The 141098-nt window shown below is 38.7% G+C and overlaps 4 protein-coding genes across 7 annotated transcripts; 3 read left to right on the top strand and 1 right to left on the bottom strand.

Moving 5' to 3' along the window:
* The first annotated feature begins 3527 nt into the window (after positions 1 to 3527).
* Positions 3528 to 17450, top strand: LOC142102233 (cytochrome P450 2C23-like). Its single transcript, XM_075186957.1, has 9 exons — positions 3528 to 3869; positions 4360 to 4522; positions 5107 to 5256; positions 9746 to 9906; positions 12318 to 12494; positions 12618 to 12759; positions 14494 to 14681; positions 15946 to 16087; positions 17059 to 17450. Exons 1-9 carry the CDS (start codon positions 3690 to 3692, stop codon positions 17238 to 17240), a joined length of 1485 nt encoding a protein of 494 aa, XP_075043058.1. The 5' UTR covers positions 3528 to 3689; the 3' UTR covers positions 17241 to 17450.
* A 20415-nt stretch (positions 17451 to 37865) lies between these two features.
* Positions 37866 to 51074, top strand: LOC142102227 (cytochrome P450 2H2-like). Its single transcript, XM_075186945.1, has 9 exons — positions 37866 to 38127; positions 38607 to 38769; positions 39904 to 40053; positions 44533 to 44693; positions 46261 to 46437; positions 46561 to 46702; positions 47406 to 47593; positions 47797 to 47938; positions 48876 to 51074. Exons 1-9 carry the CDS (start codon positions 37948 to 37950, stop codon positions 49055 to 49057), a joined length of 1485 nt encoding a protein of 494 aa, XP_075043046.1. The 5' UTR covers positions 37866 to 37947; the 3' UTR covers positions 49058 to 51074.
* Positions 51075 to 60801: 9727 nt separating this feature from the next.
* Positions 60802 to 102134, top strand: LOC142102229 (cytochrome P450 2A4-like). 4 transcript variants are annotated; one of them, XM_075186951.1, is made up of 9 exons: positions 60802 to 61213; positions 61592 to 61754; positions 87771 to 87920; positions 94958 to 95118; positions 98219 to 98395; positions 98519 to 98660; positions 99575 to 99762; positions 99952 to 100093; positions 101223 to 102131. In XM_075186951.1, the coding sequence occupies exons 1-9, from the start codon at positions 61034 to 61036 to the stop codon at positions 101402 to 101404; spliced, it is 1485 nt and encodes a 494-aa protein (XP_075043052.1). In that variant the 5' UTR covers positions 60802 to 61033; the 3' UTR covers positions 101405 to 102131. The 4 variants fall into 4 exon arrangements, with proteins under 4 accessions (XP_075043052.1, XP_075043053.1, XP_075043050.1 ...); XM_075186952.1 differs by lacking the exons at positions 87771 to 87920; positions 94958 to 95118; positions 98219 to 98395; ... (2 more) ...; positions 99952 to 100093; positions 101223 to 102131 and adding exons at positions 62322 to 62471; positions 64651 to 64685; positions 66930 to 67106; ... (2 more) ...; positions 76164 to 76305; positions 78478 to 79745 and having other exon boundaries at positions 60920 to 61213; XM_075186949.1 differs by lacking the exons at positions 87771 to 87920; positions 94958 to 95118; positions 98219 to 98395; ... (2 more) ...; positions 99952 to 100093; positions 101223 to 102131 and adding exons at positions 62322 to 62471; positions 64525 to 64685; positions 66930 to 67106; ... (2 more) ...; positions 76164 to 76305; positions 78478 to 79745 and having other exon boundaries at positions 60921 to 61213.
* An 8138-nt stretch (positions 102135 to 110272) lies between these two features.
* Positions 110273 to 137055, bottom strand: LOC142102222 (cytochrome P450 2H2-like). The gene is made up of 9 exons (XM_075186940.1): positions 136783 to 137055; positions 134328 to 134490; positions 133472 to 133621; positions 128685 to 128845; positions 123664 to 123840; positions 123419 to 123560; positions 117404 to 117591; positions 117136 to 117277; positions 110273 to 110505 (listed from the first exon to the last, which is right to left on the bottom strand). Exons 1-9 carry the CDS (start codon positions 137023 to 137025, stop codon positions 110324 to 110326), a joined length of 1548 nt encoding a protein of 515 aa, XP_075043041.1. The 5' UTR covers positions 137026 to 137055; the 3' UTR covers positions 110273 to 110323.
* Between the last annotated feature and the right edge of the window lie 4043 nt (positions 137056 to 141098).

Below are 141098 nucleotides of genomic sequence, written 5' to 3'. Positions count from 1 at the left end.
TTTTCACTTTACTCATCTGTTTCCTCATTCTACTGTCTAAACACATATGCTGGTGCTAGGAGATCAGTGCTATCAGAGTTCAATAAACCATATACATTTATAACAGAACTCATACACACACAAACAGCCTTAACTTTCAATGTTTCCAACTTCCACTGCATAGTAAAAAACTGAACCCATGGTAAAAAAAATATAAAATGTTTACATTAAAGTATTAAAAACTGATTATTTATATATAAAATAAGAAAAGCCAAAAGACAATGACACACATTGTGGCACTCCAGCCCATCTGTGGTCTTTCCACAAATTTAAAGCCCGATAAAGAATATTTAAAATGCAATAAGGGGGAAGGTTACTCTGGCGCATGGAGTCTTGGTGCTCCAGTATGAATCCGAAGAAACAAAAAGCAACGCAATAGTGGGCAGCACGGTGGCTAAGTAGTTATAACTTCTGCCTCACAGCACTGGGGTCATGAGTTCAATTCCCAACCAAGGCCTTATCTGTGTTTAGTTTGTATGTTCTCCCCGTGTTTGCGTGGGTTTCCACCGGGTGCTCCGGTTTCCTCCGACACTCCAAAAACTTACTGGTAGGTTAATTGGCTGCTATCAAAAATTGACCCTAGCATGTCTCTCTATGTGTGTGTGTGTGTGTGTGTGTGTGTGTGTGTGTGTGTGTATGTTAGGTAATTTAGACTGTAAGCTCCAATGGGGCAGGGACTGATGCGAATGAGTTCTCTGTACAGTGCTGCGGAATCAGTGGCGCTATATAAATAAATGGTGATGATGATGATAGTGTACACTGTGTGATTCCTAAACTACTGATGAAACTTAGTGATACAGTATATACACTTTGGAAATTATTGCACCAATGTCCACCGGTGGCTGTATGGGGCAACAGTTTTGATCACAGTGTCTGAACAATTCGGTATCAAAGAGCACATTGTACTCTGGTTTGACGATTTTTCAGAAGTTCACCTCCACGCATCGGATGCAATGCCTATCTCTGTCTGCTTCCTCAGGTAAGTAATATGTACAGTGTACCCTACAGAAATACATGCAATACTGTTATAAGCAGTGGTGGAAGTAAGGGTGTATCTAGTAGTATGTAATATCACCACTTCTCCCGCTGCCTTCACTGTAGAACTATAAAATTCCATATGCTGACATTCCCATTGTTTTTTTTTACAACACCACTTCTAATTTCCAATTCGACCACTGGTTATAAGATGCATAAATAGCAATGTGGAATGAATATCCAACCTTCTGAACTTGAAATGTAGAGTTGTTGTCCATAGCAAACAATCAATGTCAATTTCTATATTCTAGAATGTGCTAGATAAATGATAATGATAGCTAGACTCTATAGGCAACACCTACACTTTTTTCTTTTTAGATGGTTAGATATATCTACTCCTTAATGTTAAGGTTAATCAGTTATTTAAGTCCCTGTTAGTGTAATTCTAGTGTGTTTTATGGGCCTGTATAGTTCCCCTTGCTTTTCAAAGTAATAGCAGACATATACCTTTTTAAGAGAATAGGGCGGCGGTTCCCAAACTGTGCGCCGCGGCTCCCAGGGGTGCGGCGGGCGCTGTCACTGGGGTGTCCTGTGGGCCAGACCTAAAAAAAGGAAGAAAACAGGAACTTACCAATCCGCCAGGCGCCGGGACCCAGCAGCCTCCTCTCCCCCGCAGCTGTCACTGAATATCGACGTCAGTGACAGCTGCGAGAGAGAGGAGGCTGCTGGGTCCCGGTGCCCGGGGGATTGGTAAGTTCCTGTTTTCTTTCTTCTTTCTGTGGCTGGCGCCTGGTGCGGGGAAGAGTGTGAGAGGGATCGTAGCAGAGGAGGGGGACAAAATGATGGCAGAGGAGGGGGACAGAATGATGGCAGAGAAGGGTGACAGAATGATGGCAGAGGAGGGGGACAGAATGATGGCAGAGGAGGGGGACAGAATGAGGGCAGAGGAGGGGGACAGAGAGCAGAGGAGGGGGACAGAGGGCAGAGGAGGGGGACAGCGTGAGAGAGGGCAGAGGAGGGGGACAGAATGATGGCAGAGGAGGGGGACAGAGGGCAGAAGAGGGGGACAGACGGCAGAGGAGTGGGACAGTGTGAGAGAGGGCAGAGGAGGGGGACAGCGTGAGAGAGGGCAGAGGAGGGAGACAGCGTGAGAGAGGGCAGAGGAGGGGGACAGCGTGAGAGAGGGCAGAGGAGGGGGACAGCGTGACAGAGGGCAGAGGGGGCAACGTGAGAGAGGGCAGTGGGCCTGGATGCAGAGGGGGCAGTGTGCCTGGATGCAGAGGGGGCCAGTGTGCCTGGATGCAGAGGGGGAAGTGTGCCTGGATGCAGAGGGGGTAGTGTGCCTCGATGCAGAGAGGGCAGAGTGTCTGGATGCAGAGGGGCATTTTTGCATATAACTAAATAAGTATTTCTGTCGTGACCTAAATACTTATTACAATATTTTGACCCAACTACTTCTAAAACAGGACTGCTCAGTGATTATTTTGGGGGGGTGCCTTGAAAATATTTAGAGACTCTAAGGGTGCCGCGAACTGAAAAAGTTTGGGAACCACTGGAATAGGGTCTTTTTTCTAAGTTCACAGGGACCTGAGCACCTTTATTATTTCACTCCCAGCTGATCTATATCTACTCAGTTGTGAAGGATGTGGGGAACTAATAATATCTAGCCAATTAGATCTTCAGACTGTTCAGAGAAGCACTGTTTCAGGAGATAAGCGTGTTGATCTTGTAAGAGGAGTGTATAGTGTAAAATATAAGTGACAGTGGTTGGGTGAAACCAGTTAGATTGCTAGTTGACCTGTTGTCTTTGTATGTTCTCACTTTCACGGTAACAGGACTTTTTTTGGGCTGCACCCACCAGGTGGAATGCCCGTACTTGCACAATAAGACTTTCCTCTAGTCTTCAAACCTTTAAGCGGTCACTGAAAACCCACCAATTGAGAGAAACGTATCAAATTCCACAACAATCCTCTCAACCTCCCTAGAGCAATCTATTACCACCATTTACACAGTTCACACAAAACAACAACTCTCTAACCCCTTCACCAACATTGCTGTGTAACTGAATCATATAGCGCATTAAGCACTTTGTACTATTGCAATCTGGCTGGACCAATATGCAATATGTAGCACTTAAACTCATGTATCAAACTTCCATTGAGATATATATATATATATATATATATATATATATATATATATATATATATATATATTTATTCGGTGATGTTAAGCACTGGTTAGGGTTGCCTGTCTGTGTCTGACAAGCCAATCATAACAGGAATGTATAAGGCACAGTAGTAAAGATTGAAGGCTGTATAGAGCCCTGATCGTTCACATTCCTGTCCAGACCCTTTCCTTTGTTATTTCTCATATAATGGTTTCAAAGCTAATTCTATAGAACTGTTTTAATTTTTCTGTCCTGATTATTGGGCAAAACTAAGCTCACTATGTACCTCAAAAGGATATTCAAACAACCATATATTAATGATTGTCACAGCATTTATAATACCTTGTGCAATACAGCTGTAACTCTGCACCATTCTAAAATACACCCAACCTTTTCTCAATGGTCACAAGTTATTTGGAATGTTGTTCAGTGTCAGAGCTTTTTCTAATCACAAACACAGAGGGACATAGGTCAGTGACGCAGCTGTCATTATTCTGCGCTCAGAATGGCACTGAATATAGCAGTGACTCTTCTCCTGGCTACAGGTGTCACTATCCTGATTTACCTAATTAAATGGTGGAACACATTAAAGGAGAAAAATTTGCCCCCAGGGCCCACACCTCTGCCCCTGCTGGGGAATATCATGCAGATTGGTACCACAGAAATACCACAATCTCTGGTTAAGGTAAGCGGAACATTTGTATCTCTAATATTGTAATGCTACAGATTGCAGCAGTGCTGAATTCAGTTGTCTCTCAACATGCAAAAATCTATTTAATCTATATATAAGTATAGGCAGTGAGATTGTAATGAAATTACAGACAGATAAATAAATAGACAGATAAGGAGATCTCCAGCGCACACTTATGCTAATTAGACAAATAAAGACATATGCTGTTTATCTAAAACAAACATAGTTCATCCGTAGAGAGATAGATAGATAGATAGATAGATAGATAGATAGATAGATAGATAGATACTACTGCTGCTCATTTATATAGTAAAAAATCTTAGAATTGGTGTTGATAAAAATTGTAATGTTTACACTTCACAATTGTATGTGCTTACACTTTGCAATAGTGCCAAGTGTTAGCATTTATCCCAAATGTTGACCTATAAAACTTTATCTTAAGAAAAGTGCTACAGCTCTAATGTAATGTATATGTCTCTTTAAGCTGAGTAAGAAGTATGGACCGGTGTATACCGTCTACATAGCCAATCAACGCTCAGTAATGCTAATTGGCTATGATGCCGTGAAGGAGGCACTGGTTGACCACAGTGATGCCTTTAGTGACAGAGGGGACATGAAATTTGCAGATCTGTTCTTTAAGGATTATGGTAAGATATTTAAAAATATATTAATAATACTTAAAGCAGCACAATCACTTAAGTGGCTGAACATTTAAGGTGAAAGTTATTAAAAAAGCTGCCCATACAAATAGTGTATTGATGCCCATATACTGAGTAGTAGGCATATCAAGATGCATCCAGCTCTGCACCTGTGGTGTATGTGCCAGGTTTATGCCAGGCATACATACACCGACATAACAACAACCAGGTCATAAGCACAAGAAACGCTTATTAACGTTTGTTTCGATAGCTAAAAACTCATTCGCTATTAGGCTTGCACAGCAGATATGATAGTCCTTCTCGCGAACAAATGAGAAGGAGAATACAAATTAATTTTAAAAATACATCCACAAAATTTTATAATATATGCTCGATCAATGCAGAAAGCGCCTATCAGCTTCAGAGGTGAATTCACAATCAGCCAATCAGAAATGCCTAGCCTCTGCCGCCATTTACACTTCTATTCAGGGTAATAGAATGACTTCAACTATTTTTGATTACTTTACGATATGAAACTAATGTAAGTGAAAGCTATAACTGGAAGTTAATGAACCCAATGTTTGAATTTTTAGGGGTCATAATGAGCAATGGAGAAAGATGGAAAACAATGCGCCGATTCTCTCTCATGACCTTGAGAAATTTTGGAATGGGGAAGCGGAGCATTGAAGAGAGGATCCAGGAGGAGGCCCGGTGTCTTGCGGAGAGATTTATGAAGGAAAAAGGTGGGTGGAGAATAAAAAATAAGACAAAAGTATTGATAAAGGGGAATGAAAAGTTAATATCATAGAACTTATACAAAATCCATGTCAGACATAAAAAATAAATCTTGAGCAATAGGTTTGAAATCTGTGTAGAAAAATGTTGAAAATGTTACTTTTTTCAGCAAAGAATATTTAATCTATTAAAAGTGTTCATGTACCACACATTTTACTAGAAGAAGCTATAAGAGGGGCCACTTGGTCTTGACAGGTCCACCAGGATTAGCTTTCCCAGCAAACTTCTTTTAAATTCCTTCATGGTCTGGGTTAGGGAGGAAACACAAGCTGTTATTCTTAAAGTAGTCATGGAGGCATGTGGCAGAGGTATCGGCTAAGGTGTTTGGTTGGTCTGGGGTAACTGTACCATACTCCAGATGCAAACACCTCAAGTATGTTTTGGCATGGGCATGAGGCAACAGATAATCGCCACAAGTTAGACTCCCGCATGAATACCTTACCTGGGGTGAGGGAGTCTGTGGCTAAAGATGACTTCTACCAAAGGCAGGAAACATAGCAGCCCTTTTAAAGAACTTTGTTGCTTAAGTATAATTTACCACCTCGCAAGTGCTAGCTAATACAACAACAGCAGTGCCCTGGTCCTAACAATGTTCTGTGTGACTAGTATGCTGTGCAAAACTAACTCCTAAGTGTAATGTACTACCCTAATATAGGCCCAACAGTGTCAGTGATAGTGCATTAAAGTCACAGATAGGAAATACACAGTAATGACACCAAAAGCATAGCTTTAATGGGTGTCTGACTAAAGGGTCCTATAGAATGGGGACAAATCAAAAGCCTATCTTTATAGGGGTCTGACTAATAGGTCCTATTTGTATAAGGGCGTATGGAGATTTAGGGAATAACAGAACTGGGCCTAGGCAGCACAGTGCATCTTAACAATGCTGTACACTAAAATCTACACGGCATGGTCCCAAATGCAGGGAACTGTCTGGGCTAAACCTTAGTCTCCCTACTGTTTTGTTGCACTCCTTGGTTTTCCAGTGTAGGGGGATAGGAAGACTGAAAGGGGAAAAACTCCTATTGCTGTACAGGCCTAATGCTTGAGTGCGGTAAAGGGGCCTAGTGCCTGACTACTGATGGCTCAAGACTAAAGCCTTAATAAATCTAGTGCCCACAGGCTGAAGGCTTGAATAAAACCGGTGCTCACATGCTCAAAGCATAAACTAAATCTGGTGTCCATTGGCTCAAGGCCTGCATTAAACTGGTTTCCACAGGCCTAGCACCTAAATGTATCATGCCCATGGGTCTAGGCTGAATTATATGTGCCCACGGCTTAGTACCCATGTAAATCTACTGATGCCTGAAGGTCTTTCTTTAGTCTAGCAACTTTTGTTGGCAGCATGGGGAGACCATGATAACTCTTTTGCCTTCCCCTGCTGCTGCTTCAGTGACATGCCTCCTATTCAAGAAGTCAGCTTGCTTGAGCCCGACGTCTTCTTTCAATCTCCGCCGTATTCCTCTCTTGAGTGCAACTTTTTGTCTTCCCTAAATACAAATTGTTGCAAGGAGGCAGCATGCAAATTCAAAAGGCAGCGGCCTCCGATAAGACCAAAGCAAATCTTCCCAGAATCTCTTGGTCGAAATCTGGAAGGAGTGGCGGCTGCCGAAAGCTTTTGGGCTTAGGTGCTCCCACCCTGCAGGTCGCGGCCCTCCAGGGATGTTCCCAGTAAAACAGTTGGGAGAACAGAACCAAACAGCATATGGAGAGGATACAATTCAAGTATCAATTGAATAAAAACTGTCTCCACTAGAAGTGGAATGTAAGTACAAATTCAAATGAGGAACAAGATACACTGTAATGATGAATCACGGCAAAGAGGAATAGAGTGACATCAATCACGAAGTTCCACAAACATGAGCAGGATATAATAACTGTAGATAACAGCAATGCCTCCTAGGGAATGCAATATAAACACTAAGTTCATTGAAGTGCTGAGATTACTGCAGGTGGAAGATCAACACTTAATAATACAGGAGAATAGACACAGTCAATAATTTATCTGAACAGTAGCAAGCATCAGTAACAACAAGTATCACTAAAGTCAATAGAATGTAAGTTCAGCTGTATCCACATATGTAGCAATGAAGAAAGGAGCCAGGCACCACTTGAGATATAGGACGAGCCAGCAGGGGTCAAAGATCCATGCAGAATAGCTAACGAATGTTGATAGCAGAAATCAGTGAAACCAGGAATACTGCAAGATGAGCCATAGCTTACCACAAGAGTGTAGAGAAATTCAGCAGTAAGCAGCGATACATGTAGGAGAGGCAGCATGCGTAGACCACAGCACTAGCACAGATGACATGAAGCAGATGAACAGAGCCACGATGACCCACGAATTTACCACAAGGATGTGAGAGGGATAGCGGCAGTTAGCGGTGCATGCAGAGTAGCTTAGCGGGCGTTGATCACAGCGATTGCCTCATGTGAGTGGAACAGATGAGCAGGGATCAGCGAACTCCGAATATACAGCAATGATGACCCACGGCTTTACCACGGTGATGTGGAAGGAATAGCAGCAGTCAGCGGTGTATGCAGAGTAGCTTAGTGGGCGTTGATCACAGATGACTGGAACAAAAAGCAGACTAGCAATAAGAGAAACAGGCAGCCGAACCAGGCCATGTGTAGACTTGAAGAACCAGCAAAGGACAGGTTAAAGGAGGACTGGCCAATAGTAGAATGACCAAAACCACAGGTGGAGTAATCAGAGATGTCAAGCGTGGCTTAAAGTTGACCATTTCTTTAACATGGTCCAATACAGTCTAGGAATGCAGTGGGTCACTTTATTTAATTCTTACTCATTTGTCATTAGTCATTCAGATAGTGTTTTAGAAATGTGTATATCTATTGTTGGTGTACTTTATATATCTTCTTCTGGATATTGTTTTTTTGCATCCAACAGGGAACTATAATACTTCCCTCTTGCTATAAGATTCAAAACCTCTAACAAAGACAGGTCTACCTAGTAAAACGCACTTGGGGGACTTATGACCACTGCAACAATGTTTTAAATTCAAATGTGCCAATATGAAACAGCCATTATGGCTCATTTACTAAAATGCCTTTAGGTGCAAAATTTGCACTTAACTACATTAATCAATCAAACACTTGTTTTCATTGTCTATCAGCCACCAGGCAGATAAAAGCTAATTGATTATGGTTGATGTGGCTCAGTTCAAGTTTTGCACCTAAATCCAGTGTTAGTAATTAAGCTTTATGTATTAAGCAATTACTGTAACACACCAGGCTCTCAGGTTCTGTCACTTACCTCATCGCTGCCTTTCCAAGTTGTCCCTGCGGACCTCAGGCACTGTTGGTTTCAGACCTCTCTGTAAGATGCTGTCCAGTCTGTTCCATTCTAGAGATCTCTCCAGAATCAGAGTATGAGCATGACAATCTTGGATTCAGTCACATGATTCCTCTCAGCCAATCAGGTGATAACAACTTCCTTTCCAGGTTTCCCTCCAAAACCAGTTCATGGGAGCTGCCTTCTTGGACTAAGTCACCTGATCCATCCCAGCAACTCAGAGAGCTGCTTTAGTCCAGCTGACCTCAATCTCCAATCAGGAAACAACTTTCAGTGTAAAAGGACTTCTTGGAGCCCTTACCAGTTGCCAGTGCAACGTTGCAATTCAGATGCAACTTGGTTCCGAGCAGTCTACAGTCTTGCTATCTATCTTGCTAACAGTCTTGCACAGACTGAGCAGTCTGTATTCCAACTCCAGTCCGATTCCAGCACTCTGGTTCCATTTACAGTTACTGCGTTCCTGCATTCCGGTTCCACACTCTGGCTCCAGTGATCTACTTCCAGCATTCCGATTCCAGTCTGATTACAGCAATTCACTTTTAGAATTCTGGTTCTAGTTCAGTTACAGCGATCCACTTCCAGTATTCTGGTTCCAATCCGTTTCCAGAAATCCTCTTTTAGCATTCCGGTTCGAATCTGGTTACAGCGATCCACTTTCAGCATTCCGATTACAGCATTTCAGGTTTCAATATTCCAGTTCCAGTACAGTTTCAGCAATCCTCTTTCAGCACTCCGGTTACAGTCTGGTCCAGCATTCCAGTTACAGTCCTGTCCAGCAATCCAGTTCCTGTTTGATCTCCTCTGCCAGTGTAATCACCATCTGCACCAGTCCTTTCACTACATGCAGAGGAACACTATCAAGCCACCCAGCTTTGTCCACGTAGTCACCAGTCTAGCTTCAGAGACACAACCCAGTCTGATTACAGACAGGTTCTCAGGCATGACAGTTACTAATTAGCCATAGAGCTTAGCTTCATTGTTTGTCTGAATATACTGTTAGGCTAATGGCGAGAAAAGCGCAGCAGTCTTTTTAATACCATGTATTTATTTCTGTCATTTCTAATGTTGCTATTATTTTATACAGAGAAAATAAAGATTAACTGGTCTTACTTACTTAATAACAGGCACACCATTTGATCCATCATATCTACTGCGTTTGGCTGTTTCCAATGTCATTTGCTCTGTTGTATTTGGTGAGAGATTTGACTATGAGGATGAGAAATTCATGACCCTTATGTCGCATATTATAATTATTGTGCACCTGTTCAACTCTGCTTGGGGTCAGGTAATTATTAAGAAACATATAAGAATTTGATAGATGCACTGTGCTTGACATTCTTGATTTGAAGTTCTATCATTCCAATCATTTCATCTAAATTCTATATCAATGACAAATTGTAATCTAGAGCTCTAATATATTAAAAAAAACACTTATTCCTAGAAACTTAAGTTGTACAACTTAAGAATTATAATTCTCCCCTTTGTGCTTACCCGATTAGGGCTAATCAAAATTAAGGCATCGTAGCCTAGAGGATTGGAATTGTGGGTTGCAAATATGAAGCCAAAGTGACATAGCCTGACTACTGGAGGGAAGTCATAACCCAACATGAATTTCACTCACTTTTGAATTCTCACTACAAAAAGTGTAGGAAAATATGTACAGTAACTTTATGAGATATCAGTGCACATCTCAAGAAAGGTGGTTCAAGGGGTGAAACACAATGGAATTATGCTAGTCAAGCAAGAATGTGAAATTAAATAAACATGTATATGGACATCCAGTTTTTAATCACTTCAGTTGTAAAGATTGGTGGTACTCCACATATACCCCTAAAGTGATAAGCATGTGTCCCACTAGTCCTTAGCAGTCATAGGGTTCACCATCCCCCAACCCACTTACACACACCCCACTGGTATTTTTTATTGGTGGTAGCCAGAAGGAGTCCACTAATTATGACAATCACTCCATGCAGAATGACATCACAAAAGTCAGGGAATGAGGGAGAGCACTAAAAGTGCCTATTATCCCCCACCCTGGTACCCAGAGAATCATTTGTACCCTTGTTTGAATGAGGGGAGTCCTATCTTTCAAACAATGTGGTCCCAATAGAAAACATTAAGAAGTCCAGGAATGGAGCGGCGGGTACTGATCTCCAACATCCTGACTTCAATAAATTCAGGGTTGCCCTCATTTGAAAGAGAGGAGTCCTCTCTTCCAAATGATGTGTCCCCTAAGTAGTTATTTTTTGGTGATCCCATGTGATCCCCAGAGAAAAACAATATAGAAAAATAATTAACCACCCAAGGATGGGGTGGAATGTTGTAATGTAATCTACCCTTTTTGGTTCCAGGAAAATATGGGGACTCCTCATTTGAAAGCGGATATTCATCTCTTTTAAATTATATGTCCTCTTGGTCGTTATTGCCTGGGGATCACCAGACAATAACAATGATACTACAAAAAGCATTAAACATTCCAAATATGTGTTATAATGCCATGGTATGCCTTGTTGGGCTGCCAATATTATTTCTACACATGTTATGCATGGCAAAAAAAAATGCAATTAATTTTCAAGTACAGTTTTTAATATAAAAACCTATGTTTTGAATCTTGATTTTTGTTGTTTTGGAAAGATGGATTGATGCCGAAGCAAGAATCACAACATTTTATAGGTGGTATTTAGAAAAGATACAAACATTTGCTATTAGTTCACTTTTAGCAATTTCATTAAAAAACACTTTTTGGGCCATCTTGGGTAGATCTTCTTTGCCCTATCAGGAAGTATAAGCAAACTAATGGTATTTTATGAAAATTCAAAATGTGGATCAAAATTATTTCTGTGGGTATTGCATAAACAAACTACTAGTATTAATGGTGGAATTTGGCTAGCCCAAAATAAAAACAGGAACGAGAAATGTTTCAATTGTGAATGCATTAAAGCTGTATTGCCATTTAAATTTTACCCCCATTGAATATAATAAAAGGAAACATTGTCATTAAGATAATTTCCACCTATAGTGAACAGTTTCTATATATGTGAAAATAATGAAACAGAAAATAATAAAACAACTATAAGATCATGTCACAGTAAATATTTAAAAAATAAATAACATGACTAACTAAAATATATAAACATTAATGGGTATACTTACTAAACTGTGGGCCTAAAAAAGTGAAGATGTTGCCTGTAGCAACCAATTAGATTCTAATAATCATTTATTTAGTAGATTCTACAAAACGACAGCTAGAATCTGATTGGTTGCTACAGGCAACATCTCCACTTTCTCAAATGCACAGTTTAGTAAATATACTCCTAAATATTGTAAGAGTATACCTTAAATAAAAAGTTTCTAATGTTTTCACAAAATAAACTTTGACAAATAAAACATAAATCAACCCATTTCCCAGTCAGCTATAGCAGTCTGGTAGCACTATTTGACTATTATGTTGGGTTTAAATAAAATCATTTATAAAATACTGGTACATATGGGAGCAAAACTAACTACCATTACCCTCCCAGTTGTCTGTTAATGTATACTCCATATGACTCTGATATCTTTTTTTAAATATCCTGTATCATAGTTGCAAATAATTTAACAGTGACCATGGCATGGGATATATTGTAATATAAGATCACCATATTAACAACAAAATATAAATTGTATATTTTATATTCTGAATGTACATTTTTTCAGCTTCTAAATTTTTTCCCAACCGTGATGAGCTATGTCCCTGGCCCTCACCAGAAACTATTCACAAGTTTCCAAACGCTGAGAGACTTTGTGAGGGACACAGTGAGGTCTCACCAAAATACTCTGGATGAGAACTGCCCACGGGACTTCATAGACTGCTTCCTTATAAAGATGGAAGAGGTGAGTTTATGGGAAGTCTTGCAATTAAAAATAGACCAAATATATAAACATACCCTTCTACAAAGAGTGGATGGGCTTTAAATATTATTTGCCTGTTAACAAAATCATCAAAACATCTTCCAGGAAAAAAAGAATCCAAATACTGAATTTCATGAAGATAACTTAGAGGGGGCGGTAATTGACCTATTCTTTGCTGGGACAGAGACTACAAGTTTGACACTGAGATATGGCTTCCTGATTCTGCTCAAATATCCTGAAATACAAGGTAATATTTAGCTCCAAATTAAACTCCTCATACTCAGAACACTAATTTGTCATGTGAGGCTTTCTATAGAAATATCCACTGATACTACAAACTAAAATGGGAAATAAGCAATTAAATAGGATAATGTAGGTAATGCTATACATGATTTTGTATTAAATTAATATATTTGATATTTTGCTATAAAAAAAATCCTTGATGGCCCTTACCCTTGGAGGCCTCATAGTCCATTGCTTCTGTCAGACACTTGGGGGGTTTGAGCAAAGTGTACAGAAATTGAAAACATTTAATTGGTATTTACTTACTTACTGTACTTAATTGTGTGTTTTGTATCCTTCCACACATCATTCATTTTATCAATTTGTGTACACCTAACATGAAAACTAATATGCTACCGGTGTTGACAAAAAATCACGAGAGGTTTTGGATCTGGATTTAAGTAAAAATTGTGAAAAATAGGTAAAATTATGTCCTTTTGAGCTGCTTTTCCTTCCTATAGAGGGGCACACCCAGGATTTTTAAGGAAGGGGGGTTCCCCCCCCCAAAAAAACATGTAGAGAGAGCTGCTCCGCAATGCGGTCCATTTCGGCAGCACTGCACTGAACAGCAGCCGCAGCGCTGTCAAAGAACCGTCCAAGGCAGTGCTGTAAAATACAGCGAACGCTTCTTTGACAGCTCTGCGGCTGCTGTATAGTACAGTGCACTTAATGTTTCAGATGGGGGCAGAAAAAACCCTTACATGCAAACACCCTTTTTTAAATATAGATTTCACTGAATGACCCTTTCAAAACTGTTTTTTAATGTAGCACACAAATATCAACTTTAAATTTCAGTGTACAAATAAGCTATCAAGTATTTGTGTGCTACATGAAAAAACAGTCAGCATTTAACTTATGTGCAAAACAGAATACTAATTTGCACCCCTTGCATTGTAACATGGTTTTGTCCAGGAGACTGAAATAAGAAGTTTCTTAAGTTAAGATCCTTAATGAATCAGGCTCCTAAGGTTTAAATATAGAGAGATAAGATCATGTTTTTCTCTGCACATAAATGGTATATATTGCCTAAGAACTAAGGCTGTTAGTGCTTACAACAGTTGTCAAACTTAACAATAGATCTGTTCTAACATTATTCAGACTCATGATTTCACCCTCATATTTGGTAACTCTATCAGACACAATAAACACAACAATAATTTGGACAACAATAATTTGGATAAAAAGCAGTGGACTAAGTAGGCCACTTCTCCTATTGCCTTAAAATGATCAAATTCCATTCACTTATATTTTATTGACCGCTACTTCTAAAGTTCCATACCGACACTTTTAAATTTAGACATTGACCAATGATATAAAGTAAGAAAAATGTAAAATGAAGCAGGAGAAAAAGCAAAAATCTGTCAATTTATCCCCTTCTATCTCTCTGCATAAATATATAGGTATAAATATGAAGTTTCATCTCATGCTTTGTGTGTTATCCTGAATTACACGGCTTCCAGATTTCTTGGTTCTCAAACTTCTAAAGAAACATGAATAAGAATATTTTTTTAATTTTGTTTGACAATTTTACTGAAAACTAAAGCTTCTGGCACCCATGTGCCTAAAACTAAAATGGTAAATACAGCCCTCTGTAAGCTACTGACAGTATTAGTTTGGAACAGTAAAAATGGAAAGTAAAAGTAAATGGAAATAAAAGGTTTTTTTCTTGCTGTGCCTTTAATGTTAATATAAATTTCAGAGAAGATCCACAAGGAAATTGACAAAGTAATAGGCAGAGATCGCTGTCCATCAGTGGAGGACAGGAGTAAGATGCCATACACAGATGCTGTTATCCATGAGATCCAGAGATTTGCTGATATCGTCCCTGGAGGACTGGTCCATGCATCCAGCAAAAACACAATCTTCAAGGGATATCATATTCCCAAGGTATTTTTGTCCGAGACAGTGTTAAGTGACAGTTGGAAAATTATATATACATATATATATCATTATTATTATTATTATTATTATCGTTTATTTGTAGGGTGCCACAAGGTTTCCGCAGTGCTGCACACAGTACAAACAGTAGACTATACAGTAGACTATACAGGGTAGAACAGTACAGAGCAATAAATACAAAGTACCAGTACTTCAGAAACTCGCGGGCGGGCAAATACAGTAGAGACGGAGCAGAAGAACAGGTATGGAGACTGGAGGGAAGAGGGCTCGGCTCATTCGAGCTTACATCCTAAGGGAGGGTAAAAAAAATCAGGCACAAAAGGGAGCCAGTGAAGCAAAGGGGAGAGAGAAGAGGGGTCAGGGGAGGATGAGCAGAAGAGATGAGAGGTTAAGAGGATGGTTGGTAGGCCTTAAGGAACAGGTGAGTTTTAAGTGCCCGTTTGAAGGAGCACAGATTGGGAGAGAGACGGATGGAGCGAGGGAGGTCGTTCCAGTGAAGGGGGCAGCACGGGAGAAGTCTTCAATTCAAGAGTGGGTAGAGGTGATCAGTGTGGAAGAGAGGCGGGGTTCATTGGCCGAGCGCAGGGAGCAGGCAGGAGTGTGAATGGAGAGGAGGTTAGAGATATAAGGGGCAGTAGACTGGGAGAGGGCCTTGTAAGTGGTGGTAGGAAGTTTAAAAAGGATTCTGTAGGGGAAGGGGAGCCAGTGTAAGGCGAGACAGAGAGGAGAGGCGGAGGAGGAGCAGCGTGAGAGGAAGATGAGTCTTGCAGCCGCATTGAGTATAGAGCGGAGGGGGGCAAGGTGGGAGTGAGGGAGGCCAGTAAGGTATATATATACACACAACAGATACCCAAAACAAGGGGGCGCGTAACCCACTTCTATGTATAAAGTCAATATATAATAGTATTGCTTGGAAACAATACTGGTGTAAACACAAAGTCCACTTTGCAGGAGGCAGCCAGTCCCAAAAACAGATGGTGGATCTGGAATATCTAAAAAAGAAAAAAAGAAAAAAAGGAACAGGGCGCCACATAGTGTATAATATATATATATATATATATATATATATATATATATATATATATATATATATATACTGTATATATAGATAATATCTGTTTGACCTCCTCCCATGCTTCCCTTTACTACTCTTTTTTCTAACTGCCATCCCTTGCACTAAACCCTGTCATGCTCACATTTTTCCTAGGCTGTGTCCATGCTCAAAGTTAAAAATAATTGAATGTGATTTCAGGGAACCTGGGTGTTTCCAATCCTGACCTCCGTCCTGAAAGACCCAGAACAATTCAAGAACCCAGAAATGTTTGATCCTGGACACTTTCTTGATGAGAATGGTGACTTTAGGAAGCATGATGCATTCATGCCATTTTCTGCAGGTACCAGCATTTTACAGTTAATAATATTTCCATTACTACTTAAAGCTAAATAATGAAAACTGTGTTTACCATGGTTATACTGGCATTGAAGTTCTGTGACAGTCTACATATGCCAAGTATGTTGCAATAAATCAGTTATAATAATGACGATAATAGTAAAAAAAAAAGAAAAATTAATCAGAAAAATATTCTTGATCTTCTGGGTCTGGAAGTTTTAACATATCAGTTCCCCTAAGTGACAACCAACATGCTGTGGGAACACAATGGGCTGCCTTCATGTTATTTGCAGAACAGAACAGAAAAGCACTTAAGTATTATGAAATATGAACAATACACATCAACTTTACCCTGGTATGTAGATTAGTTGATTTATCAAAGGCTCAGGTTAAAACATGCAGTGGAGCATTAATACAATGTTTTTTGATTAATTTAAAAAGGAGGTGTGTGTATGGGATGTAGGAAGGTGGTGACAACTGTGACTGTTATAGAAAAATAGTTACACATGTACCAAATGTAGAGTCCAGAAATCTATTATTCCCGAATGCCATTTTTGAGTCAGAACTTTTATGACTATTGTAGGCAGGTACATAGGTGAGCTTACAAACAGGTTTGGAGCTATTAAGTGCTGTTCTGTGTAAATTACCACCTTATATTTTATCGTTCTGTCCTTGCCAAATAAAGCAAAGGTATTCTTATGTTTTGGTAATCATTTGCTTAAAAGGTTATTGCTTATTAAAGCTGTCCTTTGTTTTATTATCATCTATGGTTTAGATTCTCACTCTACCTTAGAATAGGAAAGTGATATGCACGATTCATAGACATTTGTAAAGAAAACCATACGCTCATGTTTTACTAAACATTAATAAAAAATAATAGGCTTTGTTATATAGTGAATTTAGATATACTTTTAAGTAGCTTCAAGTAATAACGTTTAGCTTACCTGAAGCTTTCTTTTCATTCCATCTCCTCAGGTAAACGCATGTGTATGGGGGAGGGTCTGGCTCGCATGGAGCTCTTTCTCTTCTTCACCACTATTCTGCAAAAGTTTACATTGAAGTGCACAGTGGACAAGGATGACATAGACATCAAGCCAGAACCGAAGACTAATGGCTCTCGACCTTGGACCTATGAGATGTTTGTTGTTCCTCGCTAAGCATGTACTCATCTTATTACAGTATTGATGCAAAGAGTATAAACATCAGACCAGAACCCAATAGCAATGCTTCCAGTCATCATACCTTTGAGATGTTTTATTATCTTTAATGATGAAGTACCTAACACTTTGGTTACAAATTTTATTCCTTTTCCAAATTTTATGAGAACTTTTAGCTTCAAAAGCAAAAGTACCTTATGAATAAAAAAAAGTATACAACAAAGTTGAATTATTGCGTTGTTGCTTTGTTTTCTCTATAATTTTACACTGATTGAATAAGAATATATTTTTGACCTTGCTACTTTAGTCAATATCTAACACTTCATTACCCATGACATCTTATAACCATTTCCATTAATATCTAACAAATCATTACACATTACCTAGGTTTTTCCGTCAATATCTAATAATTCGCTAACCCATGACATCTCATGACCATTTTTGTCAATATCTATGTGTTTCCAATGACACCTCTGATATTCATATAATGGCATCTTTATCACCTTTCTAAAACTATCATCTTGAACATTACCAACCAATGGCAGAGTAGTCCTGGTTGTGATACATTAATGCATCCTAACCAGAAGTCAATAAGAGCTACTTATGGACTTCTGGTTGTATTTTTTGACTAGGCCCTTGCCCAAGTATCACACATTCTTGACAAATTTGTCAAGGTATACATATATATATATATATATATATATATATATATATATACATATATATATAGAGAGAGAGAGAGAGAGAGAGAGAGAAAATCAAGTTCTTTAGCTTCATAGATGTGACAGAGTTAGAAGCAGTACATATAAATCCTTTTGTACAATTCTCATAATATGATGTAATTCGACAGAGAAAAGGATCATGCAATACTGTCATTATCAGAAGTGAGCTTCCAGTTTATCTCCAGTAATGTGTTATCCCTTTCTGTTACAAAGTTGACATGGTGTATTATTAGTCATTTCTTAAGTATATAAGTTATAGTGTCTCTTTATTATATGTGTACATGTATGTATGATTATGGGAGTGTAAAAAAGTGAGATAAAATAGAAATAATGTATGTAAGTGAAATATCAGTGGGTCCTCTCGGTGTATCTATGTGTATGTTATTTAAGTGTGGTAGAGAGGCACGCACATGAGAGAGGGTTAGGAAGAGAGAGACATTATTACAAGATGGAGCACATGCCACATGAAAGAAAAGACAAAGATGGAGGACATGCCTCATGGAAGAGAAGCCAAAGACAAAGATGGAGGACATGCCTGATGGAAGAGAAGCCAAAGACAAAGATGGAGGACATGCCTCATGGAAGAGAAGCCAAAGACAAAGATGGAGGACACACCTCAAGGAAGAGAAACCAGAGACAAAGATGGAGGAGATGCCTCAAGGAAGAGAAACCAAAGACAAAGATGGAGGAGATGCCTCAAGGAAGAGAAGCCAAAGACAAAGATGGAGGAGATGCCTCAAGGAAGAGAAGCCAAAGACAAAGATGGAGGAGATGCCTCAAGGAAGAGAAGCCAAAGACAGAGATAGAGCACATGCAACATAGAAGAGAAGACAAAGACAAACATGGAGAACATGCTGCATGAAAGAGAAACCAAGAAAGCATTGACTAAGTTACAGCGTATAACAGGGTTTGGCTAAGAGTATATTCCACAAATGGTATATTGCACATAACTGTTAGCCTAATGCACAATATAATATAAATTATTCCAGTCTTAGGCAGTATAAATAATATAGAGTAAGCCATGTATAGATATCACAGTATAGATATGTGTTATATTGCGGGATAGTATAGATTAAATAGGAAGTTTAGTACAGTGGAAAAGGTATAATATATTTACAGTCAGTTCAGTACAGTGTTAAATACTATTAGAGTTTGCAGGAGACAGTGCTATACAGTGCAAAGTGTATTACAAGATAAACAGTGATTGTATTAAACGTAGTACAGCTTTAGATAGGCATGGTATATATATATAGTACAGCATTAGATAGGCATAGTATATATAGTGCAGTGTTACATAGGCACAGTAAAGATATCGCACAGTGCTAGATAGGCACAGTATAGATATAGTACAGCGTTCGAATGGCACAGCATATATAAAGTACAGCATGAGATAGACACAGTATACAGTCATAGCCAAAAGTTTTGAGAATGACCCAAATATTATTTTTCACAAAGTCTGCTGCCTCAGTTTTTATTATGGCAAATTACATGTACTCCAGAATGTTATGAAGAGTGCTAAGATGATTTGCAATTAATTTCAAAGTCTCTCTTTACTATGACAATGAATTTTATCCCAAAAACAACATTTCCACTGTATTTCAGCCCTGCCACAAAAGGACAGCTGACATCAGGTCAGTGATTCTCTCGTTAACACAGATGAGAGTGTTGAATAGGACAAGGCTGGAGATCCCTCTGCCATGCTGATTGAGTTAGAATAACAGACTGGAAGCTTTAAAAGGAGGGTGGTGCTTGAAATCATTGTTCTTCATCTATCTGCAAGGAAACATGTGCAGTCATCACTGCTTTACACAAAAGAGATTCACAGGCAAGGATATTGCTGCTAGTAAGATTGCACCTTAATCAACCATTAATCGGATCATCAGGAACTTCAAGGAGAGCCAACGGGTGGAAACGTATTTTTCTAAACTTTTTCAAAATGTCTATATTGTCTAAACAACACAGAAATGTTAGTTAAGCTCATCAATCGAATATGTATTACTCCCGAGAAACGACATAAGATGTGGCCTTCAACTTCCCCATTCTGCTGGCATAATTGTTCAGAACGAGGAGATATTTTCCACATGTTCAGGTCTTGCCCGGTTGTACAACCCTTATGGATCGAAGTATTTGACTTATTGAAGTACATCTTTGGACCCCCCATTCCCTCTCCCCTGCAAATAGCCCTCTTGCACCACTACTCAACGTCCTCTCCGCTTGTGAAATGGAGTAGTTGGCAAGTATATATGACAGAGGGAACGGGAGCTCCACCTTGGACATCTGAATAGGTTTCTATTGCTGACTTTCTCTAATCAATATTGTAGTGTTTCCAGAATGTACTAAACATACATAACCAACCAAGACGGTAGTGAAGTAAGCAAGGGTAACTATTTATCTATAGCGGTACCGCAGTGTTTTCAGGAATATATGCAGTTTTTAAGATCTACTGTTGTTTTCCTTCCCCTCTATGTACCCCATCCTTCCCTTCTCCATACCTTTAACACCCTTCCCTAATCATTCTTTTTTTTTTACCCCTTTTTAAAAATTTACAAACCTAATAAATTCTTTCAGTTAAAAAAAAAACTTCAAGGAGAGAGGTTCAATAGTTGTGAAGAAGGCTACAGGGTGCCCAAGGAGGTCCAACAAGTGCCAGGTCTATCTCCTAAAGTCAATTCAGCTGTGGGATTGGGGCACCACCAGTGCAGAGCTTGCTCAGGACTGGCAGCAGGCAGGTGTGAGTGTATCTGCATGCACAATGAGGCAAAGACTTTTGGAGGATAGCCTGGTGTCAAGAAGGCCAGCAAAGAGACAATTCTCTGCAGGAAAACCATCAGGGACAGATTGATATTCTGCAAAAGGTACAGAGATTGGACTGCTTGTTTGGGGAATCTGGAAAAACACTTGTCCAGAGAAGGAAAGGTGAGCGCTACCATCAGTCCTGTGTCATGCCAACAGCAAAGCATCCTGAGACCATTCATGTGTGAGGTTTCTTCTCAGCCAAGGGAGTGGGCTCACTTATATATATATATATATATATATATATATATATATATTTCTAAACATACACATACATAAATACATTCACACACACATCAACATGGGAGGGGTGTGGTCAGGAGTGGTTGCTCCTTTACAGGCTGAGACCTTTATTCAACATGTGCTCTTACATCACTTCCACCATCATCCAAATCTCTGTGCTTACACAGTCTGAAATAAAAAAATCAGTTTAGACATTCCATCTGACAACTTTGTGTCTGGATATTTTTTTTGCAGTTAGAGGATTACTCACTGAGCAGCACAAGAAACAGTGCAAAACAGCTAATTGGATTCCTCCAACTTAACACAGAGGGTATTGAGGTTGAGTTCATGAACATGAACAAGTTGATAAGGATGAACTTGATTTTGTTGAAATCATTACTACCATTACCACAAAATGCACTATATAATGGCATTGCTATACTTTTGTTAGTCCAAAGTAAGTAGAGGTAAAAACTTGGATGATCTAGGCATCTGCTTCCTGTTACATCATTTGCATTCAATGCAGAAAAGTCATGCCTAGTAACCAGCAGTTCAGCAACACATGCTGTCTTCACCAGCAATACCATCTTCATCCTTATCATTCTTCTCAGATTCTGCAACAAATTTGCAATTCTAAATACAGTACAAGCAATCTGCTGATCAGTGGTAAAGAACCTTTCCCCTGCTGCATGCGGGAGACAGAGTTTGCTATCCATCTGTAACCCTGAAACCTAGAGTACCCTCCATGAAAATGGCCCAACGTTTGGTCCCTTCCACATTTCCCAGGTCATCAACATTGTCTCTTACAGACTTCACTTGCTTTCATCTCTCAAGATTCCCAACTCTTTTCATATTTCTCTGCTGAAACCTCTGGTCCTCAATGAGTTCTTCAAAGAGCCTTCCGTTCCACCTCCATGTAGAACGGATAGTGGAGACGAATACGGGGTTGAAAAAAATCTGGACTTTCGAATCATACGGAGAAAGCCTCAATATGTGGTCCAGAGGAGAGATTCTGGGTTGATGAGAAGAACCTTTATGCTCCCCGTCTCTTCTGACAAGGAGGAAAGAGAAGAGTACTACACCTGTGCCTTTCTGGCCGCTCAGGTCTGACGCTTATCCCCACTGCCTTGTTCCCGAAGCCTCTGCACATGTGCGTTCCATTGCTGGTGCAAGGGACGGACGCCTTTCTTCGCAGCTTGGCAATGGGACGCACTTCCGTCTTACGGGCTCCCGCTGTGCCTGCATGCGCAGAAATGATCGCGTCCTGTTGTGGGCAACAGGATGCACTGCCCGACCGTCCTGTCGGTGGTCAGCTGATCCTGACCGCCGAATCATATTTTTCTCCCTGCTACTAATGGTGCCAAAGTATTGGTTCACTCCAGCTCCAGCATTCCCATGGTCTTCTCCATTTATGTTCTTCTGACTCCTGGCTTGTCCCTTGGCTACTCTCATGGATTCCGATTTGGTACTGCACAGTCTGTTTGGTTTTGACCCTCTGTTTGTTCCTGACGCTTCTTCGGATTCTCCCTGTGTGTTTGGTTTGACCCGGATCGGCCGACTATTCCTGTCTTCTTCACCGCACTGGTAACTGTCTTGGAGAACCACGACCTGTGCATTCAATGCAGCCAAGACCATACCTCCTTGCGGGGTTCTCTGGTGAAGACCGGGGGTGGGTTGGATTCCGCGCCTCCCTGTTCAGTTGCGTAAATACCAGCAGGTTCCTCCTAACGTGCCTATAACCGTGAAAACTGGTTATAGATGCAGCTTTTCTAATGCAAAACACATTGTTAACTGTGACTTATTAAAAGAATCTGCAGGGACAAATGATTTGTGCTGTTCAGTGCAGCTATACTGTTTGTCTGGATCAGGTTACTTGCATCAAGCAAATGCTCACTGGTGTTTCCAAATAAAATAGATTTATGTTGTTAATCCTGTTATGGAATTCAAAGGTGGATGAACTGTAAACACTCCTGAGATTACAGACATCTAGACAAACAGCTATAGCTGTACTCAACAGCACAAATCATTTGTCCGCCCAGATTATTTTAATAAATCACATTTAACAATGTGCTTTGCATTAGAAAAGCTGTATTGATCAAATACAGTGTATATTTTGTATGATAATATTATTAATTTTTATATTTGGCTATACAAATTTTACATCATACCCTTTATATTACTCCTAATAAGAGCCTCATGTCTGTAGCTACTCATTTACACCACTAAATTTTAATATTTCGCTTTAAACATATACAAATTTAATTCAGACGAAAAAAATGTTGTTTTAATGTGTGTTTTTTCACTCATCTCATGTTTATGAGCATTATAAACCATTAGGAAAGGATTTTGGAATATACTAATCCTCATCACAATTACTACTGACTACACATATGAGGTGTACCTTCCCTAGTTAGTATTTCTTTCTCTCTCCCTTTTTTCCCAGTAATCTATCTTGACTTAATGCAGATTATTTTGCCTCTATAATCAACCCTTCAGGATAACCTCTTCCAATAAAATTCTGTTGCATCATCCCTGCCTGCAGTAAAAAATCTTGCTTAGTAGTACAATTATATCAGATTCTACTTACTTGACCTCTACGAATATTATTAATCCATGGTTTGAAATGATTGCTCTTATAATGTAAATATGAGCTAGAATCCACAGGTATATTAAAATTTGTATATTTAATCTTGCTGTCACACACTGAGAGGGTGACAGCAAGGAAGGTAACTGAAACTGTGTGCATGTTAATAAACTTCATCTTGATTCTATTTCTCTTGAACAACAAATCTGCAGCTGTACAGGGGGTTAAAAGCAAGGACACGAAATAGCAGTAGCATTGTAAAAAACAATGTCTACTTAAAAACAGACAAGTGCACAAGTGGTACAAGTCACTAGACAAGTGTAACAGCTTCAGCAGCAGCACCTTAAGATGCTTTTGATCTGTTGGAAAAACTCAGGAATGTCATAGCAAAATGAACCCGCTTGCCATTTTGGACCCTTCTAAGGATTGCAGAACAGCCAACACTGTCTATGCTTATGACTATATGACTTTCAACAGATGTCTTGCTTTGCTCACACAATAAACTTGGTTCTCAAAAACTATTAGTCCCTGCAGGTAATGCTGACTGTGGCCCATTCCAGTTCCGGTCATTATCTGCATTTGACAACTGCATGGATAATACTGCAACAGTTGCAATGCAAATTTAATCTGCCATGCCACGAACTGAAATATAAGGTGAATAAGTTTAATACTTGTAATAAGGTACAATTCAACCCTTCATATGCTTAAGTGACCTGAGCAACACCATCAAGACCTACACAGTAAGCCATGAGACGGGGAGAGGAGGCACAAATTATTTTACTCCAGCACACTGGAGAATCTCTTCGGCTTTATTCAACCTACTTAAACCTTTTGAAAGAGTAACAAACAAAGGGAGTTCAGAAATTGCCAGCTCAAATTAAATCATACCACTTATTAAACTAGTGGAAAAGCAGCTGGCGATGCTGAAGAAGTCTATGAAAACTTGATTCTGCTTAGAATATTAGCCTTGTAGATCACATTTTTTTATTCACCACGACCCAATGGTTTGTAGCATATAATGACCTCTGGTCAAGATTAAAATAAATGCTCATATATCTTGCTGCCTTTACAATTTCTCAAACTGAAGCACTCAAATGGTGGATGGTTTTGCTAATGATAACAAAGATGTTAACATTAGAAACACTCCTTTTAATATAGTGTAGAAAAGAAGTGTGTGTACTCTGAAACAGTGTTTAGTACAGTCAACATCATTGTGAACATTGCAGAAGGCTCCTTTGCAAGAATGTTGAAAAACTGGTATTTGGCAAAATGAAGTAAAACTTGTTTGATGAATACTGTTGCCTGACAATTTTAGAAATAATCTTGGTCCAACTTGCTTTTGAACTTGGCCTCTCCCGCTCCCTGTCCTCCTTCTGAACACATAGATGAATCCTACTCTTCAACCACCTCACCAGAATAGAACCTTTCCCACAGATGTCTGACTTAGCAAAACTCCTTAGTCTTTCCAGGGGGGGCAGTCCCATCAATACTTACATATCAGGAATTTCTATCACACCGTTAAAACCCAAATGCTGACGAGACAGATCTGGCCGAACCCCTAGACCATGAAGTTTGATCAGACATCTTTGAGTGGACTGCACGCTGCTCCATCAATGTACACATAAAAGAAACCGCTACTCCACAGATGGTACTATGTTTCCTCCACATTAAATGACATCTATCCACAAGTGAGTGCTGCCTTTTGGAGTAACTGTGAACATGACGGCACTTTTCCGCATATATGATGGAACTGTCTTAAACTGCGTCCATTCTGGACTGCTGTCCACTCCTTTGCTTTTACTATCCTTTGCATTTCCATGGGTTGGGTACCTTATCCTGATGACGAAAACCCCGACAATGGATCCCCTGACATGATGACACCAAAGGTATAATGAATGACAGAGTGGTAATACTGACAGCTTCAAAAACAAACGGCAACAATTCAGATGAATGAATATCGTGACAGCCTCCAATGATGTCACCACCAAGGGGCACAGTCTGATCCGCGCTGTTAAGCTGCTAATTTAAGGAGGCGGCGGCTGTAAAATGTTCTAGGTTTTGTAAAGGACATTGTACAGCTGGCGCCTCCTTAAATTAGCAGCTTAACTGCGCAAATCAGACTGTGCCCTTTGAAAGTAACGTTATTGGATCCTGCCGGGATTTTCATTTGTCTGAATTGTTGCACGTCTGTTTTTGAAGCCGTCAATATTACCCTTGGTTTCATCCTGTCAGAGTATCCGTTGTCTGTGTTTTCGTCACTGGGATAATGACTACCACCGGTTTTCATGCCCTCAGATTCCAACCACATGCTCCTTCCTCTCCCTGTTCCAGACCTCCACTCACTTGCCCATAGGCTGTTCAGGCACATTGTGACTGCAGCAACCTGCCAAAGCGCTGCCTCTTGAAAGAATACCATCCCACCAACACTTCAATCGGTCTGCAATTAGGTGTGGCATATCTACCAGATTGAACACATCACCAAAATCCTGAGGGGCTCCTCTTTGGCCTTCCACAAAATATGGACCCATGGGCCTCATGTCATAACAACCTCCTCTCCGATTCTAGCTTGAGCCTACACCTTCTGGGCGACTCTACAATGCTACTGACATTTCCACCCCAAGCACTCATCTCCTCGTATAACCCTTTCCTCTTCTTCCTAACCCTTCTCATACCATAAGGCTAATCCCTGATCCCCCTATTCTCTCCTCGTCACCCTTTTCTGAGCCTCTCTCTCTCTTTCTCCCTGCTTTCCTCCCCATTTTTTCTCTCTTGATATGCTATAAACTGTGAATCACTATGGATTACCTCCACTAACAACTCACTAATGACTTCATGCAAAACTCCCCTTAGCAAAATACGCCTTATACCTGTTTGTATTATTCCATTGCTGGATGTCTACTCTATTTCTGCCTTAATTTGTAAGCGATGTTACCAATAAACAGTATTTTGAAGAAGATAAAAGAAATTCAAAAAGCAATATAGGAAAAATAACTTTCTGTATGTTATATGTTTAAAAAATGCTTAAACATGCACACAAAATCATGAAATATGCAAGTGCTACAAAGAATGCCCTTATCAGCATCAGTGTAGCATTCACAAGCAACTAGCCAATGACATGTGGGGCCTCATTCATTGAGGAGTGTAAGTGCAGTTATGTGCCATGTTTTGTGCAAAATCACTCGCATGCCCAGAACCGCACTATACGTCTTTGAACACACCAAACTCCAATTCATCTTTAAGCACAAAGAACAATTACAATAGCCTATAATTTCAGGGGCAGAAAGGGATGGGGATGAAGTTTATGCATATAGGCAATGTACGGTAAAGGCGTTCCTCAGCAGATATGTGCGATTCAAGATACAACGTGTGCAGAAGTATGCTGTTTTTCACATATAAGATTTTTACCTGCTCAAGGTCAAGTCTAACTCATGGATTGTAGTGATGGCCAAATAGCATTCCTCAACTAATGGAAAAATTGACTATTTACCTCTACACCTGCACAGGTTCATCTCGTTATACACTATACACAGTGTCGGACTGGGACATAAAGGGCCCACCGGGGGAAGGCAGTGGTAGGGGCCCACTACAATGAGGTGTGGCCAACTGCAAGAGGGGGTGTGGTCAATCATTAAAGGGGATCTTGTCATCCCATGTACGACAACATATAGCATCATAGTGTGGTCTATAAAGAAAAAGCGGACCTTGCAAACAGGGCTGCCAGCAGAAAATGTATTGCCCAGTACACAGAAACAGCAGGATTAGGATTAAGATTACTTTATTATTTATTATACACTATAAAATGCCAAACAAGACAAAACATTAAAAAAAAAACAGACAACAGTGCGTATATATGGAAACCCTGTTTTCTATTACATTGTAGTAATGTGATACATGAACACATACATATAAATATATATTAATATGTATGGCTATACAAAAAAAATCAACTACCTTGCTTAGCAGGGTATGAAACTCTTAATATAAAACAGAACCAATCTCTTTAAAATAAATGCCAATATAATAGCAGGTTTCAACTTAGAGTTCTTTGTTTGTTGTAATTTAACCTATGGGCCCACAGTTATTTCAATAAGGAACACCCAATGATTGACCATGTGCACATTAAAATTATATTATTTCTAGAAATTATATAATTCTAGTACCAAGAATGGGTGTACTGGTAAATGGGAGCTTAAGATGAAAGTGAAAGTATTGCATGTGTTTATAAAGGACCACAAACGACATAGGCATTATGACAGACAAGCTGCTACTAATAGTCCAATGATCACAGATTTTTCAGTGAAAAAGAGAACAATACCCTGTTTTATGTATAAATATCAGACGCTTCTGTGGTTAATGTCAAGAAGCCTCCGTTCGATGGTAAATGAGGTTATCAGTGTAGGATGTGCCCCATAAATGTCTCAAAGTAATAACTCCTCACCCAACAGGTGGGATTTTTTGTGTGAACTTCCCCCCACAGCTCATGTAGCAAATAGATATGTTGTTCTTAGTGTTCGTAACAGCACTTCACAGGACTGGGGAATCTGCAGCTGCAACATTTCAGAACAGACTGCCGACAGTGCTCACCTGACAAGCTGGCAAACCCGCTGAGATTGATGCTGTAATGAAAATGGCACAGAAATATCCGATGCATGCTAAGGGCTGCAGCCATCAAAATACTCACCCGGATAACTCCGCCCCACCAATGAAGAGGGCGGGGCTATCAGGCACAGGGCCCCTTGGTGAATAGTCCGGTCCCCCGGCAGGCCAGTCCGACACTGACTATACAAGACCGAAAAAGAGAGATTACTATGGCATAGGCAAACCGAGGGGGGGGGGGGTGTATAATTGAGGTGGCTGGACCCTGCCCCCGCTTCACATGGCTCTGCTTGAAGAGGGAGATCTGCGTGCACCTAACAGTAGTGCACGCAGCATTGCCCATGTATATTATGGGGATAGAAAGAGTTGGAGAGCAGCCAAGCACTGTCTAAAAATTATAGCGACGCCCCCATGCATGCTGGTCACGCCCACTGGTGGCGTAGTGTGGAAACCTTCCTCTACAAATCCTTCGTTTGCCCCTGTATGGTGTAATTTCATCAAACTGATTGCTTTTGTTATTGTTTGCTGTGGACTGTTATATAGCAAAGAGGTAGGTCCATTCTTTTACATTTTACAAGCACAGCATATTTGTGTGAATGTTGAAATTGTCTCTGCTTTTCAAATGTTTTTAATACATTTTTAAAATGTTCTTGTGGTAACATTACTAATTCTTGTCTGTTTTAAAATGTTATGTGTGTGTTGTATAGTTCTTACATGCTTGCATACATTTGGAATGCGGATGTATGGTATAAAAGTTTTATGTATTCCTATGTAGAACCATACATTTGTCATTATTTCTTTTTTTATTGTCATATTTCATAAATTTCATGTCATGCTTGCTTTTATATATGTTGGACTATTTGACAGAAATTTTGAGATGAACATAAATAGATCCATGCTGGTTGTAAGTATGTCTATAATTTATAATGAACAATGAGACTACAAAATCTGCAAGGCATCAGGAATTTTTTAAATTAATTTTCATCCTGTATTACAAGCATTTTGGTTCCACATTTTCCTAGTAATGACGTTTTCATATCCAATTTTGGCGCAAATTATAGAGTCGTGTTTTGTATCTACTCGGAACCCCAAATCTCGGAACTGTCGGATTTCCCAGAATCCAAATTGCTCACCTCTAGTTTCCAGTCAAGGTGCTGTGGCGTGCTGCTAATCCAAAGCCATAAGTAGACAAAGCCCCAAACAAGAACAAGAACCCAATAAACAGATCCAGTACTTAGTGATGATCTCTATTGGTTGGACTAAGGAATAGCAAAAAGGAAAGGATGTTAGGATAATCACAAATGTGAATTCAATAAATAAATTAATAATCTTTGACTTTTACTTTCAATCGTCTTAACTTACACTAGCATCCTTGCAAAGACTGTAATCTAAAAATAATTCTAAAACTTACATTAGTAGACAAGTTCAGTTTGGTTCTGCTAAGCTTATAAATATAAATAGTTGAGTTTTTGGTTAAACAATAATAACACATACAATATTCAAAATTATAAAACAGTTCAGTTCCATTATTTTCCTGCTTGTGTGAATGTCTTTAACTTTTAGGGCCTGAGTCATTAATGAAAGTAAGGCAAAAAAGAAGCAAATGTTCTCCAGGACAAACTATGTTACAATGCAAGGGGTGCAAATTAGTTTATTTGTTTGCACATAAGTTAAATACTGCCTGTTTTTTTCATGTAGCACACAAATACTTGATAGCTTTTTGTTTATACTAAAATTTAAAGTTGATCTAGGACATGCCCTACCCCAAATAAATCTGTCTCGAAATTTTAAATTTATCTCCCCCTTCAGTGCAACATGGTTTTGCCCACATGCAAAGTTATTCAATTTTTTTGCTTTACTTTCATTAACCAATCAGGTTGTAGGTCTATATATATGTGAAAGTATTGAAACAGATAATAATAAAATGACTGTAGGATCATCTTTAGAGATGGACGAGCTCGGTTTCTTGAAAACCAAACCCACCCGAACAGTGAGGATCCGAGGCGGCTTGGTACTTTCGCGCCTATTCGGATTCCAAAACGAGGCAAAACGTCATTGTGACGTCGTCGGATCTCGCGAGTTATGGAATCAATAAATACTGCTCTCCACCACGATCTAGCGGAATTTCAGAGAGGGATACAGAAGGCTAGAGTGACAAAGCACAGAGCTCCATTGCTGAATTTCTCATTGCTGAAATAGAAATATACAAGTCCTTGCAGGCTTTTTGTTAGAATTTGCAGCAATAAGTGTAGGGTGTTCTATACACCCAAAGACGAGAACTCCATTGCTATGTTTGTCATTGCTGAAATACAGTATACAAGTCCTTGCAGGCTTTTTGTCTTAATTTGCACTACTAAGTGTAGGGTCTAATATATACCCTTATAGAAGAGCTGCTTTGGTCATTTGGTCATTGCTGAAATAGTATTATACAAGTCCTTGCAAGCTTTTTTTCTGAATTTGCACTAATAAGTGTAGGGTCTAATATACAGTTATATACCCAAATAGAGGAGCTCCGTTGGTAATGTTGTCATTGCTGAAATACTAATCTACAAGTCCCTGCAGGCATTTTTCTTAATTTGCACTACTAAGTGTAGGGTCTAATACACAACCAAAGACGAGTGTTCAATTGCTAAGAGTCATTGATGAAGAGGAAGACAAGCAGGCTTGTCTGTAGAATTTGCAGTCATATTGGTAACACCCAAAGAGAAGAGCTCCATTGCTAATTGTAATTGCTGAAATAGAAATTATAGGCCTGGCTAGTTTGGTCTAAATCTGCAGTTACATTTTATTGTACCATAGCTCACTCAGAAACAGGAGAGGTGGCAGGGTTCAGTCCTGAAACAGAAATTGTAATAATAAGGCTTTCAGTGTTCTTCAAAGTCTCCAGTGACATTGTACTGTGCTAGAGCTCATACAGAAACAGGAGGGGTGACATTGTTGTTGTCATTCTGCAGTCTCAGTCACGATGATACTTATTCCTCTACCTCATGTGCTAAAGCCTGTTTTCAAGTGCATAGTGTTTTTAAGTCAGGGAAACAAAAATGTAAATAAAATGCTTGTACCTTTTTAAAGAAAAAAACCTCTCTAAAAAAGGTGAAAGTTTACTGTAGAAAAACATAAAATTGCCAACATGCCATTCTACCCACAATATTACCAGGCATACCAGCATCATTTAGCTCCCTTCTCTTAGCTACATTTCAGTACCTGCTGCAATCTACACTGTCATCATATTCACCCTTATCATTGTGTACATCTTCCTCAAACAATACTAATTCCTCCCCGCTGGAATCCACCATCATAGAAGTCTGTCTACTTTGATGTAATTGCCGATAGTGGCCTTCCTCATGGAATTTGTAGTTCATTTTATGGCAGAGCTGTCACGATTTTTGGGCAATTCTTTTACAGTGGAGCAAATGTCAATATGTTGTGCTGACTCATCTGCATCACCACTGGGTATCTTGGGAAAGCTAAGTTTTTTCCGAGAAGCAGTTGCCAGAGAAACTGAAAAAGTACTCGTCACTACAAGATGTTGATAGCTCTTGGATCCTGGCGAAGCAAATTAAGTCCTAGATCTACAATTACAATATAGTTATCAGATTTGCTTAGTTTTATTTCATCCATAAAATTTCTCTACCTGCTTCTCAAAAAGTATAATTAAGGCAATTACTTGACTCAAGCTAACCGCGTCTGCAATATCTTAACTTCGCTGGACTAAAGTACATTGACCTCAAATTATAGTCTTCTTGCAGCTGCTGAATTCTCCTACGTGCTGTTGCAGAATCCCGAAAATGCCCGTAAATTTTTTGGGACTCAAACAGCATCTCCTGCATGTCATATTGTCATTTTGTAAAAGTTCTGTAACACCAAGTTGATTGTGTGAGCAAAACAAGAAATGTGATGGAATTCCCCCCCCGCTGTAATGCTCTAACAATATTGGTGTCGTTATCAGAAATCACATATCCTCAGGAGAGTCCAAGCAGGATTAGCTATGTTGCAATGACATCCCTTACTTTTTGTAATAGATTGTCAGCTGTATGCCTCTTAGTGAAGCCGCTGATACACATAGTAGCCTATTTCTGAAAAATCTAACGTACTTGGGTACATTCTGCTGCTGTTCCTGCTGGTGAAGGCGAATCACCAACCCAGTGGGCTATCATAGTCATATAATCTTTAGTTTGCCCAGTTCCACTTGTCCCCATATCTGTGGTTAAGTGTACAGTGGGTAGAATGGCATTTTGTAGCCCAATAATTCAATTTTTACAAACTTTCTGTTAGAGGTGAGGAATAGCTTTTCTAGTAAAATGGTGTTGTGCTGAAATTTGGTAACAGGGACAGAAGACCTCAAGTAACTGTCTAAAACCAGCTGCATTAATAGTGGACATTGGACGCAGATCTAATACTAGCATAGTCCCCATGACGTCTGTGATCCGCTTTGCAACTGGGTGACAGCTTTCTTACTTTCTTTCTCTAGCATAGGATTGTTTAACAGACAATTGTTGTAAACTGCTAGTAGTATTCTTCTGGTTTGAAGATCCACCACCAGCAGCAGCAGCAGCAGCGTGACTAACACTCAATAATTCTTCAGAGGAATCATGGTTAGTGGAGGAGTCATCTTAGCAACTTGGATGCAGGACTTACTCCCATCACTTGTGAGGATATTGATGATGAAGGTGTTGGGGGTGTAGATTGCAGGTGCTGGGATCTAGATGAGAGAAGAGAGGTAGTGGATGTGGATGTGGATGAGGATCCTAGATGGTTAAGGTCCATACCTCTACTGCGTGTGGCTTTAAAAACGCAACAAATGGCTAGGTAACTGTTGTCAGGATTTGTGTAAAAATTATTCCACACATAAGAGGTGGATTTTTGGTCTTATGCCCAGGCATGACAATGGCCTTTTTCTTATTACTTGCAAGAACTGCTGCAATCTTTGTTTGAAAGTGGATGAAAATAATATTGTGACCTGTGAGGTGGTCAAAATTGAATGGAAATGAATGGAAATTAGTGTTAGTAAGGTTAATAATAAAATAAATAAATAAAATGTAGGTACAAAATAATACTTAAATTACGTTAATTTAGCCCAAAAAAATTAATTTTCTAAACAATAGCAAAAGAAAACCAAAAACAAAGCCAAACCAAGGGGGTCAGTGAGCGTCTCTAATCATCTTATAGTAAATATTTCAAGAATAACATGAATAACTACATTATATAAACATTAAGAGCCTGAGTCATTAAAACGCACATACTGAGCTCATCGTGCGTTTGTTTTAAACTGCATGAAAATCGGCTCTGCATACTCCCAAGTCAACAAGGAACGGATTTATTAATACGTGTGGTGTTGACTACGGGTGCAGTTTTACTCCTTTTTTTATGCTTTGCTCTCCTTGATGACTCCGGCCCTTAGCCTGTGAGGTGAACTAAGGTAAAAAAATTCAGTTTACAGTTCAGAAAAGATTGGAAGCCTCCTACTGTGGATTGCACTCTGATCTATGGATATATTTACTTATCCTAGCATTCATACAAAGACTGTTATCTAAAAATAATTCTAAAACCTACGTAAGTAGACAAGTTCAGTTTGGTACTACTGACCTTATAAATGTAATATGTAAATGTAAAATGTAATAGGTGAGTAATAGGTGAGTTTGTGGTTAAACAATAATAATACATACAATAGGTTATATAACAGTTCAGTTCCATTATTTCCCTGTTTGCGTGAATGTCCTTGACTCTTAGCCAGTAAGGTGAACTAAGTTCAGTCTACAGTTGAGAAAAGTTTGAAAGCCTCCTACTGTGGATTGCACTCTGATCTAGGGATATATTTACTTAGCTATTTTGTCCTTGATATCTTACATTTTTGCATATCAAACAGTTTGTTATACACAATATTTCACCTGGACTTAGTACTGTGTATTCTTAATGTGAGTGTGATCGAAGATAAGGTTAAGTGATACCACTTTTTTTACAGTTCCTTAGTCCCAAATTAATATTGGGTCTCTGTGTGCACAGTCCTCAAGGTTCAATTGGTCTTGCCTCAGCAGGATTAAATGGGTGGCTTGGTCATCTGGAACAACACTTGATTCTCTGGGGTTGGAGTCCCTGTATGATCCTCTGGACTCATAGAATCCACTGTCCCTCATTTTCACTCTTGGGCTGGTCCTTTCTCTACCCTATATTTCAGTTTCCTCACTATTCTACTGTGCACGTATCTCAGTAAGCAGGCTATGTTTCTAAGTAAAACTTTTGTTTTGATAAAAAAAACAGCACAATTTTAAAAATGAGATACAAATATAAATAGGATACTTTTACTAAAAGAAATTCTTATTTTATGTACAGAAGAGGACTTTCAAGCTATGCTTTAAAGTGTTCTTATATTAACGCTTTTGCCCAAACAACAACTTTTTCTTTCACTGTCATAACTAGAAATGTACGGGTCACATTAATTTTTTTAAAGAGATACACAAAGGTTTTGCAGCCTACCTCCACTCTGCATATATTACCCAGAGAGGAAGGAACATCAGAATACTTAAATTTGGAGCCCTAGAATGATGTAAGCTCTCATGAGCAAGGCCCTCTTTCATTGTGTGCTCCTTCTACAATTCCATCATCCTCTGTACCTCTTGGCCTGCTTCTCTAGCCCTGTTTTCATCTGTTTTTTAAGCTTCGGCCTACTTCTCGCTGATTTCTATCACCCCTTTCACTATATGTCCCAGAAATAATCTGATTTGCTTTACCCTGTTACCTGTGTTTGTATATATTTTTTTCTTTCTGTATCATGTTGTGCCTTGGTTCTCTGTTTTCTATATATGTAATGTACGGCGCTGCGGACCCTTTGTGGTGCCTTATAAGTCAAAGATAAAAATAATAATAATAATAATTGTGTGCATGTCTTTCTGAGGCATTGGACCCACTACATTATCAGCAGTCACACAGTACGGAGGTCATTACAAATTCAGCTGAACGTGGACACTGCACCATTCTCCTTTGAGCGTATCACTCAGGGTAGATGCCAGAGGAGCCAGCAGCTCCAGGGTCAGGTCAGTCAATGGCCTACATTGGGAAATGTCAAAGGTCATTAGCTAACCTGCAAGTGATAGGGAACACATGTGCGGCCAGGTGAAGCCTGGTAGACAGGTAAAACAGAGCACTTGTTCTTATTAACTTTTATCTAGGGAAGGTGGCAGATGTCACACTAACAGGGAGAAAGGCATGAGTTTGGAACCTGTCAATCAGGTTAGACCTGGGGAGGAGCTTGGAGTTTAAAAGACTTGTGTTAACTGTGGGTGTAGTAATCGATGCTGGATAGGCTGGCCAATCTAATAGAGAGTTGAAATGTGTTAGATTAGTGCTAGATATTGCAGAGGGAGAATTTTTGTGTAATATTATTGTCATCATAACAAATAAACAGAAGGATATATGCATATGTATATACAGTCGAGTCCATAAATATTGGGACATCAACACAATTCTCATATTTTGGGCTCTATACACCACCACAATGAATTTGGAATGAAACAAGCAAGATGTGCTTTAACTGCAGACTTTCAGCTTTAATTTGAGGGTATTTACATCCAAATCAGGTGAGCGGTGTAGGAATTACAACGGTTTATATATGTGCCTCCCACTTTTTAAGGGACCAAAAGTAATGGGACAAAGTAAACAATCCTACATCAAACTTTCACTTTTTAATACTTTGTTGCAAATTGTTTGCAGTCAATTACAGCCTGAAGTCTGGAACGCATAGACATCACCAGACGCTGGGTTTCATCCCTGGTGATGCTCTGCCAGGCCTCTACTGCAAATTTCTTCAGTTCCTGCTTGTTCTTGGGGCATTTTCCCTTCAGTTTTGTCTTCATCAAGTGAAATGCATGCTCAATCGGATTCAGATCAGGTGATTGACTTGGCCATTGCATAACATTCCACTTGTTAGCCTTAAAAAACTCTTTGGTTGCTTTTGCAGTGTGCTTCGGGTCATTGTCCATCTGCACTGTGAAGCGCCGTCCAATGAGTTCTGAAGCATTTGACTGAATAGGAGCAGATAATATTGCCCAAAACACTTCAGAATTCATCCTGCTGCTTTTGTCAGCAGTCACATCATCAATAAATACAAGGGAACCAGTTCCATTGGCAGCCATACATGCCCACGCATGACACTACCACCACGGTGCTTCACTGCTGAGGTGGTATGTTTTGGATCATGACCAGTTCCTTTCCTTCTCCATACTCTTCTTTTCCCATCACTCTGGTACAAGTTGATCTTTGTCTCATCTGTCAATAGGATGTTGTTCCAGAACTCTAATGGCTTTTTTAGATGATGTTTGCCAAACTTTATTCTGGTCTTCCTGTTTTTGTGGCTCACAAATGGTTTACATCTTGTGGTGAACCATCTATATTCACTCTTGTGAAGTCTTCTCTTGATTGTTGACTTTGACATATATACACCTACCTCCTGGAGAGTGTTCTTGATTTGGCCAACTGTTGTGAAGGGGTTTTTCTTCACCAGGCAAAAAATTCTTCTGTCATCCACCACAGTGGTTTTTCGTGGTCTTACAGGTCTTTTTGTGTTGCTGAGCTCTCCGGTGCGTTTTTTGGACATTTGGACTGGATTAACACTTCATACATCCCTGATCTCTTGATAAAGTTGTTGACGAAACGCGTTGAGGGGATACCGCTGTTTTCTGTGTTGTTTTCACTTTGGATTGCCATATTTATCCTGGCCAGGTGGACTTGTGGGATCCATAGCTGTTCTTCGGAAACTCACAGATAAGCTTTACTATGTCTTTTATTATGTACGGGCATATTTTTTACCCTTGTTATTACATTTTTACTATGTTAAACAACTGTGGATGAGTTTCTTATAGTCCCTATCTTTTGTGCTATTTTTTGTGCTATTCTCTGTGACATTATTACAGCTCTATCCAAATTTACTGCACCATAATAGTTCTCTTTTGAGCTTTCAGTTCATGTCAGAGATTTAAAGGACATCACATGAGAGGATCTATATCATACAGAAGATTGGAAACTCAAAACAGATAAGCTGCTTTTTATTTGACTTCTGGTACGAGGCTATTGCACTTGCATTTTCACTTGGAGATTTGCCTGTCTCTCATATAATACACTATGTGTGGCGCTTCTACTCTTTTGTTTTTTAGAAATACCTAGGCACTTGCAAATAAGTGCTATATGACAAGGAGCTGCCTGCTTTAAACAAAATTGTATGTCTAATTTTAATCATTCATTTTTGATGGTGTATATACATTTGGTCTGATTTGCTAAAATTATCGTGGTATTTTAGCTTTTTCACTAAAGCGCCTTTTGCTTATTTCTTCTTGTATATATATATATATATATATATATATATATATATATATTTATATATATATATATATATATATATATATATATATATATATATATTGTTAACTACGTGTGTGTCTGGCTCTTCAATCATAAAGTAATGTGTGCATTCCTTCCCCCTCCCTTTATCATTTCTCCCATATTGGTTTCAAAGTAAATTCTATAGAGCTGCTTTTATTTTTCTGCCCTGATTATTGTGTAAAACTAAGCTTACTTTGTACCTTACAAGGAATTTTAATCAACCATATATTAATGATTGGCACAGCATTTACAATACCTTATGCAATACAGCTGTAACTCTGCACCAGTCTCAAACACACCCACCCTTTTCGCAATGTCACATGCTATTTGGACTGTTGTTCAGTGTCAGAGCTTTTTCTAATCACAAACACAGAAGAACATAGGTCAGAGACGCTGCTGTCTTTAATCTGCATTCAGAATGGCACTGAATATAGCAGTGACACTTCTCCTGGCTACCGGTGTCACTATCCTGATTTACCTCATTAAATGGTGGAATACAGTAAAGAATAAAAATTTCCCACCAGGGCCAACACCTCTGCCCCTGCTGGGGAATATCCTGCAGATTAGTACCACAGAAATGCCACAATCTCTGGTTAAGGTAAGCGGGAACATTTGTATCTTCATTATTGTACTACTACAGATTGCTGCAGTGCTGAATGCAGCTGTCTCTCATAATATGCAAAAATGTATTTTGTTTTTAAGTATATGCAGTGAGATTGTTATGAAATTGCAGACAGATAAATAGACCAATAAGGAGCTCTTCAGTGCATTTATGAAAATGAGACAAATTCTAACATATGCGGTTTATCTAAAACAAACATAGTTCATAGATAGAAAGATAGATAAATAGATAGATAGATAGATAGATAGATAGATAGATAGATAGATAGATAGATAAATAGATAGATAGACAATACTGCTGCACATTTATATAGTAAAAAATCGTAGAATTTTATGAATTAAAATTGTAATGTTTACACTTCATAATTGTATGTGCTTATGCTTTTCAATTATACCAAGTGTAAGCATTTATCCCAAGCTACTACAGCTATAATGTAATGTATATATCTCTTAAAGCTGAGTAAGAAGTATGGACCTGTGTATACCGTCTACCTGGCCAATAAACGCGCAGTCATGCTAATTGGCTATGATGCAGTGAAGGAGGCGCTGATTGACCACAGTGATGTCTTTAGTGACAGAGGGGAAATGGATGTGGTAGACCTGTTCTTTAAGGATTATGGTAAGATGCTTAAAAATATATTAATAATACTTAAAGTGGCTCTACCAGTTATGTGGCTGAACACTTAAAAATGTTAAAAATGGCTTCCAAGAGGGGTTGTGAATGGGAGGACCAATCAGAAGCTGCAACACCTGTTACTGAGGATTCTGATTGAGCAAAAATGGCTGCACAGAGCAGCCTCAAAGTTTCTTGGAGTGGAAGGAACAGGTAATTCATAGGTAATAATGCAGTTCTAAGTTATGTTTTATTTATATAATTTAATACAGTTTCATGAAATGTGTTGAAACAAGGTAATCTATTTAAATAATTCAAAATCTAATCATGGTAATCATTATGTAATAATATTGTCTGTCATATAAAGACTACTGTTCCAAGTTCAATATTACATTTCTCTCAAATTTATCGACTTTCCCTTATTTCTACCCCAGACCACATTTCAATTGATATTGTTATATGCAACATGCTTCTAAACCTAGACCACTTACAGTAAGCTGATATAACAAGAAATTGGAAAATAGATGTGACAAAATTTCAGAAATTCATCACTGGTGATTTCATAAGCGCATTGTTAGCAGTCTTTTATTTATAGCTTTAAAGTCCAGTAAAAAAAAAGCACGAAACAATTAATTGTTGGGTGTAAATTATGCTTAAAAAAAGCCGCCCATAAAAATATTGATGAGTTGTAAACATGTCAAGATGCATCCAGCTCTGCACCTGTGGTATACGTGCCAGGTTTACGTCAGGAATACATACACCGACATAAGTACAACCAGGTCATAAACACAAGAAACATTTATTAATTTTTGTCTTGATAGCGAAAAACTCATTAGGTATTAGGCTTGATACAATACAGTGGATATGATAGTCCTTCTTGCATACAAATGAAAATAAAATACAAATTAATTTTAAAAATACATCCACAAAATCTTATAATATACACACAATCAGCGCAGAAAGCGCATTGATTCAGAGGTGAATTAAAAAACGGCCAATCGTAAATGCCTAGCCAATGCCTCCATTTCCATTTACATTCAGGGTAGTAGAATGAACTATTTTTGATTAGTTTATGATATGAAACTAACCTTAGTAAAAACTATATGTGGAAGTTAATGAACACAATGTTTGGATTTTTAGGGGTCATAATGAGCAATGGAGAAAGATGGAAAACAATGCGTCGATTCTCTCTCATGACTATGAGAAATTTTGGAATGGGGAAGCGGAGCATTGAAGAGCGGATCCAGGAGGAGGCCCAGTGTCTTGCGGAGAGATTTATGAAGGACAAAGGTGGGTGGAGAATGAAAAATAAGACAAAAGTATTCATAAAGGTGAATGAAAAGTTAATATCATAGAACTTAAAAAAAAATCCGTGTCAGACATTTAAAAAAATAAATCTTTAGCAACAGGTTTAAACCTGTGTAAGACAATTTTTTAAATGTTACCTTTACCTGCAATCAAGATTGCATCTATTAAAAGTGTCAAAGTCTGGCAATTACATTATTATTATCTTATTATTATGCCCTGATATTTTGTTAATTTGTGACATATCTAAAAAATGTTATTATTCCAGTAAGTCTTCCTATGGTACACTCTCACGTGAATCGTATCATTATTGTTTATAACCACAAAATTTACTAGAAGATGCTGTAAAAGAGGCCAAAATTCTCAGCATTGCATTTGTGAACCAAATTGTATACTTCTGGTATATATTAGCTTAATTATGTAAAGTGTCTATGTATTGTTTTGCACACAACTGGTATTTGTTTTAAACCTTAGATTTAATGAATAATGATCAATTATTATTATTTTTTTTATCATCCTTGGTACATGTGTTTGACATCTACATCTACAGGTAAACTTATACTATTTCATTTAATATTTGCGCCCAGGAACCACATTCCTTGTAACTTTTAGAGGGTAGTGATCGCTCTCCAGAACCTATTTGGTTCCTTTAGTGGCACCATTACAATTGCTCAGGAAGAGCGTTTAACCCTCACTCCCCAAACTGCCCAATTTTTAACCTATGGTAACCCTATCTGATCCTTTATTCTTTGTAAGGATATCCTTATGTCTATCCCAAGCATGTTTATATTGCTCTACTGTAGTAGCCTCAACCGCCTCAGATGGGAGACTATTCCACTTCCACTACCGTTTCTGTGAAGTAGTTGTTCCTCAAATTTCCTCTGAACCTACTTCCCTCCGGTGTCAGTGCACGTCCTCATGTTTTAATATTTCTCTTTCTTTGAAGAATGATTCCCTTCCTGAATCTTGTTAAAATCCTTCATATATCTGAACATTTCTAACATGTCCCCAATTCCCTTCTTTGTCCATACTATGCATATTCAGATCTTTTAGTCTTTCCGGGTAAGTTTTGTGCTGTAAGCCATGCATCAGTTTCATTGCCCTTCTTTCTACAGTCTCTAATATATTTATATCCTTCTGGAGATATGGCCTCAAAAATTGAACACAGTTTTCAAGATGAGGCTGTGCCAATAACCTATACAGTGGCATTATTACTTTTATCTTTGTGCTACTGATTCCTCTCCCTATGCAATCAAGCATCTATATTGCCTTTCTCATTGCTTTGTTACATTGCTTACCTGCCTTTAAGTCACCTGAAATAGTGACTCCTAGATCCCTTTCCTCCTCAGTAGTTTGCATTATAGTGCCATTAATACTATATTTAGCCTTTGGGTTCTTGAGACCCAAGTGCATGATTTTGCATTTTTATGGCATGACACTGTAGTTGCCACTCTCTTGACCATTCCTCTAGTCTACCTAGATCCTCAATCATTTGTTTTGCCCCTCTTGGTCTGTCTACCCTATTGCATATCTTTGTGTCATCTGCAAAAAAAGCATTTCCATTCAATACCATTTGCAGTGTCACCAATAAAGATATTTAAAGTAGTGGTCCAAGTACAGATCCTTGATGAACTCCACTGGTAACCTCTCTCTCCTGTGAATGCACTCCATTTACTATAACTCTGTTTCCTATCCTGCAACCTATCCTGAAACCAAGATCTTATCCATTCTACCATCTTAGAATCCAATCCCAATATAACTGTTTATTTAACAGTTTGCGATGTGGTACAGTGTCAAAAGCCTTACTAAAATCTAGATAAGCTACATCTACTCTGATTGGACCAAAGCAAATATTCCCAGATTCTCTTTTCCCAAGTCTGGAAGGTGTTATGCACGTTTTGTCGCTATCCAATAACGGAGTGTCGAATCTTAATTTGTGTTTCCAACGCACAAAGATTTATTATCCAAAAAGTAGCAGAATAATTCAAGTGAAATATAATAAGTACAGCCGTTACTTATCGCAGGCGCTCTGGATCCAGTGAACAGTCATTCAGGTCTGAAGTCTGTGGTCAAAGATGACTGCTCACTAGATGAAGAGTTTCTGCTTATACGCAGACAGAAATACAGCAAAACAATGCAGATGATGTGGCTTGCTTCTATTGGTCCAGGTTTCAGGAAGGTCCAGTATGTTGCAGATCATAGGCTAGTTCAAATCAAAATATCCAAAGGTGGGGGTCATCTCTCCAGGGGATGTGCTCCGGCTTTCCCACCAAGAATCCAGTCTCAACTAGTCTATTAGCATTTTATAGTCAGTATTACTTTAAACATTTATTCCCTAACATCGCTAACTAGAGTATGCAATGTGTGGTCTCTTCGGCAAAGGAACCGGACAACTGCTGATGAATAGGCGATTAAAATGATACCAGACAAGACACATTTCCTTTAACCTGTACCAAATGTTTTACTAACATGCATATAACTTATAATATTAAACATAAATACTACTATATTTTTACATAAATAACTGTGTTGTAACTACAATTAATGTGTACTAATTACAAATGTGTGTGTTTGTGCGAATGTGTTTATAAGTGTAAAAACTGTTATTGCCACGTGTTGCGGCTGGAAACGCCCTTCCACGACGTAGCGTGCTCTACGCATATTTTCAGACAAAGACAACCAAGTTTGCTCGATATTAATTGAAATGACTTTATCCAATTTGCTGACTTCGACAAAGGAGAGTCAGCTGCTGAAAGCTTATCTGTTAGTTGTCAAGCAGGTAAATGGGAAATCCCCCAAGTCATGTTGTGGTATATTACTACCATGGCGTAACACTAATCTAGGTGGGCCAGGAAAGCCTCCCCCAAGCTGGGGGATGGGTGATTGCTGTATTAACTCTATTGGAAGAGGTGGGTACACATATGGCATCCAACACTAAGCTCATTTGTACCCATTTTTTTAAACCCTACCAGTTAGATTTTAATACCAAAGGATTAATAGGTCTTTGCATTGTAAGATGCAAACCCACTGGGGTCAAGCAGATGAGCATCGGGCCATCAGGTGTGCCACTGCAGTCACAGCTGAACTCTCCCTAGAATCTGAGCTCAATTGTGCACTGTGGCATGTTCTGTTTGGTTCCTGTTTTATTTGTGTTCTCTGGAGTTTTGACCCACATGCCTCCTGATCTTGCTTGTTTTCTGCCTGTGCTCATCTTGGTATGGGATTATTCTCCTGGAGGAAGATTTGGTGCAGCATCTGCCTGACTGTTGCTGACTCTGACTTTACATTGACCTTGCCTTCTGTGTTTCTGAGCTTGGATCCTATTTTTACCTGTGGTTCCTTAGATCTAGTACCCTGTATCCCTTGCCAATATATACCAGTGATTCATGCAAGTACTAGGGGCAACTGAGTATCAATAAGCACAACTCGCTTTAACTAACGGAGACATTGTAGGTGAAAAAACTGGTCTCCGGTTTCTATTAACCTGAAGTTGGCCAAGATTAGACAATAAAGCATCACATAGGCAGCTTTGTATTTGAAATGCATACCTGCCTGTTCCCAAAAGGAAAAAGAAATATGACCAGTGGCAAATAAAAATCTGATCAAAAATATACAGTGGTGTTTAAAAATAAAATAACATTGATCATTCCTTTAAAAGTATTTGAAGTGTATTTGAAATGTATACTGCCTGTCCCCAGTAGAAATAAGAAAGATGACCAGGGGGTTGATTTGCAAAAAAATAAATAAATCTGATCCATAATATACATTGGTGTTGGCCATTCCTTTAACATGGTCCAATACAGTCTAGGATTGCATTGGGTCACTTTAAATTGTTTCTTTTTTTGATTAATTTTAACTTTACTATCTTCATTTCATTTTTACGCATTTGTCATTAGTCATTCAGATAGTGTTTTAGAAAAGTGTATATTTATTGTTGGTGTACTGTATATATCTTCTTCTGGATATTGTTTTATTGCATCTAACAGTTTTTATCCAACAGGAAACTATAATAAATTGGACTTCACTTTTACTATAAGATTCAAAGCCCCTAAGAAAGACAGTTCTACTCAGTAAAACACATTAGGGAGATTTGTGGACACTGACACAATGTCTTAAATTTTAATGCTTCAATATAAAACAGCCATTATGGCTCATTTACTAAAATGCATTTAGGTGCAAATTTTGCACTAAACTACAATAACCAAACACTTTTATTCATTATTTATCACCCACTAGATAGATAAAAGTTAACTAATTATGGTTGATTGGGCTCAGCAGAAATTTTGTACATAAATCCAGTGTTAGTAATTAAGTTTTATTTATTAAGCCATTACTAGTTGGCCATAGAGCTTATAATCGGTGGTTGTCCAGCAGGCTTTTTAACATGTATTTCTTTCTGCCATTTATAATGTTGCTATTATTTTGTACAGTAAAAACTAACTGGTCTTACTTACTTAATAACAGGCACACCATTTAATCCAGCCTATCTACTGCGTCTGGCTGTTTCCAATGTTATTTGCTCTGTTGTATTTGGCGAGAGATTTGACTATGAGGATGAGAAATTCATGAGCCTTTTGTCGAATATTAACGATTTTAGCCAGCTGGGGAGCTCTGCCTGGGGTCAGGTCAGTATTAAGAACATATTTGAATTTGATGAATTCAGTGTGCTTGACATAAACATTCTTCATTTGAAGTTCTATCATTCCGATCATTTCATCTAAATTCTACATCAAAGACAAAGTTATAATCTAAGGTTCTAATATAAACAAATAACACTTATGCCTAGAAACTTTAGTTGTATAATTTAAGAATGGTGATTCTTCCCTTTGTGCTTATTTGATTAGGGTAAGCCATAATTAAGGCATCACATCCTAGAGGATTGAAAATTGGAATTATTGGTTGCAAATATGAAGCCAAAGTGACATTGTCTGACTACTTAAGTGCAGTTATAAACCAACATGAATTCCACTCACTTCTGAATTCTCAGTACAAAGAGAGTAGGAAAACAGTAGGAATGGATCTAATGATGCGTGTGGTGTTGACTACGGGTGCAGTTTTACTAGACCAGACACTGCAGGATGCATGCAATACATATGTGGAATATCAAATCTCAAAAGAACAGAAAAAAAGAATATTAAGCAATTAATGTTACCTGACAATAATATAGACATTTATGATTATAAATTAAAATTTATTTTTTTTTGTAAGAATTTTTTTGTTTATAATTTTTTTTCCTTGGAAAAACATTAGGCAGTCCTTAATGTGTACTGTTTTTAACAGATATTTTTGCAGTTGCTTCTGATTGCAGACACATGTATAGCATGCATACAATACTGACATCACCTGGACTCAGGACTTAGACTAGCCGTATTACTGGTGCAAGAGATACAGTAGAAAAACAAGTGACCTTGAAATGACCAGTGCTTAATTCAGACGTGGCCAGGCGCTGGCTGGCAGGTATCAGCCCGGGGGGCGCACAGGCGGCCGCATCGCGTGTCACGGTAATATTGAGCAAATTTTTCAACCGGGGGGGGGTGGCGCCCAGCCCGAACAGTCGTTAGACTGAGCGGCCCGGGGGCCCGCTGCCACCCTGCCCCCCGGTCCAGCCCGCCCCTGGACGTGGCTGCATGCGCTCTAGCTTGGCACACCCTTACTGTAAATTGACTACGACCAAATGCTCCTTCCCCGCCCCGAACATTCTCCGAAATCAAAGGCGGTAGTAAGTGTCTGTTGCTTCTGCACAGGCAGCGGACAGGGCTGCGACCATGGCTGTAGGTTCCAGTTCTGAGCATGCACAGATTTATGTTGCTTACGATACACTCAAAATTGTCAGAAAAGTGCCTTAATGATTCAGGCCCTAAATGTATTAAAAGTATATCTTGATTAAAAAGTCTCCAGTTATAGTGGTCTGGAAGCACTATTTAACTAGGATGTTGGGTTTAAGTAAAATCATTCATAAAATAAAGGTAAGTATGGGAGCAAAACTAGCTACCATTAATATCCTAGGAACCTGTTAATGTATTCCTCATATGGCTGTGAGGACAATGATTTACATTTTTTAAAAAATATCCTGTTTCATGGTTGCATTTAATTTAAGAGTAACCATGGCATGGTATATATTGAAATATAAGGTGACCATATTAACAATAAAATATATATGTATATTTTATATTCTGAATTTAACTTTTTTAGCTTCTAAATTTTTTCCCAACCGTGATGAGCTATGTCCCTGGCCCTCACCAGAAACTATTCACAAGTTTCCAACACCTGAAAGACTTTGTGAGGGACAAAGTGAGGTCTCACCAAAATACTCTGGATAAGAACTGCCTACGGGACTTCATAGACTGTTTCCTTATGAGAATGGAAGAGGTGAGTTAATGGAAAGTCTTGGGACAAAAAGTGGACCAAATATAAAAATACACCCTTCTACTAAGAGTGGAGGGGCTTTAAATATTGTTTGCCTGTTAACAAAAACGTTAAAACATCTTCCAGGAAAAAAAGAATCCAAATACTGAATTTCATGAAGATAACTTAGAGGGGGCGGTAATTGACCTATTTTTTGCTGGGACAGAGACTACAAGTATAACACTGAGATATGGCTTCCTGATTCTGCTCAAATTTCCTGAAATACAAGGTAACATTTACCCCCAAATTAAACTCCTCGTACCCAGAACACTATTTTGTCATATGAGAGTTTCTCTAGAAATGTCCACTGATAGTACGCAATAAAAAGGCGAACTAACCTATTAGATAGAATAATGTAGATATATAGCAGTGGTCGAACTAGGCCGGTATACAGACATATACAATACTGTCAATTCTCATATTGCCTTCATTGTAAAACTATGAATTTCCATTCACTTACACTTTATATAATGGCACTTCTACATTTGCATACCACCAGTTTTAAATTTACACTTTGGCCAATGATATAAAGGAAGAAAGACAAATAATGCTGTAGGAGAAGACAACAATATGTCAATTTCTCTTCTATCTCTCTGCGGTGTACAGATATGAATAAATATGAAGTTGCATTTCATGCTTTGTATGGTTTCCTGAATTACATGGCTTTCAGAGTTCTTGGTTCCCAGACTTCCAAAGAAACATGAAGAATGTGCTTTTAATTTTGTTTGACAATTTTTCTGAGAACTAAAGCTTCTGGATGGCACCCATGTGCCTAAAACCAAAATAGTAAATACAGCTCTCTGTAAGCTACTGACAGTATTAATTTGGAACATTTGTTCTTTAATTATGAGCAGTATAAATAAAATAACAATATTAAATGGAAATAAATAGCTTTTTTCTTCCTGTGCCTTTAATGTTAATATAAATTTCAGAGAAGATCCACAAGGAAATTGACAATGTAATAGGGAGAGATCGCTGTCCATCAGTGGAGGACAGGAGTAAGATGCCATACACAGATGCTGTTATCCATGAGATCCAGAGATTTGCCGATATTGTCCCTACAGGACTGCTCCATGGGGCCAGCAAAGACACAACCTTCAGGGGATATCATATTCCCAAGGTATTCTTGTCCAGGATAGACAGTGTTAAGAGATAGTTGGAAAACAAGATCATATATACAGTATATAGATCATTGTATAGAGAATATATCTTTACCAAATATAACCTCTTTCTCACCCTTGCACCATTTAAACCCTGTTATGTTCACATTTTTCCTAGGCTGTGTCCATGCTTAAGGTTAAAAGTAATTGAATGTGATTTCAGGGAACCTGGGTGTTTCCAGTCCTGACCTCCGTCCTGAAAGACCCCAAACAATTCAAGAACCCAGAAAAGTTTGATCCTGGACACTTTCTTGACGAGGATGGTGGCTTTAGGAAGCATGAGGCATTCATGCCATTTTCTGCAGGTACCAGCATTTTACATTTAATAATAAGTCCATTATTATTCAAAGCTAAATAGTGATAATTGTGTTTATTATGACTATTCTGGAACTGAAGTTCAATGACAGTCTACATATGCCAAGAATGTTGCAATAAATTAGTAATAATAATGACGATAATAGTAAAAAAAGAAAAGAAAAATCAATCAGAACGCCAAGCTTGATGTTTTGGGTCTGGAAGTGGTAACATATGACAACCAACATGCTGTGGGAACATTATGGGGTTGCCATGATGTTATTTGCAGAACAGAGCAGAAAAGCATGTAAGTATGATGAAATATGATCAATACACATCAACTTTATCCCGATATTAAGTTGAGTTGATTTATTAAAGATTCACATTAAAACAAACAGTGGAGCATTAATACAGCGTTTTGATCAATTTATAAAGGAGGTGTAAGTATGGGATGTAGGGAGGTGGTGATAACTGTGACTGTTATAGAAATGCAATTGCACATGTACCAAATGTAAAATCCAGGAATCTTGTTCCAGAATGCCATTTTTGACTCAGAACATGTATGAATATTGTAGGCAGGTACATAGGTGTGCTTACAAGCAGTGTTGGAGCTATTAAATGCTGTTCTGTGTAAATTACCTCTTTATGTTTTATCTTTTTGTCCTTGCTGAATAAAGTTAAGGTATCCCTATGTTTTGCTGATCATTTGTTTAAAAGGCTAAAGCTTATTAGAACTGTCCACTGTTTTATTATTTTCTATGGTTGTCTATTGTCTCTACCTTAGAATAGCATAGATATTTGTAAAGAAAAGCATACGCTCATGTTTTACTAAACATTATTAAAAAAGAAATGGCTTTGTTATAAAATGAATTTAGATATAGTTTTAAGTAGCTTCAGGTAATCACCAATTAAATTATCTGAAGCTTTGCTTTCATTCTATCTCCTCAGGGAAACGCATGTGTATGGGGGAGGGTCTGGCTCGCATGGAGCTCTTCCTCTTCCTCACCACTATTCTGCAAAAGTTTACATTGAAGCACACAGTGGACAACGATGACATAGAGATCACACCAGAACCAAAGACCAATTGCTCTCGACCTCGGAACTATGAGATGTTTGTTGTCCCTCGCTAAGGAAGTACTCATCTTATTACAGCCTTGATACAAAGAGTATAAACATCAGACCAGAACCTAATAGTAATTCTTCCAGTCCTCATACTTATGATATGTTTGCTAACCTTTACTGATGAAGTACCTAACACTTTGGTTGCAAATTATATTTCCTTTTCCAAATTAATAGAAACAGAGAATTTTACAGCAGATAAGAACCACTTGGCCCATCTAGTCTGCCCATTGTTTTATTAACCTATGGTAACATTAAACCTTATTTGATCCCTTATTCTTTATAAGGATATTATTATGTCTATCCCAAGCATGTTTAAACTGCTCTACTGTGTTAGCCTCTACCACATCTGATGGGAGGTTATTCCACTTATCCGCTACCCTTTCTGTGAACTAGTTTTTTCCTCAAATTTCCTCTGAACCTACTTACCTCCAGTTTCAGTGCATCTCCTCGTGTTCTAGTACTTCTCTTCCTTTGAAGAATGTTTCCATCATGGACCTTGTTCAAACCTTTGATATATTTGAAAGTTTCTATCATATCCCCCCTTTCCCTTCTCTGCTCCAAACTATACATATTAAGTTCTTTTAGTCTTTCCGGGTAAGTTTTGTGCTGTAATCCATGCACAATTTTAGCTGCCCTTCTTTGTATAGTTTCTAATTTTATATCCTTCTGGAGATATGGCCTCCAGAATTAAGGAGGCCGTACCGATGACCTATACAGTGGCATTATTACTTCTTTCTTTGTGCTACTGATTCCTCTCCCTATGCAACCAAGCATCTGACTTGCTTTCCTCATTACTTTGTTGCATTGCTTACCTGCCTTTAAGTCACCTGAAATAGTGACTCCTAGATCCCTTTCCTCCTTTGCATTATAGTGCCATTAATACTATATTTAGCCTTTGGGTTCTTGAGACCCAGGTGCATGATTTTGCATTTTTTGGCATTAAACTGCAGTTGCCACTCTCTTGGTCATTCCTATAGTCTACCTAGATCATCAATCATTTGTTTTACTCCTCCTGGTGTGTCTACCCTCTTGCATATCATTGTGTCATCTGCAAAAAGGCATACTTTCCCTTCAATATAATTTGCAATGTCTCCAATAAAGATATTAAAACGCACTGGTCCAAGTACAGATCCTTGCGGGTACTCCACTAGTAACTTTTCCCTCCTGTGAATGTACTCCATTTACTATAACTCTGTTTTCTATCCTGACCAAGATCTTATCCATTCCACCATTTTTGAATCCAATCCTAAGCTTTCAAATATATTTAACAGTCTACGATGTGAGACAGTGTCAAAAGCCTTACTATAATCTAGATAAGCTATATCTAAAGCCCCTCCTTGATCTAGTACTTTAGTCACCCAGTCAAAAAAGTCAATAAGATTTGTTTGACATGATCCCACCCCCCTGTAAATCCATACTGTTTGGGATCCTGTAAGTTACTGGATTTGAGATATTCTACAACTCTTTCTTTTAAGAGTGTTTTCATCAATTTACTACTGATGTAAGGGTTACTGGTCTGTAGTTGCTCGCCTCTTCCTTGCATCCACTTTTGTGTAGTGGGACTATATTCGCTCTTTTCCAGTCCTCTGGAATTACTCCTGTAGCTAGTGACTGATTGAATAATTATGTTAATGGTGTTACCAACACCCCTTTAAGCTCTTTTAGTATCCTTGGATATATCCCATCTGGCCCCATTGATTTATCTACTTTCAGTTTTGAGAGCTCTGTTAGGACCTTCTCCTCTGTAAATGTACTTGTATCTACCTAATGTTATGAGTATACTTGCAACTTAACTGTGATCCCTTCCCCGCTCTTTCTGTAGTGAACACTGAGAAAACTAATTATTAAGATGATCTACTATTACCTTGTCTCCCTCAGCAAGACTCTTACTCTCTGTCTTTACTCTTATTATTCCTACTTTTGTTTTTCTTCTTTCACTTATACATCGAAAAAAATTGTATGAGCACTTTTAACTTCAATTGAAAAAGTACCTTATGAATAAAAAAAGTATATTACAAAATTGAATTATTGCTTTGTTTTCTTTAGCATGTTACACTGACGGAATAAGAATATGATTTTGACCTTGCTACTTTAGTCAATATCTAACACCTCATTATCCATGACATCTCATAGCCATTTCTTCAATATCTAACAAATCATTACACATGACCTAGCTTCTCCATCAATATCTGTGAGGATACCGGGTTTATCTGGCCCAATTCTAACCACTTCACGCTGGCTGGCTACCCAGGGGTGCCTTACTATGTCAGGGAAGCCTACCCAGTACCTTCTAAGGTTCCTAAAGTCACTCAGGCAAATGCAGTCAGAATGTATAACAATACACTTATTGTAATAAAAATATCACTACAATATTATATACACACAGTAAATAAATTCCAGGCAGGTTTACCACGTTATATGTCCCTTACTCCATTAGCTTAAAAAGTTACAGTCACCTGGCTGTCCTGATTTGCATAATCCAAAACCCATGAATTTGTCTCAGCTGCAGTTGTAGTCCATTGGTAGCGAACAAAAACTCAACACCAGCTACCCTGCACCTTCCAGAAAAATCCTCAGAATCAATCTCCCTTCTCCCCTCGAGTGATTCCTTATATCCAGGCTCTAATTTCCACAGTGCTTTCCACTCCCAGGGCAAACCCATGGCTCACTCCCACTTAAACATTGGTGAGTCCTGAACTAGGGGTTTGGAGGGGGAGTGGAGATGAGCTCCCCTGCTGGGTTCCAGACAAATGTCTTCACTAGTCCTGTGGAGGGCAATGGACACTAATTGGCCTTCCCCACCTCCAGAGATAGGATAGCAGTCAACCTGTCCTGAAATTAACCCATTACACTACTTTGTGATGTCACAGGGTCCCCAGCTGTTTCATGATTCCTGTAGAGAAAGAAGGCGGGAGAAAGAATGTTGCTACAGCCACCTCACCTGTATCCTGGAACCTAATCCTTACCTATAACCCACCTGGCTTCACTTTAATAACAAAGAATAACAGCTTTACTGCAATATGAACAATATACAATAAACATTATGCATATTTACAACAAGCTACAATGTCCTCTTATCCACATGTAATTAGACACTGCAGTTGTACTTTGGTGAGTTGGTAAACAAGAACAGGGCTATATAAAGTATACTTGTTATACTTCACATTTTTTGAGAAACCAGGGACAGGCTGGTTATGGTGCTATCAAACTTGTTTTGTTACCATATCTAATAATTTGTTACTCATGACATCTCATGACCACTTTCGTCAATATCTATGTGTTTCCTGTGACATTTCCGATGTTCATATGTGGCACCTTCATAACACCTTCCTAAAACTACCGTCTTGTATCATTACCAACCATAGGCAGAGTAGTCCTGGTTGTAATAAATGAATGCATCACAACCAGAAGTCCATAAGAGCTGCTTATGGATTTCTGGTTGTTGTTTTTTTTTTTACCAGGCCCTAGTGCAAGTATCACACATGCTTGACAAATTTGTCAAGGTAACCTGCTGACACATGTAACATTGCTTATTCTGACACTTATTCATAGCTCCATAACTTAACCATTTGGATAAACATACAGATAATATATATATATATATATATATATATATATATATATATCATCATCATCATCGTCATCAACATTTATTTATATAGCGCCAGCAAATTCCGTAGCACTTTACAATTGGGAACAAACAGTAATAAGAAAATACTGGGTAATACATACAGACAGAGAGGTAAGAGAACCCTGCTCGCAAGCTTACAATCTACAGGGCAATGGGAGTTTGCAACACAAGGGCATGTGCTACATCATATTGCACACTGGACCAGATAGAATGCAATGGTAAAAGTATTGAGTGGTCTGTGTGTGTGTCAATTTTGGTCAGAGGGTTGTTGTCTTGTGTTAGCTGTGTAGAGGGTGGTAATAGGATAACCTAGGGAGATTAAGATAAAGTACAGCGTTAGATAGGCACAGTATACAACAGTGTCAGGCACAGTATAGATAGCAGGATAGACAGTACATAGATTGCAGGCAGTATGGATAACAGGATATAGAAAGTATATTGCTGGAGCTTGTATACAGTATATTGCAAGATAATGTATATAGTATTTTGCAGGATATAATGTAGATAGTATATTGCAGTATATGATGTAGATTGCATATTGCAGTAGATTGCAGGACAATGTATAAGTATATATATATATATATATATATATATATATATATATATAGTCTTGATAAAGGGCAGTGTGGAGCCCAAAACGTTGACTTATTTTCTACTGGAATAAAAACTTTAACAATCTGGAAAAGTCCTGTGAGTGCCTCCTAGTTATACTAATATATATATATATATATATATATATATATATATATATATATATATATATAAAATGGGGGCGTGATCAGGAGCGATTGCTCCTTTGCAGGCTGAGACCGTTATTCAACAGCATATGCTCTTACATCACTTCCACCACCATCCAAATCTCTGTGCTTACACAGTCTAAAATAAAATAATCAGTATAGACATTCCAGCTCACAGCATTCTGTCTGGGTATTTTGTTGCAGTTAGAGGATTACTCACTAAGCAGCACAAGAAACAGCGCAGAACACCTCTAGCGTAACACAGAGGGTAATGAGGTTGATTTCCATGAATGTGAACAAGTTGATGAGGATGATCATGTTTTTGTGGAAATGATTACTACCATTTAACACTATATAGAAGCGCATTGTTATACTTTTTTGTTAGTCCAAAGTTAATAGACGTAACAACTGGGACCATCTAGGCATCTGCTCCCTGTTACATCATTTGCATTCAAAGTAGAAAAATGATGCCTAGTAACAAGCAGTTTAGCAGCACAAACTGTCTTCACCAGCAACACCATCTTTATTCTCATCCTCATCATTCTTTTCACATTCTGCATCAAATTTGCAATTCTTAATAGGTTCCCACAATGTTATAATGACTTTTCAAGAACAAACCCTGTTAACTGGGGTTGTTATGCTGAAGCTAAATCTCTATTACATATGGAACATAAAAGAAGAATAAGCATTTTACAAATTCTAAATGACTGTGAAACAATTCTTTTAAAAAAATACAAGTATTACAGTGTCAGGCACTATCCCTGCTCCTTCCTGGCAGCTCAGGAAAGGACGTCTATCACACGCGGCTGGGCACGTCTCATCGCTTTGCAAGCTTGCCGAAACCTCACTACGGTACAAGCAAGCTGCTGATCAGTGGCAAAGAACCTTTCCACTGCTGCATGGAGGAGTTTGGCTATCCACCCGTAACTTGAAACACAGAGTACCCTCCATGAAATGACCCCCACTTGGTCCCTTCCACATTTCCCAGGTCATCAACCTTGTCTCTTACAGACTTCACTTGCCTTCATCTCTCAAGGTCTACAGCTCTTTTCGTATTTCTCTACTGAAACCTCTGGTCCTCAACTACTTCTTCAAAGAACTATCCATTCCACCTCCATGTACAGGGGCAAAGGGGCATCTGCCCCCCGGACTGGTCCATTAGTGGGCTAGTTTGGACTGGATCACTGGGCCACCAGTCAAGTCTCTAAAATTTGCCAGCCCTCCCCTGTTCATGAAGGATGGATACTGGAGACGAGTAGCCTCAGAATTTGAGATGCCCCCTGCCCCCCACACCAGCATGCCCCTGTAAATTGACTGTTCATTTCTTGCTATTGAAAGTGAAAACTATATTCCATTCTCATTTAATTTGGAACAAACTAAGTGTAAATTAAGTGTAATTCTTCCAAAATGATTTATAATTAGAAAGGTTTTATATTTAGAAACAGATAACACAATGTATGTTTTTTATGTTATTTATTAAACTGAATTGGAAAGATAAAGAATTCTCTAGCGTCTGCTTCTATTCAGTTTCTGGTAGGAATCTCACCAGAAGGGGATATTGGTGTGAATACCCAGTGTAGTTTTGTATGGTAAAATCTATTTCATCGAGCACCTTGGATAAAGATATTGTTTTGGGCATTTTCAAAGGAAATCATTTGGTACAGGCACATCTAAAATAACATTGGATTTTTTGAACATTATTTCACTATATTTATAATTAGAAAGGTTTTATATTTAGAAACAGATTACACTATGTATGTTTTTATATTTTGTATTACATGCAATATGATAGAATGATACTGAATAATGAAGATATCCTGGAACAGAACCAAGTGTATCTAAAGTCCATGTTAATAATATAAGTATTTTTGAACTTTTATATACATATATAATTTATTTTCTAGATATATTATTTGGATTACACTGTAGCGGTGGAGTTCCTTTATTTTTTTATTTTTTATTTATGAGATTGGAGTGTGCACACAAATTAGGAAGGTATCAGTTGTGGAGCGCTTACAGTGGATACATCCCATCTTATATTTACCATCAAGAACTACACTTCAAGCCATGAGATGAGAAGAGGAGGGACAAATTATTTTACTCCAGCACACTGGAGAATCTCTTTGGCTTTTTTCAACCTACTTAAACATTTTGAAATAGTAACAAATAAAGGGAGTTCAGACATTGCCAGCCTCACATCAAATCATACCACTTATTAAACTAGTGGAAAAACAGCTGGAGATGCTGAAGGAGTCTATGAAAACATGGGATTCTGCTAAGAATATTAGCCTTGAAGTTCACATTTCTTTTATACACCAGACCCAATGGTTTGCAGCATATTATGACATCCAGTCAGACTTAAAAGAAATGCTCTAATAACTTGCTGCCTTTACATTTTCTCAAACTGAAGCACTTAGATGATGGATGGTTTTGTTAATAATAACAAAGAAGTTAACATAAGAAACATTCCTTTTTAATATAGGATAGAAAAGAAGTGTGTGTACTCTGAAAGAATGTTCAGTACAGTCAACATCATTGTAAGTGAACATTGCCGAAGGCTTCTTTCCAAAAATGTTAAAAAACAGGTATTTGACAAAATGAAGTAAAACTTGGTTGATGAATACTGTTGCCTGACAATTTTAGAAATAATCTTGGTCCAAACTTGCCTTTGAACCTGGCCTCTCCTGCTCCCTGTCCTCCATCTGGACAAATAGGGAAATTCTACTCCTCAACCACTTCACCAGAATAGCATCTTTCCACAAGTCTCTGACTTAGCAAAACTCCTTAGACTTTCCAGGGGACAGTTCCATCAATACTTGCAGATCAGGAATTTCTATCACACAGTTAAAACGCAAATGCTGGAAAGATCGTCCACTGTATTTGATAATCTCTGTCTCTCCAGTCCCTACACGAAGGGCCTTATATCAACACTGTACAATACACTACAGATGCTAAAGACCGTTTTCAAATTCTGAGGGAGACAGACCTGAGGGATCCCCTAGACCAGTGTTGGCTAATCCTGTGACACTCCAGGTGTTGTGAAACTACAAATCCCAGCATGCTTTGCCAATATATAGCAGCTTATTGCTGGAAGGGTATGCTGGGACTTGTAGTTTCACAACGCCTGGAGTGTCACAGGGTAGCCAACACTGCCCTAGACCATAAAGATTGTTCAGACATCTTTGAGTGGACAGCACGTTGCTCCATCAATGTCCACATCAAAAATTGCATGTAAGCTACTCCCCAAATGGTACTTTATCCCCTCCATGCTCCATGTCATCTATCCACAAGTGCTGCATTTTGGAAAAATTGTGAACATGATGGCACTTTTCTGCATTAATGGTGGGACTGTCCCAAACTGAGTCCATTCTGAACCCCTATCTGCTCCTTTACTTCTAATATCCTCTGTGTTTCCATGCCCTCACATCTCAAGCACTTTCTACTTCCTCTCCCTGTCCCATACATCCCCTCCCATGCCCATAGGCTGTTCAGGCACATTGTTAGTGCTGCAACCTGCCAAATTGCTGCCTCTTGGAAGAATCATATCCCAGTAACACTTCAATCGGTCTGCAATCGGGTGTAGTACATCTGCCAGATGGAACACATCAAGAGCATCCTGAGGAGCTCCTCCGTGTCCTTCCACAATATATGGACATGTGGGACTCATGTCATAATCAACCTCCACTCTGATTCTATCTTGTCCCTACTCCTTCTGGCGACTTTACAATGCTACTGACATCTGCACCCCTAACACTTATCTCCTTGCGTGACCCTCTCCTTTCCACTATTTTCTAACCCTCCACAGGCCATAAACCTAATTCCTGATCCCCCTTTCTCTCCTCATCCCCCTTTTCTGAGCCTCTCTCTCTCTTTCTCCCCTGCCTACCTCCCCATTTTTCTTTCTTGATATATTATAAATTGTGCATCGCTATGGATTACCTCCAGTATATTGTGTACATTCCTCTGTAAGAGAATTTCAAGGGCATACTCACTAACGACTACATACTAAGCTCCCTATGCAAAACACACCCGGGGGTAAATGTATCAAGGTGCGATTTGGTAAATCCAGCGATTTTCTTGGGAGAGTTGAAACTCGCAGATGTATGAACCTGAGAGTTCATGTAAAATTGCCAGAGCTGTGTTTCTGTCAAAATCACTATTTCCAAAATTGATAGAGATCAAACTCCCTACTGTTTGCCACACTAGCTATACAAGTCTCAAATGTATGAAGCTGCGATTAAGCAAACTCTTCTGAGTTTGCTTTAAAACACACCAGATTCAACATACTGCATCCTAGCAGCGTGTTCAGTAAACCCATCACTGTTACACTGTCCCTGCCTATGCAGCTGGAGGTCCCGGCAGCTGTCAAAACTGTAAAAAATAGATAAAAGTTGAAAAAAAAGTGTGGGGTCTCTCTCTATTCTCTATTTACCCTAGTGCTGCCAGACTACTGCTGGTTCCATGAAAATCAGGAAAAAATTTGTGTGGGGTCCCCCCGATTTTCACTGAACCAGCACTAGGCAAATCAGCCGGGGTTGGTGGCACTATAGCAGGGGTCCCCCTGCCATAATGACAAACAACCCCAGGCTGTTTAGCGCTGGGCTGGATTCCCTAGGGAGTAGAGTCTGCCGGGAAAAAAAAGAGCGGGCCCCCCCTCTATGGACAACCAGACCAGTGCTGAAAGCACTAGAGCTCTTCCTACACCCCTGGTTGGTGGGTGTAGGGTAATAAACACAAAGCATGATTTATGCAAGTGCTACAAAGAATGCACTTATCAGCATCAGCGGAGCATTCACAAACAGCCAATCACATCTGGGGCCTCATTCATTAAGGAGTGTAATTGCCGTTATGTGCCATATGTTGCATAAAATCATTCTGCGCATGCCCAGAACCGTACTATAGACCACTGAACACACCAAAGTCCAATTCATCGTTAAGCACAAAGGATACTTACAACAGCCTATCATTTCAGGGGCAGAACGGGGTGGGGATGGAGTTTATGCACATAGGCAATGTACAGTATTATTATTATTATCTTTGACTTATAAGGCGCCACAAAGGTTCCGCAGCGCCGTACATTATATATACAGAAAACAGAACCAGGGCACAACATGATTCAAAAATATATACAAACACAGGTGACAGGGTAAAGCAAGTTCAGTTTACAGTTCACAAAAGTTTGAAAGCCTCCTACTGTGGATTGCACTCTGAACTAGGGATATATTTACTTAGCTATTTTATCCTTGATATCTTAAATATTTACTGTCAAACAGCTTGTTATGTACAATATTACATCTGGACTTAGTGAACTGTGTACTCTTAATGTGGGTGTGATCAAAGATGGTGTTAAGTGATACCACTTTTTTACAGTTCCTTAGTTCCAAACTAATGTTGGGTCTCTGTGTGCACAGTCCTCAAGGTCCAATTCATCTTGCCTCAGCAGGAGTAAATGGGCGGCTTGGTCATCTGGAACAACACTTGATTCTCTGGGGTTGGAGTCCCTGTATTATCCTCTGGACTCATAGGATTTGCTGGCGTTCATTTTCTCCCTTGGGCTGGTCCTTTCTCTATTATTATTATTATTATTATTATCATTTATTTGTTAGGCGCCACAAGGTATCCGCAGCGCCGCACACAGTACTAACAGTAGACTATACAGCTTGAAACCATACAGGACAATGAACAAAAAGTACCAATACTTCAGAAACTCCGGTTAGTCATATGCAGTAAAAACGGAGCGGAAGAACGGGTATGGAGACAGGAGGGGAGGGGGCCCTGCTCATACGAGCTTACATCCTAAGGGAGGGTAAACAGACCAGGCACAAGAGGAGCCAGTTGAGGCAAGAGGAGAGAACGGAGGACGAGCAAAGGGAGGAGATGGGGGTTAAGTAGATGGTTGGTAGGCTTTGAGGAAGAGGTGAGTTTTAAATGCACGTTTGAAGGAGCACAGAGTAGGAGAGAGACGGATGGAACGAGGGAGGTCGTTCCAGAGAAGGGGGGCTGCACGGGAAAAGTCTTGGATTCTGTAGTGGGAAGAGGTCACTTTCTTCACTACTCTAATCTACCTGTCTCTCATTAACTATGCTACTTTCTAACTAAAGCTTTTGTTTTAATAAAATACACCACAATTTTAGAAATGAGATACAATTAAAAATAAGATACTTTTACTATAAGAAACTCTTATTTTATTTACAGAAGAGGACTTTCAAACTGTGCTTTTAAGTATTCTTCTATTGCCCCTTGTGCCCAAACAACAAATGTTTCTTTCAGTGGCATAACTAGAAATATATGGGCCACATAACATAAAGGGATAGACAAAGTTTTTGCTGCCTACCTCCACCCTGCATGTCCTACTCAGAGAGGAAGGAACATCAGAGTACTTTAGTTTGGAGCCCTAGATTGATTGTGTGCATGGCTTTCTGAGACATCGAACCCATTACAATGTCAGCAGTCACACAGTGCGGAGGTCATTACAAATTCAGCTGAACGTAGACACTGCACCATTCTACCCTATCACTCAGGGTAGATGCCCTTAGGAGCCAGCAGCTCCAGGATCAGGTCAGTCAATGGCCTACATCGGAATATGTCAAAGGTCATTAGCTAATCTGGAAAAGATAGGGAACAAATCTGCTGCCAGGTGAGGCCTGGTAGAGAGGCAAAACAGAGCACTTGTTCTTATTAACTTTTATATAAGAATAGTGGCAGATGTCAGACTCAGGGGGAGGAAGGCATGGGTTTGACACCTGTCAATCAGGCTAGACCTGGGGAGGAGCTTGGGATTTAAAAGGATTGTGTTAACTGGGGGTGTGGTAATCGATGCTGGATAGGCAACTCAATCTATTATACAGTTGAACTGTGTTAGATTAGTGCTGGAGAACTTTTGCTTAATATTATTGTCCTCATAACAAATAAACAGAAGGATATATATTTAGTGGCAAGCTCCAGAGTGTGACTATGATAATGCCTTACAAAGGCAAAACTGAGCAGCTGTTCTAGTCAGCTTTATCTAGGGGGGGTAGGTGTTCCTGAGGGCAGGGCAATCAATTCCAGACAAGCTGGCTGATCTAATACACAGAGGTGAACTGTGTTAGATTAGTGTTTGGGGTCATCAAGGGAAAACTGGATGTGTGTTTTAATGGGAATAGTGTTTTCTACCCTGACAATAAAACAGAAGATTGCTACATCAGAAATACTTTAATAAGTATTAAGTACTCAGTAGAGTTACCTGTCTGTGTCTGACTCTTCAATCATAAAGAAATGTTAGAGACCCAGTAGGAAAGGTTTGAAGGCTGACAATAATCATTTGTATTCCTTCCCCCTCTCTCGTCCTTTATCATTTCTCCCATGTAGGTTTCAAAGCTAATTCTATAGAGCTGTTTTTATTTTTCTGTCCTGATTGTTGCGCAAAACTAAGCTCACTCTGTACCTAATGATTGACACAGCATTTACAATACCTTATGCAATACAGCTGTAACTCTGCACCAGTCTCAAACACACCCACCCTTCTCACAATGTCATATGCTATTTGGACTGTTGTTCAGTGTCAAATTTTTTTCTAATCACAAACACAGAGGGACATAGGTCAGAGACGCTGCTGTCATTATTCTGCGTTCAGAATGGCACTGAATATAGCAGTGACTCTTCTCCTGGCTACCGGTGTCACTATCCTGATTTACCTCATTAAATGGTGGACTTCAGTAAAGCATAAAAATTTGCCCCCAGGGCCCACACCTCTGCCCCTGCTGGGGAATATCCTGCAGATTAGTACCACAGAATTGCCACAATCTCTGGTTAAGGTAAGCTGGAATATTTGTATTTCCATTATTGTAATACAACAGATTGCTGCAGTGCTGAATGCAGCTGTCATCTCAATATGCTAAAATGTATTTTGTTTATAAGTATATGCAGTGAGATAGTTATACAATTACAGACAGATAAAGAGATCGATAATGAGCTCTCCAGCGCACTTATGCCAATTAGACAAATGCTGATTTATGCTGTTTATCTAAAACAAACATATTTCATCCGCAGTTTAGATAGATAGATACTACTGCTGTTCATTTATATAGTAAAAAATCTGAGAATTGTTTTAATAAAAATTGTAATGTTTACACTGCACAATTTGTTTTAAGAAAAGTACTACAGCTCTCATGTAATATATATGTCTTTTAAAGCTGAGTGAGAAGTATGGACCTGTGTATACCATCTACCTGGCCAATCAACGCTCGGTCATGCTAATTGGCTATGATGCAGTGAAGGAGGCGCTGATTGACCACAGTGATGTCTTTAGTGACAGAGGGGAAATGAAACTGACAGACCTGTTCTTTAAGGATTATGGTGAGATACTTAAAAATATATTAATAAAATCTTAAAGTGGCACTACCAGTTAACTGGCGGATCATTTAGGTTCAAACTTATAAAAACAGCCTCCTATAAAAATAGTGTATTGATGCCTATATACTGAGTCGTAGGCATGTCAAGATGCATCCAGCTCTGCACCTGTGGTATATGTGCCAGGTTTACGTTAAGCATACATACACCGACATAAGAACAACCAGGTCATAAGCACAAGAAACGCTTATTAACTTTTGTTTAGATAAAGAAAAACTAATTCGCTATTAGGCTTGATATAATTCAGCAGATATAATAGCCCTTCTTGTATACAAATGAAAGTAGAATACAAATTAGTTTTAAAAATGCATCCACAAAATTTTATAATATATACACAATCAATGCAGAAAGCTCCTATCAGCTTTAGAGGTGAATTCAATATCAGCCAATCAGAAATGCCTAGCCTCTGCGGCCATTTACACTTCCATTCAGGGTAGTAGAATGACTTGAACTAATTTTGATAACTTTACAATATGAAATTAATTTTATAAAAAACTATATTTGGGGTTTTAGGGGTCATAATGAGCAATGGAGAAAGATGGAAAACAATGCGTCGATTCTCTCTCATGACTATGAGAAATTTTGGAATGGGGAAGCGGAGCATTGAAGAGCGGATCCAGGAGGAGGCCCGATGTCTTACAGAGAGATTTATGAAGGACAAAGGTGGGTGGAGACTGAATAATAAGACAAAAGTATTCATAATGGTGAATGAAAAGTTAGTATTATAGAACATGAAAAATCCATGTCAGACATTTAAAAAAATAAATCTTGAGCAATAGGTTTAACAATGTTCAAAATGTCACCTTTATCTGCAATCAAGATTTCATCTATTAAAAGTGTCCATGTCTTGCAATTCAATTGTTATTATCTTACTATGCCTTGATATTATGTTCTTTTGTGACATATCTGAAGTATTGTACTATTTCAGTCAATAAAACCTGTCCAGTAATTCTTTCCATGTGTAAGCAATGGTATAATATCAGGTGAAACTTATTATTACTGTTAGCATCACATTATTTGCATAGCAATTGTGCCACTTTGAATTTGCCCAGCCACCCCTTTCCCCCTGACTTAGTAACCTGCAGAGAACAGTGATAAGGTTACTCCACAGCTCAGTATCCCTGAATGAATCTTATTACTTCTTTCTGTAACCTAGACTTGTGGCAGGGAATGCTATGACTTGTATTTCCACAAGAACTGGAAAGCCACAGGTTGCACTAGTCTATACATACATCCATCAGTGCTACTGATCAGACATTGGTGATGGGAAGCCCCCCAATGCATGTTGTGGTATATTATTACCATGGATTACCCTAGGTGGGCCAGGAAAGCCTTTCCCTAGCTAGGGGATGGCAGTAAGCTCATTTGTACCAAATTTTTTTGTAAAGCCTACCAAGGAGATTTGAATACAAAAGGATGAATACATTTTTGCATTGTAAGATTCAAACCCACTCATGTCAAGCAGATGAGCTTTGGGTGTGCCCCTGCAATCACAGCTGACCACTCACTAGATTCTGAGCTCAGCTGTGCAGTATCTGTGGCATGTTCTGTCTGGTTCCTGTAGGTTATTTGTGTTCTTTGGAGTTTTGACCCAGCATGAATCCTAAACTTGCCCGTTTTCTTCCTGTGCTCACCTTGGTTGGGCATTATTCTCCTGGATGTGGATTTGGTGCAGCATCCGTCTGACTGTTGCTGACTTTACGTTGACCTTGCCTTCTGTGTCTCTGAGCTTGGATCCTATTTTACCTGTGGTTCCTTAGATCTAGTACCTTGTATCCCTTAGCAATATATACCAGTGATTCATGCAGTAGTATGGGGGGGGCAACTGAGTATCAATAAGCAGAACTCACTATACCTGAAATGCAGATGCTATAGGTGAAAAGTCTTCAGTGTCTACTAACTGAAAGTTGGCCAAGATGTGACAATAAAGCATTGTAATGGCAGCCTTGCATTTGAAATGTATACTGCCTGCCCCAGCAGAAATAAGAAAGATAACCAGGGGGTTGATTTGCCAAAAAAAAATTAATCTGATCCATAATATATATTGGTGTTGGCCATTCCTTTAACACGGTCCAATACAGTCTAGGGTTGTATTGGGTCACTTTAAATTGTTTCTTTTTTTGATTAATTTTGACTTTACTATCTTCATTTCATTTTTACGCATTTGTCATTAGTCATTCAGATAGTGTTTTAGAAAAGTGTATATCAATTGTTGGTGTACTGTATATATCTTCTTCTGGATATTGTTTTTTTTGCATCTAGCAGATTTTATCCAACGGGGAACTATAATAAATTTGGTCTTTACTTTTACTATAAGATTAAAAAGTTCTAACACACACAGTTCTACCTAGTAAAATACATTGGGGGCTTATGGACACAGCCACATTGTCTTAAATTTCAATCATCAATATGAAACAGCCATTATGGCTCATTTATTAATGTGCACTAAAATATAGTAACCAATCAAACATTTTTTTTCATTGTTTATCACCCACTAGACAGACATAAGCTAATTGATTATTGGTTGATGTAGCTCTGTACAAATGTAGTACCTAGAGCTTATAATTAGTGGTTGTCTGAATATACCATTAGGCCAATGGCGACAAAAGCACAGCAGTTGCTTCAATAACATGTTTTGCTTTCTGTCATTTCTAATATTACTATTATTTTGTACAGTGAAAATAAAGACTAACTGATCTTATTTTCTTAATAACAGGCACACCATTTGATCCAGTCTACCTACTGCGTTTGGCTGTTTCCAATGTTATTTGCTCTGTTGTATTTGGCGACAGATTTGACTATGAGGACGAGAAATTCATGAACCTTTTGTCGCATATTACAGTTATTGTGCACCTGATCAACTCTGCCTGGGGTCAGGTAATTATTAAGATACGTATAATAATTTGATGGATGCAGTGTGCTTGACATTCTTGATTTGAATTTTTATCATTCCGATCATTTCATCTAAATTCTACATCAATGACAAAGATCTCATCTAAACTTGCAATATATACAAAACACACTTATGCTTAGAAACTTTAGTTGTTCAACTTAAGAATGATGATTCTCCCCTTTAGCCTTATTTGATTAGGGCTAATAAAATCCAGGCATAATATCCTAGAGCATTGCAAAAATGGATTTATTGGTTGTGAATATGAAGCCAAAGTGACATAACCTGACTACTTGAGTGCAGTCCTAAACCAAAATTAATTCCACTCACTTTTGAATTTTCAATACAAAGAGAGTAAAAAACATGTAACTTTGTGGGATATTAGAGCACCTTTCAAGAAAGGTGGTTCAAGGGGTGAAGCACAATGGAATTATGCTAGTCAAGTGAAAATGGTAAATTAAATAAACATATATATGGACATCCAGTTTTTAATCCCTTCAGTGCTAAAACGGAAGGTGCTCCATATATACTCATTAAGTGATGGCATGTGTCCCACTAGACCTTAGAACTCATAGTTCACCCATCCCCCAACCACCTTACCCATCCCTCACTGGTATTTTTTTATTGGCGGTGGCCAGAAGAAGAGTCCACTAATGAAGACATAATCGCTCCATGCACAATGACATCACAAGAGTCAGGGAATGAAGGAAAGCACTAAAAGTGCCAATTGTCCCTTATCCTGGTACCCATAAACTCATGGACACCCTTGTTTGAATCAGGGGGTTCCTCTCTTTCAAACAAGGTGGGCCCTACTGAAAACATCAAGAAGTCCAGTAACAGGGGTGGTGGGCACTGATCTCCAGCATCCTTACTAGAAAAAAATTAGGATTACCCTCATTTGAAAAAGGGGAGCCCCCTCTTCCAAATAATGTGGTCCCAAAGTAGTTATTGTTTGATGATCTCTTGTGATCCCCAGAGAATAAAACCCTACACTATAGAAAATAAATAAGCAGCCTAAAGGATGGGGAGGGGTGTTATAATGCCTAGATCTAGCACTTTATGACTCCAGGAAGCTATAGGGACCCCTCATTTGAAAGAGGACACTCAGCTCTTTTAAATAATGTGCCCCCTTAGTAGTTTTTTTTTTTGCCTAGGGTTAACCAGACAATAACACTGATAATGCAAAAAGCCTTGTTGGGCTACCAATATTATTTCTACATATTTTATGCATTTCATTCAAGACAAAAAACATGCAATTCATATTCAAGTACAGTTTTTAACATTCAAACATATATATGTAGAATCCTGGTTTTGCTATTTTGGAAAGATGGATTGATTGCAAAGCAAGAATCACAACGCTTTTGTAGCTGGTATTCAAAAAAAATACACAAATTTGTTTTTAGTTCACTTTTAGCAATTTCATTAAAAAACACTTTTTTTTTGGCCATCTTGGTTAGATCTTCTTTACCATATTAGGAAGTATAAGCAAACTAATGGTATTTTATGAAATCAAATTCTGGTTCAAAGTCAATTGTATGGGTACAAATTACAGATATTAGTGGTGGAATGTGACTAGTCCAAAATAGGCTCATCACAAGAATGAAAAATGTTTCAGTCGTGAACACATTAAAGTTACATTACCTTCTAATTGCACAATTTTACTTACATTGAATGTAATAAAAGGGAACATTTTCATTAAGCTAATTTCTGCCTATAGTGACTTGGACTATATATACAGTATGTGGAAATAATGAAAAAGAAAAGGATAAAACAGCTGTAACATCATCTCACAGTAAATATCTTAATATGAAATAACATGACTAACTAAAATATATATACATTAATTGTATTAAAAGTATACCTTAATTAAAAAGTCTCTAATGTTGTCGTAAAATAAACTCTGACAAATAAAGCATAAATGAACCCAATTCCCATCCAGTTATAGTGGTCGGGTAACACTATTTAACAATGAAGTTGGGTTTAAGTAAAATCACTCATAAAATATTAGTAAGTATGGGAGCAAAACTAGCTACCATTACCCTCCCAGGTGTCTGTTAATGTATACTCCATGTGAGAACAATGATTTACTTTTTTTAAAAAAAAATTCCTGTGTCATGGTTGCTTATAATTTATGAGTGACCATGGTATGAGATATATTGTCATATAAGATGACAATATTAACAACAAAATATAATTTGTATATTTTATATTCTGAATTCAACTTTTTTCAGCTTCTAAATTTTTTCACAACCGTGATGAGCTATGTCCCTGGCCCCCACCAGAAACTATTCACAAGTTTCCAAAAGCTAAGAGACTTTGTGAGGGAAACAGTGAGGTCTCACCAAAATACTCTGGATAAGAACTGCCCACGGGACTTCATAGACTGCTTCCTTATAAAGATGGAAGAGGTGAGTTTATGGAAAGTCTTGGGACAAAAAATGCACCAAACATAAATATACACCCTTGTACAAAGAGTGGAGGGGCTCTAAATATTGTTTGCCTGTTAACAAAATCATCAAAACATCTTCCAGGAAAAAAAGAATCCCAATACTGAATTTCATCAAGATAACTTAGAGGGGGCGGTTGTTGACCTATTCTTTGCTGGGACAGAGACTACAAGTTTGACACTGAGATATGGCTTCCTGATTCTGCTCAAATATCCTGAAATACAAGGTAAGATTTACCCCCAAATTAAACTTCTCATACCCAGAATACTAATTTGTCATATGAGTCTTTCCCTTGAAATATCCACTCATAATACATCATAAAATGGGGAAATAACATATTAAATAGGATAATGTAGGTAATACTAAACTTGATTTTATATTAAAAATGAAGATTGAAAATATTTTTCTATTTTTCTTGCTATAACAAGTTACTTTGCCAGCCCTTTCCCTTGGAGGCCTCATTTTCCATTGCTTCTGTCAGACACTTGGGTGAGAGCAAAGGGAACAGAGAGTGAAAACAATTAATTAACATTTACTTTGTTGAGTTATATTGAAGCAGAGATTTATTTATTTTCTTTATCCTGTGTGTTTTGTATCCTACCACACATCTTCTTATAGCCAGCATAGTGGTTTAGTAGTTAGCTCTTCTGCCTCACAGCACTGGGGTCATGAGTTCAATACGAGGGGATTGAGGTTCCGGTCAGACCTCCCATTAGTGTACACTGGCCAGTATTTTGACATGGGGAGCCCGTTCTGGGCCTTCCACTGAATGGATTTGGGACAAACCTTCACAGACCGGTAACACTGGATCCCAGAAGACATACTAGCGGGTTGAGTTCCCGGTCGGACTTTCCGTTGGTGCACGCTGGCCAGAGCTTTGATCTGGGGAGCCTGTTCTGAGCCTTCCACTTGATAGATTTGGATAATATTCAATATACAAACAAAAACGACACTGGGTAGCCACCTAATGGGTGAGTTGGAAGAGCTTCAAAGCTGCTATTTTTTTTAGCAGTTCTGCCTCACAGCACTGGGCTCATGAGTTCGATTCCCGACCATGGCTTTATCTGTGTGGAGTTTGTTTGTTCGACCCTGTGTTTGCATGGGTTTCCTTCGGGTGCTCCGGTTTCCCCCCACGATCCAAAAACATACTAGTAGGTTAATTGGCCGCTATCAAATTGACCCTAGTCTCTCTGTCTGTCTGTGTGTGTGATAATGATGATAGTTTTCATTTTTATCAATTTGTGTACACCTAAAATGAAAACTAAAAATGTAGATATTAAAAAAAAATAAAGTCATGCCCCTATTTCGGCTTTGCGTGTGCCCAAATTCATCAAGACATGGATCCCAAGATCCATGGCCTATTGAATTCTGGCGCAGTGCTGCTATAGTACACAGGCACCTATCATCATCATCATTTATTTATATAGCGCCAACATATTCCGTAGCGCTTTACAATTGGGGACAAACATAATAAACTAATAAACGAACTGGGTAAAACAGACAAAGAGGTGAGAAGGCCCTGCTCGCAAGCTTACAATCTATGGGACAATGGGAGATTGACACATGAGGTTAAGTATACATTTTGCATCTTGGCCCAGCCAGACTGCAAAGGTAGGGTGACTCATAAGCTAAATGATCCTGTCACACAACAATGTTGGTCAGGGGGTAGTTGTCTTGTGTGAAATTGTGTAACAGGCTAAAGGTAGTGAGGTTAAGAGGGTGGTTGAGGAATATTATAAGCTTGTCTGAATAGGTAGGTTTTCAGAGAACGCTTGAAATTTTGTAGACCAGAGGAGAGTCTTATTGTGCGAGGGAGAGAGTTCCATAGAGTGGGTGCAGCCCGAAAAAAGTCCTGTAACCGGGAATGGGAGGATGTAATGAGGGTGGATGAGAGACGCAGATCTTTTGCAGAACGGAGTTGCCGAGTTGGGAGATATTTTGAGACAAGAGAGGAGATGTATGTTGGTGCAGCTTTGTTGATGGCCTTGTAGGTTAGTAAAAGTATTTTATATTTATACACCTATGTAAAGATCCGTTGTTTTGGCCGGATGTAATACCGACCAATCCGCCAGCTCTTTGCGGTGTTAAAATAAAATGATTGAAAAAGAAAAAAACATGTCCCCTTGCCTCCCTATCCTTTTAACCCTAGTGCTATTAAACCCTCTATTTTACCGAAATCAGCACTTTGCTAACCAGCCAGGGTGGGTTGCATTATAGCAAGGGAGCATGCAGCAGGAGTACCCCTGCCATAATGACAAACCAACCCCAGGCTGTTCAGCATGGGGCTGGATTCCTTAGGGACTGGGGTCCCGCTCTAGGAAGACCCAGCCCAGTGCTGAAAGCACTCAGGCTCTTTCTACACCTCTGGGATTGTGGATGTAGGGGAATAAAGTGAAAGGAATGAAAGAGCAAGTATGAAACACAATTTTACTTTTTGGAACTACAAGTCTCAGCCAGCCTGGGCTGCCATTAACAGTCTGGGCATGCTTGTGCTCATAGAACTACAAACACCAGCATGCCCATGGCAGCCAGGGCACGCTGGCACTTGGAGAACCACAAGTGCCATCATGTCCTAACACCCAGGGCTTGCTAGGCTATTTGTACTATAGGGTGATTTCCATGACAGTGTGGGAAAACCCCCTACAGTATAAATACACCTGTTCTCTGTTGATGTTTCATTTCAGTGTCGCGTGTTCCTCCATAGAGAAACAAAGTGTGTTCGTTCCTTATGGTTTTTTTTATGTTGCCAAACCTGTTCCAGTGGAAATATTATTTTGAGTGAAGATAAGAAGATGGATTACAAGCACTTTTTGAACATCATGGTGTTTTTGTGATTGAAGATAAGATTGTTACATGAAAAAACAAAACAAATGCACAGCGCTGGAAACTGAAAACACTGACCGCCAAATAATAGATCCGTGAAGTTAGATGATACAATACATTTATTCAATCAACAATAAAATATAAAATCTGAAAATAAACCTATAAAAACATTAAATTACAAAAATGATATGGACAAAACATGAATGATCAGTGCACTGAATAAATATCACAAAACCAATCAGCATAAGAGAACTAAGTGATGGACACTATAGTTGTGATGAATCTGTATGCCAAACAGTTAATATAATGACTGCACAACATATGGAGGAGGTAGTTTGTGTAAATACGTAGATCTTAAAAATCCAATAGTTCTGCTGTAGACATTATTGATATCAACAATGAACTTAGAACAGATTAGAGTCCTTCCAATCGTTCAGCTCTCTTTGATTTCAGGTGGTGAGATTGCTACAATAAGATACAGGTACGCCACAGTATAATTTATGCAGTTCCACTCGTGGATCAGACAGATACGGGAAAAAGATCTTCCCTCAGCTGCATATATAATCACTGTAAAAATTATGTATACACATCCAGGAATTTAGCAAAGTATCAAATGCATATAGATACCGTGATTGAAGACGGTGTTCTCCTGGTATATGACTCTAGTCCGGACCATCGCAACTCAACATGGAAACATATGTATTCTCTCTATAGCTGTCCCTCCAGTACGTGCCGGAACGATGGGAAGTTTCAACAGCAACAAAGATTGCTAGATGTATAATACTTTAGATTGAATAGAGGCAGATAACTGCTAATAATTGGAGAAATGATGTCTGTATTCTACAGATCTCTCACTTGATCAATAGAGTAGTTGAATAGTAAAGTGACATCCGTGCCTCACGTGAACTGATGCGTTTCATCACCTGTAGGTGATTTCATCAGAGGAAATGAGTTGTTTCAAAAAAAGCTTTTCTTATATACATTCATCCTGATTAATTAGCTGTCAGATGGTCAAAGACAGCAATCTCTTTTCTTTCTCTCCTCACCTTAAAGGCATAGCTCTATAATTGTTTAGTAATATTACTGAATGAAACTAAAGCTTTTCTAGTTATGTTAAGATATTTGAATATAGCTTCATTCGATTACTCCAGTCCATCTCAATAGTCCAATCTACTATAAAAACAACATTACAATTTTGATGTCATATTAAATATCATAACCTTCACGGATTAGGTGCGGAAAAAATTCACATATCTAATATTTTCTCGCACTGACATTATAAACTTATACTAATGGCCAGAAAAGCCTATAATGACCAAACCATTACTGGAATCCAACATTCCACTTGTTGGTATCAATAATATACACTTCTGTGCTTCCTTTGCTATGATATAGATTGCATATCACAAAGACAATAACCAAATGGTAAACAATTTAGCGAAAGAAAAATTATATCTGGAACACTAAAAATAATAATAAACAAAAGGAGGACACAATGCAATGTTCTTATAAATAAAGCATTCATTCTATGCGAATATATATTACTCATGAATACCCAATGTAAATAAGCTGAAATTCACAGTGTCCATATTAATATTATATATAAAAGGTCTGACATCATATCTCATTTCTCAGGATAGATTTTCATTCAGTTCTAATATTTCATTTAATCCACCCGGGCTTAAGGCGTTTAATTGGTGTATCCAAAATACCTATTGTGTACATAGTCTTTTGAAACGATCCTCTCCTCTTGCAGTATTATTGATATATTCAGCCCCACATACAGTCAAATCTTCAACCCTACCATTATGAACCGAATTAAAATGGCGAGGAACACTATGATTTTCTTTCTTATTTAAAATGTTTCTTCTGTGCTCCATGAATCTTTGTTTCAATGCCCTTGTAGTCCTTCCCATATAAATCAAATTGCAAATACATGTTAATATATATATCACGTAACGTGTTAAAATTGATAAATCCCCTGACCTTATATTTCTTATACATATGAGTAAATTCAGCCAATTTATTGCTGAGATTGGGACATGTCGTGCATCTACTGTTTCCACACTTATAGCATCCCTCCAAACGTTTAGGTATCCAACTGAATATTGGTGTAAATTTCGATGTTTCACTTGGAGAGCTCTGAATAAGGCTGGGAGCAAGTATATTCTTCAAATTATTATTTCTATTAATGACCGCTTTTGGATTTTGGGGTAATACCTTTCTAAGGGAGTCATCTTGTTGAAGAATAGGGTAGTTCTTTTTAATAATTCTCCAAATTTTCCAGGATTTCTTATTATTCTTGGAGATGAAAGTAGTCAAAATTGACATCTCTCCTTGTTCATTCCCTTGTTCATCTTGAACTAAAGTATGTTTACCCCTTAGTAATATATCCCTATCCATTTCTTTGACTTCATCCAAAGCCTTATCAAGGAGATCATCTGTTTAGCCCTTCTCCCTAAAATCATTTAACATATCCGCTGCTTGTGTGTCAAATACTAATTTTGATGTACAATTTCTTTTAAGATGCCTTAATTGTCCCTTTGGTATATTTTGTTTCCACTTCTTATAATGTGAACTTTTATAATGGAGATAGTTGTCTGCATCCACCTTTTTCTTAAAGGTAGAGGTTTCCAATCTGCCATCTTGAACTGTAATCTGCAAATCCAAAAAATCCATGATAGATTTATGAAATCTACTCACAAATTTTAAATTTAATTCATTATTATTAAGTGCAGAAACAAAAGAAAGAGCCTGTGATTCCCCTCCACCCCAAATAATAAACAGGTCATCAATATAACGTCTGTAGAGGATCAGGTCCGCTCCAAATCCACCCCCCCCACACGTGTCTCTTCGAAGGCTCCCATGTATAGATTGGCATAACTCAGTGCAAACCTGGTCCCCATGGCAGTGCCCATCAACTGTAAATAATGATTGTGATCAAACAAAAAATAGTATATTGTATAATATTGTATTATCTAACTTCACGGATCCATTATTTGGCGGTCAGTGTTTTCAGTTTCCAGCGCTGTGCATTTGTTTTTTTGGTTTTCTATCTTTAGACCCCACAGGTCTGTACAGCTGCAGTTTCTGATACACTGCTCTGCTGTATTGGGATCTCATATTTCATTGTGCCAGGAATATTTTCTTTTTGGGACTACAGGTCACTGTGGATCCTGGGTGCCAGGCCATGGTGACACTTGTAGTTCTACAAGCACCAGCATGCCCAGACTGTTAATGGCAGCCCGGAATGGCTGAGACTTGAAGTTTCACAAAGTAAAATTGTGTTTTATACTTCCTTTTTCTTTCCTTTACTTTATTAACCTATACCCACTGTCTCAGGGGTGTAGGAAGTACCCGAGTGCTTTCAACACTGGGCTGTGTATTCCTAGAGTGGGAGACCCACACATTTTTTTGCGGATCCCGCTGTCTACGGATTCCAGCTCTGTGCTGAACAGCCTGGGGTTGGTTTGTCATTATGGCAGGGGCACAACTGCTGCATATCCCTCTGCTATAGGCTGTCTGTGAGCATGTGCAGAGTGATTTTGTGTACGATGCACTCAAAATCAGCATGAATCAGACACCTAATGTTTAAATATAGAGAGAGATGATCATATTTTCCTCTGCATGTCTTTGCACATAGATGGTATGTACAAGTCTAACATAACTCAGGGTGCCAGTGATTATAGCAGTTGTCAAACTTTATAGCAGATCTGTTTTAACATTATTCAAACTCATGATTTCATCCTCACATTTGGTAACTATAAGACACATGTAAGACAACAATAATTAGGATATAAAGCAGTGGTCGAACTGGGCCAGTATACAGAGGTATGCAATACTGCCACTACTCCTTTTGTCTTAATTGTAAAAAGATAAAATTCCATTGACTTACATTTTAAATACCGCCACTACTAAATTTCCATATTGCTATTTTTAAGTTTACACTTTGACCACTGATACAAAGGAAGAAAACCGAATAACGCTGCAGGAGAAAAAGCAAAGATCTGTCAATTTCTCTTTATATCTCTCTGCTGTGTACAGATAGGTATAAATATGAAGTTTCATCCCATGCTTTGCATGTTATCCTGAATTATATGACTTCCAGATTTCTTGGTTCTTACACTTCCAAAGCAACATTATTCAGAATATCTTTTTAATTTTGTTTGACGATTTTACTGAAAAATAAAGCTTCTGTCTGACACCTATGTGTCTAAAACCAAAATGGTAAATACAGCCCTCTGTAAGCTACTGACAGTATTAGTTTGGAACAGTTTTTCTTTAGTTATGAGCAGTATGAAAAAATTATCAAAAGTAAATGGAAATAAAAGTTTTTTCGTTGCTGTGCCTTTAATGTTTTGTAAATTTCAGAGAAGATCCACAAGGAAATTGACAATGTAATAGGGAGAGATCGATATCCATCAGTGGAGGACAGGGCCAAGATGCCATACACAGACGCTGTTATCCATGAGATCCAGAGATTTGCCGATATTGTCCCAGCGGGACTGGTCCATGCATCCAGCAAAGACACAACCTTCAGGGGATATCATATTCCCAAGGTATTCTTGTCCAAGACAGACAATGTTAAGAGATAGATGGTAAATAAATAGATAAATATATATATATATATATATATATATATAATGATATACATATATATATATATATATATATATATATACACACACAAGTTAACCCGTGCATGATACTCATGCATTCTAGTCAAATCAAGCTACTTAAGGTGTTAAAAAGGTTCTTGTCATGCATTTGGGCCATAGCCCAGGCCTCCTCAGGGGAAGAGCGTTACTTCCCGACGTAAGCGCCCTTTTTTAACGTGGTTTTGTCCACATGTCACCACTTCATCATTCTTCTCCATCACCTCATCCTTCATTTTCATCGCCACATCTATCCAGATGTCTATCCAGACACAGGGATCTCTCTCAGCGGTCCTGAGTATCACACTCCTCTCACTCTGTCACCCCCGGCAACCACCAGCCACTCCCCACGGTCACCCCCGGCAACCACCAACCACTCCCAAATGTCACTTCTCCTTCAAGAAATATATATATATTTTTTTAAATCTTTATAAACACCTTTAACAATTAACAAATTAAATTAACAAATTAAAAACATCTTAGTATACCAAATTTCAGCCCTTTCTGAATTTTTTTTTCCACACACACTAAGAATTTAGTAGGTTAGTGTATAACTCCGCCCAGCAGGTGGCGCTGCAGCTTGGTTTTATTTTTTCCACACACACACAGACAGACTAACACACGCCACTAAACATTTATATTATAGATATATATATTTATATATATATATATATATGTTGGTATATATATATATATATATATATATATATATATATATATAAACAAGTTAACCCGTGCATTATACTCATGCATTCTAGTCAAATCAAGCTACTTAAGGTCTTAAAAAGGTTCTTGTCATGCATTTGGACCTAGCCCAGGCCTCCTCAGGGGAAGAGCGTTAGTTCCCGACGCAAGCGGCCTTTTTAATGTGTGTTCATGAGGTAAAATTACCTCACGAAAATGAGTTTGACCCCTCAACTCGTAAATTTAGCCTTTTACTACCCCTCCCACGGGGGGAAGGGGGGGATGATGGAAGTTAACTGACTTGACTATTCTAATTTTTTTGTCAAATAATGTCAGTATACCAAATTTCAGGTCAATTGGATGAGCCCTTTCTGAGAAAATAGTTTTTTCCACACACACACACACTAACACACGCCTCTACACATGTGTGTTCATGAGGTAAAATTACCTCACGAAAATGAGTTTGAGCCCTACCAAATTTCAGCCCTTTTTGAATTTTTTTCCCACACACACTAAGAATTTAGTAGGTTAGTGTATAACTCTGCCCAGCAGGTGGCGCTGCAACTTGGTTTTTTTTTCCACACACACACAGACGCCACTAAACATTTATATATTATATATATATATATATATATATATATATATATATATATACACAAATACATATATAAATATATATATATATATATATATATATATATATATATATATATATATATATATATCATTGTATATATAGATCATAACTGTTCCCATGCTTCCCTTTAATAATCTTGTTTTCTAAACCCTGTCATGCTCGCATTTTTCCTAGGCTGTGTCCATGCTCAAGTTTAAAAGTAATTAAATGTGATTTCAGGGAACCTTGCTATTTCCAATCCTGACCTCCGTCCTGAAAGACCCCAAACAATTCAAGAATCCAAAAAGGTTTGATCCTGGACACTTTCTTGATGAGAATGGTGGATTTAGGAAGCATAATGCATTCATGCCATTTTCTGCAGGTACCAGCATTTTGCAGTTAATAATATTTCTATTACAACCTAAATCTAAATAGTGAATGTTATGTTTACTATGGCTATACTGGCTTTGAAGTTCCATAATAGCCTACATAAATCAAGTATGTAGCAATAAATATGTAATAATAATGACGATGATAGTAAGAAAATAAAATAAAAATTAGGTCTGGGTCTAGAAGTGGCAGCATATCAGTTCCCTTGTGGCAACCAACATGCTGTGGGAACACTATGGGGTTACCTTCATGTTATTTGCAGGACAGAACAGAAAAGCACTTAAGTATGATGAAATATGAACAATACACATACAATTTAAATTTAAAGCAGCGATGACTTGTAAAGGCAAACTTGCTTTTACAAGCCATCGCTGCTTTAAATTTTCACTGCAAAGTCACCGATTTCAGGCGACTTGCAGAAGTCGGAGGGTGATACATTTACCCCCTAGAATCTATTATTCCTGAATAGCATTTTGGTCGCAGAACATCTATGACTATTGTAGGCAAGTACATAAGTGTGCTTACAAGCAGAGAAGGATTTATTTTGTGTTGTTCTGTGTAAATTACCTCCTTATATTTTATCTCTTTGTCCTTGCTGAATAAAGTAAAGGTATTCCTATGTTTTGCTAATGCTTTGTTTACCAGGTTAATTCTTATTTGAGGTGTCCACTGTTTTCTTATTACCTATGCCTTAGATTTCACGCTACCTTAGAATAGGAAGTGATATGCACAGGGCCGGATTAAGGGAATGGAGGCCCCTGGGCTAAGGGGCCTACATTCCCCCATGAGGCCCCCAATGTGAGTCGCCCACCACCCCCCGTGAGGCCCCTCCAAGCGCTTACCTGTCAGTGGAGTCCTCCTTCTGCGGCACGCTGTAAGCTCCTTACTGAGGAGATCTCGCGAGAGTTTGTGAACTCTCGTGAGATCTCCTCAGTAAGCAGATTACTGAGCGCTGGGGACGGAGGACTGCACTGACAGTGCTCAGCAACATTGATTGGGACGGGGGCGCCCCCGCCCCCGGACCGATCAATAATACTGCTGAGGACTTTGAAGGGCCCCCTGGATGCCCGAGGCCCCTGGGCTATAGCCCAGTTAGACCTCGGGTTAAGCCGGCCCTGCATTTGCACGATTTATAGACATTTGTAAAGAAGAGCAAATGCTCATGTTTAGGAAGCATGATGCATTCATGTCATTTTCTGCAGGTACCAGCATTTTACAGTTAATATTATTTCCATTATTATTTAAAGCTAACCAGTGAAAATTGTGTTTATTATGACTAGTCTGGATTTGAAGTTCAGTGACAATCTACATATACCAAGTATGTTGCAATAAACCAGTAATAATAATGACGATAATAGTAAAAAAAGAAAAGAAAAATTAATCAGGAAGCCAAGCTTGATGTTCTGGGTCTGGAAGTGGTAACATATCTAAGTGACAACCAAGATACTGTAGGAATATTATGGGATTGCCATCATTTTATTTGTAGACCAGGGTAGAAAAGCACGTAAGTATGATGAAATATGATCCATACACATCAACGTTATACCGGTATTTCGTAGAGTTGATTTATAAAAGACTCACGTTAAAACAAACAGTGGAGCATTAATACAATGTTTTTGATCAATTTATAAAGGAGGTGTAAGTATGGGATGTAGGGAGGTGGTGATAACTGTGACTGTTATAGAAATGCAGTTGCACATGTACCAAATGTAACATCCAGGAATCTTGTTCCAGAATGCCATTTTTGACTCAGAACATTTATGAATATTGTAGGCAGGTACATAGGTGAGCTTACAAACAGTGTTGGAGCCATTAAATGCTGTTCTGTGTAAATTACCTACATATGTTTTATCTTTTTGTCCTTGCTGAATAAAGTAAATGTATTCCTATGTTTTGCTAATGCTTTGTTTAAAAGGTTAATTCTTATTTGAGGTGTCCACTGTTTTATTATTACCTATGGCTTAGATTTCACGCTATCTTAGAATGGGAAGTGATATGCACAATGTATAGACATTTGTAAAGAAGAGCAGACGCTCATGTTTTACTAGATATTATTAAAAAATAATAGGCTTTCCTATAAAGTGAATTTAGATATACTTTTAAATAGCTTCAGGTAGTTACCATTTTACTTACCTGAAGCTTTGTTTTCATTCCGTCTCCTCAGGGAAACGCATGTGTATGGGGGAGGGTCTGGCTCGCATGGAGCTCTTCCTCTTCCTCACCACTATTCTGCAAAAGTTTACATTGAAGTGCACAATGGACAAGGATGACATAGACATCACACCAGAACCAAAGACCAATTGCTCTCGACCTCGGACCTATGAGATGTTTGTTGTTCCTCGCTAAGGAAGTACTCATCTTATTACAGCCTTGATACAAAGAGAATAAACATCAGACCAGAACCTAATAGCAATGCTTCCAGTCCTCAGACTTATGATATGTTTGCTAACCTTTGCTGATGAAGTACCTAACATTTTGATTACAAATTATATTTTCTGTTCCAAATTTTATGAGCATTTTTAACCTCAAAAGAAAGAGTGCCTTATGAATATAAAAAGTTTACAAAGTTGAATTATAATGATGTTGCTTTGTTTTCTCAAGCATGTTACACTGATGGAATAAGAATTAAGTTTCTTGCTGGTTGGGTATAGTTTTCTGATGCTGAATCTATTGACAGTTATACTGACAGTTTTACTGTCCACACCAAAATGGTAACAAAACAGTTATAAAAACAAATGCAAAAACTTATAAAGCTTAAAACTACCCGCTTCCCAAAACAAATGAAAACTTGGACTGGCAGCCAGTGGACCAATGCATGCCGACTATATTGCAGCCTATATTTTTAAGCTTTAATACTGTTGACATTTATTATTTTATAACTGTTTTGTGCCGGCAGGTTTGCCGTTATTGCTTATTTAATGTCGCCATTATGACTGTCGACATTACTAACTGTCGCCAATCACTATGTCTACATTTTACACATGGCAACAGAAGGAATCTGTCTACATTTACACTGTCACTATTTTTTCAGATTCAATTTTGGAAATATGACTATTTCCCATTTCTGACAACTTCATAACCTTTCTATAAATGTATTTGGGGAAATGCTGGGTGATTAAGCAGTTGATTAGCTTTAGCATAAAATAGACAAGACGCTTAAGTTGTTCTCAAGATATCTGCCTTTGATATATCCCCTGCTCCTGGGGCTACTATAACCTGTCTTGAACTGATACATGAAAAGTGGTGAATAATTAATTGAGTAGTAATTGGTGTGTATTTGATTTATTTCTAGGGGTTGCAGCACCCTTTCTGCATAGTATCCTGTAACACATTACATACATTTTCTCTATCAACTGTCTGGGAGAGAATCTGCATTTCATCAAACACAATGAGCATCAGTAAAATGTATTAAAGTAAACTATATCATTCTGAGAGCAGTCTGGAAAATGTTTATGTGCATTTATTATTGTTTTAAATCTGATGAATTTCTATTAAAGCTGTTACACAGCAATGATGGATAGGGTACTAGGAATAAAGCATAGAGAGGGGCAATGCTTGTGCCCATGAAGGTGTAATGAAAAATAGTCGCAGTCCATATATGTGGACAAAACAGCAAGATTTATGTTAAGGAAACAGAACGTCGTTCAAAATGTAAGTTGATCAACATAACTATACAGAGTGCTTTGACATAGCAGATTTATACAATGGCAACTCCGCAGAATAGAGCACTGTTCACTAATTTTATTTTTTCCTGTTTGTATCTTATTCTCTTTGTATACTACAATAGAAATGTAAATTTTAGAAATCGAGTGGCTTTAACATACATTTGCAAATGTGTTCAACTAAGACTTTTGCATTTTTATCTACAGTAGAAATGGCATGTCTTTTGCTGGCTATAGCAGTGTGCTGGGGAATCTTTCTGTGTGTTTGTTCCTTTTAGGATAACCCCACCCTTTCAAGCACCTGCTATGAGCCTATAAATTGACTGATCAACTTCCATTTATGTATTTGTCTGAGAGGCATGTTGGTGTCAGTAGCTGGCATTGGATTGCTGTTTGGAGGCTTTTGGGGTTCCTCCTGGTAAGTTAGTTCTTAATTTAAAAACATATATATGTATGGCCTAAATATATGGAACTCTCATTGTTTAGAGTTAGGATCACCCTATTAGCAAAAGCGCCGTGAAGTGAACAATTTAATTTTCCCCTGCCACCAACTGAAGCAAGAGGTAGTAAGCAAGGTGGAATTCCACCCTTTATATGCTTCTGCGGAGGGAGGAACAGCGAAAAGCCATCCACACTTACTCCACAAGTCATGACATTGGGAAAGGAGAGGAAATGTATTTTAGTCCTACGCAGTGGAGAATACTTTCCTTGTTGTGCAAGGTACTGAAACCATTCGAAGTAGTCACCTGTGAAGTGAGTTCAGACACTTCTAGCTTGAGTCAAGTGATTCTCTTTATTAGACTTTCGGAAAAGCAGCTTGAGAAACTGAAGGAATTAAAAAAAGCAATTGCGTTGAATATGTCAGACTTGTAGATCAAGTACTTTATTTGCTTCGCCAGGATCCAAGAGTTATCAAAATCTTGAAATCAGATCACAACATTTTGGTGACTGTGCTTGAACCTAGGTTTAAGAGCTATGTCTTCTCTTTGCATCCAACTGACCTAGACCTCAAGAGATGCAAGGAGCTCCTGGTGAGCAAGTTGGCAGCTCAACTGGTATGCGGCAAAACGGCATCTACTCCTTCAGTTTCTCAAGCGACTGCTGCTAGGAAAAAACTTAGCTTTCCCAAGAGACCCAGGGATGGTGCAGATGACCCAGCACAACATTTTGACAATTGGTCTGGTCTAAAAGAATTGACAAAAAAACTTTACACCCCTGCCATAACTCCACCTAATCTTACTATTAAAATCCAAAGGATGCTGGAGGAATTTTTTAACAACAGCATTGAAATAGATACATCAGACTGTCCCTTTACATACTGGGACATTCTTGCTTTGGACATTCAGCATGGAAATGCCCAGGTTCATTGCATTCAAAACAGACTGGTGGAGAAACTTTTCTTACTTGCTCCGCCAGCTGTGGTGTCAAATTTTGCTTAATCAATCATCATCATCATCACCATTTACTTATATAGCGCCACTGATTCCGCAGCGCTGTACAGAGAACTCATTCACAACAGTCCCTGCCCCATGGGAGCTTACAGTCTAAATACCCTAACATACACAGACAGACAGACTAGGGTCAATTTTGATAGCAGACAATTAACCTACCAGTATGTTTTTGTTTTTTTTGGAGTGTGGGAGGAAACCGGAGCACCCGGAGGAAACCCACGCAAACACGGGGAGAACATACAAACTCCACACAGATAAGGCCATGGTCGGGAATTGAACTCATGACCCCAGTGCTGTGAGGCAGAAGTCCTAACCACTTAGCCACCGTGCTGCCCTATTAATCAATAGCTTTGCATTCTCCTCTGGAGCTTTAGACATGTGTTGCAGTGCTGAATAATGGTCTGTGGCCATAGCAAGCCCCTCGTAAGACTACGGATCTGCTTGTAGCACCCATCTCTGTAAGCTCCTATCCAACCAACGAACACAATGGACAATTGCCAGTATCTCCACCATGCGGCCAGATGAATTGGTATTTGGCTGCAACCAACTCTTTATCACTTTAGAGAGTTCAGCCAGCTGTGAACATACTGCTTTTCCTGGGAGATATCGCCAGTCATGTTAGTGCTGAGCTCTTCCCGCTCCAGTCACACCTATCTTGGCCAAAATCTCAGCCTTTACTTGCTGATAAAGAGAAGCTTGCTCATCAACATAAGCAGACTGAGCTTTACCGCTCAACTATGGAGCCAGTTTTTCCGCCCAGATTCCTGGTGGCCATAAAAGTCTTGTGGCGACTTTTTCAAAGGCTAAGAGATATGACTCCACATCATCTGAAGCGGTAATTTTCTGCAAGACAGACTTTTCAAACACATCATGCACCTGCCTCAATTGAGCTAGCTCTCTATGCAAGAGCTTTGTACTTTCTATCTGTGCTTCTGCAACCTGCAGCATTTGGGCTCCTGCTGCTCCTGCTGCATAGTGGCCACATGCACCAAAGCCCTCAAGATTTCCTCCGTATTGCTGTTTTGGAGTGTATTAAAGTGACATTTTGCTTCACTAAGCATAAATTAAAGCTTTGTTTGTGAAAAAGGTTTTATGTCACCTGTAGCTCACACTCACAACCATCAAACAATTATATACATCTGCTTTGTGATTAAGGTTTGAATCATCTATAAATTCATCACATTTGCAGCAAAGATTTTTGTAGTAAACAGTTTTACACATTTGCTTTGTGATTAAGGTTTGAATCATCTATAAATTCATCACATTTGCAGCAAAGATTTTTGTAGTAAACAGTTTTACACATTTGCTTTGTGATTAAGTTTTGCAAATCTCTTCATAGTAAACATTTTTTTCACTTCTGCCTTTTTGCACTACTTGTAACCAACAAAAAAAACTTTATGCATTTGCTTTTGTGTTTAAATATTGCAACACCTTTGCATGCAGCAAATATATTTGTATTAAGGAGGTTTTACATAACTCGCCACTCTGGATTTGTTGGCTTATGGGACAGCAAGATCTAGCTGTCCTTTTGCACATCCCATGATGACACCACTTGTGAAAAGCATGCCAAACAAACTGCTCCTCACACAGGTTTTGCCAAACAACTTTGCTGTTCATTTTCTTGTCAGGATAGATAATACAGCCTCTGCAGTGTCTTCAGCAATCACACAAGAGAACATTCCTGCACTATCATGTCATCAGTAGAAAAACCAGCGTGATGGAGCGTGCAAACCGTGGGCACACTAACGCCATCTCTATAACAACCCAAAACATATATATATTAATAAATATTGTGTATACATGTAAAGAATAAAAACAATAATGTAACTAAGGTGTAAACAAACATTTAACACCTACATACAGTGTTAGAAATATGTGAAAATAAAATCAACACATGAAGACTAGATCACTTGGTATTACAAGTTGGTAGACCATCCGGGTACTAACCTGCTTGGATTTCAAGATATGATGAGATTGGGCTCGTTCAGGATGGTGTGGCTGGTATAAAAACATGGAATTGGAGAATGACAATACTGGTTGTACCAAAAACATTACATTACTGATATAATAGTGTGAAAGCGTAACATTGGACCTGAAATAACAAATTACTCAATATATGATGAGTTAATGAACAAATACACAAAATCTATAGATTATCACTATAAAAGTAGCCCACAACAATATCATGTATATATTGTACGTAGATCTATTGCAACCACTCAGCATATCTCTTTGACACTATTAAAGCATTTGTGAGCAAATAAAAATCTATCATAATAACTGACTAACTCTATTTAATACTATACTATAGAGCAGTGTTTCCCAAACCCAGTCCTCAGGGACACAGGTGCATTCATTACTTATTGACACATTTTAAAGGATCCACAGGTGGTACTTATTTATTCTACTTGTGACCTTGACAACCTGCACTGTTAAGAGTCCCTGAGGACAGGGTTTGGGAAACACTGCTATAAAGTAAAATCCTAAAAGCCTGATCTAACAACTATACCTATGTCAAGATGTATTTAATCCATATCAAATAATCGTTCATCATAATGTTGTTGATTGTAAATGGGTATCAAACATTATTAATAATAATAATGATCATGCTATATACAACAAGCAATAGCTTATAAACAAAATCACCATATACATAAAAATTAACAATATACAAGAAATATACAAAAAAGTACAAAAAATGTGCAAAAGAAATATAGGAACACATGTCCATGGGAGACATTGCAGGCTCTTTCCTGAAGAGCACTAGATGTCACCCACGGAACATGGATGATCCTCGATGTTTAAATTATAAAAAGCAATTTAATGAAAGATTTTTATAAAGGCCATATGGAGCCAATGTGTTTAAACTGTGTATTCAAGTTGATTCAAGTTGCAATAGCTTATTGTCTCTGTCAATAGTTTTATAGCTAAGCATTGCTATGTTGTGTCAAGCACGTAGAAAATGTCTGTCCACTGGTTGTTCACTAGTACATTTCTTTAGAACCATTCTGACTGCAGATCTATGCAAGGCTATCCTCTCTATACTTTCAAGTTGTCTCGCCCATGTCGAGGCCACAAGGGCATATGTGATATATATTACAAATAAACTAGAGCTTAAAGTAGATATTGTACTCTTTACCTAGATGTGGATGTTTGAAAGTATTAAATGTCTCAATGTAATGACACAATTGGGGCATTTAAAACGTCCTGTATATTCTCTACCCATCTTGCCATCTTGCTAGACATATTTGTTATGTCTGTACGCATATCAAGATCTCCAATATTTCAACCACTTTTGTAACAGGGCATAATAGGTAAATGTCTCAAAGAGGTGAAATTGGAGTCGGTTCGGTAAATTGGCCATAAAGATTTCATTGTTTTGTCTATGATTGAACTTTTTGTGATATTTTGATGTACCCACAGGAATTTATTAGATGTCTTTTTTTAAAGTCTTGGTATTGAGCGGGTTAGATTCTGGAATTTTTAAGACTTTCGCTTTAATATTTTCAAGTAGTTGTTTGGAATAGCCACAATCCAAAAATATTTCAATCATCAAATCCATCTCAGCAAGTGTCTCATCCATAGATAAATCTATATATTATATATACTGTAGCAAAGTGAATAACTTACCACCTGTGTTTGGTGATAAGCTCTCCAGGTTGTGGCTGTGATGAGACCTTACAAACAGGCAAAACAGAGCAGCTGTTCTAATTAGCTTTATCTAGGGGAGGTGGGTGTTCCCGAGGGCAGGGCAATCTATTCTGGACAAGCTGTGCGATCTAATAGAGAGAGATGAACTGTGTTAGATTAGTGCTATTGTCAGGATGGTGTTTGCCATCCTGACAATAAAACAGAAGATTGTTACATCAGAAATACTTTGTGAGCATCATCTTGAACTTTATATATATATGGTGTTAAGTACTCATTAGAGTTACATGTCTGTATCTGACTCTTCAATCATAAATACATGTATGATGCCCAGTAGGAAAGATTTGAAGGCTGATTATGATCTATCAGATTTCTGCCCCCTCCATCTCCCTTTATTTATTTCTCCCATGTTGGTTTCAAAGCTAATTCTATAGAGGTGTTATTATTTTTCTGTCCTGATTGTTGTGCAAAACTAAGCTTACTCTGTACTTTACAAGGAATTTTAAATAACCATACAGTAATGATTGACACAGCATTTACAATGCCTTATGCAATACAGCATTTACCACACCTTATCCAATACAGCTGTAAGTCTACACTTGTCTCAAACACACCCACCCTTTCCTCAATGGTCACATGGTATTTGAACTGTTGTTCAGTGTCAGAGCTTTTTCTAGTCAGGAACACAGAGGAACATAGTTCAGAGACGCTGCTGTCATTATTCTGCGCTCAGAATGGCACTGAATATAGCAGTGACACTTCTCCTGGCTACCGGTGTCACTATCCTGATTTACCTCATGAAATGGTGGAAAACAGTAAAGCAGAAAAATTTGCCCCCAGGGCCCACACCTCTGCCCCTGCTGGGGAATGTCTTGCAGATTAGTACCACAGAATTGCCACAATCTCTGGTTAAGGTAAGATGGAACATTTGTATCTTCATTATTGTAATACTACAGATTGCTGCAGTGCTGAATGCAGCTGTCTATCTCAATACGCTACAATGTATTTTGTTTATAAATATATGCAGTGAGATTGTTATGAAGTTACAGACAGACAGATAAATAGACAGACATATAAGGAGCTCTTTAGAACATTTATGCCAATTAGACAAATAAAGATATATGTTCTTTATATAAAACAAACATAGTTCATCCATCCATAGATAGATAGAGAGATAGATAGATAGATAGAAAGATAGATAGATAGAGAGATACTACTGCTGCTCATTTATATAGTAAAAATCTTTGAATTGTTTTAATAAAAATTGTAATGTTTACACTTCACAATTGTATTGGTGCTTACATTTCGCTATAGTACAAGCATTTATCCCAAATGTTGACCTATAACATTTTGACTTAATAAAAGTACTACAGCAGTATTATAATATATATGTCTCTTAAAGCTAAGTGAGAAGTATGGACCTGTGTATACCATCTACCTGGCCAACTATCGCACAGTCATACTAATTGGCTACGATGCAGTGAAAGAGGCTCTGGTTGACCACAGTGATGTCTTTAGTGACAGAGGGGTAATTGAATCAACACACCTGTTCCTTAAGGATTATGGTAAGATACTTAAAAATATATTAATAATACTTAAAGCGGCACTACCAGTTATGTGGCTGAACATTTTGGTTGAAAATTAAAAATGGCTGCCAAGAGGGGTTGTGAATGGAAGGACCAATCAGATGCTGCAACACCTTCAATTTTGGTTTCTGATTGAGAAAAATGGCTGCACAGAGCAACCTCAGAGTTTCTCGGCGTGGAAGGAGCAGGTAATTCATAGGTAATAATACAGTTTTAAGTTATATTTTCTTTATATAATTTAATGAATACAGTTTCATGAAATGTGTTGAAACAAAGTAATCTATTTAAACAATTCAAAGTCTAATCATAGTATCATCATGATGTAATAATATTGTTTGTCATATAGAGACTACTGTTCCAAGTTCAATATTACATTCCTCTATGATGTATCAACTTTCCCTTATTTCTACTCCAGACAACATTTAAATTGATATTGTTTTATGCAGCATGATTCTCAACCTAGGCCACTTACAGTAAGCTGATATAACAAGAAATAGGAAAATAGATGTGACAAAATTTCAGAAATTCCCCACTGGTGATTTAATAACGGCATTGGTAGCAGTCTTTTATTTATAGCTTTAAAGTCCAGTAAAAAAAATAAGTAATTGCGCTAAAAATATTCTGCCCATAAAAATAATGTACTGATGCCTATATACTGAGTCGTAGACATGTCAAGATGTATCCGGCTCTGCACCTGTGGTATATGTGCCAGGTTTACATCAGGAATACATACACTGACATAAGAACATTCAGGTCATCAGCACAAGAAACATTTATTAACTTTTGTTTTCATAGCGAAGAAAACTCATAAGTTAGGCTATGATACAGGGGATATGATAGTCCTTTTCGCATGCAAATGAAAATAGAATACAAATTAATTTTAAAAACGCATCCACAAAATCTTATAATATACACACAATCAATGTAGAAAGCCCATTAATTCAGAGGTGAATTCACGAACAACCAATCAGAAATACCTAGCTACTGCTGCCAATTACACTGCGATTCAGGGTAGTAGAATAACTTGAACTATTTTTGATTACTTTACGATATGAAATTAATCTTAGGAAAAATTATAACTGGAAGTGAACACAATGTTTGGATTTTTAGGGGTCATAATGAGCAATGGAGAAAGATGGAAAACAATGCGTCGATTCTCACTCATGACTATGAGAAATTTTGGAATGGGGAAGCGGAGCATTGAAGAGCGGATCCAGGAGGAAGCCCAGTGTCTTGCGGAGAGATTTATGAAGGACAAAGGTGGGTGGAGAATGAAAAATAAGACAAAAGTATTCATAAAGGTGAATGAAAAATGAGTATCATAGAACTTATAAAAAATCCATTTCAGACATTTAAAAAATATAAATAAATCTAATATAAAATTTATTCTATAATATTATATAAAAAATAAATCTTTAGCAATAGGTTTAAACCTGTGTAGGACAATGTCTAAAAATACCTTTTCTGCAATCAAGATTTCATTTATTAAAACTGTCCATGTCTGACAATTGCATAGTTATTATGCTACTATGCCCTGTTATTTGATATTTTGTGACAAAGCTGATATTTTTTATTATTTCAGTCAATAAAACCTTTCCAGTAAGTCTTCTTATGGTACACTCTCAGGTCAATCTTATTATTATTGTTTATAACCACAAATTTTACTAGAAGATGCTTTAATAGGAGCCCACTTGGTCTCGACAGGTCCACCTGCATTAACCTTCCCAGCAACCTCCTACCAAGCTCCTTCATGGTCTGGGCTAGGGAGGAAACACAAGCTGAGGAAACAAATACCAATTCTGGTCAGAACAACAAAACCTGCCTAGTAAATCTTCCTATGTGTAAGCAATGATACAATCTCAGGTGATTCTTATTATTACTGTTTATAACCGTAAATTTTGCTAGAAGATGCTGTAAGAGGAGCTCACTTGACCTTAACAGGTCCACCAGAATTGACCTTCCCAGCAACATCCTTGCAATCTCTTTCATGGTCTGGGCTAGGGAGAAAACACAAGCTGTTATTACAAACAAAGCCATGGAGGTATTGGGCAGAGATATTGACTGAGTTGTTTGGTTGGACTAGGGCAGTGGATTCCAAACGTTTTCAGTTCAAGGCACCCTTAGGGCCTCCCTAATTTTTTCTAGGCACCCCTAAGCCAAAACAATTACCAAGTAGTCCCCCGCCTTGCTTACCACTGGCCCTGGCCGAGGCACCCTTGTGAGATTGCCGAGGCACCCCAGGGAGCCTACGCACACAGTTTGGGAACGACTGGTCTAGGGCAATTGTACCATACTTGAAATGCAAACACCTAGGGGTAAATGTATCAAGGTCCGATTTTTTCAGCGTGTTTAAATTACGGCAAATCGCGATTTACAACCCATGATTCTAGTCCAAAAGTTCTCAAATGTATTAAGCTGCGATTTATACCCTGATCTTCAAAATCGCTGGTCATCTCTGGCGACTTGCTGCGATGTCAAACACTCCCATGTTTAGCAAACTCTCCTGTGTTGTCCTTATCTAGCTGCGAGATTAGTAAACACATCACTGTTACACTGACCCTGCCGATAGAGCTGGAGGTCCTGGTAGCTGTCAAAAGTGTTAAAAAATAAATAAAAGTAAAAAAAAAAACATGGGGTCCCCCCGCCCGGCCAGTATTAACCCTAGTGCTGCCAGCATACTGCTGATTACGTGAAAATCGGGGAAAAAATTTGCGTGGGGTCCCTCCGATTTTCACTTAACCAGCACTAGGCAAATCAGCCTGGCGTGGTGGCACTATAGCAGGGGGACACCCGGCAGGGGTTCCCCCTGCCATAATGACAACCAACCAAAGGCTGTTCAGTGCTGGGCTGGATTCCCTAGGGAATGGGGTCTGCCGAAAAAACTAGCGGGCTCCCCCTCTAGGGACAACCAGCCCAGTGCTGAAAGCACTAGGGCTCTTCCTACACCCCTGGGCGGTGGGTATAGGGTAATAACAGCAATATAAATGTAAAAAAATAGACAGACGCCATTTTATTTTGTGGAACTACAAGTCCCAGTTACCCAGGGTGCCATAAACAGTGTGGGCATGCTGATACTTGTATAACTACCAGCACCAACATACCCATGGCAGCCAGCGCATGTTGGCACTTGGAGAACCACAAGTGCCAACATGCCCTTACACCCACAGCTGGCTGGGACCTGTAGTTCCACAAAAAGCAAATGTTAAATAACAACCATACCCTGTTTACAACCACATACATTTAGTAAAATATTAAAACCCCAATAAAACACTAAACACCCTTATTTATACCACATACTTTTATTAAAAATAATAAATCCCCAAAATACTCACCACTGATATTTTCATCTGTCTTCAGCAGCTTTTAACCCTAAAATGTCTGTAAACCAAGTCCCAAATAAATTTGTATCCAATAGTCCGGCTTGACCAAGAACAAAATAAATTTGTTTCCAATAGTCTGGCTTGACCAAGTCCAAAATAAATTTGTATCCAAAACTCCTGCTTGACCAAGTCCAAAATAAACTTGTGATTCCCAAAGTCCATGCTTGGCAAATTCTTCATTTCTTCTGGCCAGGATGACCCCCTTGTTGATTAAAGTCTTCTTATCTTCAGCCAGAAGGGCCCCATATTTGTAAGATCCAATCCGGAACATGCTTGTTTACTAAAACAATAAATGATTAGAGACGCCGCAAACAGCTTCGATACGCAATGAACTTAGTTCATGCGCAAGGTCTATTTATAGTATTAGGGGATTTTCCCACGTTGTCGGGACAGGTAGGGACATTGTAACAGTAATGTGTTTACTGAACACGCTGCTAGAATGCAGCATGTTGTATCTGGCGTATTTTAAAGCAAACTCAAGAGAGTTTGGTTAATCGCAGCTTCATACATTTGAGACTTGTATAGCCAGGATGGTAAACAGTAGGGAGTTTGATCTCTATCGATTTTGGAAATAGCGCTTTTGACAGAAACAGATCTCTGGCGATTTTACATGAACTCTCAGCTTCATACATCTGCGAGTGTCAACTCTCCTGAGAAAATCGCTGATTTTGCAAAATCGCACCTTGATACATTTACCCCCTAGGGTATGTTCTGTCTTGCGCAAAAGGCAACAGATATTCGCCACAAGGAAGACACACGCACAAATACATTACCCTTCAAGAGTGACATGAAGTGGGGGACACTCACGGTAGAAACTTCACTTGATTGGAGTCTGTGGCTAAAGATGATTTCTACCAAAGGGTTCACCCCAGCAGCCCTCCCAAAGAACTATGCTTTTGATTGAGTATAATATACCGCCTCGCAAGTGCTAGCTAATGAAACAACAGCAGTGCCCTGGTACTAACAATGTTCTGTGTGACCGGTATGCTGCGCAAAACTAACTCCTAGGTGTAATGTACTACCCTAACTTAGGCCCAACAGTGACAGCCATAATGCAGTAAAGTCACAGATAGGAAATAAACAGTAATGACACATCAAAAGCCTAACTTTTATGGGGGTCTGATTGATAGGTCCTATTTGAATAAGGGCACATGTAGATTTAGGGAATAACGGAACTGGGCCTAAGCAGCATGGTACATCTTTACTAAAGCTGTACACTAAAAGAGTGGTAAAACTATACTCCAAAGTATAGTCCGAATAGTCCAAGTGGTCTTAAGTGTAGGGGACTGTCTGAGCTAAATCCTAGCATCGTTGGTGTTCACTGGCACTCCTTGGTGTTATAGTGTAGGGGGAATATGAAGACTGGCAATAGCAGGGGCACAGTGAAGGGGAAGAAACTCCTATTGAGCTACAGGCCTAATGCCTGAATCGGGTACAGGGGCCCAGTGCCATACTACTGATGCCACAGGCCTAAGGGCAGAATAGAACTAGTGAACACAGGCTCAAGGCATAGATTAATGCTGGTGCCCACATGCTCAAGGCATTAAACTGGTGCCCACAGCCCTAGACCCCAAATTTATTATGCCCATGGATCTGGGCCGAGTTAATTGTACCTACGGCCTAGACCCCGTATGAATCTGCTGATGCCTGGAGACCTTACCTTAGTCTAGCAGCTTTCGTTGCCAGCAAGTGGAGACCGTGAAAGCTCTTTTGCCTTCCACTGCTCCTGCTTTAGTGACATGCCTCCTCTTCAAGGAGTCTTGTTTTCTCATCCCGGCATCTTCTTGCTGGATCCCAACGTCTGCATTTCATCTCCGATATATTCCTGTCATACGTGCAGCTTCTTATCTTCTGTAAATATAAGTCGCTGCAAAGAGGCAGCATGCAAATTCAAAATGTGGCCTCTGATTGGACCAAATCCTACCAGATTATCTTGGTCCAAGTAAGGAAGGAGTGACAACTGCCAGAAGATTACCTGTTATTTGTCAAGCCGGGTAAATGGTCTTTCTCTTCGTCTTCTAGGTGCCCATTCAAAATGACACACCAGTAAGCAAGATTGGCCATGTCTTGATCTGACCAACAACACCCAACTGGGTTTAACTCTCCCTACATATCATATTGCTATTCAAAGTGGTAAATAGAACAGTGTAAACCTGCACTTATATCTATTGATTTATTTTGGCAATTGTTTCCTTCAGGCTGGGACTTTTGCAGAGAAGGGTAAAAGTTTAAAATATAAATACAGTCATGGCCAAAAGATTTGTGAATTACACAGGTATTGGTTTTCACAAACTTTGCTGTTTGGTGACGACCAATGCCTTTTCTAGCATTTGGAAAAATTGGCCAGAAAATTCCCCAGACCTTAATCCCATTTGTGGTCAATCCTCAAGAGGTGGATGGACAAACAAAAACCCACAAATTCTGACAAACTCCAAGCATTGTTTAGCAAGAATGGGCCAGGAAGTTGATTGACAGCATGCCAGTGCGATTTTCAGAGGTCTTCAAAAAGAAGGGTTAACACTGCAAATATTGACTCTTTGCATACACTTAATGTAATTGTCAACAAAAGCCTTTGACACTAATGAAATGCTTATATTTTTACTTCAGTATACCATAGCAATATCTGACAAAAAGGTCTAAAAACACTGAAGCAGCAAACTTTGTGAAAACTAATATTTATGTCTCGAAACTTTTGGCCTTGACTGTAGTCATAGCAGACTCTCTCTGGTGTATATATGTATATATATATATATATATATATATATATATATTAATGCAACAAATACTGCACAATCTCCAGTGGGGTAGGACTAATGCATTTCAGTTCAGGATGTCAAAAACAGGAGGCAGAAGAGATGATTGTCTAGGCCAAGGTCCATGAGCCAGAAATAGATTTATGCAACAGGTAAATGATTACAATTTAGTTCAGGACTTCAGAGATAGGAGTTAGAACAGATGATTAGCTATATCAAGATTTAACAGAGAAATCAGGGACGTATGAGAGAGCCAGCAAGCAGGACCTGGATATCGGGGACTGAGTAATAACTGTGGCAAAGGAAGCTGTGGTTAGACGCCAGAGAAAATTCTTGTTGGAGAAGACCAGAATTTATCACTACTTAAGATACAGTTGGTTGGTAAGCTAAAACGAACATCACAATTTTCGCAGAGCAGGTTTACCACTTTGCAATTGCCCAAACAACCTTCCCCCCCCCACACTTACTGACCTGTAGTGAACAGTGATAAGGTTACTCTGCAGTCCAGTATCCCTAAATAAATCTTACTACTTTTTTTCTGTTATCTAGACTTAGATGACCTGTTGCAGGGAATGCTATGACTTCTATTTCCACAAGAACTGGAAATGCACAGGTTTCATTAGCCTATACATCCCTCAGTGGTCATGGAACCCCCCTGGCATGTTGTGGTATATTATTACCATGGCTCAACACTACTCTAGGGGGGCCATTAAAGCCTCTCCCTAACTGGGGGATGGGCTTTTTTTGTGCATCTGTTCCACTGAAAGAGGTGGGTCCAGATAAGGTACTCAACACTAAGCTCATTTGTACCATTTTTTTGGAGGAATAGGTTTTTTGCAATGTAAGATTTAAACCCACTGACATCAAGCAGAGGAGTATCAGATGTGCCAGTGCAGTCTGAACACACACTAGATTCTGAGCTAAGCTGTGCAGTACCTGTGGTATGTTCTGTTTGGTTCCTGTATGCTACTTGTGTTCTTTGAAGCTTTGACCCAACATGCCCCCTAGTCTTGCCTGTTTTCTGCCTGTGCTCACCTTGATTTTGGATTATTTTCTGGATGTGGATTTGGTGCAGCATCTGCCTGACTGTTGCTGACCCTAACTTTACATTGACCTTATTTTCTGTGTCTCTGAACTTGGATCCTAATGTTTCCTGTGATTCCTTAGATCTAGTACTTGTATCCTTGCTAATATATTCCAGTGATTCATGCAATTGTACTGGGGGCAATTGAGAATCAATAAGCAGAACTCACTTTAACTGAAATGGAGAGGCTATAGGTGAAAAACCTGGTATCCGATGTCTTTTAACAGGAAGATGGTTAAGATGTGACAATACAGCATCACAGGGGCAGCCTTGTATTTGAAATGCATACCTGTCTGTCCCCAGGAGAAAGAAGAAAGATGACCAGGGGGTTCATTTGCAAATTAAAATTCTCATCAATAATATACATTGGTGCTTAAAAAAAAAATAAAGTTGTCCATTCCTTTAACATGGTCCAATACAGTCTAGGATTGCATTGGGTCACTTTAAAGTGTTTCTTTATATATTACTTTACTATTTGCATTTAATTCTTACGCATTTGTCATTAGTCATTCAGATAGTGTTTTAGAAAAGTATATATTTATTGTTGGTGTACTATATATATTTTCTTCTGGATATTGTTTTATTGCATCTAGCAGTTTTTATCCAACAGGTAACTATAATAAATTGGACTTCTCTTTTACTATAAAATACATAACCCCTAACAAAGACAGTTCTACATAGTAAAGCACACTAGGGGGACTTATGAACTATCTCACAATGTCTTAAATTTCAATGCTTCAATGTGAAACAGCCATTATGGCTCATTTACGAAAATGCATTTAGGTGAATCTCATTGTCTATCACCCACTAGACAGATGAAAGCTAAATGTTTATTATTGTTTGTGGTTCAGTACAAATTTTGTACATCCAGTGTTAGTAGTTAAACTAAATTGATTACACAAGTACTAGTTAGCCATACAGCTTAGCTAATAATGGTTGGCTGAATATACCATTAGGCCAATGGCTTGAAAACCACAGCAGCCTTTTTAATAACATGTATTTCTTTCTGCCATTTATATTGTTGCTATTATTTTGTACAGTGAAAATAAAGACTAACTGCTCTTTTGTTCTTAATAACAGGCACACCATTTGATCCAGAATCTCTACTACATTTGGCAGTTTCCAATGTTATTTGCTCTGTTGTATTTGGTGAGAGATTTGACTACGAGGATGAGAAATTCATTACCCTTCTGTCCCATATTACAGATTTTGGCAAGCTGTTTAGCTCTGGATGGGGTCAGGTAATTATTAAAAAACATATAATAATTTAATGGATACAGTGTGTTTGACATTCTTACTTTAAATTTCTATCATTCCGAGCATTTCATTTAAAATCCACAATGATAGTTGATGTGGAATTTTGATATGGAATTAAAGTTCTAGTATAAAGTTCTAATATATATATATATATATATATATATATATATATATATATATATATATATATATACCACTTCTGCCTAGAAATTTTAGTTGTATAACATAAGAATGGTGTTTGTCCTCTCTGTGCTTGTTTATTAGGCATTATATCCTAGAGGATTGAAAACTGGAATTATTGGTTGCAAATATGAAGCCAAAGTGACATAGCCTGACTACTTGAGTGCAGTCATAAACCAACGTAAATTCCACTCACACTTGAATTCTCAGTACAAAGAGAATAGGAAAACATGTAACTTTGGTGGATATCAGAGCACATTTCAAGAAAGGTGGTTCAATCAGTGAACCACAATGGGGATGCTATCACTCGAGAATGTGAAATTAAATAAACATGTATATGGGCATACAGTTTTTAACCCCTTCAGTGCTAAAGAAGGGAGGTGCTCAACAGATACCTTCAAAGTGATAAACATGTGTCCCAGTAGTCCTTAGCACTCATGGGGTTCACCCAACCCCCATCCCCCTTACCCATCCCCCACTGGCATATTTTATTGGTGGTGGCCAGACGAAGAGTGATGGTGACTTAATCGCTCCGTGCACATCATAAGAGTCAGGAATGAGGGAGAGCACTAAAAGGGCCTGATATCCCCCATCCTGGTTCCCAGAGACTCATTGGTACCCTTGTTTTAATGAGGGGAGACCTATCTTTAAAACAATGTGGTCCATTTAGAAAACTTTAAGAAGTCCTGAAATCCCCTTTCAGGCAGGCACTGATCTCCGGCATCCTGGCTTTAATAAATTCAATGGGTACCTATTTGAAAGAGGGGATTCCTCTAGTCCAAATGATGTGGCCTCTTAGTAGTTATTGTTTGGTGAAGTCATGTGATCCACAGAGAAAAACACCCTACACATAGTAAAATAATTAAGTGGCCCAAGGATTGGTTTGAGGGTTGGAAAGCCTAGATCTAGCCCTTTCTGGCTCCAGGAACATATGGGATGGCCCTCATTTAAAGAGGACACTCATCTTTTTTAAATGATGTGCCCCCTTAGTAGTTATTGCCTGAGGATAACCAGACAATAACACAGATACTACAAAAAACATAAAAAATTCCAGAGATGGGGGTTAATATGCTATGGTATGACTTGTTGGGCTACCAATATTATTTCTACAAATTGTATGCATTTCATTTAAGACAAAAAATGCAATTAATTTTCAAGTACTGTTTTTAATAAAAAAAATATTTTGAATCTTGATTTTTTTGCTGTTTTGGAAAGATGGATTGATGCCAAAGCAAAAATCACAACATTTTGTTGGTGGTATTTAAAAGAAAATACACACATTTGCCATTAGTTCACTTTTATCAATTTCATTAAAAAACACTTTTTTGGCCATCTTGGGTAGATTTTCTTTGCTGTATTAGGAAGTATAAGCAAATTAATGATATCTTATGAAAATTCTAAGTCTGTTTCAAAGTAATTTGCGTGGATGTTGCATAAACAAATTATTGATTTTGAAGTGGTAATGTGACTAGCCCAAAATAGGCTCAGCGCAGAGGTGAGAAATGTTTCATTGGTGAATGCATTAAAGTTGCATTACCATCTAATTACTAATTATTACTCCCATTGAATAACATAAAAGCAAAATGTTTCATAAAACTAATTTCCACCTATAGTACAGAAAATAATAAAACAATTGTAGGATAATTTCACAGTGAATATTTTAATAAGAAATAACATGACTAACTAAAATATTTAAACATTAAGGGTCACTAAAGCATGCATACTGAGCACATCATGCTTTTGTTTTAAACTACACGTAAATCAGCTCTGCATACTCCCAAGTCAACAAGGAACACATCTAACGATACATGTGGTGTTGATTGCGGGTGTAGTTTTACTAGACCAGACACTGCAAGATGTGTACAATACTTATGTGGATGGACAGGGCTGCATATAAAACTTATGTGGATGGACAGGGCTGTGTTCACGGACGTAAGTCTAAGTTCTGGTCATGCACCGAGTGATTTTGCATACGATACGCTCAAAATCGGCAGAAACGTGCCTTCATGACTCAGGCCCTGAGTCATTAGGACACATATGTTTAAATATCCTATATCATGGTTGCATATAATTTACGAGTGACCATGGCATGAGATATATGGTAATATATGACAATATTAACAAAAAAAAAATCTAAATTGTAAAAAATATAAAGTATTGGCCTGCATTAAAAGAGGCATAGATGCAAGGGAAGACAGTGTAATTTTGCCACTGTATAAATTGTTTGTCATCTTAAATACGGAGTACATTTCTGGGCACTAGTATATAAAAAGATATTTTAGATCTAGAAAATGTTCAGAGAAGGGCAACAAAATTGATAAAGGGTATGCAGTCATTATGTTATGATAAAAGGTTAACCAGTTTAGGCATGTTTACTTTAGAAAAGAGGCATCTAAGAGGGGATATGATTATTATGAACAAATACATTAAGAGTCAATACAGAAAACTTTAATGAGAACTTTTTACCCCAAAGACTATACACAGGACACATTGTCACCCCCTAATATTAGAGGAGAGGAAGTTTCACAACCAGCAAAGGAAGGGGTTCTCTACAGTAAGGGCAGTCAAGATATGGAATTCACTGTCAGGGAAGGTTTTGATGGCAGATTCGATTGATATGTTTGAGAAAGGGTTAGACAAATTTTTAGCGGAAAAGTGTATCCAGGGATATGACCGTTAATTAAAATGAAGGATACTAGTGGATACAGGGAAAAAATAGGACTGCAATACTGGGTCTAGAGGGATTTTTTTCGATTGAAACAGATTTGTGTTTTTTTTAATCTGGATCTATTTTCAAATATAAGAAAAGGATAGGTTGAGCCTGATGGACTGGTGTCTTTTTTTTTCAACCTCATCAACTATGTAACTATGTCTATTTTATATTCTGAATGTAACTTTTTCCAGCTTCTAAATATTTTCCCAACCATGATGAGCTATGTCCCTGGCCCTCACCAGAAACTATTCACCATTTTCCCAAAGCTGAAAGACTTTATGAGGGACATAATGAGGTCTCACCAAAATACTCTGGATAAAAACTGCCCACGGGACTTCATAGATTGTTTCCTTATAAAGATGGAAGAGGTAAGTTTATGGAAAGTCTTGGGACAATAAATGGATGGAATATAAGTAAACAACCTTCTACTAAGAGTGGAGTGTCTTTAAATATTGTTTGCCTGCTAATAAAATCATCAAAACATCTTCCAGGAGAAAAAAAATCCAAATACTGAATTTCATGAAGATAACTTAGAGGGGACAGTAAGCGACCTATTCTTTGCTGGGACAGAGACTTCAAGTATGACACTAAGATATGGCTTCCTGATTCTACTTAAATATCCTGAAATACAAGGTAAGATTTACCCCCAAATGAAACTGCTCATACCCAGAACTCTAGTTTGTCATATGAGGATTTCTCTAGAAATATCCACTGATACTACCCACTAAAATGAGGAAATATCCAATTATATAGGATAATGTAGGTAATACTAAAAATGATTTTGTATAAAAAATGAAGATTAAAAATAGTTTTATAACTTTCTTGTTATAAAAAATTTCAGTGCCAACCTTTATCCTGGGAGGCCTAATAGTCCATTGCTTCTATGAGACACTTGGGTTGGAACAAAGGAACATAGTGTGAAAACATTTAATTAATATTTACATACTTATTTGTTGAGGTGCACTGAAGTGGAGCAGTGGTCAAAGTAGGCCGGTATACAGAGGTATGCAATGCCGCCACTTTTCCTATTGTCTTCATTGTAAAACTATAAAATTCCATTCACTTACATTTGATATACTGACTCTTCTAAATTCCCATACCGCCAATTTTAAATTTACACTTTTACCACTGATATAAATGAAGAAAATTAATAAATGCTGTAGGAGAAAAGACAAAAATCTGTCAATTTCTCTCCTTCTATCTTTCTCCGGTATACAGATATGTATAAATATGAACGTTCATCTCATACTTTGTATGTTATCCAGAATGATATGGCTTTCAGACTTCTTGATTCTCAGACTTCTCAAGAAACATGAATAAAAATATGTTTTAAATTTTGTTTGACAATTTACTGAAAACTAAAGCTTCAGGCTGGAACCCATGTGCCTAAGACCAATATGGTAAATACAGCCCTCTGTAAGCTACTGACAGTATTAGTTTGGAAAATTTGTTCTTTAATTATGGCCAGTATGAATAAATTAACAAAGTAAATGTAAATAAAGGTAATTTTTTTCTTGTTGTGCCTTTAATGTTAATATAAATTTCAGAGAAGATTCACAAGGAAATTGACAATATAATTGGGAGAGATCGATGTCCATCAGTGGAGGACAGGAGTAAGATGCCATACACAGATGCTGTTATCCATGAGATCCAGAGATTTGCCGATATTGTCCCTACAGGACTGCTGCATGGGGCCAGCAGAGACACAACCTTCAGGGGATATCATATTCCAAAGGTATTCTTGTCCAGGATAGACAGTGTTAAAAGATATTTGGAAAATGGTATCATATATACAGTATATAGATCATATCTTGCCCAAATATAACCACTTTCTTACCCTTGCACCATATAAGCCCTGTTATGCTCACATTTTTCCTAGGCTGTGTCCCTGCTTAAAATTAAAAGTAAGTGAATGTGATTTCAGGGAACCTTGGTGTTTCCAATCCTGACCTCCGTCCTGAAAGACCCCAAACAATTCAAGAACCCAGAAAAGTTTGATCCTGGACACTTTCTTGACGAGAATGGTGGCTTTAGGAAGCATGATGCATTCATGCCATTTTCTGCAGGTACGAGCATTTTACCATTTATAATATTTCCATTATTACTAAAGCTAAATAGTGAAAATTATGTTTACTATGGCTATACTGGCTCTGATGTTCTGTGACAGTTTAAGTATATCAAGTATGTTGCAACAAAGCAGTAATAACAATAGTAAAAAAAAGAAAATAGAAAATTAATCAGGACACAATGCTTGATGTTCTGGGTCTGGAAGTGGTAGCATATCAGTTCCCTTAAGTGACAACCAACATGCTGTGGGAACGCAATGGGTTTGCCATCATGTTATTTGCAGAACAGAACAGAAAAGCACTTTTATATATGATGAAATATGATCAATACACATACTCTCATAAAAGTTGATTTATTAATGGCTCACGTTAATACAAACAGTGGAGCATTAATACATATTATTGTTCATTTAATAAAGGAGGTGTGAGTATGGGATGTAGGGAGGTGGTGATAACTATGCCTGTTATAGAAATGCAGTTGCAATTGAACAAAATGCAAAGTCCTCAGGCTAGATTTACTAAGAATCATGTGTGGTGGCGTCTTTAAACCCCCACAAATTGTCGGCGGTTTAGTGCTCCAAACTGCTGCATTTACTATGGGTCAACATGAGGCAGAGATGTAAAATGCCTGGTATTGGGTGGTCTTTCATTCCTAAATGGCATCATTGAGTCAGAACATTTATAAATATTGAAGGCTTGTACAAAGATATACTTACAAGCAGAGATGGAGCTAGTTTGTACTGTTCATTGTAAATATCTCCATATGTTTTATTTTTTTGTTCTTGCTGAATTAAGTCAAGGTATTTCTAGGTTTCACAGATACTTTGTTTAAAAGGTTAATTCTTTTTAAAGCAAAACATGCACTTTGCTTACAATAACTGTCCGCAGTTTTATTATTATTTTTTATCTATGGTTTAGATTTCACTCTACCTTAGAATAGCAAGTAATATGCACAATGCATAGACATTTGTAAAGAAAGGCATATGCTCATGTTTTACTAAATATTATTAAAAATATAATAGTTTTCTTATAAAGTGAATTTAGATATAATTTTAATTAGTTTCTGATAATCACCATTTAACTTATCTGAACCTGTACTGAAAGCTTTGTTTTCATTCCGTCTCTACAGGGAAACGCATATGTTTGGGGGAGGGTCTGGCTCGCATGGAGCTCTTCCTTTTCCTCACCACTACTTTGCAAAAGTTTACATTGAAGCACACAGGGGACAAGGATGACATAGAGATCACACCAGAACCCAAGTCAAATGGCGCTCGAACTCGGACCTATGAGATGTTTGTTGTCCCTCGCTGAGGAAGTACTCATCTTATTACAGCCTTGACACAAGTTTAAACATCAGACCAGAAGCTAATACCAATGTTTACAGTCCTCATACTCATGAGATGTTTGCTATCCTTTGATGATTAAGTACCTAACACTTTGGATACAAATCCGATATCCTGTTCCAAATTTAAGTGCACTTTTAACTTCAAAAGCAAAAGTATTTTATAAATAAAAAAAATTAAACAACAAAAAATGGAATTAATGCATTGTTGCTTTGTTAAGAATTAAGTATAGTTTAAAAGCAGAATATGTTCTATTAAAACTGTTACACAGCAATGATGGAAGGGTACTAAGAATGAAGAGAAGCATAGAGAGGGGCAATTCTGGAGCCCATGAAGGTGCAATGATCATGTTCAGAGAGTAGACAATGTAAGTTGATCAACATAATTTTACAGAACATGTTTGTTGGCAGGTTTATACATTTGCAACATCAAGGATCCTCATTTTGGTAGAGTTCCACTCTCCAAGCTATATATTAATTAGCACTGATATGACGTGTTAGTACATGCAATTATTTATTGTAAGCCGTTTCAGATATTTTAGGGGAAACTTGTTTCAGCTACAAATTTGTTTTCAAAATCTTACCTCATTTTAAGTTTGGAATAAATACAACTAGTTTGCATCTTGGCAAACCCATGTTATGCTACAGGGGAAAACAAATTTAAAATGCACAGAGAGATTTAGAGTGCTGAAAGGAGCACATCCTAATTCAACCCTATGCTGTAGTGGTAGAATAAATCTGCCCCATGTGTGTGCAGAAGCAGGCAGTATTTTTCCTGCATGCAAAATATTCATTTTGCACCCAACATGGTTTGTCCAGGTGTAAAATTATACCCTTTAGCTGAATTTGCTCCTAACTATTAACAAGGTCAAATGGGCGCAATTTACTATAGGTCAGCAGATTGCATTGCAGCAGTCACCGAACAGCTTTATTTATAACTTCTTATGATTATAAATCCCAATCACCATCATTATGAGGCATTATGTGCGTTATACACACGGATTTAATAACATAACTTTTGTCAGTAGGCCATTTATTCATACAGCAATATGTTTGTTAATATTTTTATGTCAACACTACATATATTTTTGTTTTATATGCATTCTTTATAGATTTAAGCAAATTACAACTGGAAAAGGAAATATGGACAGATGGGGAAAACAGATTAATATGCATCTGTAGACTATATATAGTGGATGGAGCCATATTGCTGAACCAACATTTCTGAGCATGCAGCTTCTCTATCCATTAGGAATTTGCTATATCACTTCTGCAGATAATTATATAAAGTATTGTTGGTCCACTATTATTTCATATATTTGTCCAACAAGGGTATTCCAAGTTACCGCACCAAACACATGGCTATTACAGCCACGCTGTGTCACTGTTGGACTCTGCACTATTAATGACATGACTGTTGTTTGTGCTGGCTCAGTCTATAGAGGATTTTGGGGAGTGAGCTCTATTCAACAATTTATGCTCTTTCATCCCTTCCAACACTCCTAATCTCTGCACTTACCCAGTCTGAAAAAACAAAAAAAAACAATAGAGACATTCCAGCTGCCAGCATTCTGTCTGGGTGTTCTGTGCAGCTAGAGAAATACAGTGCAAGAAGCCGCTTGTTAACAGCACAGAACAGCTAATTCCATTCCTCCAACTTGATGATATCTTATCAAAATGTTAGTGGTGATTAAAAAATAACATTATTACCTTGACCACATGATTATGGGTTTATCTTTTTTTGAGGGGGTGTGTGATTCAGTTACCTATATTTATATGGTTAATAGTTTATGACTTCACTGCATACATTTGGAAATACACGTCCATCCACCGCTTTGAAGGTACTTTTACAAATTGCATGGTCCTAAATTTAATCAGTGAAAGTATCAACACTGCATCACATATCTAACTTTTAAATTAATGTATTTTCAACATGACAGTAAAGCTTACCAGAAGGAACCCTGAAATCATTCAATAAACTATACATTGATGCAACAACTTCCAATAAAAAGCAGGCTCTCAATGAGTGTTATTGCTTCTGCTAGAAACACCACATGTAATGTACTGTCATCAGCATACTGTATGCACAGTTTAACTAATGAAAACAATATTTTGCACATTAATCAAGGGACAAAGGCAGGAATGATCCCAGGGAAATAAATTCAGAGTCGTTGTCTGCAAAAGCCAGGAGTCAGAGTCCACATAGTCAATAAAGGAATCAAGACAAGCTGGACTATTGTTCAAGGGCACATTCATCAGACAACAAGCACTATTGGTTTTGTGCCTTATATTATACCAGATTGCAGGGAATTGGTTGTTTGCAGAGAGTGGGTGGTTTTGCAAATTAATGAGGTTAAAATTCTAGGCAACAAGAGTTTTGACAAACAGATTTTGCTGTAGGTCTCTGCTCTCAAGTCCACAAGTCCATATGACCTGAGATCAAGTCCTGTGGAGTTCGCCTGTCATGACACATGGCTTTTGTAGCTGAAACAGATGTGTATCTTGGCCTACAGTAAATAAGTCCCATATCCAGGGTGTGTGCTCCACTTACTGTGAATAATGTATCCTGGCATAGGGGACCACAAGTAAATGTTACAGGGAATTCAGCAGGTTTTATTTTTTTTACTGCACACGTTTTGTTTTATTTCCAACTTTAAATCAGGCCAATTGTATCTTCATTTAATATTTACTTACTTTTTTAGTTTTCTACTTTATTCTACCTTATTCCAGTTTTCAGCACCATTCTTACTTTTTAAAGTGGTATATATTGTGGTAAGATTAACTCTTCACCTAACAGATGAGATGTATGATAATTGTGCCGATTAAGTATTATTGTTAATTTCCATTAATAATCAGGTATGACAATGTAAATTGTATGTAACCTTGTAATGTAATCTCAATGTAAAATAATCTTTTTAAATTAGCCAGACTCAGAGATAGATACGCATCTCTCAGTTTTTTTTGGAGAACTCAGGCCCTGTGAACATTCCAGATTGCTCATTTAGAAAGCCCTCTGACATTCTTTAGATCAGTCTGTCCTTATTGAGGTGAGAGCTATGTGGAAAAAGGTTTAAAATCTTCTGCCTTAGAAAATAACGATTGCATTTTCATGAGGGGGTCTATCAAGACTGAAATGTCCCATATTTCTCAACTGTGTTAACTCACACATGCCAAAGTCTTAACTAGTAAGTAGTGACTATGGTTCTATTCCCTATTTTATTTCTGAAACTTATTCTGTATGTCTTGTTATTAACTGTATTGTAACTACACCTTGAAAACATTTTTTGGATTAAAATAAATTTAATTTAGCGTACTCTCCGTGATTATTTGTGCACTTACGAAGCCCAGTGAGGCTCATACTACATGTGTATGTGATTTAAGTGTGACACACTAATAGAAACAACAAAGTGGTATAACCTGGCGCAAAAATAAAATAAATAAAATAAAAACAGAAGAGAATGAATGAAAATTAAAAAATTTCAATTTAATGGATGATAAAAGATTAGTAAATGGTCCGGACCAAAAATAATCAAGTATAATTTCCCATGTTAAAACATATATAAAAAATGGAGAGATGTTGGTCCAAATGAGTGCATGAAAAAATGCAGATACACTAATAGTGAAAAGTCCACCTATAATGGGTCCACAATGGATGTTTTCTTCTAAAAAGCGAATATATGAAACACGATGATGAAACAGTCACAATCCGGTAGATCCGGATATACAAAGATAAAAACACAGAAAATGATTCACTCCGTAGGAAATATTTCATCTTTTTTTTGTATACAATTTCATTTTTATATTTCTTTTTTACATTAACTTTCTGGTGGTCCAACTGCTTTATTTCTATTTCCTACATGAGCGCATGTGTGAACCGCACAGCAGAAACTACTAGCCAGCCGGCCGCAACTCTTGTTTCTTCTGGACATCCTAACAACTAGCAGCCCGAGAATCAGTGTACACTGAAGAGGAGGCCGGAAGCCGTGCAGCAACGTTTTGGAGACACAGACTCATGGTGTCTCATAGAGGGATTATCCGGAGACAGCTATGCGGGACTTGCATTAAGATGTCTGAGTGAGTTATCGTCATGCATCATTTTTTTCTGTGTTTGTGTCGGTTGACATATTAATAAGTGGTTTTGGTGAATGTAAGTACACCATAATTAATCCTTCGTGGTGGCAGAAAAGGACTAAGGTGACTCCAGTTACGGCCAGCTGTTCAGATTGCTGTATCTGAGACAGGCTGGGCGTTCGTGACATAAATGGATGCACATTAATAGATTGCAAAAATAAATGTAAGTAGAATTATGTGGAGAAATAAAATTATTTTTTTTAGAAATTTTCTTTTTTTCATTAGAATGCTGCAAGAGCCTGTTTTCTACAGTAGTTCTCGTTACCTTTGACATCTCTGGATCTTTGTTCTCCTTCAGTTTTGTGAGAGTCGAATGACGATTTGGATATAGAATAAAATATAGTAGCCATGATATGAATAGTACAGTCTTATTATATAGACTTATTTCTATACAAGATAAATATGTTTTTGTATAATGTACTTCTTGATTCTAGGAATGTGCTTACATGAGATGTTCTAAACAGTGTTTTCTCTAGAAACGCTTATAAGATAAGTAATGTCTTCATTTTAAAGGAATGAGGGTTTCTGTTGACATGTTTTAGTTGGAGATGTGATTTCTTTGGGTAGAGATGCACTACATTAGTTCATTCAATGCAAATGTTAAGCTTAAATCGGCGAAGGGTGCCGAGATTATAATGTACAATGTGTATTCTTTGCCTTTTGTTCTAAATATGATTTGGTGGTTTGTGTGCATGTGAATCAATAGGCTTGTTTCTTTCCTACATGAAAGAATCTGAGAATCCTTCTTTGGTGAGACAGCTATGTTAGTTCTATTTTGTATGCTTTCATTTCTGTAGTTTTCACTTCAGTGTTCATGATATATTAAAATGCACAGTGTGGAAGTTCTTAGTGTTTACCATAATACCTTAATAAACCAATAAAGACACGGACACCAGATTAACGTTGAAATAAAATATATTTAATAAATGGCTATTATTAAACTAAAGGGGCTGAATGGTGGACGAGAGCAGGACAGTCAGCAAACACAAAACCAATAACGGTGGAAAGGTCAGACCATTGTACCACCAACCCAGGATCATACCTTATCTATTGGCCAGTGCGAAATATCTGTCCAACGGCAAGACTACACCCCCCTTATAACCACCAGTAAAATATTCAACATACTGGCACGAGTCCCATTCACTGGACCCAACACACGTGATGACAACACAATCCAAAAGGGGGAGTAGTGACCTATGACGAGATAACCCAAGCACCATATGCAAACTTACCGACTGCACTGCTCTACCACCCAGAAAACCATAATAAACAACCCAATGACTGCCGGGCGGGCGGGAGGAAATCCGGAAGCAGAGAGGGGAAAATGGAGGAGAACATTCACCTAAATAAAACTAAACCACTCCCCTCCTCTGCCTCATTGGTTACAAACTGAAGAAGCCCATAGGCTAAACACCTAATCACTCACCCACGTGATTTTAACTTTGTTTAGGCTGATTGCCACACTTCCCTTAGATGTATGCTATATGTGTATGGTAAATGTTTTATCATTGACATCCACTTGTTGCAGGAAGTGTTTCATTATACAGGAAATGCCCCTGCAGCCATGTTCTATTCAACATTAATGCAGTTAGTAAAGACACACTTCTACAAATCTCCAGAGTCCTATGGTTATGTGTACACAGACCACTTTATATGTCGGAATTCTGGCTGTGATGGGACAAGGTCTCTGACACATAGAACTGCTGGTTTTTGACAACGCCATTGCTGTCACATGGCTCAAATTTAAGAAGGAAGGGTTTGTATACTGCTGTGCTAGGCTCTCAGATAAATCGAAATGATACAGTCATATACTCTTTTTTTCTTTCTTTTTTTACCTTTGATGAGGTTGAAAAAAGACTTCAGTCCATGAAGTTCAACCTATTTTTTTGGATCTCCTGCGATCCCTTTTTTATATTTGAAATTGATCTAGATTAAGCAACTGGCAATCTGTTACAATCAGGAAAAATCCCTTCAGACCCAATATTGCAGTCCTATTTATTCCCTATATCCACTAGTATCCTTCATTTTAATTAACACTTGTGTCCCTGGATACACTTTTCCGCTAAAAATTTGTCTAATGCTTTCTTAAACATATCTATTACATCTGCCATCACAACCGTCCCTGGCAGTGAATTCCATATCTTGACTGCCCTTACTGTAAAGAACCCCTTCCTTTGCTGGTTGTGAAACTACCTCTTCTCTAACCTTAGGGGGTAACCACATGTCCTGTGTATAGTCCTTGGGGTAAAAAGTTCCCATGAAAGTTCTATGTATTGACCCTTAATGTATTTGTACATAGTAATTATATCTCCTCTTATATACCTCTTTTCTAAAGTAAATATGCTTAAACTGGATAACCGTTCCTCATAACTAAATGACTCCATACACTTTATCAATTTTGTCGCCCTTCTCTGAACCCTTTCTAGTTCCAAAATATATTTTTATAGAGTGGTGCCCAGAACTGTACTCCATATTCAAGATGAAGTCTTACCGACGATTTGTACAGTAGCAAAGTTTCAGTGTCTTCCCTTGCATCTATGCCCCTTTAATACTTTAATTGCCCTTTCAGCTGCTGCTTGACATTTTGCACTATTGCTAAATCTATTGTTTATGAGCACTCCCAAATCCTTTTCCTTTTAATATTCCCCTAAATTAATCCCATATAATTTATAGATTGTGTGCTTTTTTTAATCTCTAAATGTCTAACTTTATATTTATCTATGTTAAACCTCATATTCCATTTGGCCACCAAATTCTCCAGCTTTTTTAAGTCCCCCTGTAGAGAAGCTACATCTTGCTCTGATTTTATTTCCTTATAGAGTTTAGTGTATTCTGCAAAAATGGAAACTTTACTCTCTAAACCATCAAAAAGGTCATTAAAAACTTTTGACCAATTAGAAAATGTTCCATTTATCACAACTCTCTGTTCCCTATTCTCTAACCAGCTTTCGATCCAAGTACAAATGTTGTTTCCTAGACCCAGTTCCATTATTTTGTAAACCAACCTCTTATGTGGCACTGTATCAAAGGCCTTTGCAAAATCTAGTAGACCACATCACCTGTGCTGCCCTGGTCTAATTTCCCACTAACATCCTCGTAGAAACTAATTAGATTATTTTGACATGACCCATCCCTCACAAATCCATGCTGATTCCCACTAATAATCTTATTGCACACCAATTAATCCTGATACTTTCCCTTAATATACTTTACAGTCGTTTCCTGACTATTGATGTCAGGCTTACAGGTCTATAATTCCCTGGTTGTGATCTCATCCCTGTTTTAAACAACGGCACCACATCTGCTATTCACTAAACCCTTGGTACTGAGCCTGATGAGATTGAGTCTATGAAAATTAAGAATTGCGGTCTAGCTATTTCTGAGTTTAGCTCCAAAAGAACACTTGGGTGTATGCCATCTGGACCTGGAGCTTTATTTATCTAAATATTTTTCAGTCACCTTTGGACTTCTTCCTTTGTCAGCCAAGTATTAATTAATGGTATAGTTTAATTTCCGTTATTATTCATTATTCCTACCATTTGGTCCTCTCTAGTAAATACTGAAGAAAAGAAAGTGTTTAATACCTCTGCTTTTTCCTTAGTATGATTTATCAATTCACTCATCTCACTTATTAGGGGTCCTATATTATAAATTAACCTTGTATCTGGAGCAAGAGGTACGGCTGAAAAACAAGTAACTGAGAGATGCCCAGAACTTGAATTGGATGCTGGTGAATGCGTTCCAATTCAGCATACCCTTCCTGTACATTGACTACAGCCAAATGCAATTGTTAAGTGAGAATTGTTATCAATCCTAAGAAACTCAAAAGTTATCACAGATAAGCCTGTTACAATTTTTTTGCTATGCATTTAATTGTGCTTTATGTACACACACTATTTACTACACTACTTTCTTCATGTTTTATACTATAACGCCTTAAGCTTCCTGGACATCCAAGACTCAAAGCCTCCTGTAATACCAAGTATACAATTATTGTTTGGGCTGCACAGTGGCCTAGTGGTTACCACGTCTGCCTCACAACACTGGGTTCATGAGTTTGATTCCCGACCATGGCCTTATCTGTGTGGAGTTTGTATGTACTCCCTATGGGTTTCCTCCGGGTGCTCTGGTTTCCTCCCACACTCCAAAAAAAACATACTAGTAGGTTAATTGGCTGCTATCAAAATTCACCCTAGTCTCTCTCTCTGTCTGTGTTTGTGTATGTTAGGGAATTTAGACTGTAAGCTCCAATGGGGCAGGGACTGATGTGAATGAGTTCTTTGTACAGTGCTGCGGAATTAGTGGCGCTATATAAATAACGGCGATGACTGTTCTACAACATAAAAAAGAAAATCACTTGCAGATATAGCATGTTTATGTGAGACAAATAGCACAACACAACCCTAGTTGCACAGTGCACACAGCACCCAAAGTCCCTCAGAACACCACATTCACACTATACTGAGGGGGTAGGTGCAACAGTCATATTTTTCCACGCTAACATGTGTTCTCTTATGCTTTTTGTCCCATATAAATGAGCTCTATTTGTTAATCCATTTCTCACATAACTGTCCTATGTCTGGATCTTTGTACACCTATAAGGTGGGTACACAGCTGTTAGTAGGCTGAAGACAAAGTTGGAAAGAAAGTTATAAGAAATATAATTCTGTTCATGCAAACAAAAAAAGTTATGTGCTCTGGGTCTATACATTTTACATTCCTATTTATTATTAGGATGTTATATCATGAGTATTTCCTCAGCGAGGGACAGCAAACATCTCAAAGTTTCGAGGTCGAGAACCATTGGTCTTGGGTTCCGGTGTGATGTCTATGTCATTCTTGTCAACTGTGGCCTTCAAAGTAAACTTTTGTAATATAATGGTGAGAAAAAGGAAGATCTCCATGCGAGCCAGACCCTCGCCAATACACACACGTTTCCCTGGGGAGATTGAAGAAAAGAAGACATAACCCCATAAATTAGGAACGATTAAACTTCAAATGGATTTTGTTGATAATTTGAAAAACATCTGCATTTAGTTATATTTTAATAGAGATGGATGGCTGAAATGACTTTTAATTGTTTTTACCAAAATTATCTGTTAAAATTGCAAATTTGGATTTTAACTCCTATTATGACAAAAAAATACAAATTTATCCTTATTCAATCACTACCCTTCTAGAAGCAGGCACCATCTTGCCATGCAAACCTGTGCATAAAAGCATATAACCAGGTGCTAAAGTTATTGCACTATGTCACAACATTGTTGTTGCCCATTCATATGTGAACAAATCCATATTGTTTACATCGAAGGGAATTAAAATAATTTATAGTATCATATTTGTAATTATGCAAGGTTTTTTTTAACCACCTGGTACTGTCAGTTGGATTTTCAGATGACTGCATAACAACAAATTTAGTTGTGTACAAAAATATTAATGGTAAGAATATGGTAACATCTAAAAGAAATAGTAAACATTATCATATTTATACAAAAATGCTGTTGGCCATTAAGATCTAAACAAATGAAAAGATCCAAAACCGCATATATTTATTCTGGGGCTTAATGTAAAATGGAGTTATATTATATAACCATGGCTCAGAGGTTATAGCTTCCAAAATATTCAGCAAAGAAACAAACTGTTACTTTTTGTTTATCAAAAGTTTCAGCAGAGCATGTGATCTCACTATTACATTCATAAACTGTAAAGCTTAGGATTTGACTCACAGATGGGGAAATTTATGAAAGCTAGATTAAAGGACAGGAAACAAAGGTGTCCAATTCCTAAAGAGTAGCCAGAGAGTAAATATTTTGCTTTAATACTCTCACAAATTTTCTCCACAGCTTGAGAAACAGTCATGCCAACAGGATACATGCCATTCAAACTTTGTTTGCTTTGCTGCAATTCCCAGCAATGATATATACAATTTTATTATAATAAAGGTGTGTGTGTGTGTACTTGCATTCATATGCTTGTAGGGTCATTGACCTGTTTACACACCAACACTGTGGGGATCTGAGTCACAGTGGGGACAAAAATTAAGGTCTCCACAAAGCTTCTCAAGACTAATCAATGCAGGGGACCTTGCTGATATGCTCAGCATAAAAATCTGGTATGTCCCAGCGAGTCACATTTGTCGTAACAAACGTGTGCATGTGTCCAATATGGAGGAGAAAAAGTGTATGCATCCCACAGCTATAGGCCAGGGGCAAGAATTGGAAGTGACTGCATCCTGCCGGTGCTTTGTACACTAAGCGGGTAAAGACACAGACGAATCCGTCTGCTGCTGAAAGTAAAGCGGAGACAGTGAAGCATGACAGAGCGTACCGGAAGCTTCAACTATATCCCAGAGATGAGTATGCCCCTGACACTTTGGCAGAGAGCGGTTCAGACACCAGTGGTGATGCCCCATTACCCACCAGCGCAGCAGAGTGCCGGTACCCAGAGATGAGTTCTATGTACGACCATTCTCGACCTTCTCCTAGCCGTGTTTTAGACACAGAGGGTCAGAGAGACAATGGGGTGTCTGTCCAAACGCTATCTAGAAATAGTGATGGCTCCAGGGCGTAAACCAAAAAGCAGTACTGCCTATACAGTAAGAAGCGCCTCTTAAAAATTGCCCGGCACATGGAGCATGTTCACCACAATGAGACTGAAGCAGCCAGGGCCCTGAAATTCCCCAAGCACTCGAAAGAAAGGTTCATGCAAATGGCACATCTTTGCAATAGGGGCAACTTTGCACACAATGCTGAGGCAATGAGGGCAGGCCATGGCTCTCTGGTCCTGTGCAAACTTCCAGACAAAGAGATGTATGCTGAAGGCTTCATGCACTATGTAGCCTGATAGGGCTTGTTTGCAAAGAAATACCTACGGCGACACATGAAGAGATGTAAGCTAAACCGAAGGGGCAACAAGCTGACACTTGTCACTGCGCCTTTGCTCAGTGATGACTTTTGGAAGCTCTTGAGTGACATGGCCTAGGATGAAGTCTTACTCGCAGCCAAAAATGATCGATGCATCATGCAGATGGGACAGCATCTGTTCAACCGGGTCGGATCAGATGGCAGGCGCGAGTACATCCGTCAGAAGCTTAGAGAAATGGGCTGACTACTGCTACAGGCCAGAAGAACTACCCCTTTATAGGAGATGAAAGACTTTACCGCTCCATCGAACTTTCTGCACATAGTAGACGCTGTGAAGCTGGTAGCTGGCTATGGCGAGGAGACAGGTACATTTAAGATGCCCTCACTGGCACTCAAGATCGGACACGGCCAGCAAAATATAGCGAGCATTGTGGAGTGCCGATCCATAATGGAGGGCTGCACTGCTTCGGTTGAAAACACACAACATTTCAGGAAGCTATATGAGGTGAGATGGAATGAGGTTGATCTCATTGGCTGCCTTGAAAACTCTTAAGGAGTCCAAGTGGATCATGCCTCAGCTCTTACCTTTCACGGAAGATGTGAAAAAGATGCACTTGTACCTCGATTAGAAGCAGCAAGCCTACCGAAGTGGGCTATCCACCAAACCTACAGTTTACCATTGGGCACTACTTGCAAAAGCCACCCTGGCACAGGTGATCTTGTTCAATCGAAGAAGGGAAGGGGAAGTTTCAAAATGTTGCTGACTACCTTCTTCTCAAGAGATACCTTGGATCTCCATGAAGAAATGTGTCCCTAGCACTTTCCAAGGTTGAGAGCAAGCACTGCCGGCACTTCACTCGCATTGAAATCCAAGGAAAACGAGGGAGAAAAGTCCCCATTCTGCTGACACCAGCCATGCAAGCTGCAATGGAACTTCTAGCAGAAAAGCGTGAAAAATGTTGAGTGGATAGCCAAAATGTCTACATGTTCCCCAAACTAGCTGCCTTGTCACACTTCAGAGGCTCTGATTGCATACTACTGTTTGCCCGAGAGTGTGGGGCCAAGCATCACCACATGCTGTCTTCCATCAAACTTCGAAATCACATTGCCACTCTCTCGAAGGTCCTGAACCTAAATGACACAGAACTGGATCAGTTGGCAGAACTTCCTTGGGCATTGGCAGTATTACCGCTTCCTAGAAGGTACCCTCCAACTTGCCAAGATCAGCAAACTGTTAATGGCTCTCAAGAGTGGCAGACTGGTCGAATTCAAAGGGAATTTGGACAAGATGCACATTGATCCGTATGATAAGTGGAAATTCTGGTGATTGATGTTTGCTTTTGACTTTTACATTGGTCATTTACATATCTGTATCTTTTCAGAACCGGTTCAGCTACAAAGAGCGACATGTTGGATGATGAGCAATCCTCCATGACAGAGGGACAAGTGGCCAAGCGTTTAATCGACACTTCCACATCAGAAGCGAGGCAGTATATGGACCTGGCAACATGGGACCAATGCCCAGCCATTGCTTCCACAGGTAGGTGTAGCACACAGTTTTGCTAGGCAGAAGAACATTGCCTTCTCTGTATTTTGCGAAGCCATAATGGACCACTCTACTTACTTTCAGGTTGCAAAGAAGTGCGGAGGAAATCCTGCAACATAGAGGATGTCCAGGCTTTGAAGAAACACTTGATGAGGTTTATACAGACATGGCGGATGCCCAGAAAGCGAGACTGTGTTATGTGCCTCATGGCTGAACCATCCATACTGAAAGATCGAAACAGGTCGGGGGTGAAATTCTACATAAAGAACCGCATAACAGCTTTAAAGAGGGATCAAACTTGTAATGATGTAAAGTAATTGAACAGGGCTGTAGCCTCCATGGCTAGGTGTCGGTGTAAGTGGGCATGTTGGTGTCCTTAGACATTCAAAATACATGGCACTTTCCATATCTTGCAGTCTGTGTCAGTTCTTTATGCAAAGTCAAAGTGTAAATCTCATGTGGTAACTCTGGTGACAAACCGCTCCTACACATACCCCTATGATTGTTTTGTCGACAGGGCATTAGGAAAGGGGTGTACCTATACGCCATGTTCCAGACATGGGTCCTCAAGATGCAATAATAACAAGTATGTGTGTGTGTATACACAAATCTGTGAATTAGCAGCTCCACCATTTTGTGAGTGACAGCAATCTTACTCCATGATAGTGCTGAATCTGCAGCTAACCACAGGACGTGACGGCATACCATGTCTGTATTGCGCAAGGAACACGTCCATTAAAGTTTCTGTCTTAATCGTCGTAATTTCATTGCTTTTTGGAGTTTGAGTAGAAGTGTTTCAACAGTTTTCTTAACTTTTAAACTGTGTATAAGTGTACTAAACCTTAAGCGGACATGTTAAACCTTAAGGTTTTTGTCTATGGAATAGACTATATATATATATATATATATATATATATATATGTATAATATATACTAGTTGAAATCCTCTGCATTGCCTGGGTTTCAATCTTCAATTTACTAATTACTAACTAATGTTATTAAACATGTAGGGGTAGGGTTTTGTCCTCACAATATTATTTTTTAGAGTTATTTTTAACTGCCAGTACAATATTTGTTGAACAGTCACACCTGCTGATCCGGACAGCTTAAAGTATTCTTTCTTGGCATCAACATTACCGTAGCTTTATATTTATTTGAAAGATGTACTCTGCTTTCATTAAATAGTTTCATTGATTGTACATTAATTACTGCAGCATGCGTGCCCTTTCTCCCTATGTTTTTTCTCCTTTATGTTTACTGATCCTAGATATTTTATTTCAGGTGTGGATGTTTAGAAGAAAGGAGCTGCTAATTGCCTTTGGACTTTTTTTTATGGCTTATATGTAGTGAATTGTTTATGATGTTGTTTTGTATGAGGCTCGGCACAGCAAGGAAAGTGTTTGCAAGATTGTTTGTATATGTATATATATATATATATATATATATATATATAAATTTCAGGAATTGCCAATGTTTCAATCCTCAAGTTATTAAGGTATCAATGAGTTGCATGTAACTGTCAACATTTTAAAAATAATTAGCAGCTTTGCAGCTATTCCAACACACCCATGAGGTGGCTGTCTAATTTCGTTTTTGTCTTTATATTAAATGTCATTCAAACCATCCCGTGGAAGTCCCAAAACAGGCTCCCTGGGTCAAATTTCTGCCCAGCATACTCCAACGGGAGGTCCGAATGGAACCCTAACTCCTTAAAACTCTGCCAGAATTCAACTGGACCACCTCACATTGGATTCATCCCAATCGCTGCAGAGATGTCCGAATGTATAACTGGACAGACAGGTAAGCCAAATCCATCGAGTGAAAGGCCCAGAGTCAAAGTTATGCCCAGCGTACAGTAATGGGAGGTCTGACTGGGACCTCAACCCCCTAGTATGTCTTCTGGGATGCAATGTTACCATTCTGTGAAATTTCATCCAAATCGATCCAGTGTAAGGCTCAGAACAGGCTCCCTGACTCAGTTCCCTTGATGCTGCTGCTAGAGCCCTCAGGACTCAGCGTACCCTAACCCCCCTAAAACCTGGCCAGGATCCAAATAGACCACCTTGCATTGATTTCACCCCCATCGGTGCAGGGATGTTGAAGATATTCGCCAGCAGACAAACAAACCTATAAGAGAAGTGTGCAGGATGGGCATAATTTGCCACCTTTGCCATAAGTGGTTTTAGTGAATCATCTTGGGGTTCCTCTCACCGTCAGCCACCTACCATTACTGACTACTCCTACTGGTGTTACTCTGAGAAAAGTCGTTTACACACTGTGAGCGCCAATTGTTACCAGTTGTAGGACAGTAGTTACTTCCAACACCAGCCTCCTTCACGGGCACCTGGAAAGTCCTCATTCTGGATGTTGGGTTAGCTACTGCAGCACCTCTTTGCTGGTGATTGCTTCTGTTTTTTCCTGTCCACTTACGTAGGATCAGGACTGCAGGGTTGCAGGCAGAACATTGACTCATGTTTGAACACTTGCACAGCTGGGGACTTGATTAGAAGGTTAGCTCTTATCTGTTGGTCATAGATGATAAGTGTTGTGCAAGATATTGTCGGAAAAATGGTGCCCAAATATAGCTCTTAATAGAGCTGTCACACATCACTGTGAGGTAGTGATGACACAGATGGAATACAAGAATATGCATGCTGCCCTTTTTCTATAGTTCTTACACATATATTGTCAGATAATAATCCAGCCCCCTGCCCAGTGTCAAACATTTCAGTTAGATTAACATATTTTACATGGCTCTGAATCTTTTCACACATTTTAACATTACTCTCAGTTACAAGGGGGTATGTATTTTCCCCTATCAGTGCACTGCTTGGGTGGGAGGCTCTCAACCCACTCTTCAACTTGGCGCCACTAAGTCTTTAAGTCTCACCATCCAAAGTACTTACAAAGGGCTGCTCCAGGGTCTAGCCCCCCCCACCTTCAAGTCAAAATTGGCTCCAATGGATGGGTGGTCTGATACTAGGGCAGCAGTTCCCCTGATGCTGCTGATAGAGCCATAGATTCCAGTTTTGGGCTTTATCTCCTGATACTCACAGGAGGCAAAGTGTTTCCTGGCCAATGTGTGTGGATAAGAGGGAGGCACAAATAGATGTTGTGTACTAACTAGAATTAATATACTGATCATATAACATTTAAGCACCTGTAGAAAAAGGTATAAAAGCTTCATTCTTCTTAAAGCCACCATTCTCATCAAGAAAGTGTCCAGGATCAAATTGTTCTGGGTTCTTGAAGAGTTTTGGGTCCTTCAGGACTGAGGTTAAGATTGGAACAACCAACATGCCCTGAACGGAATAATGAAGAATATTGTTATCAATTTATGATTACATAAGATAGATACATTGACAGCCAAATTGCCCTGCTAACAGCTGTAAAAATGCTTGACCAAATGCTGTCATTAACATTCTTACCTTGGGAATGTGATACCCCCTGAAGATTGTGTCTTCTTTTGCTGCACGGGCCAGTCCTATAGGAAAAATATCTGCAACTCTCTGAATCTCATGGATCACGGCATCTGTATATGGCATTTGACTCCGATCCTCCACAGATGGACATCGATCCTGACCTACCACACGGTCAATCTCCTCATGAATCTTCTCTGTTATATTAAGACCAATAAGGATATTATAAAAAACAAACACTTGCATTTCTAAAGTCTAAAGTGGTGTCATGAATGGGACAGGGGATAGAGACTACCTTTCCCATTATGCTCTCAATCAAGCAGTGAAAAATAGATCAGCTGTGAGCTTGATCTTAGATTTGGTCTTAAGTCATTGAAATAATACATAACTACTCCCTTTGTGATCTTTAAAAACAAATTGGAATGTCTCATATCAAAAAAGCACATAACTAAGAAAACAGTTAATATGAAAAAAAATTATTTTATACTTACGTTAAATCCATTTCTCTGAGTCCATCTAGGTGACACTGCTTACCATTGGGTTGTATGAGGGAACATGGAGTAGGCACTCAAATAGTTAACTTCCTGCCAACAGACTATATCCCCTCTGCTACCACGTACAAACCTCAGTGTGTAATACAAAAACCCGAAGGAAAGGAACTGAAACAGAAGTGAGGGAACGCAGTGTCCAACAGATGGACTCAGAGAAATGGATTTAACGTGAATATAAAATCCTCTTTTCTCTTACCTCCACCTGGGGGACCCTACTTACCATGGGGACGTTCTAAATAGCCCCCTAAGGGAGGGACCACTCTGACAGTCCGGCCTGCAACACTGTGCAGCCAAAACTGGTGTCTGGGGATGTAAATAATATAAATTGATAAAACCTATTGAAGGTGTCAGTTTTACATAGATGTGGAGGGCACGACACACATACAAATAAGCCGAGTAGCAAGGGCCTGCAGAGGCAGCTGCCTCCTGTAAGACTGGAACTACAATCTCCTGGTTCAAGTGAAAAGACAGAAATGTTTTCAACACAGCCCTGGCTTCGTGGAAGATGATAGTGGAACTAACAGGAAAGGGCCCCAAGCTGTGACACCCACCATGCAGAATCAATGACCAGGAGAAATACCACCTTCCACATAAGGAATCTGAACTCAGTTGAACCCGTTGGTTCAAAGGGAGACTTCTGAAGCATGGCCACAGCCAAGTTTAGGTCCCAGGGAGCAATGGGCTTTACATAAGGAGGTTGAAAATGCAAAACCCCTTGAAGGAAAGTCAGTACATCCGGAATATCTGGTATTTTCTGTTGAAAGATAAGATAAGTCCGACACTTGGACCTTTACGAAACCCAGTCACAGATCTGTGTCCAGCCATCCTGAAGAAATGCTTGGATACATGAAAGATGAAAATTAGGCGTGTGGCAGACTCTTCGTTCACACCACTTAATGTAGGCATGCCACTCCCGGTAGTAAATGCTGGCTGAGGTCAGTCTCCTGGCTTGCAGCATGGTGTCTACTACTCTGGAGAAAAGACCTATGAACCACCAGAGCCTGGCCTCAAAGACCATGCCATCAAACCTACGGAGACAGGTGCTGGTCAAGAACCGGGCCCTGCTGTAGCAGGTTGCTGCAAAGGAGCAGAAATTTTCCTGCTACCTTGCCTAGGATGTCTGTGGACCCTATGTGACTGGGCCAATCGGGCCATCAGATTCATCGGAAGCTGCCCTAGAGGGGTTAGCAACCTCTGGGACACTGTGAGGGTTGGGGAGCCCCCTTCTTGCTCAAATGAGGGGGGAAAAGCGAAACTAGGGCCCCCCAAGTTGTGTATCTGAAAAGTGTAAACTGTCATGCGCAGCCACCTACTGAGGTTGGGCCTGAGGGTCCAAGGGCATGATTACTTCTGCTGAAGGAAGTGAAGTGAAGACCTGGTTTCACATTAGTGTCATCCTTATGGGACCACATATAATTGGTGTGGGAAAGGAATAATGGGGGTACAATCCTAGAGGAACGACTATATTGACCCCTTGTATGAACCCCCTCTCCTCCAGTCCTGGGAGGATGATGGCCCCAGAATTCTGACTAACAACAGGCATCCCTCTACACCTGTGTTCGTGGAGGGGAGAAGGTTCAGTTAGGCTGCCAGTTTATCCGGGAGCCTGGGGGCCTGTATGTATTGTAGAGTATGGGGCTTTACCCCTCTGGGAATAACCTCACTCCAAAGGACCCTCCCAAAGGGGTTGGTGAAAGGACCCAAACCTGGGAAGCCTATTTGGTTTAGGGATACTCACTGGAAGGAAAGTACTCTTACCTCCTGTGGCCTGACAGATAACATTATCTTAATCCGGGCCAATGAGGACTGGACTCGAGTCTCCAGAGATTTCTTTGACTCTGCGTCAGCATCCCAGGACCTCAGCCAGAGAGTCCTATGGGACACTACTGCAGATGCTGAAATAGATCAGGGAAACTGAGGCTGTGTTTTGAGCAACCTTATATAGGTAACCCAAGGCCTCCTTTAAATGTAGAGCCAGGGGAAGAAGATCTGAGTCTTGTAGCCCTGCTGCCAGCTGGTCAGCCCAGGTCTCCATTGACTGGGCGATCCACGCTGAAGACAGATTAGGTCTTAGTGAGGCATCTGCCAACAAGGAAATGGATTTAAGAAAACCCCACATCCTGTGGTCAGTGGTGCAGGAAGTGCCTCAGAACCCGACCCTGAAAGAGTAATATGGCGAGCCAACCTGGCCACCGGCATATCCACCCTAGGAACCTTTTCCCAGCGGGCTATATTTAAAGCCTGCAGGGGATAAAGGATAGGAAATCTGCGTGGTATAATGAACTTGCGATCTGGCTGTTTCCAAGCTATATTCGTTATTTTCTACTGAAACAGACAACCTGCCGTTTCCTGTGCGCAAAGAGGCCTATGTCTCACTGAGGTTCCTCTAGATTCAAGAAATTCAATGTCTGGAGAACTGCCAGAACCAGATCCTCAATGCCTTGATTCTTTGAGGGTTCAGCCATATCACTCACCAGAGGGGAAGTCAGAATCATCAGGAAGCTCACCTTCCTCCACCGAAGACTCTTCTGAGTCAGAAAGTGCGAGGAGTGGATGACTAACTAAGGATGTGGACCAAGCAGAATCTTCCTGAAAGGGTTCTTTGATGGAGGAGGTAGGTGCCTGACCAACAAGGCTCAAGTTCACATCCTGCCATTCTGCTGGTGTCAATGGTAATGCAGATGGGGTTAAAGAGGCGAGATAAGGGAAAAGTACCCCAGCCAATGCTGGGATCTCTGCTGGACAGGCAAGCATCCGAGTGAGTGCCGACAATGACTTGGGAGAAAGTGTAGTTATTTTGTTTTTCAGAAAAGGAAAGAAAAATAACTTTCTAGAGCATACCGTATTGTATGTGAATTGCCACACAGTACCTCCCAAAAACAATATATACATATAGACACACATATATATTATATATATATATATATATATATATATATATACATACATATACACATATACATACACCCATGTACATATGTCCAAGCGTATACTCTGTATTTTAGCGAACCTCAGCACAAAATGTGTTTATGTGGCACAATGTTTACTTCCAAACAATAGCATATCTATATCCACTGTAATAATATAAATACTGTGCATGTAAAATGTATAAATAATGATAGAAAAAGGTACTTAGCCCTCCTAGATGGCCAAGGATCAGCTCCAAACAATGTGGAGTGGAGCCTATGCAGCAATGTCCTGTTTGAATTCCAGCCTTGGCTGCCTTGATTGTATTTCCCTCCTGGGAACACACCAACTGCTGCAGGAAAGTGGGGAGATTTCGTATTTATATATTTTTCTCCCCCTGACTGCTCCTTACCTCCTTGACGGCTTAAGAATGCTGACCGAAAGCAGATTTCTCTCTAATAAGCGTCGGTCTTTTGGGGATTTTTTTTTTCTCTGCTTCCAATTTCTCTCCTCCATTTGGGAGAGGAGTTGGTATATTCCAAATTGGGGCCCAAAACGCTGAGACACGGCACTCACTGCCTGAAGGAAGCGCCAGATTCAGGATGAGGCTATGGGTAACAGCCAACTCTTCTAAGCAGCTGTTACCTACTATGATCTAAGCCTTTCTTTTCTATCATGCCTGCTGCTGTTAGCTGCGCTCTGGGGAATCCTGCCAGCCCAGACACTCTCCATGTATGTGCTGCATGCACATACACCCACTAAAGGTAAACCTGTTTGTTAAGCTTCTTAAACGAAAAAATAACAAACTAATCCTTACAAGAAGAGTAGCTGAAGAGCAGCATACCAGAGGCCCTACTCCTTTTGCGCTCAAAACACACTGAGGTTTGCACAAGGTTGCAAAGGGGATATAGCCAGTCGGCAGGAAGTTAACTATTTGAGTGCCTACTCCATGTTCCCTCATACAACCCCATGGTAAGCAGGGTCCCCCAGGTAGAGGTGAGAGAACAAAGACACAATAAGTTATATCCTATATCCAACGCAAAATGTAGATGTCTGGTGTCATTTTGTGTAATTCTTAAAAAAACATCTGAATGAATTGAAAGTTATTTTATGGCCACACTATTTACATGAAAGAAACCAAAATGTTTTGCTTTGTATACACCAAAATCTATCGTTAACTGTAGTTGTTTCCCACCACCTGGATATAACTAGTATCAAGACTAGTCTTGTAAGACTGTGTGTTTCTTCAGTCCTTATAACTCGCAGTTCACATACCCCCATAAATATATTGACTGCAAAACCACATATATAGATGGTAAACTAAAAAATCTCCAGGCAAAGAGAAATAGTGGGAGAAAAGTGATATCAGACTTTCTGACATTAGTCTGTGTGGACAGGTTCTACAGAGAGAATTAATTAGTTGCTTTAGTTTATTTGGATTTTCCAAATTGACGATCTAGGATTTAATGAGCTTTGACACTGAACTCATCACTGACTAAAACAGTGGTCTAAAAGGGTGCTCATTAGTGTGATCCAAGGAGGCGTTCCCTACTGCATTTTCCTCCTCTTATTATCTGCAAAAAAAATTTACATACTAGAATCCATCCGTTTATCCCTCCCATGGTCCTGTCTATGGTCTTACCAAGAACCTAGAATGATGTAACTGTTGCAAAAATCTAGGAATGGAAAAATTAGTTACAGATACCTTCACAAATAGGCTAGCATGTGGAAGCTGTCACAGAAGGTGGCCGGCAATTTCAATCAAAAGCGATACCTGGTGATAGCTATTGTTGGATGTGGGGCTTGGAGAATTGGAAGCCTTATTTCGATCATTTTCCCATTTTCCCCAGATTTAGGGCTCTTCTCCCAATGATAAATAAACCCCTGAGTTACCTGCTCAATGATTCTTTATGAAAAATCAGCCTATCACCAGATTTTACCAATACCGTGAAATCATTTTAACATTGAGACTGTTGGGATTATGATTGCCTTGAAAATCTATGTGTATGTAAGTCTGAACACTTTTATAAAGAGCACAGAAATAACTGACCTCAAATGCTGACTAAGTACTGTTTTCCCTACAAAATAAATAAAGAAGGATTTACATATAGATCTTAAACCTATTATTTACATAAGAGTTAAATATATATATCCATGCATATCTATGTATATTGTACATATATATATATATATATATATATATATATATATATATATATATATATATATACTGCTGATAAACATATATGGACTATGCTCTCTGAAAATGTATATCTTTATTACAAGTTACCCAACTGCCACCTATACTACCGACTCTGGTGCACCATCACAACCATCCAAATCTTCACTTCAATCGCTCCTCTTGCTTTAACTGTGCTTCTTTCAAATAGAGTTAGTTCTCTCTATGCTCTGTTTTCATCTTTACATTTTTGACCTCATATGTTCCTGTCTATTATGTCCTGTTCTCCCCAGTGTCTAGTACTGCAAAGCACTTTATCAACCACACTAACCTCCTGAGCCTTATGATTACACATTAATGCTAAAATAATAATAATAGTAATAATACCTTGTATCTCTGGGTGTTTCAGCAGTATAAGAAATCCATATCTCAGTGTCATGCTTGAAGTCTCCGTTCCAGCAAAGAACAAGTCTATTATTGTCCCCTGTAAATTGTCCTCATGGAATTCAGTGTTTGCTTTCTTTTTTTCCTGGAATATTTTTTTTATAGGTTTCATTATCAAATTCGTTTAATGATTTTTTCCAACCCTCCATATAGCATTGTAGTTCCCAAACTCAAAGGGACAAACCTACCTCTTCCATCTTCACAAGAAAGCAGTCAATGAAGTCTCGTGGGCAGTTCTCATCCAACGTGTCCCTGTGCGATTTCACTATGTCCATCAAAAACTCTCTCAGTTTGTCACTATTTGTAAACATTTTCTGGTGGGGACCAGGAATGTAGGTCATTAAATTTGGGAACATACCAAATACCTGGAAAATAAATTGTGTGAATAATGTCAAGAATATAGATCTTAAAATTAAAAAGTTACAAGTTCTTCAATAAAGGAAAAATTATTTCCCGAGTGCAAATTCAGACTTTTCTCTGGATCGCTATTATTCTATGTACAAATTAAGTAATCATATCATAACTGTAAGAGCCTCATTTAAATTTGGACGTAAGTCTATTTTTGAGGAGCAAAAATATTCATTTTTGTAATCTCATGTACACCATTTTGCATCCATATGAAGAACTTATCGTATATTAGAGTTGTTGCACATTATGCCTCAAAAGGTGGAACGGGATCAGACAAGTGTAAGTTGAGCACAATACAGGAGTGTACACATAAGTGTAGCATGTCGCCTAAATAGACTAATTAGACACATCTCTAGATATGCTCATTAGGAGACACTTTTTTGGTAGGTACTGGAGGCCAGCAGCATTATCTAGTGACTTCTGATTGGCTGTTGAGATCTCCCAGCTATTAGTAATTCAGTCATGGCTATATTATAACAAGTTACATTTTTGTAATCATATTCAATATTGGCCAGTAACTTTGCTGCAGGAAAGAAGTTGCTATAAAGCTTTAAAAAACAGGTGTGGTGGCTGTTTGTATCTCAACATAATTTATATTGAACTGTTCACATTTATTACTAACAGTGTAAAATATACTATTCTCCTTTGTGTATCTGACACTTCATTAAATTGTATATAAATATTGTGTCCAACTTGGTAATGGGATTTTTTTATTCATCTAACTAACACTGGAAATACAGTAATATTTCTTGTGTATCTGAATTTACCAGTATTCCCTATTTTTACAGAAATGTTTTAGAGGAAGCGATCAATGATCATTAATGGATCATTGAGGTTGTAATGCAATATATTTTTTGTGTCTCTAAAGCTATTCATCATAGGGGAACTGTTGTGTTTCTAGAGTGTGATGCTTTATTGTTAAATTTAGATATCATGTAAGGCTACTTCCAAGCATATAAGCTGCAGGAATGTCATACATGTATGTCATAAATGTTTCTATACACTTGCCTAAAAACATAGTACACAGTGTGTAGAATGATAAGAGTGAAGTGTGTCTTTAACATAAGTTCATTAAACTTAACTTATGTTCATAGTGTACATTTATTGATTAATTTAAAAAAATAATGTATTAATCAGTTTGCATGATCCACATACATTTAACAGACTTTCTTTGTTCTTGGTGTTCATGTGTCATATAGGGTTATGTGCTACAAATTTGTCTTGGACCAAGAGAATTAGGAGCAGCAGCAGTGAAGGCCCAGGTGTCTGGAGGACATTTATAGGCCACACCTACTTCTTTGGGATGCGTGACACAAGGATGAAATGCCGGATTAGACTATTACCTCATGTGTAAAGGAAACTTTGAACGATTTGCATAGTGACATTGATCCTCTCATGAGCATCCACATAGCAATACTAGAGTATTAAATATAAATGCAAAAATCACATTACCCTATTTGTACACAATAATATTCTAAGAAAATGTATTGTCATTGTAACAGGGTAATAAAGGGGGATTCTGTTATTGCTCTCTGTTTGCATTGAGGGTCCAATGGTGAGGTAAATATGCTAATTTCCATTTAATAACCATTTTCATCAACTGCCAATCATAAAGGGTAGTTTCCAGTTAAAACCCAGCTTTATTTCAATTTCTGCTCAATTTACTCTGGTAGATACAGTATAATACAGGGAATAATGATAATCGTATCAAGAAAGACTTTCCGCAAAGTCTCATTTAAGATAATATATATTCTTATTCACAATAGGTATTTTCAATAACAGTCTTTACACATATAATAACACAGTGCAGAAAGGATAATATAGTCCAACAAATACAACGCATTGCCTACTTCCACTGTTTAATCCATGTGATGTGCCTTCTCTATAGGACTATGAATGTGTGTATAAATGTGTGTATATCAAATGTAATTATGTGTGTGAATGTGAATCCTAGAGTTAGTTACAATCGCCGTGTTATCTTGATTGTTTCAGAATTTCTTTATATGATCGCAGAGATATACGGATTACTTGCATACAATATCATATCACAGCTCATATATATTTTAATATATATATATATATATATATATATATTGCTTGATGCAATGCTACCACTGCCTGCATACAACTTCTATCAGAACTTATTGCCTAGTACAATAGACACTTCCCAGTAAAACAAAGCACATGACCTAATGGCGGCCATCTTGTCTATTGTCTGCACGCAAACTTGTTTATCAAACAACAAAACAAGTATAACCTTAATGCTTTATACACAGCCACACAGCCATGTAACAAACACTGTACAGCCAGTATTAGCAATATTAATACTAACAACAAGACCAGTTCTTACTAAACTTCAACGATACAGGTTTACTAAAATCCCAATAAACCATATATTTAATCTCTACAAAACATTTATAACAGACTAACAGTAACAAGTACCACAACCACAGAAACTTATATTTACAACATGAACAAAAACATTAGTTTATCACTAAAACAATCTTCAACACAATCTAACATAACACACTGTACTACAATAACCTCATATGCTATTTCATAAATTTAACATATTTAAACATTATATATCCCATCATGGTCAACTTTTTTCCACAGCCCAGATTACTTATGAAAGAGTAGTGCTGCCTTTTCCATGGTGGTCAGAGAATGAATGAGTGTATGTCCAACATATCTGAGAAGTGACCAACCAATCTGTGACGATACGTGGTTCCCAAATCACTCAGACACAGTATTATAGGAAAAATAGAAGGATGATTTATTCTGCCGAACAAGATTAAATGCAGCACAGCCCCCTTAACAATAGCAGATCCAACAATTTAGGAAATCAGTTCAAATACATTGAGTGGGATAGGTACAGCATGGCTCCCTTAACAATAGCAGGTCCAACAAGTGAGGAAATCAATTCAAATAAATCCAGTGAGAAATGTTCCACAGCACATCTCTAGCAGAGCATCACCTCTTGGACAAAAGTCAGTCACATACGTGTCCAGCTCCAGCACCTCATAATCCCACCTTGGGAACTGCCTGCCAGGGGAGTTGCAAAAAGTCTCAATTGGTGGGCTTCACACACTATCCAGCTCCCTCCCCTAACTCCCCATGTGTCTTTTCTCAGGTAACCCCTGCTGGGTCCGGCTCATGGCTGTCAGTAAAGCTCACTAGTGGACAATAGGGAGCAAACAGAAATAACAATGGTAGCTTAGTTCACTGAACTCCTGAGTGCTCCATGTGGAGATGGAATTTAACCCCTGAAGTACATTTTCCAAGAATATGTTATCGTTCCATCACTGATACTTCCTGATAACAATATGGCTAAAAAGTTTAGTTCGGGTATTGATTAGATTAAGGGGTTGTAACACTGATTCCATACACAATGCCCATTGCTTTACAAAAATGATATTCAAATTTGTCTTAAGAGATGGTAAATACAAAGGTCTCTGTAGGCAGAGACCTTCCCAGGCAATGGCCTTTGCAGGTCATGTTTGTAAATAGTAATTTGCTAAAGGTGTGACTAAAAGGAATTACTGAAGAGGGATCATCATTATCAGTCATATACACAAGAGAGAATAATAATTTTATAGTGAGATGTCAGTCATATCTGACCTTTGGACACATTCTAATCTCTACACTGGATTAAGAGTTTGATAAAATCATACGCCAGACAAATTTCAATTATGTTGAAATATTGCTGTATTTTCTGTTGGACACATCATGCAAAATGTGCAACTCACAAAACACATGTAAATGTTGTGGCTGTAAATTCAAGAAATCTTTTGAAAGTATTTTCCAGATTAGTTAAAATGAATTAACTTGGCAGCATATGTCAGATTTCTGCACTAGTGGAAGTTTCTTTCTTTTGATATATAAGGCAGACAGATATATAGCAAAATCCAACAGAAGATAAACTTTAAAAAAATATTTACAGTTTTGATATATGTCCTTTATGATAATGTGCTGCCCCGCATAATGCCTTTTAGTCCTCTCTCAGATGTCCCAAGATTGGTCCTCAGCAGGCTGGAGAAACAGAGAATATCCCAAACCATCTGCCCTGTAGCATTTTAATCTTAACTCTAGGGCAACGTCCCTGCAAAAGAAAATATTCACACTAGGATATTTATACTAGGTGATATCAGCTAAAGTGGATGGGGCAAAAATGCATTAGGGCAGCCATGACTGGCCAATTCTTGGCTACTCAAATTTGCTGAAGACCCAACTTGGAGCAGCTGAAATTGTTGCAATAGCTAAGAGCTCATGTACAGAATAAGGAGGAGAACAGCATAATGGCTTAAAAAGACATTTCCCAAAGGTTGATTTGTTTGATAATTCACAATGCTAAGGATGGGCACACACTACAGGTTATTCAGCCAATTATCGGGCCAATCACACGATAAACGACTATTCGGCCCTATATTGCATTAGTGTGTACGCTTCAACGATGAATGATTATCATTCCATATATTTTTAAACTGGACTAATAATGTCACTCAACGACGGAACAATGTTATTCCAATTCTGCAGTGTGTATGCAGTTACGACCAACAGTGTCCATAGATCTCTATAGAATGTTCAGAGTCACAATCTTTTCAGCCTATGGTTATTAAAGATGAAGAGCACAGATCTGAAGGTAAATCTTGCAAAACGCGTAAAGTGTGTACACATGAATCGGCATTGCTGATCGGGCCTTGTTTTTTTTCAGTCGTAAAATCTTTAACAATATTGCATTGGGAGAAGTTTTCTGTAGTGTGTACCCAGCCTAAGTCTTCATTAGTTTTCAGAATTGTACCTGACCAGAGAGAGAATTCAACTGCTTGAACATTTCTCTAATATAAGATAAGAGGGTCATAAACTTCTTGTCCTCATAGTCAAATCTCTCACCAAACACAATAGAGCAAATAATATTGGAAACTGCCAATCCCAGAAGGTATGTTGGGTCAAATGGGGTATCTGTAATTGAAGATATAAAATATAAATATATAGATCTGGTCATGCAGATGCAAAAATTACCCTCATTAATTATTAAATATGTTACATAATTAATAAGACGTTGTTGAAAGCAGATTATCTTGAATTGCCAAATGGAGTAGCCCCCAACTTCAAATCTTTCAAATGCACCCTCAAAACTTACCTTTTCACACTTGCCTACCTCACCCCATGATAAGACACTTCCCTCCTCATGCTCAACCTGCCCCTTCAAGTCCTTTCCCTGCACCACTTTTGTCTCCATTTGCTACCCTGCTGTTATCTCTGACAAGTTTTGCCCTCTCTACCTCCTATCTCTTCGTCTTCTTTGTAAGGTTTCCTGTCTTCTTATGTAGTTACTTTCTCTAAAGTTTATTTTATTGATTGTTACTGATTCTATTATTTTTCTTTTGCCTTACTTATCTGTATTTTGTTCTGTTTCTTTTTTGTTGATTGAGCAGCACTGTGGCATCTGTGGAGTCTTATAGATGAAGCAAGAGAGTGGTGATGATGAACTTTAGTGAGGTTTACCAAAAATGAATGCACCAAAAGTCGAGAGCATTATTGTCCCTCTGGATCACAATTGAAACATTTAATACAAATCATTTTAAAAATACATCCTTTCTTTAAATTCTACAATATTGAATGCAGGTGTAAACATATATGTAAGTAGCCCTTTTAGAAATAAGAGTTTATATATCATATCTCACTGGGAAAAAATGTAGAAATGTAAATGAAGAAAGCACACAGAAGGCTAAAGCTTCATGGAACAGATTTGCACAGTTAATGGAATTACTCTACACAGATTTGTGGAGTAAAATATAAAGCATGATCAAAAATATCACAGCAAGCCCTAATTCCAAATTGATTTAATTGAATGCTGAATGCTATACCCATAATTTATGCATCATACTTGCCGACTTTTCAAACTTCTCCTCTGGAATATCCCGGAGGAGAGGTCACATGACAGGGGTTAGAAGGGGGTATGGTGACGCCTGCTAGGAAATGCTTAAAATAACGCCATTTCATGGCATCGGTAGCGCTTAATGAAGCAAAGATGCATCATTAAGCCCCACCTCAGCACAGTCACATAGGACGCCTACTCGTTCGGGAGTCCTGGAGGACTAGCCAAAATTTGGGAGCCTCCAAGAAAGTCCAGAAGAGTAGGCAAGTATGTCATATATGAAAAAAACAGTAAGCACTTTGGGGTTTAAATTCCCCACTTCTCCATTAAGAAACTTGCCAGGAAGGTTCTTACTAAAGTATGAGCTTAGGTAAACCATTGTACAATAAAAGCAAACATGTTTCCAGCACAGTTTCAAACACAGAGAGCAGCAGGAGTCTGTGTACACATTGTGTTTGCCTTCTACCTTCACCATCCCCATGGATCCCTCACATTGGGGTTTTAGAGTGCTTAAATAAAGATATAGAATGCATTGGCACAATGTAAACATTTTTATTGCGAAAATGCAAAGTATTGGGTGTGTGGACAGACAGTATTTTTCATACATGAATTCTCCATCTAAAGTTTGTGTTCTTTACATACTCAAACAATCCTCTGACCACCTGTCCAACATTGCTGTGTTATTAGATCTTATAGACTACTAAGAACTTTTTACCCTTGCAATCAAAATGCACTATGTGGCACTTAACCTCATTTACTTCTGAGGACCTGGTCTGCACTGCTTGCCTGCTCATGACCACTGACACTGAAGAAATAGTTATATCCCCTACCTCTTTGGATACAGACAGTTTACACAGGTCAGGTACAATTGAGCATACAGTTTCCTTGTCACATCTTAGTTTGCAAACTTCATATACAACGGAACAAACATTTTCCCTGTCACATACTGGTACCTGGCAAAAAACATGGTTAATTTCAGTCCACAACATCACTAGTGACATAATGAGATAACATCCTACCTAAATCAGTTCCAAACAAAACATTGGTAGGATTATGGTCTGATACCCCTACTTCCCTTAGACCTTTTCCAGCACCCCAGTCAAGATAGACCTGAGACATAGGCACAGTAAAGTGAATTCCACCAACCCCTTGCACTAAAACACAATTTTCTGGAATTAAGTACTCTAACCCTACCAGTTCTGAACGCACTAGCGTAACATCCGCACCAGTGTCTCTTAACCCCACAGTTACCTTGTCACTTACAGTGACTGTCTGCAGGTTGTCCTTCCGGTTCCCTTGTGGTGCTTTACCTCGCAAACCAGGGGTTAAATAATGCGCTCACTGATTTTTGTGCAGTCCATACTGTCGGCATGTCTTTTAAAATCCTCTCACAATAGCATCCAAATCCCCGTCTTTTTCCAATGCAGGGAAATTCCCTGGATGGGGTCTGCTGATATCAGTCTCTCTGGCTTCTGGCTGGCGTTGGAGCTTGTCATGCTCCAGCTGGTATCTCCTCTCTGCCTCTCGCTCGGAAGCTTCTCCTTCTGTCTGAAGTTCCACCTGGTGCTCCGCTGCCTCCATATCAGCGCTCCTCTCTGCAGATTGGCGCTGACATTCTGCAGCTTCCTGGTACTGCTGTATAAGCTGCATTTTGGTCGCAATGTCCTCTGGGCCCAGATGTTTTAGGGCAGTTTGCAAATAAACGTCCATAGCAGTGTCCACATGTGAATCATCCGAAATTAACAGTCCACCGTTTTGAGCAATATCCACAGTCAGGTCCGCTTCTGAATCTGGGCTGTGCCCTTCCTGGGACACAGCTACAACTTGGTACTGATCTCTCTGCACGAGAGCTTCAATCAATTGCTCCATGCTTTTTCCATAGCTGGGAATTCCATTTTCCTCCCATTGCGTAATGAGCGCATCCTTGGCCATACGTTTATATGCAGCCGCCATCTCCCACAGTATAATGCCAAATATAAAAAGATAAGAAAAACAAGAGAAGGAGGGGAAAGAAACAAATTGTTGTATGTCTTATAATGTTTTAAGCATTGAGTTCAGTCTCTGGTGAATTAGTCTGTATTTCCTCTCTCAGGAATCACATAACCCTAATTCACTTAAGTTCTTAAAAAATTATCCCACCAGCTTGCCATCAATTTGTCATGAACAGCACTCACCTGAGCATGTGTGACATGTGTGTGACAAAGGGTTAATCAAAACAACAACCACCTAGTCTGTCTAAAATGATTAAATCCTTCCCTATCTATGCCACACACTAGCTTTGCCGTACCAACTATGCCACCACCAAGGTTTTTTATGAAGAGCTAACAATCTTATTTAGGAAGCCTTCGGTTCTCCCTAGAATTAATCTAGCACAATTTACTTTAATCAGAGTTACCATAAACCACAATGTTCTCCTCGTTTCAATTATGTAGCGTCTTGACCAAACTGTTGCGTGAAATCGTAAGAATACAGAGACTTATTAAGTGTAATTTAATATGGAAAATACATCCACAATGCTTAAGATAAAACAGTTAATAAAAGGCATACAAATATAATGCAATTGTTTCTTATAAAATAAAAAGGATAAAACACAGAATTGATAACTCACTTATAATCAAGTTCCTGGTGCTGGGAGAAATAGGTAAAATGGGACACTCTTCAATATCAGATTGACTCCCAAAAGTGAACAAATTCTTACAGTCACAATGCAGCTGTAAAAACAAGCTGCAGGGCCCACAGTCCCCCTTCCTGTGATGTCAGAACAAACAGGTCTGTGAGAATGCAAATTAGGGTTTTATGACTCTGCTGGAGAGACACCTTTTATGTCAGATTTTTGTTACCCTGTCCTAACTTTTCACCAGTATGACTTACACACATGATTTTACCTCCACACAACAGGTCACAAGTTCCCCTTCATCTGCATACCACACATACCTCTGGTAAGTATGATATTGGAAAAAATGATATGATATTTTCCTGTGACCCTATTCATATTGAATGTGTCATTCACATATAACCCTCTCTCTGCAGTCGGCATGTCTTGGGCCTCCCAGACATGTGTTAAATTTCATTGTCTTGATATATTTTATATCAAGACAATGAGATATTTTCAAAGGGTTTCACGTTTACGACCTGCCATAAATGATACAAGCTGCTACATTGGATCCAGGCTCTTATCTACTAGTCCCCTCTGGGTAGTTTAACATTAACAAAACACATTGAATTAAACAGCTTTTCTGAGCCATGTCACACTAATTCTAGGAAATAATGCACAAACACATATTTGCAGATTTATATTGCTAAAATTAGCTTGCACGTGACACTAACTTTCTCTATATCAACAGAAATGAAACACTTCAACACTCTACCCCAGAGCATAGGAGATGTGTGACCATGCAATACTTCTAGCAACAGTACATAATGCAACCCGACTAGCAAGCAAACAGGGACTGGAGATGAATGGAACAGGGTTTGGGACATGTAGTCCCAGCTCTTGTGACCTCATGGCTTCCCAGGGCATCGGTGCAGCTATATGTCTGTCCCAGTTGTACAATTTACACTAAAATAATAATTGATTACTAATTCACTAACAATCATTCACATGATCATGGAAATACCCTTGATTTTATAACCTTTTTGACTTTTAGGCAAAAAGCTTCAGAATGGCTCTACCTACAACATTAAACAAGAAGCAATTTTGAACCAACTTTGATATTGCATTACACGTTCACCAAGACACCGGGCTTCCTCCTGGATCCTCTCCTCAATGCTCTTCCTTCCCATTCCAAAATTTCTCAAGGTCATGAGAGAGAATCGACGCATTGTTTTCCATCTCTCTCCATTGCTCATAATGACCCCTAGAATATTGCAGAGAGAGAATGAGTTATATCCAAAATTATTTGTGCGAAGTCCACACTTTTCCAGTGTGAGAAAGCCAGATAGCTTTATTATATGCATGCTTATCATTTTTGATGGACATTAATATTACATATGTTAAACAACATTTTTTTTTGCATTATTTTTAAATGTTATATCTTGTTGTGGGGTGGAAGAAGTTGGTCAGGGAAATGTTATTAATACTTATTAAAAGTTGTGTTAAAGTGTCAAATTTGTCATTATTGAAAAGTGTAAAACTGTTTCAAAGATCAAAGAGTCTACAGGATGCCTGTTAAGGTCTGTCATAATGAATTAAAAGATAGGTGTGAATGTGAATTACCAGGCTAGTATCTTTTCAAAAAAAGCTGATAAAAGTTGAGTGGATTTTCCAGCAGGCAAAAAGATCTGGTAAAACATTTTTTTTCCACTAGAAAACAGCAGAAAAAATAAGAACTCACAAATCATATAACTATAATTCGTGGGATATGAACTTCAACAAAAATGTTTTGGTGAAGTTTAAATCATAGAATTGTTTAACATTGGGTTTAGAAATGAGCCCAACATTACCCTATCTCCATAATTAACAATTGCCTATGTAGGAATGTGGCTACCTATAAAAACCTCTGTTAGATATTACATTATTATACATTACAGTGATTATCCAGAGGTATGAATTCATATACTTACCATAACCTTTGAATAGTCGATTAATCAATTCAAGTTCTCCTCTGTCATTGAATATATCACCATAATCAATCAGGAACTCCTTTACAACCTCATATCCAACTAACATGACCGCTCGAATGTTAGCCATGTAAAACATGTACACAGGACCATACTTTTCACCAAGCTGCAGAGGATAGGAGACATGGGAAAAGTAATGTTTGCTATAGTCTCTACACTCTGTCATTAATCAGGATCAGTCAGTCAACTGGTTAGTGAAGAAGATCTCCCACTCCTGCTCATTTAGGTGTCTCCCTCCTTCCGCACACATTCTGAGTATATGCACTGCATCATCAACGTGAGCCTTCTGCCTGAATGTATCAGTAGTGGTAGCTATAGAGCTCAACCAGTTGTCATTGGACCACCTTTTCCCCTGTTTGTCTGCACTACTTGGCTTTACAGCATTGTAAAATATGCAGGAATTACGTGATCATCTAGTACTTCATTCTACTGTATAGAATGATGTACCTCATGGGCCTTTGCCGTGATCCCATTTGGACACCATCTGTGCTTCATCTATGGATGAAGCATTTGCTGTTTAATAGAAAGGGACAAAGGCAAACTACACCCCCCACAATGCATCAAACACAATATTAAGGCTGATTGGAGTAGGTTCACATGACAGCTCTGGCACTGATTGGCTCTGTAGTAGTCAGGTGTTATCATAGCTACTCAGTTCCTGTCCAGCACAGAGCATGGCGAAGAGGCATAGTTTTCAGGCAGGAATATTCTTCTGGCCAGAATGTAGCAGTTATCAGCTGACACAGGCAGGTCCTAATCCTGTCTGTATCTTACCCTCTGCCAATTTGATCCTGTCTGGGATCTGCTTCTGCCTGTACTACCAATTGCAGGTATATACAAGCTAAATTATTGTACAATGCAAAATGCATCCCAGATTATTAGTCTTGTTTATTTATTTAATTTCGTTACAATTACAAATCATTATAACATCTTACAATCAGTTTTGTCAGTATCAAACTTTTAATGCTGATTGTAATTGTTGTTGTAAAAATTTAACATTAAGTAAATTACAATCATTGTCACAATTTGACTAAAAACTGCTAGTTGCAGACTTGTTACTATAAGTTTTTATTTGCTTTATTCAGAAATCAAGAATTTGGATACCACCCTGTAGAAATCCTGACTTTACCCCTGGAGGGTGTGTGCATAAAGTGTATAAGCATTGACCGCTTATGCATTATAACTAGGTAGGACTTCTCCTAAGACAGAAGCACAGTAAGAAGCAACGACAAATTCAACAGCAATTGGTTTGTCAGTTATCATTAAATCCAGTTTACATTGAATATATTCATCCTGGAATTTGTGCCAATCATTTATAATACACTGCTCAGAGTGCGATTGGCGCTTTTAAGGCAGCAATGGGTCGACCCCCCACCTCTATAATGGACATCACCGCTTTAAAATCGTTACGGCTTTTGTGTATTCGCAATTTAGAGGTGGCGATTTGCAATTTATTATAGAATTTCAAATCTGGAGCACTATACAATGACCTCAGAGCACAGTTATCCTGGAAGAACTAAGAAACAGAAAGTGTCCTATATCTACATATCTACTAAACAGGACGCATGTCTGTGGGGCCACAGCACTGAATTTGGTCCTTCAGCTATGCCACTGTTGGTGAGTTTCTATTCTAATTCTCTATCTAATTTTAAATGCTCTGAGAGCTATTTTTGTATTTCTGCGTGTATTGCACAGAAAGCTAAAGAAACTCTTAGGTAACTGTTAAAGCTAGTTGCTTCAATCTTTAAAAACGTTCAAAGCAAATATATGTTATTTTCTATGTTCAACACATCTAACCTCTTATTCTTTCTTTGTTTTGTAGAATTACAAGCTTAGACGGGTGGGGTACGTATTGCCGATGACAGCAATGGCGACAAGATGACACAGACATAAAAATCACGATTATTAGCATCAGTGCGACAGTGAGTAAATATCTACATACTATCCTTTAGATGTACAGTATCTCCAACAGCTGTCATAGCCGTCACTTGTAAATTGCAAATAGACAAAAGGCGGCGACTGCTAAGCTCGTTATTTACACTGCTCAGAGTGCGATTGGTGCTTTTAAGGCGGCAATGGGTGGACCCGCTGCCTCTTTAATAGACATTGCTGCCTTAAAAGCGTTACAGCTTTTGTGTTTTCGAAAATTTAGAGATGACGCCTATAACAGGCGCAGGAGATACTGTTATAGCCGTCACCTCTAAATTGTACATCTAAATTATGGTATGTAGATAATTACTCACTGTCGCACTGAAGCTAATCGTGATTTTTATGTCAGTGTCATTGTTGTTGGCATTACTGTCATCTGGAAAGTGACTACCACTGGCTTAGACTATGTCATACGTAATTAGAATCACCATTTATAGAGGATCTTGTTACAAATCAAATTACAGCTTACCTTAACCAAATCTCTATGCATTTCTGTAGGGTTAATCTGCAGAATATTCCCCAGCATGGGCAGTGGTGTGGGACCTGGAGGCAGGTTCTTCTGCCTTATCTTATTCCACCATGTAATTATATAAATCAGGAGAGTGACAGCAGTAGTTAGAAGAATTGTCAGCCCTATATCCAGCGCCATCCTGAGAATAAAAGTTTCACTGTGGCACCTATGTTTGGTTTGTGTTCCGGCTTGTTTATTCATGCACTGAGTTTGCAGTTCAAGAGGACAGTTTCATCATCGTTTTGGCACAGTGTAGAGTTCCTGTATTCCAAGAAAAGTACACTGCACTGATGACAATAGTGTTATGTAACATCGAGGGGCCTTCTTTTGCAATAGAGAAAAATAGCTTTAGAATTTTAAGCAAGAAGAAAAGCTAAAAGAATACTGCTCTTTCTTAGATATTTGGATTGTATAGATTTTGCAGTGTCTTTTTCATGGAACTATAAAACATTTTATAAAATTTAGTGCACGGAAAAAGGTGCTATAACCCATAGTAATCAGATTCTGACATTTTTCTAGCATGGTACACAGCTTTGGGGTGTGCCAAGGGAGGCAACAATTTGAGAGGAAACAGTAGACTACAGTTTAATATAAATGAAGCATAGATTATTGCAATGAATTGTGCACCATGGTAGTTAACAGTTTAGTAATATCTCAACCTATTTACATTTAAATGAGAGTTCCGTGACAAGAGAGCATATAGTTTAGTCATAGTGCACTATTCACTACAATAATCTAATCCGAATGTGTATAAAAAAACGTGGACTTAATGTATCATGCTGTGTCTAAGGGACACTGTTAAGCTACAAATTGACTGGTGCACGTTAATTATTATACTTTTAGTCATACATTCCAACTTTTCAGTGCCTTGAATCAGCACAGGTGGGCGTAGTCACATCTTGATAGAATTGTATCCGCATCACAATGTGGGTCATGTCCACACCCCAGCAGCATGTCTAGCACTTTTGCAGTCCCTGCCCTGTTAATATTATGCAACAGGCTCAGACTCATTGTTGCTTAAGTGATTACACTGGAGGGACTGCAGGTGGAGCTGTTCCTAAATGTGTCAATCTGTGTTATAGTTATGTATTCTGTTGTACAAACAATGTTCTAGTTTTGTTCTCATGTATGTTTAATATAAAAATTATTCCACAAAAAAACTTCCCAGTGTGTGCCTATTGACTGAATGAATGAAGCTTAATCTGCACTGTCCCCTTCCTCCCATTCACTGAGGATCATCAACAGCAGGGGCAGGCTGGGTCGGACAGCAGGGGGGCAAATGCCTCCCTGGGCCGGACAAAAAAAGATTATTTTGGGCCAGTCCCTACAGTCAGATTAGGTGGCTGGCCCCTCCCGCGGGACTAGCCACCTTCTCCCGTTGGCCGCGGATCCTTTCATCCGTATGCTCCTCCATCCCACACTGTGTGCTGTTGTATTGTAGTCACATGGGACGCTCACCACGTGACTGGTGCCGTCCCAGAAACTGCACGGCGTGAGGATGGAACCAGGTAAGTGAGGGGCGTGTGGTGGTATTATGTGTATGCGTGTGAGTGTCAGCATATGCATGTAGTGTGTGTGTCAGCATATGAATGAAGTGTGTGTCTGTGGTCAGCATATGAATGTAGTGTGTGTCAGCATATGAATGTACTGTATGTGTGTCGTCAGCATTTGAATTTAGTTTATGTGTGTGGTCAACATATGAATGTAGTGTGTGTGAGGGGCCAGTATATGAATGTAGTGTGTGAGGGGCCAGTATATGAATGTAGTGTGTATGTGGGGGGCCAGTATATGAATGTAGTGTGTGAGGGGCCAGTATATGAATGTAGTGTGTGAGGGGAAAGTATATGAATGAAGTGTGTGAGGGGCCAGTATATGAATGTAGTGTGTATGTGGGGGGCCAGTATATGAATGTAGTGTGTTAGGGGCCAGTATATGAATTTAGTGTGTGAGTGTGTGTCAGCAAATGAATGTAGTGTGTGTGTGTCAGCATATGAATATAGTGTGTGTCAGCAAATGAATGCAGTGTGCGTGAGGGGGCCCAGTATATGAATGTAGTGTGTGTGAGGGGGCCAGTATATGAATGTAGTGTGCGTGAGGGGGCCAGTATATTAATGTAGTGTGCGTGAGGGGGCCAGTATATGAATGTAGTGTGCGTGAGAGGGCCAGTATATAAATGTAGTGTGCGTGAGGGGGCCAGTATATTAATGTAGTGTGCGTGAGGGGGCCAGTATATTAATGTAGTGTGCGTGAGGGGGCCAGTATATGAATGTAGTGTGCGTGAGGGGGCCAGTATAAGAATATAGTGTGTGTGAGTGAGGGGGCTAGTATATGAATGTAGTGTATGTGAGGGGGCCAGTATATGAATTAGAGATGCTCACTGACCCCCCGTGTTTTGGTTTTGGTTTTGGATCTGGATTACCTTCGGGTTTTGGTTTTGGTTTTGCCAAAACTGCCCTTGCATGTTTTGGTTTTGGTTTTGGTTTTGTTTAGCTACATTCTACTAAATTTCATTTTTTGGGGTAAAATCACATAAGTTCGGTATTATTTTGTACCTACATTATTATTATCCTCACTAACACTAATTTCCAGTGATTTCCATTCAATTTTAGGAGAGGTAGCATGTACAATTTATCAAGCCAAGCAGTTCATCCACAAGGAGTGCCACATTTGTGGCTGAAGTGCTTATTTTCTTTCGGCCCTCAATAAACAAGATAACAATGTCACCCACAATTAGGAGAGGTAGCATGTACAATTTATCAAGCCAAGCAGTACATCCACAATGAGTGGCACTTTTGTGGCTGAAGTGCTTATTTTCTTTCGGACCTCAATAAACAAGATAACAATGTCACCCACAATTAGGAGAGGTAGCATGTGCAATTTATCAAGCCAAGCAGTTCATCCACAAGGAGTAGCATTTTTGAAGGCTGAAGTGCAAGTCCAACACGGCCCTCCCTAAACAAGCTAACAATGGGCTTGTTAGAGTAATGGTAGAAACACACATCAGTGCCAGGAAAGATTAATGGTGCAAGATGGAATTGTCCGTGGGCCCTCCCATGGATCTTACAAAGGACATGCACACTTTAAAAAGCTAACCACTTCAGCGACAAGGGCTTCCACTTTTGTGGCTGAAGTGCTTGGTTTGATTGGGCCCCCACTAAACCAGCTATCAATCCCCTAAAGGCAGGTTAGACCAACAGTGCTGTCAAATGAATTCTACATTGTCAAGATATTGTTGTCATCATCTTCAGCATAATCCTCACCCTCATCAGTGTGTACATCATCATCACAGACTATTAATTCATCTCCGCTGGAATCCGCCATTAGAGAAGTGTCAGTACTTGGATGTATTTGCCGGTAAAGGCCTTCCTCGTGGAAGATGTAGTTCATTTTGATGAACATCATTCTTTCTACATTTTTAGGAAGTAACCTCCTACGTCTATCACTGACAAGGTTCCCAGATGTGCTGAAAACTCTTTCTGAGTACACACTGGAGGGTGGGCAGCTTATGCATTGCAAAGCAAGATTGTACATGGGTTTCCAAATGGCTTGTTTTTCCTCCCAGTATGGAAAGAGACTTTCTGACATTTCGATTTCAATGAACTCTTGAAAACAATCCTCCACCATCCTTTGCATGTTAATAGTAGGATTGGATGGAATTATGGCCAAGGTCACACTTTTTTGCTAAAATCTTCAAACCAGACCAGATGTCAAACTGTTGTGATCTGCCACCTGTGTCATCCCTGCTTCTCTTTGGAAAGCGCAATTTCTTACAAGCAGCAGCTGCCTGAGAAACTGAAGGAGGAGACGTCGTCAAGCCAAAGACCAGTTCAGCGGTCAACTTGCTGACCAAGAGCTCCTTGATTCTGTTCAGATCTTGGTCATTTGGAAGCAAAGAATCGACGTAGGTCTTAAACCTAGGATCAAGCAATGTCGCCAAAACATAGTGATCCGATTTCAAGATTTTAATAACTCTTGGATCATTGTGAAGCGAATTAAGTACTTGATCTACAAGGCCAGCATACTTTGCAGAATTGCTTTCTTTCATCTTCTTCTTCAGTTTGTCAAGCTGCTTTTCCAAAAGTCTAATTAAGGGAATGACTTGGCTCAAGCTAGCAGAGTCTGAACTCACTTCACATGTCACAACTTCAAATGGTTTCAGCACCTTGCACAGCACAGAAAGGATTCTCCACTGTGCAAGACTGAAATACATTCCCCCTCCTTTCCCAATGTCATGGCTTGTGCAATATGCTTGTATGGCTTTGCGCTGTTCCTCC

The sequence above is a fragment of the Mixophyes fleayi genome, chromosome 9, assembly GCF_038048845.1.
Source record: "Mixophyes fleayi isolate aMixFle1 chromosome 9, aMixFle1.hap1, whole genome shotgun sequence".
NCBI classification, from domain to species: domain Eukaryota; kingdom Metazoa; phylum Chordata; class Amphibia; order Anura; family Limnodynastidae; genus Mixophyes; species Mixophyes fleayi.
This window is presented reverse-complemented; position numbering and strand designations above follow the sequence as displayed.

Bases quoted from the DNA above. Each gene is read 5' to 3' on its own strand.
- LOC142102227 (XM_075186945.1), top strand. From the start codon at position 37,948: ATGGCACTGAATATAGCAGTGACACTTCTCCTGGCTACCGGTGTCACT. The intron at 40,054-44,532 runs GTGGGTGGAGAA...ACTTAATAACAG, and splicing joins GAGATTTATGAAGGACAAAG to GCACACCATTTAATCCAGCC. The intron at 44,694-46,260 runs GTCAGTATTAAG...TAACTTTTTTAG, and splicing joins GGAGCTCTGCCTGGGGTCAG to CTTCTAAATTTTTTCCCAAC.
- LOC142102229 (XM_075186950.1), top strand. From the start codon at position 85,809: ATGGCACTGAATATAGCAGTGACACTTCTCCTGGCTACCGGTGTCACT. The intron at 87,921-94,957 runs GTGGGTGGAGAA...TCTTAATAACAG, and splicing joins GAGATTTATGAAGGACAAAG to GCACACCATTTGATCCAGAA. The intron at 100,094-101,222 runs GTACGAGCATTT...CCGTCTCTACAG, and splicing joins ATTCATGCCATTTTCTGCAG to GGAAACGCATATGTTTGGGG.
- LOC142102222 (XM_075186940.1), bottom strand. From the start codon at position 137,025: ATGAATAAACAAGCCGGAACACAAACCAAACATAGGTGCCACAGTGAA. The intron at 128,846-133,471 runs GTTGGTTCAAAA...CTTCAATTACAG, and splicing joins ACGTGTAATGCAATATCAAA to ATACCCCATTTGACCCAACA. The intron at 117,592-123,418 runs GTATTATTACTA...TTAATATAACAG, and splicing joins GAAACACCCAGAGATACAAG to AGAAGATTCATGAGGAGATT.
- LOC142102233 (XM_075186957.1), top strand. From the start codon at position 3,690: ATGGCACTGAATATAGCAGTGACTCTTCTCCTGGCTACAGGTGTCACT. The intron at 3,870-4,359 runs GTAAGCGGAACA...TGTCTCTTTAAG, and splicing joins TACCACAATCTCTGGTTAAG to CTGAGTAAGAAGTATGGACC. The intron at 12,760-14,493 runs GTAATATTTAGC...TATAAATTTCAG, and splicing joins CAAATATCCTGAAATACAAG to AGAAGATCCACAAGGAAATT.